The following is a 144,179-nucleotide window of genomic DNA, read 5'->3' on the forward strand; positions in this document are numbered from 1 at the left end:
AACTAATGTAAAATAATGTAGAATAGATTACTTTCACTAACATTTAAATGAAACTAAGCTTCACAAGTCAGCTTCCCTTGAAACCTCACAAGACTTTAATTGTAAATGTGCCATCATTACTAGCTCCAAGAATATGCATACCTTTTTAGTGCTTATTTCCTTCATCATGAAGTTGTTGGATAGTTCAACGAAAATACTCTGAACAGTTTATACTGACCACAAACAGTAGATGTCAGTGAACTCAAGTGGTTTTACCAGGAAGATGGTGCTGGATTTTAGAAGTTACAGAGTGTGACTGTGTACCAAGGTTGTTTGGTACATAAGATTTGGTTCATTAAACCTGAACTAATAGTAATGTCTTTGTGATTTCAGAGGAGAACCAAGGTTGTGTTGACAGGATGTTGGAGGAAAGAAAAGTGGATAGGATTGAGTTGATACCTCATCCCAGATATTTTGTCACAGACACTGTAACACCTGGAAAAGCCTCACGATGCTTCTTGGCATCCCGGAGAACTCCAGTGAACTGAAATGAGAATTGAAACTTCCTGGTTTACATCATACACTTACATCGATTTAACAACAATTAGAGCTACACCACTGGTATAAGCCATGCAGTTTTGATGCAATACTTTGTGGCTGGGATCCAAAAAAGTGTTTTTTCATCTCACAGCTCAGATCCAAGAGGTTAGTTAGTGTTCAACGTCACCTGCTTGTTGGAGTGTGCAGTTAACATTGGCTCACATCCTTTAAGTGGAAGACCCCAACAAAGCAAGAAACTTGTCATGATGCTCGCCCACGATGCTCTCATGACCAAAGTATTCACTGTGAAAGGGGTGGGTGACATTGTGTCAACTGAAAGGGCCTTGAGCCTGTTGAATAAAATATGATTGTCCATGATTGTGCTCCCCCAACCCCCCTCCCCAAAAAACAAAAGTTTCTCTGTGCTGCAGCAACAGCTCTATGAGGCAAAGGCACTGTCCTCTGTCCTTTGGAGCTGGAGAGCAGCGGGGGCGGAGGACGGCCAGTCCGGCAGCCGTTTGAGATTCCAGTACGGGCACAACTGGTAGAAACAGATACTGAACGTCTGCTCTCCAGATGAAACGCATATGAATTTTAATGCACTGCATTGTTCCATATGTGGGAGACAGACTGAGAGTACCCTTGAGGCAGCATGAGAACGTGAGAAGGGCACAGTACTGTAAGTTTATGGGTGTGTGTTGGATAAGACTGTAATTGGTTTTTCGGGAATACCCCTCAGTGAAACATAATGTACTGTGTGTTGAAGATGATGTTTTTAAAGCTGTCATCTACACGCTTACAAGCTGTACAGCAGGAATCTGTTATTCATACTTATACCTGTCCCCTTATTTGCATTGTGTCTTACAGCATAATACAGTGCTACTTGAAAGTTTGTGAACCCTTTAGAATTTGTTCTATTTTTGAATATACATGACCTAAAACATGATCAGATTTCCATCCAAGTCCTAAAACTAGATAAAGAGACATAAGTTAAACTAATGAGTCAAAAACCTTAAACTTTTTTGTTTGTTTATTGATGGAAACTATCCAATTTTATATATTTGTGCGTGGCAAAAGTATGTGAACCCCAAGGATTATCAATTCATTTGAAGGGGGAAATTAGAATCTGGTGTTGCAATCAATGGGAGGACAATCAACTGTGGGTTTTGGAGGCCCTACCTTATTTAAAGAAGAGATATCTGGGTCTTCACTCAAAGTTTGAGCTTCATAATGCATGTTTGTGGAAGGGTGTAAAGGAGATTTCTGATGACCTTAGAAGAAGAGTTGCTGATACGCACCAGGCTGGACAGGGTTACAAAACCATTTCTAAAGAGTTTGGACTCCACCAGTCGACTATCAGACAGATTGTGTAGAAAACTTTTCAGCTTGAATGTAAAGCATTTTGTTTGGTGATGAGCACACACTTCATTCACACATAATAATCTCATCTCATCTGTGAAACATTATGACGGTAGTATCATGGGTTGAGTCTGCTTTGCTGGACCAGGACAGCCTACAATCATTGATAGAGCTTTGAATTCTAAGTTATACCAGCAAATTCTACAGGAAAATATCAGGGTATCCATCCATGACCTGATGCTCAACAGAAAGAAGGTCATGAAAAAAGACAAGAAGAACAAATAAACAAGTTGTTGTACCAAAGGATGGTCAGAGCAGAAGAAAATTAATGTTTTGGAATAGCTAAGTCAAAGTCCTGACCTTAATCGTACAGAAATACTGTGGAAGCACCTAAAGCAGGCAGTTCATGCAAAGAAGCCCACCAACATCCCTGAGTGTAGGCTGTTCTGTAAGGAGGAACAGGATAAAATCCCTCCAAACTGATATGTAGGGCTGAAAAATGTACCAGAAATGTTTCATTCGCTGTGAAAGGGGGTCACACCAGTTATCGAAAGCAGAGGTTCTCATACTTTTTCCTCACACAAATAGGAAAGAGCAGCACCGTAGGTTCACAAATGTTCAAGTCTGTCTTAGAATAATAGTCAGGAGTCTATATGAACATTAACACATATTTTCCTTTCTGAAATTATTCTTCCTATTAATACTGACCATTACAAGATCCACTTACAATGATCTATCAATGTAATTGATGGGAGACAGAATCTGCCGTACTCACTCTGTGCAAAAATGTATTTAAAAGTTTATTTGTAGCTAATATGAGGCTTCAGTCATCCAAATGAATCAAATTAAGTCTAATCTAAAGTCTAAAAATCTAAAGTTTCTGATGATATGGTACCAAATTCTTCTGCGGCTCTAAAGGGAAACATAAGGAGAGAATTTTATACTAAAACTGACTAAATTTGGAAAATATCCACTTGTTTTGACTTAACTGGCTTGAAGCCTCATATTAGCTGTAGATAAACATTTAAATACATTTTTGCACCATACAAGGACTGTGGATTTAGTCTCTTTTCACTTACAATAGGATTAGCCACTACGAAGTGATCTCTTAATGGCCAGACCTGACTGATGTTTTAAGACAGACTTGAAAAATTGGGAAGCTGTTCTTTAAGCTTTGCATCTTTTTTTGTCACATTGGAGCCCTACACAGGGGTTTTCTTACTTTGAATGCCATTTCCTAGGGGAAATTCCTTAGAATATTTGTCATCATCATAACTGCAAATAAACTTCTCTTGACTTACATTGAGTGACCGATAAGTATGAAAGAGAGAGTAAAGGAAATATGCAGGGCTTTCCGGCAACAGGGAGAGAAACAGGAGAGCAAATATTGCTTTGACCTTGTGGATCAGAATCTTTGATTGTATTAACCAGAGTGCTCTCTCTTTCTCTATCTCATTTTCTATGTTAGCGGACAACATTTTTTTTAACTCCACAGCAGTCAGCGTAGAGGCAGGTTGAAGAGTGGTAAAACCAGTTTCGCCCTCAGCGAAAGGCTTCTCACTACATGAACACACACATGAGTTAGTTTTCCTTTCAGGTGTGGATTTCCTTTCTTACATGTGGACATGACAGCTGTATAAATATTAAAATACTCCAACTACAGCAACAGAAAAGGTGAGTTTACTAACACAATTTGTTCTTTCTGGTCATATGTTACTGTTAAACTGTTACATTATTATGGTCACACAGCAGAAAAGAGTATTGTTAAGTTCAAGTTAAGTTCAGATGTGAATCATTTTCAAGAGGCCCGAGCAGCTTTTGATTTCCATTAAGATTTTGAAATGTTTTGAATGTTTGCTCTCCTTTACATTCTTGTAGTAGTTAAAACAAATAGACCTGCTGTTTCATTACAGAGCAATACCTTGCTCAAGAGCAGCTCAGCAGTATTCACAGGAAAAACTAATTTCCTTTTCTGCTTAGCGTGGGAACACTTCTGTTTACTTTTTACCGAATGGTTTGAAAAGCCAAACAGATGTAGGACCTAATCTGGCCACAGGCTCCTCTACCTTTACCCTCTGCTAACACATTCTCACTCCAGCCAGCTAAGAGCATTTTTCTACATAAAAGAGGCGAAGAGAGCAGTAATCAAACCGGTTTGTCCCAGTTGCGCGCCTCACCTGTTTCACCACACTTGTGTCTTATGATGATAATTAGCTGTCTTCCTTACAGTCTCCCTTTCAGCAAGTGACCAACATTGAGTTTACAGTGTCAGTTTACTACTTTTCCACTGTCAGATTACACCCCAGGACAAAAAGGCACCAGGTCAGAGCCTCTCAGTTCATGACATATGTCCCTAATGCAGAGTGTGTTTGCAATGTATGTTTCTTTAAGTCTTAAGACAATACAGTGACAATCTGCCTGTATGGATGATCCCATACAAGGTGGAATAGCATCAGGGATAATTTGACACCTGAGGCACCTGCAGCCATGTGTTTCATAACTGTGTTCCCATTGACGTTTACTGTTTTGACTGAAGGAAACAGGAATCTGTCTTTACTGAACCACTCTGAGCTTTTTGTGTTTTTGTGTAAATCTCTTCTCTTCTCTTCTCTGGAATATCCATCTGTCTCACATGTTTCCTGCTGTTCTTATCAGATTAGATTTTCTTCCACTGTAGGCTTTAAGGGTGTGACGTTTAGTGAACGAGAGCTTGTCTGAAAACTTCCTGGATTCTTGTCTTTTGATTTCTTTCAAATGCAAAAATCTCAGGTAGGAAATTGTTTTCAATAAGAATCCACGTTGCTTTTTGCCACTCAAAATAGCATAGTGATGACTAATGTTTTCACGTGATAAAAGAAAAACAATTAACCCATGGAGATGAAAGCTTTGGATAAACCGTGGTAATATTTTGTAGATTTCATATCCATAAGTTGTAAACTGTGAGTTTTAGGGAAGCAGTGAGAGTCTCATTATCACACTAATTGCCCTTAAGGGCGGTGATAAGGACATGAATAATGTATTACAATGGGAGGAGACGGTTTCGGGCTTAGCTAGAGTTGCGTGCGTCACGTTGAGAATTGAAGACCGAGGACACGGTACGGTCTGAATGGCTGTCTTCAAAGTCACTGGAGGACGTTTTCATGCACAGAACACCAGGTAACAGCCTACTACATTCATTACTTTTATTAGTTAATAAGAATATCATTCCGTGTTTGAAAACACATTGAAAACCAAGAGTTTTGGTGATAATCTGCTGTAGATGGGGCGTTAACCCAAATAACAAAACATTTTTGTCTTTTCTTACTACTAATTTGGATTTGATTGAAACTATTTGGCTTTATGTATAAGGTGTTAGGCTACTTACTTTTACGTAAACCTCGTGCGTAAAAGATTTTTTTACAACAAGGGGGGTGGTGTTTTTAATTGTGTTACATTTTCTAAAATAGCCAATGTTTGGAATATTTTGTCAATGTCTTTTTGGTCATTTCAAAAACTCAAAACACTCCTGAAACTTAAGAAAATAGTAGACTATAACGCGCGCGTAACGATTTTATATGTGTAATTGCTTCTTTACTGTTAACATATGCTTCGTATATAAAATATAGCCTAATTAGAACAACCTTTGGGGTTTTTGACTTTTGTGCTCAACGTGGACTCAACAAGTTCTTGCGCCTCAGTATTTGTGTTAAAACAGGAAGAGCAGGGTAATTAGGTGTAAAGGCCAAAATACATCACACACAGGATATTATGGTTTAAATGCATACGGGCGCCAATAACCCATCTTAGTTCAGCATCTTCAAACTGTGTCCTCTGGTTAGATCAGCATGTGGAAGGAATAAAGGTAACTCCTAAGCGATTAACAACCTGCCGCTACTGGCCTGAAGATGCCAGGTGCATTTTCATTGTCTGAAATCATTAGTCCGGAGCTTGTTGTAGGTGAAAGCAACAACCCTAAAAATCTGAGTGTTTTTTCTCCTGAAACTGCTGCGGTTATAATAAGGCTTGAGTTTTGCGAGCTGTGTCTTACACCGTGTCCGCAAGGGGAAAAGTCCCGTGTGTTGACTGCGCTGCTCCCTCTGCGATTATTTACCTCCACTGATGTGTGCAAACACACTCCGCACTGTTGTCCTTGGCTGAAAGGCAGGCCAGTCCACTCATGTATCGTCTCACAGTCTTCTAACTGCTGAGGGTTGTTGTGACTGATCTGTAAAATCAATCAATCAATCTTTATTTATATAGCGCCAACTCACAACAAAAGTCATCTTAAGGCACTTTTCACATAGAGCATGTCTAAACTGTACTCTTTAAGTTTAATTTAAAGAGACCCAACATTCCCACATGAGCAAGCACTTGGCAAGTGGCAAGAAAAAACTCCCTTTTAACAGGAAGAAACCTCAGGCAGAACCAGACTCAAAGCAGAGTGGGGGTAGAGAGGAGAGATAGGAAGGATAGGAGAGAGAAGCACATTGAAAATCAACATTGAAGTTAGTAGTCCTGATGTCTACGGGTTCTCTATAATAAAGAGAAACCATAGTCACAAGAGAAGGGGACTGGCGTCAGCTTTAAATCTGGTCTCAAATCTCAACCCAGCGCAAGCAACCAGAGGTGACAGAACACAGCCGGGTTCCCAGGATTGTTTTCGACCCACATCTGACCCCTCTCTTTTTTCTTCTTCTATTCTTCTTTGCCCCCCCCCCCTTACAAGCATTAATGGATATTGATCAGATCCGGATTTATTCTGTAACCAGTAATCCAGGGACCCCTGTTGATTATGCAGATGGTCTCCCAAATCAAGGATTTCATTCTGATAATGCAGGCCTTTTTTCTACTAATTGACTTAACCTAAAAGTATCCCTCTTCTGTGATATGTGGCATTTTATTGTGAGTTCATACTGACTGATATTTGCACAACCTCTTCTCATTAAGAGTTATATTGTTTCTTAAACCACTGAAAAGTCTATCTAATCTATTTATTTCACTCATGGTACCATCAGCCTGTTATAGCTCGATACCTATTATACTTGCAAACTGTTGAGAGGTGTTATGCAGTTGTTCTTCCCTGATATGCAAATCCCTGCTTCAGGACAGTTTCTTCTACCCCAGAGAGAAACACAGCTTGACGTAGATGTATCTCATTAATCAGCCGATCACCTGCCTCTGCTCTCAATGAGTGGTTTTATTTTTTTAAACGGGTGGGGGAACATCTGCTTGCTGCTGTAATGTCCCAGAGTCTTCTTGTTGTCAGGTTTTACAGATGGGTCAAATAGTGTTTGTCATGTTGTGTTATCATAACACAGAGCTTGGCTGCCGCTGTTGGGTCCTGATTTATAGCCCTTGGCCTCAGTGAGTCTCTCAGATCCTCCTCTAACATTTGCTCAACCGGCTTTAAATGTTTCCTGTTGTGAGATGAAAGCCACACAGCCCTCCTCCTTTCTTTCATTGGTCAGGCTTTGTGGTGGCTGACATAAATGTTGCAAATATCAAATCTTTATTACAAAGACCCATCAACCATAGAAAGGCAAATGAGATATGATGAGAAAGTGTATCATGAACATGTCTGTGTTTGATTGCATGCATCATCTACTGATTTGCTAGCATATATTAGTAATGAAGCCCACCCAGTGGAAAATGCAACAGGAACATATTGTGATATCTCTTGTGTGAGCAGTCAGACAGTACGATCATTGTCTCTCTGTTTCCTTGTGTGATTGAGCGTAGTGTTGCATTGGGTGTCTGTTATGGTAAGAAAATCAGTCACAGATGATGGTCTTTGTTTCTCTACATGTCCTGTATCTATAACAACCAACTGCAGTACTTAAAGTAGCGTTTTGTTAATACAAAAGCATGAGAAAGAAAGAGGATTTGGGGATAAATTACTCTCATGAGATGCACTGATGCTTGACTTTGTGCTGTCCCGCCCACATACAGTAACTTGAATTCAGATTCTGGTTATGTGGGATTACACAGAAGACAGGGAGTGTACTTTTGGACTATGTAGTATCTGAGAAACTGCTTAAAATTTGACAAAGCTGAGGAAAATCGAGTAATTTATGAGATTTATAGCATCTGCATATATAAAAACTTATTTTCATCTTGATTTCATCTTTTGATTGAAGATATGTGGGCTACAATTAGCAGTCATTTTCTCTTTCTATCAGTCATTATAGGCATTTTTTATTCACAATTCTTTCTTTTGGTCTATATAATGTCAAAACATAGTAAAGCATGTCCATTTGATGTCTTAAAGTTGCTCATTTGATCTTATGAACTGTCCAACACCCCAACATTTTCAGATTACAATGATACAAACCACATAAAGCAGCAAAATTCTCACATTTAGGAAGCTGGAGCCAGTGAATTTTTGGAATTCTTTTTTGGGTAAATAATTTAAATCATGAATTGATGACAAAAACACATCTGTTGCTTGACTAATTGAGTAATTACTCATTTCAATTTCTACATTTTCAGCACCAATATTTATTATAGTTGAATAGTTCTTATTTTGCATCTGCGTGTAAAACTGTTTTCACAACTTGCTTATCATTGCAGTTGGTTAAAATCTTTGCCGCAATTCAAATGTGAATCTTTTGAATTGATAAATGTTTTTGTACTGGCTGATTGAAGATTTTAACACCTCCACTTCAGGACTCATTCTCACACCTCTGATTGCTTTTCAACTGATCTTCTCCTCTCCTTCACTAGGACAAGGCATGGCTGGGAAGCCTTTCCGGGCCACCTACATCTGGGGCAGCATCATCTCCAATCTCCACACTCATGTGGAGGTCAAGCGCCGGCGCCACAACCTGAAATCCTACCATGACTGCTTCCTAGGTTCTGAGGCCGTGGATGTGGTGTTGGCACACATCACCCTGAACCATTTCTTTGGTGATGACGCAGTGCCTCGCTACAAGGCTGTACGTCTCTGTCAGGCCCTGATGGACTCAAGGGTTTTTGAGCCGGTGGGCATTAAAGTATTTGGGAAGGAAAAGAAGCGGGCCACATTTGAAGACAGCAGTTGTAGTTTGTACAGATTCCTGAGCCCAGCAACCAGCCCCTCACCGCTGAACAACACCAAATCCCACTCCACTAGTACCATCGAGAGCGGCTATGACTCACCAAGCATGAATAGGAATAAGAACAACTATAGTCCATCACATGAAAGGTACAGACTAATGTCACTATTATTACTTCCTCCAGACCTAATCCCAAATCAAGCATGGTTTTAGATCAAGTGCCTTTGAAAACTAGTTATGTCTTGATATTCTTAATCTTGAATTCCCTCACATTGTCAGTGAGGGATGAATATTAACTTGAAGGTTACTCAGTGTGCTGTGTGCTCCAACACATTATGAGCTCAAAACTGTGAATCCTTAAACTAAAAAAAAAGCTTCACTTTGAGGCTGGAGAATTAAATTGTAAGGAGCAGTCAGTCATGTAGCAAACACAGACAGGACAAATTACACATGTGGTGCTGGCACATGGCCTCAGCATATTGTGTTTGCACCGTTTTGATCTGGTGTTGTTTTTCTGAGAGTGACAGCTCCAGACTGGACCAGAAAACAGGCTGTGTGTCTCTAATAGGAGATGAAAGCTGCAGAGGACCCAGGTGCTCTAATAGTTAAATTAAGCTTTTGTTACATACAGCATGGGCCAAGTCAAGTCTTCACAGGAGTAATATAAATAAACATAAAATACATTTCATATGAAATTGCCACAATCAAAACGGCACCAAATTGTGACTGAACCACAGGTACTAGAAACCATTTGCAGGCTGATGCCACATTTGTTCCTGTAATGAGGCTGTTTGGGTTTTTTTTCAATCATTCTCACTGATTGCTGTTATTATGTGACTCTGCAGACAAGAGGTGCTGAGCTACTCCACCCACTCCCCTGTAAAAACAGACAAATCACTGGAGGACGTGCTGGGAAATCTCAACCTGAGTTCGACCATCACCCCTCAGATGATCAACCTCGGCCTCTCACAAGAGCGTAAGTGGCCTTCCATCGCATAAAGCACAACAAACAGCGTGAAACAGGCTCCATGTTTTCACACAGCAAATGCTTGGTCGTGTGTGTGTGTGTGTGTGTGTGTGTGTGTGTGTGTGTGTGTGTGTGTCAGTGTTGGTGGTTAGAGTACTTGGATTACTTTTTTGATGTAACACTTTCGGTCTACAGTTTAAGTACTCATTTGTTTAATTGCATTTTCAAAAAGGTAATCTGTAACGAGTTACTTTTCTCAGAAGGTAATGCTGTAATGTAACTAGTTACTTTTTAATGGAAGTAACTTTGTAATGTAATTAGTTACTTTTAAAAGTAACGTTCCCCAACACTAGTGTATGTGTGTGTGTATACCTACAGCAGTATAACCCTCATGGCTTTTGACTGTGTGTGTTCCACAGTTGTGGAAGAGGTGTGGCACCAGCAGGCAGTGTTCAGGCTACTGCAGCTGATAGAGCTACCTTTGTTGGAGAACTTGTTGGAGGTAAAAGACGCCTCACGGCCTCCCTTGCACAGCATGGACAGTGACCCGGACCTTTTGTATACGTCAAGCTACCTAGACAGAGAAGTTCTTAAGGCCTTCAGTGAAGCACAGTGAGTCTGCAATAAGTCTATACAGTTTTCTTTATCTTCTAAAAACTGATTTTTCTCATTCAAATCTCATCTGTCCTCGTACACTGATTTAAGATTTTGGAAACCCTTTTCTCAGATGAATTAACTCTTTACCAGCTTCAAACTTAACTTAAAAGATAACTAATGATTTATTGTTGCACCTCCACAAAGTCAAGGGACTCAGGAGAGGCTGAGAAAAAAAAGAATGTTAAAATTGAAGCAAGAGGCAGAGATATCCTGACTTTTAGTCCCTAATATGGCTCCACGAGCATAAGGTCCTACATTTCCCATGATGCAACAATAACATCTTCTCATCAGACCCAATCTGGTAAACAACCATTTCAACCTTTCGAACTCTATGCCTCAAGTTTGTAATGCATAATAAATTTGTCTTCAAGCCCAAGGTGTGATAACTCTGATGATATCACCATGACATCATCAAGGGTTATTTTCTCAGATTCTACAAATCTCGTACAGTTACCACAGGCTGGGTGGTACCAACTAGAAACTCACTTTGACATGTAAAATTGGAGTGCTGGTTTATTCTGGGGACACAATCATTTTTGTGTTTACGTTCTCTCTTAAACTGAAACACAGAATGTCAAGTGCTTTTATGACCTTCTTTCTATCTCTCAGTCTCCCAGTTGCCTCATTCTGTTCTCTCTATTGGCTTTAACTCAGTACACTTCACTCTCCTTCAGGGCTGATGAGTGGATGTCTGGAGCAGTGGACTGTTTGGAGTTTCTGCCTGATGAACTAGTTGTGGAAGTCAGTCGAGGTTTGGCTGGCTGCGCTGACGATGTGCTCCAGTGTAAGAAGCTGATGTATGGAATCCTGACTCAGCATTATAGACAAACAGAACAGCCACCTCTGCTCAGCAACCACTTCTTTGACATCCACTCTGGCATTTCAGAGCTACTCGGTAAGAAGATATGTTTTCTTCTAGGAGGGCTGATGAAGCCTTTGTGGTGATGTAAACTTCAGTGATGCAGGTTTAAATCATGGAGATATCACATTTCATACAAGGCTTAAACGATAAGGCTAAAATTCACCAACTCAGTCTTTTAACCCTCTTCGTGTATTGTGTGTTTGTCAGTTAACGGGAAGCACGAGCAAGCACTGGAGTCTCTGCAGCTGAGCCTGAAGCTGCAAGACTCTCGCAGCAGGGAGGAGCTGCGCAGGCTCCTGAGATTCATGGCCATTGCTGCCAATCCACAGGAGGTCAAACTGCACACAGAGGTAAGCGATTGTGTGCGTCATTTGTGTATATATATGTATATGCATGTCTGTTTGAGCTTGGCTAACCTCAAATCCTTCTCTTAGATAGAGAACCGAATGGCAGTGAAAAGGTCTTTCTCAAGCGCCATCATCTACAGTAGAAGACTCTCCAAAGGAAAAGTGGACTTGATGGTTCTATTTATGATGGATAAACACTGTGATCTGTTCAAAGTGAGTGTAAATATATGTAGGTGTTGTGTTGTAGGAGGATTACACTTCAATTTGTCTTGCTTTTAATATAATGTGAAATAAATGTTTAATATCAGAGCTTTAAGACGGAGACTACATGTGTCTGCTCTCTTCTCCACCAGATTCCTGTTTCATTGCACAAAATGGTCAGTGACAGAATAATGATTATCGTGAAAGGGAAGGATCCAGATACAATAACAGGTTTGCGTATTTTACTTTTATCTATTCATCACAGTTTAGTTTGTGTGACCAAAGAACATTTTGATGAACATCTATACTTTTCCATCTTCATCTTCAGGATCCACATACTGCACAAGAGTGAGTGCTAGCGCTTACTCAGAAAATGCACAAAAAACAACAAAGGAAGAACTTTGGTCCTTGCTCCGGAGAATCCACGAGAACCCGAAACTCTCCAGCAAAGAAAAGCGACGACTTCTGGGACAGTTTTATAAAGGCCATCCTGAGATTTTTGTTCAGTACTTTGGAAATCGATTGTCTAGTGTCAACACATTGCTACACTGATATTTATCATCTCAACAAATGTGTCTATAATAATGTAAAAAGAGTTAGATATGAGAACAAAACCTAATAAGATGCAAATGATGCAAAGCTGTGCAGCATAAGTGGATTTGATCTGCTTATATGTAAATAGTTTAGACTACTGAACAATAATGTGAATTTTTAAGTGTAAATGTATTAAGCTCTGATATTTATGGACATATTTACTCATCTTAAAGTTGTTAGATATTTTTTTGGATGCAGGACACTCACATGAAATATCTTTGTCAATTTTGTATGTTGCTTTCCCATAATGACAAAATGAATCAGAGTTCATTGAGATTTTTGATGTCTTCAAACTGTAACGCGCCTCCAACGACATTCTTTGCAGCCAGCAAGGATAAGACTGCATATGGCTTCTCAATGGTTGTATTCTTTGTGCTTGTGCAACAGGAACATTGTTAGGAATAGAGATGTGTCTGTTCATGTGGTTTCTCATATGTAATGCGATGCATGTACAGTTACAGCTATGTCTGAGGAACCCTCAAACGGAAATTTAAACCTGGAAATTTGAAAGTCTGATGTTGTGTTGTAGTAAACAGTCAGAGGCATTCATGAAGATCATCCCTCTGGGTCTTTGTGTTTGTTGCTACAAGTCAGCAAAACAGATGTTTGTACTTTTTTTTCTTCTTTTTTTTTTAAACCACAAAACCTTGGCCTCGTTATAGTGGCATCTTCACGGTTCAGTTTCAAATAAGGTTATTGTGTTCCCTCTAATCAGCTGGGGTAATTGCTTTGACATTTTCAGGTGAGAAAAGCATTCCCAGACTCTGCATAAGCCACACACATCTTGTGCATATTTTGGCAAGTCTTTACAAGATTCATTGGGGATTGTCCCAATATTCATATGTATACATTGGCCCCTTTTCCCTGCAGGAATGTGTATGTTCTGATGAAAAGAGAGAAAATGGCATCTGGCATGTCAAATAGCGTACCCACAAAACACATATATAATTAAATTATGTCTGAATTTTAAGATAATTGACTGATAAAAGACTGATTTTATTTGACTAAGAATGTGAGACACCCTTTATGTCCATTCCTGCTTGACCCCCACATGAGTTGTGGACGTTGTTTTTTGTTAAAGTACCTTTTATATATATTTGTAAAATCTAAGGATGTTTAATGCTATTGAGGCTCCCAGTCAGCTAATAAACTTGTGAAACTGTCTGAAATAAAAGCCTTGTCACAGTTATTGAAAGGTCAGTGCTATTTGTTATGTTACATCATTGTTTATCCTTTATCGTAAGATATGTGAGTTCCGTTGAACATTTAAACAGAAACTCAAATAAGAAAAGTCCATTTAATCTATTGTTGCATTTCTAGTAAACATCCGACAATACTGAAAATTACAAATATGTGTTTACTCTTCTCTGCTCCAATATAACTGGACAATATAACTGGACAATGAGTAAAGGCCAACAAGCAGTTACCTTTATGTTAAGTAATCTTGGCACTACAATAACACTATTTCAGGAATACTGTAGGACACATTTCATAGGAGGTATCAGACTAGAGAGTAGTATAATGGAGTTCTGCATAAACTGCATTATGGCAATGTTACGTGTAACAAGGCACAGAGCTGATGGCTTTCATATACTCAGAACAAAGGGTGTGTGGGCAAATAATAATGTTATCAGTCCAATGCGAAAATTAACAGCTGGCTGGTATTAAGAGGAATATTCAACATATACATTTTTAAAATTATTATTTTTGTTGCAATGGAAGAACTGTGTATATTTATTAAAGCAAATGCTGTTTAATGAGCTGAAAGGTTTGCTTTCATTGAAAACTAAAGAAAATATATTTCAATTGGTCTTTTATTTATAGTTTAAATGCAAACAGAAGCTAAATTTCTGCACTCAAATGATAAAAACTTTCAAAGCTGCCTTGTCCTCATGCAAATTGGATAAATCAAATGCTGCAGAGGATCACCTGTCAGATCAACGACTAAGTGTCATTCTGCCCCCTAGCGGTAACCATAAAGTGACACATGGCTGTGCTTCAAATGAAGAGCAGGGTACCAATATGAAATCAGTGAAGTCAATCAAAAGAGCAAATCGAGTTGAATTCTTCTCCACTTTTATTGAAAGGAATATTTTCCCCCAGTTATCTAAAAAAACAGCTTGTTTCCATTTTGCCATCACTGTAACATCACAAGGCCAAAACTGAGCTGTGTGCCAAAATCAAGAGTTGAATTAAAAATTTTGTACAGTATAATGATCAGTTTTTAAAAATAAAAACTGTTAACAAAAAAAGCCACAAGAACACTCGAGTGTGCATACTGTGTGTGTATGTGTGTGTCTGCATATATGTATGCTTGCTGTACAGAGATCAACAGAAGTATTATCGTTCAGACGCACTCAGAGATATGGACATTTACCCCATTTTACCACCTGTTAAGATTACATTCTAGTAGGGTTCACTATGTGTTTCAGTTGGCTTATCGAATCCTCTTCTGTTGGCGTGCGCGGTAGATGTCATGTATGGGTGGAGCGACTGCTCCTTTGTCATCCTCCTCATCGGAGTCTGCGTTAGGCCTCTTGAGTGACTTGGCAATAGCGTGGTTTTCCATTGATCCATTGCCCTCCCCTCCTGCATCAGGCTGTCTGCCAGTGATGAGCTCTACAGCAGCATCAACAGCTATGGAGAACACAGAAAATGAATATAATCAAGTCTATAGCCAGTGTATGTAGCAGCAGTATGAGGCTGTCATGGCAATTATAAAACAACAACGATTTTTGCGATGGATAAAAATCTTTATTATTTTAGCAAAATATGTGCCTGAATGTAGAACCAGGGGAAAGGCTACATCCATCCATCACCAAAGCCCAAAAATAGAGATGGTTTGGATTAATCTAAAATGTCAATAAAAGCAACTTACTCTCAGGTAGTGTGCATCTCCTGAAAGTTTCCATGAGCTCATCCACTTGAACGAAGGGACCCTGCAGCAAGAGACAATCACAGACTCTTTCAGACAATCCCAGCAGAAAAAAACTGCTGCTTACAGTTGTATTCATTACCAATAAACATGAACTTGAGTGTGTTAAGCTGCTGTGACTCACAGTGAAGCACGTAGGCGGAGGGAGCAGCTTCATTAGGATAACAGCAGCTGGGGGGACTGGGAAAACTCCACCAGGGACAGGGTGTAAACCAGGAGCTGTGGGGAAGATTAAGATGAATTACTTTACACTTTAAGTAAACGCAGCAAAATATTTGTAGGAAAAAAAAGGACTACATACGGGCAAGGTGACGTGGCTGGAAGGGGATCATTTGATTGGTGTCAGGTTTGGGGTACTCAGGTTTACGGTCAACTTCATCCTTTAGTGCAGGCGCAGACGGTGCCACCACTGTCTCTGGAAGCAGCGATGCCAGTTTGGCACGAGACACATCCTAAACAGAGAAGACGGGTCAAATATCAATTCAGCATCACAAAAAAGTTCAAGTGTGTTGTCTATGAAGGGAAAAATACACACCTTGTATCCAAGAGCCTTGAGTTCACTAGCGGAGCAGGGATACAGGTCCATGAACTTGTATCTGTCTACGAGCAAGGCTGTTTCTTTGCCCTCATACTCGTCTTTGAAGGCAGTGAACCGCCTCCGCTCTACTTTTAGAATACTCGCCAAGTCTCCTATGTTGCTCTCAAAAGCCAAGAACCGAGCCCAGATTTCACTGAGGGGTGAAATAAGAACAAAGTTCAACATACTTTGTTGATTAGTTGATGGTTACAACACAGGCATATGTGAGAGCTAAATAATTAATATCTGACATTACCCTGACTTTTCTGGCGACAAGCTTCCTGAGGTGAGGACACGTTCAAACAGAACCCTGGTGTTGTTATCCTCTGAAGAAAACAGAGGAAGAGAGAGAAAAATAGCTTCAAATCTATCATCTATTATTAAGGTACTGATGTATTTTTTTTTGCCTCCTCACAACTGATAAAAGGATATCACTGCTTCCTTTGTATCAAATGTCATTTTTTAAAACTCATAACACAAGTAGGTTTTGGACTGATAGTAAAAAAACACATATTTATAACATTCTATGTATCATCTCTGGATATTAATACACTTAACCTACCATTAAGGTGTGAGAGGTAATCAATGTACGCAAGTATGTACTCTGGAATGTCACCATATTTCTTCAAACCAAGCTCAAAAATCTTGAAGGCCACTGATTTATCCTGTAGGGTGACAATCACAACAGCACAAGTTAAGAATTGAACAGGTTTCTAAGACTCCTTTAAGTCACACCATACAGATATTAAACATGCAATTATACAGTATGTGTCCTCACCTTGCTGCAGTAGTACTCCATCAGTGCTGCAGTCACATATACGTGGTGACGTGTGCGCAAATCCTCTCTGGCCTTTTTGAAGATGGTGCGACCTGATTTGATGCCCTCTGCCCTCCTGGCAAACTTCATGTACTGGATGTAGACCAGTGTGGGGTCAATGTCCTCAATGGCCAACAGCTTATTATAGATGCTGTGAACCTTCTCGTACCTCATTCGACTCTGTGTGGACAACAAAAGGTAAATTAACAATAAATATGCTCATAGGTGCCTGTTTCTTTTATTGTTTAGGTTAGAAGTTGTGTTTAATAAGCAGCTGGACAGCGCGTGATTAAGAGCGCATGCCATGTACGCAGCGGACCCCGGTTCGAGTGCCAGCCGGTGGACCTTTCTGCATGTCACACCCCGCCTCTCTCCCGTAATTTCCTGTCTCTCTACTGTCAAATGAAGGCGTCTATGCCAGAAAAATCTTTTTTTTATAAAAAGCAGACGGACACTCACTTCTTCATAGTCAGCGAATGAGAAGTACAGAAGCATGTTCTTCTTCAGTAGAGTCCCAATGGCACGTTCGTAGATGTTAGCTGCCTCGTCACTAAACAGCTTGGAATTATTCATGTCCTGAGAGAAATGAAAAAACATTATTAAAACATGATTGAACTATTTTGTAAAGTAGAAAAGTTAAGTAAAGCAAAGTAAAGTCAAACCAATTTCACATAAAATCCAGATCCAAAAGGTTTCATCTCTTACCCCTTTCTCTGCTAACAGTTTGCTAGACTGCTCCAGGTACTGTGCTGCTTCATACCAAATGTCAGGATGGTGGCCCAGCACCAGTAGGCACTGCTCATAAGCAAACATCACTGCAACACATAACAAAAACACCCATCCATCAAAAATGTTGATCATGTTGGTGATGTTCAGCATCTTGCAAGGCAAGAGAATATCTTAGGCAAAACAATCCTCATACACTAGTTCATTTCCACTGACTAATGTAGTGACTTAAAATGACTAGAATCACTGGCTCTCTAGGACATATGCAGCAGAGATTTAACTATTTTAACACAATACAGCACCTCTCTTTGTGATGAGGGTCTGGTCTTCTGTGCGTAGCGGGTTGCTTTTTTCCCACTGGATGTACTTCTTCCACATTTCCACTTGCTGGGCTTCCTGAGGGGAGTTCTGGGGTGGTACCGAGGGTGCATTCCTGTCCAGCCCCTTCATCACAGTCTCATATTCCTGAATAACATACACCAGAAAACAACCTTTTGCATCAACCGCACAAGACAGAAGGAATAAGTTTGTGAATTTTGTGACGTGTTGTACAATGTATCACCTTTGCCACCCTCCTGGCATTCATGTAGTCTCTGCTTCGATCTTCAATCATCTTTTTGGCCAAGTGTACATTGATTCCCTGGCCGTGAAATAGAGGATTTAGTTCTACATTCTCTCACACAACTAAACACCATATATACAAACATAGATTGGTAGAAATGTCTCACCTCTTCATATTTGCTGTAATCTCTCCAGAGCTGCTCGATGTTGATCATGGGATTCACACAGCCTCTCTGGTAAACCCTCCGTACTGCGGTGATCCGTTGGTTCTCTGCATATGAGCCAACAGCTTCACTGATGGAATACATAACAAAAATGTGTAAGTTATCTCACTCAGTTCACATAATCTCACCATAGTACAAGAAAAAAAACAAAAACAACATACACTCCTTTGAGGAAGTTGATATAGTCCACCCATATCTGTCAAAGGAAAGAATAATGTTAGGATACAGTGGTTAACAGGAACAGACATACACAGGTAAGATTAAGTAGTTCAGATGTGTGTACCTGATATGACATAATCTCCATGCCAATTTTATCCAGGGCGAAGTCATACGCCTGTGCCATCTTCTCTCTGAAGGCAAGAAAACATGGGTATTAAATCAAATGACAACATGACAATACACCAGTTAGTCACATTACTGTACTTTCCCCCGCTACATTGTGTTGTCTTACTTGTAGCTTGGCAGTTTTCCTTTGGTCTCTCGGACATATGAGAGGTAGCATTTCCACAGGTCGATGTGTAGCACCTTCATGAGGCATCTCTGAAACAACTACAGGGGCAAGAATAGGGAAAGATAAAAACAACTGTCTTAGAAAAACACTGATTATATATACGCTGCAAGACACCCGCTTATCTTCAGTGTTTCAATAGTTTTCTTCAGTAAATGCATGCTCACCTTGAAATGTCAGATCAAAATATAGACCTCTTATGTGGTTACATTTTAGCGAGCTTCTCCAAACTATATCACCATGTGTATAACTGCTGCCTTTGCACCGGAGTTTGGTTACAAAGGAATATTTAGGCAAAAACAAACAAACTGGACATTTCAGAGTTAGCTAATTGAGTTTATTGAAATGTGGGATCCAAGTAGTAAACAAACAACAAAATCCAGTGTCATCAGTTGAATATATTACACTTGGCAGTTGAAACTCAGAAAATCAATGACTATGGTTGCATTTCATTATGAAGGAAAATTAAGTCACAATTCAAAGACCTTTTGTCCCATTTCCACACATTCTGTTTTTGTTTTGGTGATTTTGGGATTCAGACTCATGATATTGCAGACACATGGTCAACACTCAAAATGACAACAAAAGCACATGCCTCTCATGTCAACATACTGATCATTTGGAGAAAAAGTGTATTAATATTCTTGTAAAAATCAAGAAAAAATGTTTTGTCATAATAAACAGCCAGCCTAATAACAAACTTTCAGATGATCAGTCCTGAATCTTTAGAGAAACAGACACTATCCACTTTTCATGAGTGTGATGGACACTTACCTTTTCTACTTTGTCATAGTTTTTAGCCTTGATCTGTAAATAAGAGTGTAAATGCAACGTTAATTCAATAGTCTTCTCTACTTTTATGGCTTACAGCAAACATGCATTCATGCAAATTTGACCACACACACACACACACACATGGGACACTGAAGATCAACAAAGTGAAATTCACACAAGAATGACAAATTACTTTTCGAAAGGGGTTTATTTTCTTAGTAGATTGCGCCTCATAACCCTGACAAACACCAGTGACCACGTTACAGAAAAAATACTTACAGAAAGATCTGGATGCAGAATTTAAATAGGTTACTGAGAATACAGAAAAAATGTGCTCAGAATTTGAGAAGTACAGTATTTGATATTAAAAAAAAAAATCTCTTCACAGACTTTCACAGCTTCAGGTCAGCATGTTTCCTTGGTAAACAGTTCCAGCAATGAATTTTATATGGCCTAATATTGATGGGTTGAGGACACAGTCTCACAGCACCCTCCAGTAGCGACCGAAGACATGGTTGTTTATGTGGTGATAGAATCTCATCCCACTGAGTTTACCTTTATATAATCTACAAATATCAAAGCAGCATTAAACTACTCTGATGTACTAAGTTTACATGGAAGGCAAATATCCCTTCAACGCTGAAAAAGTACAATTCACCACTGTAAGATGACAGTGTCACAGTGAAATAAGGCAAATTATTAATTATTGCTAAATAAATGACCTGCTATGGTAAAAGTAAACGCAGTGCAGTGCATCCTGGGGGAAATGATACATTTAACAATTTAAAATGAAAGCTGGTTTTAGTCATCAATTTCAATTAATGACCAAAGCAATGCAATTTTAAGTTCTTAATCCTGATACAAGTTAAGAAAAATAAAACTCTTTTGGCACATCCAAATACATTGGACCTCTAGAAAATATATTTTGAATGGACTAATTTCATAAAGCAGAAATTAAAGTCCTTTTTCAACACCTACTGCAGTTTAGAGGGCCTTTAGGGTACCCTGCCTAAAAAAAGACTGACCTATATTAATGGCTAATTCCAGACACTGCAACAGCACATTTGACATTGTGTTTGCATTTTCATTAAAAACACCAAGCACCAGTAAAACAAAGAGGTATGTAGTTCAGAAAATGCATCCTCTGGAAAGAATCTTTACTTTTAGCCGGGAGCTCAGTTAATTTGCCTACACCATGTTATGTAATGCCTGAAAAATACAAGTCTGAATGTGAAATTTGGAGTTGTTTCAACAATGTCAAGATCGTTACCTAACCTAACCTAAGCTAACCTAACCTGAGCATTACTAAATGAAGAGATTTTCTACAACTGAAATGTGAATTGAACAGTCACAATCAGTCAAATCAGCTACAAAATGGGCATGAAGTATTCTCATATAGGTGTGTCTAGATAAGTCAGGTGAGATGGTTACATATCTGTGAAGATGCTCCTCCTGAGGTGTAACATATTACATCACTAAAAATCACCTATGTGGTCCTATCAACATACTTTAATATGAGTAATGTAATAATTACACCACCATTTAGGGGGAGAAAATAAGATAAAGGCAGATGGACATTTTCACTGCCTGAAAATGTCTCTGGTCGACTCAGTTCCTTAAAAATGTACTGCGATACTGTCACCCAGTGCTGGCTGATATCATTTTTCTACACTGTAGTTAATACGTTTGAAACAAAAAACAAAAAGTCAACTGCATTTGTTGTCCACTTTTAGAGAAACTATGCAGTATGAATTGGGATATCGCAAAAAAATAAATGAAAAATAAGTTTACAAAACAGACAAATTTCCCTTTTATGAGAAAATAATGGGACTATGTTGATTTTAGCAATATCAGTTTCTGACAATGGGGAGGTTTTATTTAAAAAAATTAAGAAAAAAAATAAAAATGTCCAAAAATAGTGACAGACTGGTGACACTGGCATCAGTGCTGCTGTTCTCACACAATGCAAGAGACATCTCACGAGTTTCTGTCTTTTCCTTTCATATCACAGGGTGCCAAATTATAAATTAACCAAATCTCCAGCAATCATAAACTGAAATGCTGACTTTAACTCAATGGCAAAGACTCTCGTTCTCAACTGGGTGTTTTAGTATAAGTAACATGAGAAATAATCCTGACTGTGCTCAATATACACATTCTTAGAAATGAAATCTGTGTAAAATCTATGCTTACAAGTGAAACTGCCTTGCATTCCCATAAGACTGGTGAAATTGGTGTCAGTTTGACTCCTCTCACACACTACATAACATTTCCCCTATATTACGTGTGTCAGTCTTTAGAAATCAGACTCTCTATGCTTGTGACAGAATGTGCAGAAAATGGGATTTGAAAGGCCAAAAATAAATAAAACTTCATGCTAAGTTCAAAAGGATCGGTCTGTCATTTCAATGAACAGAGCTGTGTTGCGTCTTGCCACAAACTGTGGAGTTTAATAAAAAGGTTGTAACTAAATAATTTGGTGAAGAAAATGGCAATTGCTATAATAACTTGTTTTTTTTTTAAGTCTGGCTTATCATTTTTTCTTTAAAGGATATGGCATATTTGATTTGCAGTATAAATAGCTCCCTTGTTAAAGTGTAATCTGAGCATTTCTTTTTGGTAGGGATATAAAAATAGAACAATGAGCCTAAAAGTCTACTTTTCAAACTTAATAATAAACTCATTTATTGTCGTTTATTTTGTTAAAAATGTTAAGTGAAATTAAATTCATGTATTGGATTTTGCCTATAAAGTTGTGCATAGAAACCTCAATATTAGTGAGTAACTTCCACAACTGGGTGCCGATATTTAATCCACTAATGAACTACAGGTTGGTTTGAACATCAATACCCACCAGAAAATGACCTCAGTTGCATATTTCTTTCCTATTTGTGAATCTGAAACGTTAACAATAGAAAGATAAAAGGTTATTCAGTGGGATCACCCCAATAGCCGAATGGTTACTGCACATGCCACATAACCACAGCGTCCCTGGTTCAATTCCAGCCAGGGACATTTGATGTGTGTTGTGCCCATCTCTCGCCCTTGTTTACCGTCTGCCTCTTCGCTGCCAAATGAAGGCCAAAAAAAAAAAAAGAGGGGGAAAAAAAATCCTCTGTTAAGTGGACAACACTCTTTTTCACTTAACAAAAAAAGGATGATACTGGCTAACTTTCCAAAATATTAAATCTGTGTCACCTAATTACTACTACTAGTTACTACTTAACTAGTAAAATGAATTAGTAAAATATTAACTAAAAGAATTAGCCCTATTAATATCACTGAGGCTTCCTGAAATAAAAAAAACTTTGGTGGTGACCATCACTACTCATTAAAAGCTACTGTAAATGCTCCTTATGTTGTTGATTATCATCAATTTGGTAAAAGGGGGCAACATGCAAGTATCATGTGATTTGACATGTATGTATTACTGGTACTTATTGTCATCTGCAGGATAAAAGGAATTATTAAGGCCTGTTCCTGAGAAGCTAAGTCCATTTAAAAAGTGCAGTGCTCTCTCCCTCTCTCACTTCCTAAAATAGGTATGTTCTCAACCCTTCTCTTGCAGTGGATAATACACAGGTGGGTGGGAATTGGGGGTCGGGGTAAGGGGTAGCTTCATCTAGCAGAGCAACCCCACAATAACAAAGCACAACTTTAACATACAGCCACAGCAGATCACCCTTTTTCAGGATTACATACTAGTTGTGGAACTAGTGGTGCTGGTGCTTGATAAAGGGAGCAAATACTGTGCAGCATATTATACACCAACTGCAGAAATTGTCTGCAGGGGTAGAGGGCATCAATGCACTGTGTACAAGGTTAGCAAAAATTACTTTGTGCAGGGGAAACTGAATCATCCTTTCAGTAGCTGATTGCATAAGAGCAAAGCTTGTTGGTGGCATCAGGACAAATGGTCACTGGTCATATGTAGGTTTATCCAGGAGGAGTGGGGAAGAAATGTCTCAAGGAAAGAAAGGGCCACACAATCAGAGTATTTGTTTATAAAATTACCTGAAAGAAATGACACAGGAGGCAATAAATTGACACGACAAGTGAATAAAAGGCTAATGCACTCCAATACTATTAAAATAGTTTTAATACTGTTGCAAACCAAACATGCAACAAATGCACTTTACCCCATTAAAATACGGCGCAGAAAATGTTTTTTTGTAAATCCTGGGAACATAAGCAGAATTTTCTGAAAAAGAAATGGTTATAGAGTTGTTTTCCCTTTTGCTTCTGTTTAAAGGCACAATTCGTAATGAGCTAAGCAAATGAAACCATGTTTTCCAGCAACTGTATCCCTTTCAATACAATCTTTTAATTGTGTAGGGTGCAATGAAATTCTTTGCAAGCTAGGTGCACTCCACTATCAAAATATCTTTATTTTTACTGATCAAAACAAACTATTGGCAGAAGTGGTATAGTGGCTCAAATCAAGAATTGTGACTTTAAACTTCATTTAAGTACGAGACATTTTGTTTGTGTGAAAATCACATTGTTGATCATTGTAAGAAATAATCCCAGCCATGCACACTAAAGAAAAGAAAAAAAAGTATTAACCTCAGCTTCAATGAACAGTTTCCAGAATCTGCCAGAACTTGGGAACTGCGTGACAAGTCGCTCATATGTCTTCCTTGCTTTATCTATAGGTTGGTTCTAAAGAAGGAGAATGCATTTACATTCCACACTATTAAAACACACGAATAAGCAGTCATGTAGGGAGAGAATAAAATAAAAATATGTAGTGCTTTGTATTTTTTAACAATCCGTTACCCTTGACCTCCCACCACCCTTTAGTCCCAGTTTACTTAACCCCAGGAATGCAACTATGTGTCACTAAACCTGTGCTTCACGAATCAGAATGCTCCATGCGTCAAGGTCATATGGGTTTTCTTCCAACTTCTTCTCTGCCTTCTTCACCTTCTCTGGGATGTACTCTGTCGCTGCCTGCAAGACAACACATATGCACAGGGGGGGAAAATATGATGCTGAACGATGTCTCAGAATATCAACACAGCCTGTGGAAGTGGTGCTAATTCTAGAAGACCACGTGACACTAAAAATAGCTTTTATTTCAACAAGATAGGGGCTTAATGAGCTCCTAAATTGTTGGCTTTGCCCCTGCAGTGTGTGACTCAATAATATTATTGGACTTAAAAGTTACCATTTTTACCATGTTTGGTACCATTACCTAGCTAGATCTATAGAGCTAGCAGCATGAAAAGTCGCGTCAGTAACGCTAATCGATTAACTTAGCAGAATGTTTTGCGTTAATATCGAGATAACATGGAGGTGATGTTAAAGTTAGCTCAACGTGTTAACGCTCGACAACCAAGAAACGACTAATGCTAACGTTATCCGTTAGCCAATCAATATGGCGTACAGGCAGGCTAGGCTCACAACGTTACGACAAAGCACCACCAAGAAATAACATATTGACTGTGTATTGTTTAATACTAGTCAATAGTAATGTGCAAACAGAACCGAGAATGGCTCCACTTTCTAACATTATGCGAGAGTAGCACACAAGCTAATTATGTTAGCGTCTCATTAACAGTTAGCTTGCTCGTCCATGTAGCTAACTTACCTGGTCGGCTGCTGCCTCGGTGGACATGGCTGGAAGAGTAATCTAGGTTGGAAATGTAAACGCAGGCCGAATAACGATAAAAAAAAGTACGTGACGACAATCTTTAAAACAACCAAATAATCGGCATAGCTTCAAAAGAGTCGATCACATTGCCCTCAAGCTACTAGCTGCTCAATAGCTGGCCGATATCTCAAAATGGCGTGAAACTAGTGTTCCGGTCGAAACATGTTATTCTAGTATGGCGACGGAAAAGCCCGCCCTATTCTGCCTCTGATTGGCTAGTTGCGGTTGCAGTCGTTAGCTGGATTGGTTAGGCCAGAGCGGGTATGATTTTGCCGTCCTAGGTAAAAACATATCGCGTTCTGGTCTGCCAACAGCACCAACAATAACATTTCCGTTGCGAGTCTTTCAAATCAAAATATTAACCTAATCAAAATCTACGAGTAAAACATTGCGCAAATTACATCACATTACGATATGATACAATATATTTTGACACTGTAATTTAATATGTAGTGTTATAAAAATCACGTTCAGCCACACAATGGTGACTTGATTGTGTCCACTATTCATCTGTTTATAATAATCGGCTACTATCGGCTACTAATTGAATTTTTAGAGCAATTTTCTTGTAAAACACCATCTGCGATATATATTCGCGTAAATTGGAAGGGTGTGTTAAACGGGTGAGGAGTGGATTTATACATTTGGCTATGGTGGAGCATCTAAACACCACTTGTTGAGTAGGCTACACAGGTGTCGTCAGGAGTAGACTTAAACGCTTCTTGAGACATGTCGGATGAAAAAGCATGTTTTGCAGCATTATGGGAATTTAAGTTTATGTGTGAAGCTTATTGTTTTAAAAAAGGCCATCCATTTATTCATCTTCGTAGAAAAGTAGCAATAAATGTATTGAGTAAAGAGCACAATGTGTGTGTTTTTACTGTGTTTGTGCATGAGAAACACGTTAATTCAGGTGATTCATGCATCTGCAATTTAGGTTACAGTTTTGTAATAGGCGGCTTTTGGCAGTATTTGGCCTACTGTACATACACTATTACCCTGCAACCTCCGTTTCATAATGAAGGTTACGGACGGCTGTGACAGAATCACCTGTAGTAACTTCTATTATTAGGCTAATATAACAAAAGCTTTATTAGTTCAGTATCTAGTCACCTGGTTGGTTGCCTTGCTGGTCAGTAGGGGGAGACAAATGATAGCCGTCCTGCCCACAACGCCAAACAGACCAGAGTAGAAGACACCAGAGCTGTTATCTAATCACCAGTGCACGCATTTTCTCACCTACAAAGTTATTAGGACACTCACCTTGCATATTAGTAGACGACTCACAGAATCTTAGGATGCAGCAGTGACATCATACAATCCTGCCACATTTTCCTGTTCTAATTCCTCTCTTCATGATTCTGAGTGTCTAGATGCAACATTTGTAAATTAAAAAAAGACTAAATTATTTTTAGAGAATTTATTGTGTGTAGGTCAGTTTGGAAAAACCATGTCCAGATATGATCGTTAGGTGATGTGATATTGCTAGTGTAACTTTGAAGGATACTGTTGATGTCTTCTCATTCACTGCATGAAAGACAGAATAGTCTGTCTAGATTTGAGGGTAAGCCTTCCACAGCTGACTAGGATGAGACTCCATGAGAAACCATGTTCACACAAGCAGAATATAAATTAATTGTGTTGCATTTACTAACTTAATTTTTGTAAATTCAAAGACCTGCTTTTTACTTTTTTCAGTGTGTGTGGGACAACATATCCTACATCTCCAGGAAGCATCCTTGAGACCTCCATGAAAAGCTGAAGGAAGTATATAGAGGGGCATACATGTGGGCTACTCACTTAACCACCACAGCTATGTGTGCTCATGATGCACCAGGCACAAAGACAAGAGGTGTTCACACCTGCTTTCCAGCTGACCAAGCTTGGTGGTTTGTTGTCTGTAATTGGTACAGGGTCTCATGATAACTGGGGAAGACAAATGGCTCTTGGTGGATTAAATTACAGCCGGTGTTTGCAGACACCGGGGGCTTACGGAGAGCTTTCTTTGTCAACTGGGCGCCTCCTGAATGTCTGGGAATTAGACTTCAGCTTGTGCTCCCCCAATCATTTCCTGAGGAGCACTTTATTGTTGACTGACAAAAGAGGAAAAAAAGGGAGTGATTGTTGGTGACACATGGCTTCATCATTAGGTTCTACTATTGTAGCCTCATTTAAACCCTCCTGATATATACATATATCATTTTTTTGTGTGCAACTTTATGCAATCAGGTATTAACACTTTACACTGGAAACTATTTTTCCACTCATCGCTCATCACTATTAATTTTTCTCAGCCCCATTTTCTAATGCAGCGCTTTTAGGTTTTGTTCATTAAGGATAATATCTACAGGATATGATTATCTTTCCAATACTGCCATCTCACAGGGATGTAAATAGCAAAAGCTGAACTGAAAACTTGTAACTGAAAATACACATGTAAAGGTGTTTTATTGATGAGTAAAAGTCAAATATAGCTACCTGTAAAATACTGTAGCCCCTGCTGATCACAGCGGTTAATTTCACACCTCAGTGCGTACTCACCATTTTTTTTAAAATAAATATGAGATATCATGAAGACAAATTCTCCAGTTTCTTTTGCAGTGTTTTTGTATTATATTCCATCCAGATGAATCGAAATGGTTATTGTTCTGTGATGGATTACTCTGGTCTGGCCAATGCCGTCAGCTCACAAACATTTGCTTGCAGTTGCTGCTAGAGGAAAGGGACATGTTAGAGGCTGACAGGGCCACGAAGATGTGCGTCTAAGATTGGGTAGCCGATACCCTTTCAGAGATGGGCTACTCTGCCCTAAGAGGAAGGATACGGATTTGAACAGTGTAGCTACAACCTGGGCTCGGTGCCGTGTTTCTGGACGCTCACATGCAGGACTTAATTAATGTTTAAAATGTGGGAGATGGTGGCGTTACCGAGAGCAAGCTCTCCCTTCCTGTCGTCTAGGACAAGATGGCAGCAGTGCAGGCGAACTGTGCATGGTGTGGATTTATAAGTCCATAACATGTTCAGAGAAGCCCTGGATTATACTTATAGTGACTCTATGTGAAGGTAAGTGTTGGAAGGGGTCGGCTGTCAAATTGTGATATTTGTTGAACTCAAGCTTTTAACCCATAGTTAAGTTGTGACGTAATACAAAGTCATAACTTAGCTACAAACTTAACTAGCTATGAGAGTCTGTTTTATGTTTCAATCATCTCAGTTTTCACAGCTATAGCAGCACTTTTTGGTAGCTAATTAATTGACTAGTGGTGACATGTTTCTGTTATCTTGCCATGACTGGTGACGCTGGTGCTAATGATTAATGTGAGTGCACTGAGCACTGTGGTATTTGTTATTTCTGTTGTCACAGCGACCCGTGGATTTGTTTTTGACACACTTCTTCCAGTTTAACATGGTGAACATCATCTAACATTAACACTCATATACTGCAGCTACAGGGAATATATGGACCGAGTGGTTTAACTTGTGAGTGCCGTATTACCTACTACACATGAACGTAGCTGTGTCAACGTGAGTGAGAATAACACGCAGCCATATTTATAACAAACAAGCTGGACCTTTTTTACTCACAGAAACACATGTTCTGGATCTGGTCGAGTCTTAAATTCAACATTATGTTTGGTAATGTCAGCTGTTATTTAACTGTAACCCTGGTTGAGTGTAAATATTATTGTAGAACAATATAAAAGGGTATATTGGTGGCTCTGTAACACGTGTTTATCGTGGGTGTATCACCAAACTACTCGCAGAATCTAGTAAATACTTAATTTAGCAAGTCACTTTCAGCGGCCTCCGGCTAAATGCTGGCTAATGTTATGGACACCCGTTGATTTTTGTCAGTCTTTGGCCACTGTGGCTGGTAACTGCTTGCTGTTCATATGGGCTGTGCACCACAACTTGTATTTACGTTAGAGCAATACAGCAACATCTTGTGAATGTCTAATGAAAAGATAGATTAAGATTTTGAAAGTGAAAGAGTACACCCTTCCTCACTTGCTGTCTCATACTAGCCAGCTAAGCAGACATGAATACAGAATGAAAGTGGTGATGTACATTAAGGTTAAGAATCCAATATTGGCTTTAATGTCAAGTTAGTTGTACTAAACTTTACTGTAATCATGTAGATGGGCATATATCACCTTGAAGGTGGTGGTTTCATGTTTAAGAGAGGGCACAGGGTTGGGTGCTTAGTGAGTTTTTTTCGACATCACCACCATCCACTAGTAAAACCAAAGTTTCCAATATAAATGTAAGCAAGATTGTCTTCTCTACTAGCTTTTTATATGTCAAGGAACCATCACTTTGGGGTCCTGGTTCCAAATAAACGTGTTTTTAAAAGAAAAGGCTAAAATGAGAAATTCAATACTCACACTGTGATATTTATTTAGAAGAGTATGTACTTTCCCTTCCTTCATGTTGTTGCCCTGACGCAAAGGATAATGTGGGAGTTTGTATAGTTTTTTATGCTTAATTGAAAAATTCCAGTGGCACAGCAGACACTGAATGGAGGTTTTGACTGGTTTAGCCTGTGTAGCAGATATGGCTGCTTGGTTTGGTACAAAAGTATGATGCAGTATAACCGTCTTTTTGTTTGTTACTGAACCATAGATTACAGCTGATTTTACTTGTATTTTTTTTCAGCAGTCAAGGAACAGTAGTCTTACACAAATAATTGCAAAGAGGCTACCATCCAATGTTTGCTCAGATTTGGTCCAGTTTACTTACCACATGTTTGGAGCTGGTATTCTAGTTTCACAGCACCCTGTGTCTAAAAACAGTCATGGTAGTGAAGCTGTCAACAGTTTCTGTCTGTGAATAGTGGGAAGTTTTTCAGACAACATGATAAGTACAGTGCAGCACTGTGCTGCTGTGTTTGTGTGATTTCCCCCTCACATAGACTCTCCTGTCTGCTGTAGTGTGTCACATTCCTCAGCTTATCAATAGCAAGGCTACAAAAGCAGAGCTGTGGCTGATAGCGAGAGCAATAGTGGCCGAAGAAAGTCAGCAGAATGGGCCAGTGAATAAATGAGTAAATAGTGTTTTCCCCTACAATTACTGGTGTTAGTGGGTGCTCTTGGTTGTTTACTGGAGGAGTAGGGTTGTGAATAGGACTTAAGAACGTGATGTCATGGTACTTGGTGCAGCTACTTATGTATTGCATTGTGGCCAACTTGACGACTGGTTTCCCAGTGATGTCATCTTGAGGTGTGCGCACAGACACAAGGCAGAAAACAGATCCTAGCTGATGAGGGCTTATGGGGAGAACCATGACTAGAGGATGTTATTATGCAGTAAATGGCATGAACGGCAAAAGTGATGGGTGGAAAATGTCCATTATCCCAGGAAGTAAACATCTGTTCCAGCTCACAGTACATAATTACCCATGTACATACAGTGATCTGGTCAGTCCTGGATTTTAATAACACAGTGGATGTTTTTGTCCAGAATATCTGGTTTTAACTAAAAACAACTCACTCTGTTACTGTGTTTTCATGCTGTGTTTGAGGCTTAGTGAGAAATGGTTTGCTGATTGATACAAGTACTTGTCAGGGTGTTTAGTATTTCACTGTGCGACTGATGACAGCTGCTAATTCATGTTTGATGGAGGCGATAGATTGTTGGCTTTCAATGGTAAATGCTGTACTTTTTTCAACAAACAGATGTGGGGTAGTCAAGTGTGTCATTCATGTGTGTCAAATCTTTTTCTCATTTAACTATGAGTGAAACTTTATTTACATTTTGAGGCATCAAAATGGTGTGTTGCTTCACTAGAAATCTGGCATGCATTTTGTTGTCTGGCATGTTTTGTTTCTTAGATGTTAACAATATTGACGGTGAGGAGGATTCCATTTTTAAAGATCTGTGCTACCAATTTGTTGTTGATTTGTAAATGTTATTGTACATTCACAGCTTGTACACCAGTTGATGAGTCAGTGCTCTAGACTGAGTAAAGAGTGCCATGACGGAGTGAGCGCAACATGTGCATACACATTTAATTGGCATTCTTGTGTGAGACATCTCTTTACATGAACAGAGGCTAAAGCTTGGCTGTGACCAGAATTTTCCAAGAAATAGAGATAGAGAACATATTATAGTAATCTTCCACATTAAGAAAATGCATTTACATGAAGATGACTGCCATTTTAGAAGCACAAATGCTCATATTGTGTGCTAAATATAATCGTATCGTGAAGTAGACTAGCTGGTACTTTTGTCATCCTTATAAACTGCATTCAGTAATGTTTCAAACAGCATAATGGCCAACAGTACAGTATACTGTCTGTGCACAAGAGATAGTCCAACAAGTAGAAGACTTCTAAATGATAGTCATAAGTTCACAATCGAAATACCATGTGGTCACATGTTTTAGAAAATAGAGGGCCTTTTTATCTAATGAGCATAGAAGATCATATTCACGAGACACAGGCAGAGCACCACAGTGTTCAGTGAGGTTTAGGAACCGTGAATTAACACAGCCATTCCTGCTAGACGCTGAAGAGATACCAACTGCAGGAGGTGGAGTGAGGCTAAAGTGAGTGCTTTCATATCCACCATTACATTCTGCATTTGACACCCTCATCTCAGCTTGGTAGTTGCCAAGAGGACTTCATTGCTTTATTTAATGAATAACCAGACATGTACTGGGTCATGGTAGGTAATTACAGTTACGATCATGAGTAGCCAACATAAATTTGTTCTTTCAACCTTGAAAAAAACAAAATGATAAAGCATATGTTTGAAGCATATTGAAACCCTTTGACACACATAAAGCAGAGAAGAACATAGAAATACTTTTTTTTGTTAATTTGATGTTGTTACCTTGCATATTGGATGACCTAATGGAACTGTTTTGCACATCATCTTGTACATATTGACCAATATTTATGCTGCTAGTAAGTCAACTAAAGGAGAGAGCCAAAATGGTATTGAAGTACAATGCAATTATTCTGTATATTGTCAACTTTTTGGAAATTTGTTTTAAATTTATACTTCATTTCAATGGTATTATAGCATTTGAATGTAGATTAGATTACCTACACCACTACCCCCATATACACACAACATATCGACAGTTTATTTGACTGTAAAAGTGGTGTAACTGTCACCAGCTGTCCGTCCTTTCACCTATTACTGTTATTTCTGTGTCTTAAAGCACTTTTGTTTTCTCAATCAGTACCATTTGTTCATTGTGGACAGGTGTCCAGCATTTATTTTCTTCTCAATTTAATTTTGAGTAGGCCAGGGTCAAAAGGGCAATTGTGAGCAATTACTTAGCAGCTCAAGGCTGCTGGAAAGGTTGTAATGCTTTGAAGGATGTAATGCGATGCCACAGAAGGAGAGATACAGCAGACCAAAGGAGTATCTGGCTTCAGATGGTAATAATAGCATCAACTGTCATTCTTGTGCTTCTCAATAAAGGCTCTCCACTTCGCATCTTTGGACATCAGACTTCTCCTGACCATTTACTGATTGTATTTGTGTGGCCAGGGAAATTAACTGATGCCCAAGCTGAGTTTTGTTTCAAATTGAATTTGAGTGTAAGCTGGTCTAAGCTGGTATTAAAATCTAGACATTTCTATTGCTTAGTTGGCGAGAGTCGCCCAAACGCAGGCTCTCTCCGTCTAGAGACCAGACGGCATGCTCTACATCTCTCAGCCAATTAACATCTCCACTCTGCAGACACTGAGAAAAAATCTCAGTATTTCATTTTGAAATCGTGACTTTGGCTTCACTATATTGAGCTTAACTGTTTTATATTACAAAGATTATTGAACCCTTCTTCAACTTGCTCCATGTTTTCTTCAACATCTCCAATCTATATTTGCAATAGTGCAGCACAGTTTGAGGGGTCTTCATGTAGGTTGACTACAGTCCCGCCATGTTGGAACCTTTTTGAGGAGATTTGAGAGTATTTGTTTGTTAACATCTGCATTGTTAATATGTAAATAAAACACTTATACATGCACTAGTTTTTATCTCCAGTAAGGCCCTAGTGATTTATTATAATGTTCTTTTTGTGCTAAAATAGTAAGCTTGAATCAGGGCTTTCCACTAAGGCACAGACTAGCTAGCCATAATAAATAAGTAGCCAGCCAAGGGGCGGGCAGCTGTTGGTGGTTAGGGTTAGGGTTAGGTTACGCCATAGCCACGATCATATACACTGGTCTTAAATGTAATGATAATAACACCACGTGTCTAATTCATGGATTCTTGGAATTGACTAAATCACATACTGCAGCAGTAACAATATAACACATGCAGGTATAAGTGCTTCCACTGAAATAAATAATCTGAAAAAAATTGAAATGGCAACAATGAATGCCCCTTTTGTGATGAATAAAGTCATCTGAATCTGAATCTTAATATTCTGAAGCACTTCAACTGACCACCACTTCTCTTCTTTAAGAAGCCTTCCAGAGTCTGCTGAGTTGTAGATCATTTTCTTTTAGGTGGCATCTTTCCTTTTTCCACACCTAATGGGCGGGAATAAACAATGAACATGAATATTCAAAGCAGGAGAACATTACTCCTAAGACATTTATATTATTATTATTATTAACCTAAGTGTGCCTGCATAATAGGCAGGCTATATTCATTTCTCAGACATTTGCTCTATTATTATTATTTTCACCATCAATATCTACTCTATATATTATTATCATATCTATATTATTATTATTATTACAACATATTGCATCTTCTTTTATTCATTAGTGTAACTAAGTATCCCAGACGCTAATGCACCAATGAAAACTGTGATTTGTGCACCGAAAATAATTGCTAATTGAACGCTTGAAGAGAAGACTGGATTACCGGTAGGACATCGTTTTGGGCTACCGGTGGACGTACCATTTTTATGGTGACAAAAGAAGCTCTGCTTCGGTCCTTTTGTTAAACTCACATGGAAATTAAGTGGCTTAATTTAGAAGCATAAATCTTTGTTCTGTAATATACTTGTCCTGTGTTCTTTGAGACAAGAACCAGGAACCAAAATGGAGACTTTTTTGTTTTGTTTGACATCAGTTTTGCATCAATCGATGTAATCTCGTTATCTGTTTTCGTAGATGGAGACAGCAAATCGAATCCTTACGTAAGGCAATGTTCTGTAAGAAGCAGAACAGATGACCACACTGACCACAGAGAGCATACCGCTACACAACAACAACCCACATTAACTCTCAAACTCTCTGCAAAAGCATCCTTATTATCTCAACGTGCGTCTTTTTCGTCATTTAGCCTGTTGTACCAGACATTGACCACACTAACCAGGGAAAAGTAAAATGTCTCACCAGCTTGCAGGCCAGATAGCTAATTTGCTGCCCAGCTGCAGTACATTAAACAGCATACAAAGAAGCCAACAAATGGAACTTCAGTTTGGGTAGATGGTGGTCCACCCATGAATGTTATTATATAATTTTGTAATTGGTTAAGCCAATCATCAATTTTCTGGCACTTATATAGGTCTACGTAACTTTAATTGATGAATTACATAACAAGTAATTATTGTTATGCAACTGCAATGTACTGATAAAAATCTAATTTAAATGGCTAATACATAATTGTAGGCCTTAATGGTCTTCCATTATTCTTTGAGTGGTATGACTGTGAAAAGGTTATAGAGTAGCATTTCATGGGGTATTAAAATGTCTCTAAAAAGTCAAATTTTATTTTTAGTGATCATTATTTTTGTTGTCATTGTAAAAAATGTGTCAAATTGTAATCAAAATGTGAAGTAGGCGGTAACGCATTTAGTAATGTATTGGCAAAGAGAGAACTGTTTGGAACATACTGAGCTTACAAATCAACATTGGTACTGTAGGGGCCTTTTGGATATTCCCACTGAGGAGTGCCAGAGTATGAAATTCTTAAATTCTGCATATAATGGCTGTAATGAATATTAGAGGCTGTCACAGGGCTCTAAATTACAGGCAACACAGCATAACAAGCATTTAAACAGCAATTAAGAGAATCCTGGCAAACAGTGGGCGAGAGGTGGGATACCGTCTGTTTCAGGGCAAACACGTAATGACAGGCGAGGTATTCACTCAAACAATTACAGGAAATTTGGAGTCTCCAGTTCATCTAGCCTGCATGACTTTGGACTCTGCAAATCCACACTGGGACAACTTGCAAAACCCTCACAGAAAGGCCTCAGCCAACTGGAGCTTTCAAAACCACTTAGCCACTGTGCTGCCTAACCTGAAAATGAAAACATGTTAACTTACAGTCTAGTGAAGTAACATCATTACAAACAGTTTTGCAGTGTATGGACTACAGAAAGAAATCTTTTTGTGACACTGTAGTTGTCTTTCAGACTGGGCAGCCAGAACACTTATTTGTAGCCGTGCCAATGAGGCTCGTTTTAATTTTCTGATGGCGCTTTTCCAATTTTGATTTCATTCACGACCAAAATGGTTGCCCTCTTGAGCCCTGCTTGGGGTAATTTGTTAAATTGTTTCAACAGAGAAGATGGTAAACAGTGTCACCAAACAGTAACACAAAGTGGGATTGTACAGAGAGCTGTCAAGGGAATAGGTTGACCTTATGTTGCTGCTCAGAATAGAGTCAAAGGGGTGGCTCACATCGTTAGTGTTATCACAACACAAGTGTTTTTTCCATTAGAGATATTTATTTTGGGGGCTCTACGGGGGCTCTACGGGGGCTGTGGCAGCCCAAACCTGACTCATTAGTGTGCCTTGTTAGACTTATAGAAACTACTCTTTTTGAACAAGTAAGACTTTAAGAATGATGGAGGTCCGATTAAGAATGGCATGTTTATTCACAGTATTCAGGTCATTGATTGAGATTTGTCTTAATTTGCTTTTTGGGTAGGTAAACATGAATCTGATTCTGTTGATTAAAGTGTGGAAACCTTTGGGGACGAGCTACTTGTATCTCGGTGAACGTGCCCCAGAATGAAAATAGGTCATGGGCTCCAGTATGGCACACAGTGTCTGATGTCAATGTGCCAGCGTGGAATATGGTTGATGATCAGGATCATGAAACCTGTTATTTTATTTCATTGCTCATTGCAGAGCATTTTTGCAAGATCTCACAAGTTTTTCATCACCCATCAAGCACAGACACACACACATACAGAAAGACAGTGGGGGAGAAGAGAGAAGAACAAAACATATCTTTGGTAATTGAACACGTGGATCTGATGGTGCTTTGTGGCTTTATTTTTCTCTCTTTGTCTATCTCTTATCCTCTCTCCCTCTCTGTTGGTTGCCTAGAGACCTGCAGTAGGATGCACTGAAATGGCAGGAAAAGGTCAGGCAAACCTTTGAGAAGTTAGTCATCTACTGTGTGGAGGTGTTGATGGGATTGCAGTGGATAGGGCAGAATGGTGAAAGTGTTTGTTCTCAAGCACTTTACCATATGTCCTTTTGTCCTTAACCATTTGATGTTTGCTTTTGGGTGGACAGATAGGTTAAAGTCATAATGCCCTCAAAGAGAAGTATTAAAAACTACATAATGGGATTATTATTGTTTGTCAGTTGTTTTTGTCCCACAGTAATTTACTTAAACTCACCCTTGACCCTTGACCCTGAGCAAATCAGGACAGGAAGATAAACACCGTGAGATCTGGGTTGTATTTTGGTTTTTCAGCTGCTGATGTAACAGCTTGGCTGTTTGCTGTTTTGCACAATATGTTGTACAATGGTGAAGTTCAGAGTATGCCATGTAAGACTTTCCAGTTCTTCAACAGTGTTTTAAAAAAAAATGAAACCATTTTGTGCTGAAATGACCTGTTGTGTTTGTAGAGTAACCAAACAAATGACCGTTTGCTTCATTCTCTGTCTCTGCAGGTATGGCCTCACAAGTCTTGGTCTACCCACCACACATTTATCAAACCCAGACAAGTGCCTTTAGCAGTGTGAAGAAACTCAAAGTTGAGCCCAGCAGCTGTGTGTACCATGAGAGGGTACACCCGCGGACTTATCTGAACAGCAGAACCCTTGGCATTGTGCACCCAACGAAACAAGCCCACTCGTTTGTGAACCGAGACTTGGCAGTAGGCGTGAAAGTGCGTGGAGGACAAGAGTACGCAGTGCAGACAGTGGTGGTGCGTGGCGTACAGAGACAACAGCCCAGTAAAAGAGGAGGACCAGGCCCAGCTGCGGCCCAGCAGCGGCAGGACGCAAGGGTTGTCCACTTGCAGGGCAAGGAGCAGCAGCAGACAGACACAGCAAGTGGGGGCAGCAGTGGAGCAACAGGGGCAGGAGGAGGGGGAAGGGGAGAGGGCTGCAGTGGAGGAGTTGAAGGAGGTGGAGAGGAGGAGGGGGACAGAGAAGAGAACTGTGGAGGTTTGAACTCAGCTGACAGCTCTCAGCGATGTGGGCTGAAACGTAAAAGTGAGGAGCTGGATAACCGAGGGAGCACCATGCAGATTGTGGAGGAACTGTCAATGTTGCCTGCCATGTTGCAAACGACGAATGTAGGGAATGCAGCCGTGACTGCGCCTGCGGCCGTGGGGGCTGGAGGAGGCCCCTCCAAACAGGGTGCAGGGCCTTTGGGTGTAGGTGCAGCAGGGGGGTCGGGAGGAGGGGATGGGGACTATCAGGTAGTACAGCATGAAGTCCTGTGTTCCATGAAGAATACTTATGAAGTGCTGGATTTCTTGGGACGGGGCACATTTGGCCAGGTTGTAAAGTGCTGGAAGAGAGGCACAGGTGAGGTAGTGGCTGTGAAGATCCTGAAGAACCACCCTTCATATGCACGGCAGGGTCAAATCGAAGTCGGCATCCTTGCTCGTCTGAGTGGGGAGAATGCAGATGAGCACAACCTGGTGCGAGCCTTTGAGTGCTTCCAGCACCGCAGCCACACCTGCCTGGTATTTGAGATGCTTGAGCAGAACCTCTATGATTTCCTGAAGCAGAATAAGTTCAGCCCGCTGCCCCTGAAAGTGATCAGACCTGTGCTACAACAGGTAGCTACAGCTCTGAAGAAGCTGAAGAGCATGGGTCTGATTCATGCAGACCTCAAACCAGAGAACATTATGCTGGTGGACCCAGTGAGGCAACCCTACAGGGTGAAGGTAATAGACTTTGGCTCAGCTAGCCACGTGTCCAAAGCAGTATGCTCCACGTACCTCCAGTCTCGGTATTACAGGTGAGTACAACACACAAGATTTTAACAAAGTTGATTTCAGTTTAAGTCTTTTAAAACTAACCTATGTGTCCTCGGGTGTCCAGACTGTCAAAGTCAGGTTAAAAATGTCCTTCCTTTAGCAAAACACGGAAATGTCTCCCATACTGCACAACATCCTGTCTGCTTTGGGGCCACATACCACTGACCCTGGGAAAAAAAGACCCTGCAGTGTTTCCCAGCAGATGACTGACTGTGTTTTCATGTCCCTTGAAAATTTTGTTCTGGTAAAATACTTTTAAAAAAGAACAAAGAATACGTGAATGACTTTGTGAACATTTCTGGTATTGTTGTATTCGGGGTGAAGCAGCTTTGGCCTTGGAAGTTCAAAGGATTTATAGTGATTATGTTATGGTAAAAAGAAATGAATAGACAAATATTTGAGAACTCAGAGTAATACATTGTGTGGGCAGTTGAGATTAAATCAAGGAAGGTTAGGAGAGAAATTACTAAAGTTCAGTCTAAACATGAGTATGCTGTTACAGGCTCTGGGGTATGACATGGCAGCAGATACAGTATCTGATGTTTATGTTAGACGATCACCAAGTATTCCTGGCTGTCTTGGATATGTGATAGGAAAACCAGTGGGAAAATTACCTTTAGTGAAACGGCCCTGAAGTGGTATCAGTCATTGCGTAAGGTTCTCTGTTATACTAGAAAAACAAACTAGTTCATTATCTGACTACGTCGGAGATCAAAAGTGCTTATAACTGCTCTGAACAACCATATTTGAAGGCAGGGTGATCAGCTGGCTGGCATAGAGAGGGCTGAGACACAATATTGTATATGTGTGTATATATATACACACACACATATATGTGTATATATATGTATGTATGTATGTATGTATGTATGTATGTATGTATACAGTGGTAGTGTAAAGAGAGCTTAGGAGAGAAGTTTAGACCCTACTGGCTAATCGCTCTGCGAAATAGGTGCGAATGTCAGATTGTACACACATGACAAATGTGAGGAACTTGTCAAGCTGCTTTGTGTTTCCTTTTATGGTGACATGATAAAGCTATAATGCTATGACTAAAAGCCGTCCACCTGGTTTTTAATAAAGCCATATGGTTTCCATTGTTCAGTTGAGGTTTGAACTAGTCAGCCCTGTGTGGTTTTAGTGTTAATCTTTTTTAACCACCCTTCTCTCTCACAGTCATTGTACCTTGCTATGCCTCGTGGGAAGTGCTACACTCTTAAGTCAGTTAAATTTCCATGTGATATGATGTGGTAATTTCCATGTGGTCATCTTGATGTAACATGTCAAGAACACTTCAGTGTCATCTCCAAAGAGAATTTTTTATTTATTTCATGTACCTTTAGACTATGTCAGTGAAATTGCAACTGCTTTGAGTCATGCTTTAGTGGCTCCTACAAGGAGACATCCTGACATTCTAATTTTAGCATGTATCCTGTTTGATTTTGCTGTGTAATTTTATGTGTCTAAGCAAATGAAAAGGCGTTTTGGCTTGCTTAATTACGGCAGCGTATTGCTGCCACGGCAGGAAAAAAAACGGATCAGTATCACGTTATAACATGATAGTTTCTTGTTATAATGTAAAACTTTTCACGTTATAACATGATTGTTTCTTGTTATAACTAGGGATGTCCCGATCCGATATTGATATCGGAAATCAGTCCGATATCAGCCAAAAAAGTGAATATCGGATTTTATCGGACTGAATCTAAAAACTCCGATATAAACGCTCCGATATAAGCTGTCCATTTACCGCTCCAGCACTTCTATAATAATAGGTGACTCTGGTTTGATCACACTCCAGCATGCACAGCCCACGTGATCACAACAACGACAACGTGTGTGCCTGCAGCAAGGTGTAGTGATGTCGGCTGTGTGGAAGTATTTTACTGTAAACTCGGACAAAGACGTTGCAGCTAAATGCAACATTTGTCAGGCGCAAGTGTCCCGTGGAGGGACAGAACCGGGAAGGTTCAATACAACCAACCTCATCGCACATTTGAAAAAACACCACAAAAAAGAACATGAGGATTTTCGCTTGAGCAGCAAGGCGAAGCAACAAGCCTCTGGCTCGCTTCAGCAACCCACGCTGGCCGAAAGCTTTGCAAGACGTGACAAACTACCACGGGACAGCAAAAAGGCAATGGCCATAACAGAGAAGATAGCCCAGTTTATTGTGCTTGATGACCAGCTCCTGTCGGTGGTGAGTAATGTCGGGTTTAAACGCTTAATGGAGCACCTCGAACCTCGCTACATTATTCCTAGCCGCCACTACATTGTAGATAAAACTATACCCCAGATGCACGAAGAGGTTAAAAAGTGTATTGCTATTATTATTTGTTTTATGCTCTTGTTATTAGAGTGATATGTTTATTGTGTTTACACTCTATTCTTCAGTGAAGACTAAGAGTAATTACTACATTGTTTTGGGCACAGTCAGTCAGTGAAACTGGAGCTGTGTGAACTCTTAACTTAGAGCAGTTGGACAGTGGACAATATTGTGTTGTTGTTGTTGTTTTTGTCCCTGCCCACAGTTGTTTCCAACATATGCTGACAGTAAAAAAAATAACTGGAGTGAACTTGAATTGTTTGCACTTTAAAATTTAATTTATTCTATTCAATTGTATAATGATGTTGGTAACCAGTGGTTATTTTGCACTTTAAATATAACATTTTGTTTTTATTGGATTTGTTGAGGTAATACTCTTTTATTTATGTTGAAGGTTAAAATTTATGTAACCAATTGGTTAATAATAAATGGGTCAGTTTTTCCTATACCTACTGTTGCTGACTATTGTTTTCTGTTATATCACTACAACATCAGTAACAGTAACAGTAACATCACTTTATCAAGCCTTTTCTAACATTCCACACAACAAAATAAGGAATAAATATATGTATGATTCGTGCCTATATCGTATCGTATTGATATCGGTATCGGCCAATACTCAAGGCTACAATATCGGTATCGTATCGGAAGTGAAAAAGTCATATCGGGACATCCCTAGTTATAACATAAAACTTTTCACGTTATAACATGATAACATAAATGTTTCATGTTGTGGGAATGAGGAAACGCTGTGTGGAGAACAGATTAATTGAGGAATATGGTTCATTTACAGGATTTGATCAAGTTCTACTTCATGCTTGGGTTGAAACAGACATCTCAACAGTGGGGTATCCATGTTTTGGGCCATGGTGATGCCGGTTCACTGCAAAAGGCCAAGTGCCAGTTCACAACCTGATTAACCGGGGTCCACCTCCGCCTGAGACCAATTTATCACATTATAACGTTTCATGTTATAACAATATAAATTATAACGTTTTATGTTATAACAAGAAACTATCACGTTATAACGTGACACTGATCCTTTTTTTTTTCTGGTGTGGCAGCAATACGCTTCCGTACTTAGTAATGCCATCTGCATCACAAGTAGACCGAAAAACTTTAGATCCAGACTTGGACAAAATTTGAGGAATACTTATTGCTCTAACAGATCATGTCAAAAGTGAGAATATCAGAAAACCATAACGCACCTGTTTTTGATCAATAGAAGGAAAGCAGCCAGGTCATAATAGATATGTAACCACAGTTTGTGTGAACCATGAACCTTCAGCGTGGTTTGTGCTGTCCCTGTCTTGTGCAAACATAAGCACATAAGTGTTTTCAGGGCACAGTTGCTTGCAGTTTGGCCAGTATGTTAGGAATATCTGACCAAGTGGATCTACTCAAATGCTGAAGTTAGTTGAATTTGGGGAACACATTGTCTCTGTTGTTTTGTCTTGAGACTTGGTTGCTGAGGCTGGGAAGAATAGAGCAGGATCCATGACCCACATTTAGGACACTGCTATCGGTTTTAGTGAAAGGCATTTACATGGCATTTGAATAATTCTTCACTGCCTGCACACTGAGCCAGTGAAGCAGTTTGCTCCACAGGGAATTAAAATTCTGTCAATGCAAATAGACAATTTGATGTCTGTCTGGATTTGCATTACCAGAGATTCGCTCTCTGATTAAAGAAGACTATACTCGATTTGACCCATTCCTTGACTGTTGTGCTGTGTGAACAGTGGAACAATACTTTAAATGGCAACTCTCTTTTCATCCCACGCATTCATCAAGCTTTTTTGTGAATATTGTATTGTTGCGAATGCACTTTGTTTTAGGAAGTAGCTGAAAATAGAACTGTCATGCTATGCTGTACTTTTGAGGGGGAGGAAGTGAACAGTACAGCTGCTTCAACTCTGTTTGTCAGCTGTCAGCCTTTGGTGACTAGTGTTCATGCTATATTTTGATACAATATACATCACTACTGTTGCTGACTTGAGAGAGGAACGTACACTGGCAGTAGCGGTCTGTCTAGATACAATTCATTTGCAGCAGTATTCATTTGAACTGTGTGAAGAGGAGTGAAGTAAAAGTTGTATGTCCACTTTTCCTTGTATGTTCAGCTGCTCACAGACTGAAGAAGGTGCCATGAATGAATGACTGATGGGCAATACATTTCACTCTTAAGTCAATAAAAGCAAGGAATAGCTAGTGTCATACCTATCGTCCTCATTTATTAGAAATATATAATATGTATCCCTAATACTATAATGTATACTTCAGTTTTGTTGTTTGTGCAGTAACATGTCGCATTGATTTAATTGTGGGCTTCAACATTCACAAACAACACAAAAACTGAACTATGTAATGTTAGAACTGAACATTTTGATTTGTTTTTGATGTGTTTTCTTTCATAATGACAAAGTTGGTGTGATTCAAAGAGTTGCATCTCTGTTTCTCCTCACAGACAGGAGTGTGCAAAGCATATTTTGAAGGAACAGCGTTGCTGAGACCGAGAGTGAAGGGTTGCTTAAAATAGCTCATGGGACGCCAGCCAGTGTGCTTTGACTTCTATAGATGGTGAAGCACATAGGCAGCAAGAATGAAATAAGGGCAGCTTGAAATACTAGAGAGCGCTCACTTCATTCATTCAAGGTCAACCAGCTCTAACGTCAGCTGTTTTGATTTTGTATATCCATTTGAGTTTGTGTGTGTTTGGTTATATATGCAGCTCCACATATTAGTTGGCCAGTAATCTATCGGCTGGTGGATACCTCAATTCTGTCATTCAAGCCATTAGTTTTGACAGATAGACCAGCCGCTTACAAAATTTACAAGCATTTGGCCGGTGGCCCTTGGTAATCTGTCATGCTGGTTTGCAAAGTCAGCTTAGTTGGAGGTCTCTGAGGTTAATTTTCTAGATGTGGTCGTTTTTATACAGTTTATGTCTTACAAAGCGTTTGGTTTTATGCTTGTCTTTTTGCAGATGTTCACGTTTACTGTTTTCATTGTGAACATTAATGTGTACAGATTTTTCACACTCTTGAGTGAGACGTAACCTCTCTAATAAAACATTGGTGATTACTCGCTACTTTTGTTTGTACTTTTTGATATTTAGATGTTCTGTACTCGAAATAACAATATAGCCAACAGCAACTTGACCAGAAACCAGCCTCCAACCAGCTCCCACCTCATTTACATTTTTGGAGAGAAATGAGGAGGTATCATAGAGATAAATCAGCTGCTTCTTGTCCACGATGCATTTTTAATGTGAGCGATAGGAGGTAAATAGAAAAAGGGTGTCATTGTGTGTCAGTGTGATGGAACGCAATGCTCATTCCAATAAAAAAAGTTCCTGGCTAAAATATGAAGCTCAAAACCACAGTATGTCCTTCAGTGTTTACTGCCAACATGTAAGAGATAAACAAATAAACAATTAATTAGTCAAAACTTGAATACCAAGTAAAGCAGAAATTTTGAAAAGTTTGAACATTGTAAATACAATGTTGTCAATCAGTAATAGTTTCTTTTAAAGTTGTGCTAAAGTTAACTGTGCATACTACAATCTTGCTCATTATTTTTAGTAAAATAATGCATGATGCAATTTTACATCCAGTAAAGATAAATTTGGCTGGTAAATTATCTCAGTTTACCAGCTGTCGGCAGATGAGTGGAAAAGTTAATTTTGGACAGTGCTTCCTATGCAAGAATTCAGCATAGATGGGATTGAAATGAATACTCCAGATTAGTGCTGTGCGATATGGACAAAATGTTATATCCCGATATAGGTAATATATAACGATATATGTCCAGCTATAGTATTTTCGGCACCAATTCCTCTTTGGGTTCTGTTTCCACTGTGTTCCCCGCCAAGCTCGCCACCTCTGCCATGTTGTTTCTCATCTATGCTCCCCTAGCAGTACCGTAAACGAGTCTTTGCGGGTGACGTAAAAATGCTACCCCAAAGTAGTAGCATTGCTGCAGTTACATTAGCCTTCATTCATTAGCTGTGTCCCAATTCAGGGGCTGCATCCTTCGTAATATCGCACAGCACTACTCCAGATCGTTCACTGTGGGCCAGTATATGTAAACCTTAAGATGTGGTTTATTTTCCCATCCACTCCTGTACTACTGGATTAACATTTCCCTGGCATTTTTACAGAATGAGCAAGTAAGCCCTCAATCAGTCTTAAACAAGGTGTTGTGTATGTAGGAACCTATGAACAGACTGCATTTCCTGTTTTATGAAGTGTTTACTTGCCTGGGTTAGAGGGTAATGAGTGTTTCCAGGTATTACTGTATATGGCCAAAGTAGCTTACATTCGCTTGTCAGTTAGCAACCACCTAGATTATGCATTGAGACTAATTCTCCTGATACTGTTTTTTTGGCAGCGTCTTGTACTTTATTAACATGAAATTAACATTTACTTTTTAGGTTACTTTGATGCTATATTGAATGAGTATCCCTACTGATTTTCATTCCATTTGCTTCACTACTTGTATATGAAAAGGAAACAACCCTTTTAAAGTTTACTAAAATATCCCAAACTTGTGCTCACATGCTGCAGGCTCATATTTGGTCACCTCAATCCAACTCTTTGTTTCTAATACAGTCGATGTCACATGCCTTGTCACCCTTTAGTGTTATGCAAATGTTCACATAACTTTGAATACAATATCATGTTATTATTCGTGTGAGTAACAACAGCTTGCTACATTTACCAGATAATAGTTGAGGAAGATTTTTTTTAAATTGTATAAAAGAGCATCCTGGCTTAAATGTGTGCAAACTTAAGACCTTCAAACCATAACAGGGAGCTCCATAGCATAGTGTGCTGTGTTATTACTACTTCATAATAAATACTTGCGCTTCTGGCGTGCCTGTCTGAATTGGTAGCTTAACAGTCATTTTACACATAATGACAGAGGAAATGAAAATGGCAAAAAGTGCTTTATAGTCAAAGATTAACTTTGAGTTCCAGAAACTTTGTTAGTCATGGTTGTTTTCATAAAATTAATGGCTTTGGGGTGAAATGTTCAAGGAGCACTTTAGAAATGTTACCTTGAAAATGGCATCCTTCATGTGTAAGGCCATGATTTTGGCAACTACAAGCAAAGGCCTTGTTATCAAGGCCAAGACTGGTTTGTATTCTGGTGAATATAAGGGTTAACAGAGATTGTCTGCCTTAGTTGTTAGAGTAGGTGCATATAGTTTGCCCAAAGCATTTATGACATCTGACTGGTAATTACTGTATAGATGTGCAGATGCAGTGATTACAACTGAATTGAAAATATTTCGATTCAAACAGAAAAACAGTGGAAAAGAAGCCCGGTGAACCTGAGAAAAAAACAAGTTTTCTTTAACACTGGCTCCATGTCAGCTCATTGAGTGGTTTACATCTGTAAAACGTGTCCAAAGCCTCATATCCTTAATCTAAGGGCTAGGGTCAGGGGTGCAAGTGCTACCTCCCCCTTTGCTACAGTGCCTCTGTGTTCCTCTGAATTATGCAGAAAGCTCTGAGGGTGTTCCTGGAAGAGACGTGCAGTAAGCCTCCATTCTTCCATCATGGAGTCACCGTGTTGTCAGTTTGCCTTTTTGGCTAAGCTTATGCCAAGTGCAGTGTAGCCAAAATGAGTTTAATTTAACAGAACAAGCTTACCGAAAGGCCTGTGTAAGCATGCAATGACAATGACCCCCCCTCCCAATGTGTAGCCACCCTTATTTGATGCTCTCTGTGTTAGCTAGTTGGGTTCCACTTTGCACTTCATTCCTCCCAGTGAGGACAGATCATGGAGGATCAGAGAACTATTTCTGGAGTGTGAGATAATGGCCATGAATAAGAAATAGAGATGGAGATAATTTCTCGACTCTGTCATGGCCAGTCTTGCAAAGAATAAGACTCATGTGTCTGCACAGGTTTTTAATTTCAGTAAGTGAGATAAAAATAAATCTGACAAAATAATGTTCACAAGACCTGCATATCCAAGGAACAGTGACATTTTGGAAATATGCCTGTTTTCTCTTACCAACAGTCAAAGGAAAATATGTCTATCTGTCCCATCTATGTGCAGAATAGAGTATAAATTTAGAGTTAGGTTAGAGGTGTATGCAAAAAAGGTTACTCATAGTTAAGGTAGATGGTAGCTGGTTACATAAGCTTGTTTTATGTCATGACATACTATTTAACTGTGATTATACACTATATGCAAACCTGCTGCAGTTTACAGGACTATTGTGACTCCAGTAGGCTGGGTGGCTTCAGCTGTGAATTGAACAGTTGCATCTACAAAACATCTCGGTTTGTGTTTGTTGCTGTGTTGTCTGGTTATGAGAGGTGAGGATGGATCAGTGTGCATCCTATTTACATGTTTTATGAAATGTTAGTTTGGAAGCCAGACACCAGTATAATCATTAGTCATTTCTTCAAAAGCAGCTGGTGACACTATAGAATTCAACAGAAGCATAACTAAAAAAATTAATAAATATTGATAGTTGAATTTTAAATAACAAATATATAAAAAGTACAACCTGAAGTAGAGAAATGTGTTTAAATGTTGGTCCATGCTCTAACCTTTCACAAGACATTAGAGTGGTAGATGTTCACAAGAAGAACTTCTTCCAAACCTTTAGGTGAACAATTTGGCGCACACGTGCCCTGTATGTTTTGGAATCCAACTGTGCATCGTGCTTGTGTTGGTTCAACTAACATAACATTGCCTTGTGCCTCAGCCTTTTTGTGGAGGAGAGACAGACAAACATAGAGGGAGGAAAAGAAGAGGTGGGTGGAAGAATGGAGGCAGCTTTTTGAGGTGAAGGAGCATGCTGTTTCACTTAGTGACCAGGGAAAGACATGATTTCATTGGTGTAGGCCTATCCACAAGGGAGCTATAAAAATGGCAACCACATTTTACTGTTGATCTGCCTGTTTGGGTTTTATCTTGTGATTGTTGCTGAACATCATACCTGCAGTGTGGGCGGGTTATACTTGGCACAGTGGTGAGCCTGTGCTGGGCCTACTGTTACTGCTGTAGTCAGCATTGTGCATCAGGGTTTGTTAGTGATGGTTTCCATTAGACACAATGCAGTAGCCTATGCAGTGTTTATTATTCTCAATTAAGTCTTTTTCTGTCGGACCCCAATCAAACCATACATGCTGCTTTGTGTCTGCCTAAATCTATAAAAGAAATCATTGAAACCATATTAATTGTCTTGACTATATCCAACTAAGGAGCCTCTCTAAAATACCATGATACACTGATAAAGACGTTGAAACTCTAGAGAACAGCTGTGAACTGGGGGGTTTTTGAAAAGAGGGTCTCAAAGCACTGCTAGCAGGTGCAAAAGTTTGCACTCTTTGAAGATCTTTTTTCTCCTCTGCTGCCTCTAAAAGTGTATCTCACCACTAACGCATGAGGCTGGAAACCTTTGAACACTGATATCGTATACAACTCATGTCTCCACCATAGCTGTTCATTTTCGACCTTTGAGCAGTGCATTACTATCAGTCAACTGTCTGGATATGAGTCCTTTTTACGAAGGAAAAGCATTCATCATTTGTTGATTGCTGCACTGTAAAAGTATGAAAGCGGATTGAGTGCATTAAATAGATGGTTAAACTATACAAAGGTTATTTATGTATGTTTATATCTTAAATATCATGAATGTCAGAGAGAAGCCCATAATAGATCTGATGATTAGCATGTGCAGGTTCAATTTCAAAGTAAGCTAATATGTTCATCATGTTCCATCGATTTTAAGGATACAACGTACAGTAATCTGAGAAGTGTTCCTAATATTTTACCCCCTCATGTAAGTTAGTGGAGTGGACAAAATATCAGAAACACAGTTCAATATAATACACTCCAGCACACAACCACTCTCTACAACCTCAATAATAAACATAAAGTAGAATTATCACCTTTCTGACAATGTCAACAAAAACTGAAAATGTATAGGTTTTGTAAAAGTAGAATTTATAGCAGAGGTGTATTGGATCACTGTAAATTGCACAGGTGTACATAATGAAGTGGCTGGTGAGTCGTTGTTTTTTTCTTTCTGTTAAGTGCTGCCTGCACACAAAGGTGGAACCTTTTACCAGCATGCACAACGCAAAAGGCAGTGAACCAGCCCATGGCATTGTTGATCTTTGTTTCATGTACCTGTCTGATTCCTTTGGGACTCTAACACGTGGCACAGAGCAGTCACGGGGCTTCTGCTCCTTTAGCATTCAGTGGCCCCTCAGCTTGTACGTCATATCCTCAGGATGGAAAATAGATTTGGTTTCACAGGAGGGCGGTGAAGCTTGAGTTGCGTTGATTAGGACAGAGCTGTGCAACCATGGCAACATCCACTCATCCCCCCCAAACCAAAGGAGAGAGACCTGCTGTCTTCTGTTTGGCTCTCTTTTCACTCAGTGATTTTTACATGTTGCACATTAAGCAGGGAAAGGTAAGAACAAAAGCTTACAAAGAAAATAACACTGTTCAGCTGTCTTCTGTGCACCCACAAGCACTTTGCATCATCTTTCAGTGGAACCTGACAGAACAATAAAAAATATCTGTGACTACCTAAGCTACCTGCTTTTATGGGCATCATTATTTTGCTTACTGCATTTCTTTCAGACTCTAAGATTTTTAAAACATCTAGAGGATGTTTCATATGCTTGAACAGGTGAAATGGTATACTGCTTATTCAGCCCCCATCACACTTGCATATTGTATGTCACATGGATATGAATACTGGAACCCTGAGAAGGCCATAATAATGTTTTTTTTGTGTCTAGTGTCCCTTGTTAGTAGGCTCATTTTAACCTTAAGAAAAAGTGATGGACTATTGAGGCCTGTGTAGACACTCTTACGTTGAATGAGCAGACAGGGTATCATACTCAAGAGTTGAAAAGGACACGTTGCTATTGTTGGATGTGCTGATTGGCTTCTGCCTGGGGGGGCCGGGCTAGACAGTTTTTGGTTACAGGGCAGCTTCTAAGTAATGGACCAACCAAATGATGACTTGTAGTGCTGCTCAAGTTATACTGATCAGCTTTACTGTGGATTCCTTTATTAGCCGTGTGTCCCAATGAATGCTGGGGTGTGTTGATATGTGGCTTCCCTCTTCTCACTCCTCAAGGGAAAACTTGTTTCTTATAAATAGGACATGCCTGTGAGACTGAAATGGTTGGCATATCTGCCTGGTTGATTTTCTGCTGCTATGTTTCCCACTGTACCAGCTGCTGCGTGCATTTGTTTTGGCCATGTGTTAAAATTGTCTAAAACTTATTTTAGCAGGTCTTAGGTTTGCTGTTGCTATCCACATGTAGCTGCTGTCCCACACTGTTCAAGGCCATGTGGCTCCAAAGATATCAGGTAGTCATCTGATCTCTTTAGATGCAGTCATTATGAAAGCAGCTTCCTTGACCAATAAGCTTAGGCTGTCACTTCTCTTTAAATCCCACCCCTGGCCTTTCTATAGATTATTTCAGTCCTGTGGGTTCTCTCCTGCTGTTAAATAGTTTGTTTGATGTATAGTGTATCTCGTGCATATGCTCAGTGGAAGTGAAATGATATCACCTAATATTACTTGGGTCCTCTCAAACATAATTTTAGTGTTGAATTATACTGAGCATTGCTGACATCAAGAAAAGCAATAAGGAAATAATTACTATTGCAATAACTATCACAACATTATCTCAATATATTTATATTGATACACAACAACAGTAATGTTGATCTATCCCCCAGCCCAGTTGCTGTATAATATTAATGATGTAAAGAGTGGAAAAGTCTTTACATCACTCATCATTTCAGCCAGTTAACAGGATGATTATTTTTCTTCCCTGGTCTGATTGTCACTCTCAAGACATTCTTCAAAGGCAGCGTCTTGACTTGTCTAATAGGTCTTTACTTTCTGTGTGCTAGATTTACTCATTGTGTCTTTATTTTGAGCTTAAGGGCCACGTCTAAAAGAGCTCAGGCTACTTCATGCTATCAGTGTCATAGTTTATAGGCTTTGTGGTGTGTCCTAAACACTGACTTCTTGCTAGTTGTCAGTGTGTCTTACCTATATTGGTGTTGACAGGCCTGCGTCACCACCAGCTACTCCTGTGATGTGATTTTATAGTGCTATCATGGAGTTGCAGTAACACTGAGGCAGCACGTATGTGGAGAAGTAGTGACTGTGCTTCTTATTTCCCATCAACCTGGAGGAGATACAACAGCCCGTTAAAGCTTTGATCCGAGCCTGGCTGACCTGCTAACCCACTGGCTCAGCCCGCTGACGCTCGGCTACTCAAGTGCACTCATACCACCGACTTCCAAGTCACTTGGCACCTTTACACATGTACCATGCAAACATGCCTGACAGAACCTGACTGAAAAGCCAAAAAGCAGTTGTGAAATTGAGGGAAAAAATTGTTCTAAATTGCAGTTTGTGCACTTGACTGTATAGCTTCTAATAATATGTATTAATATAAATGTTGCCGTTAAATCTGAACAATTTGAGCCCTACAACATACAAACGTGTTTTTTTTAGTAGTAGTAGTGGTAGTAGTAGCAACTGTAATCTGTTTTCCAAAGAAATGTTGAGTGTATAGTGGTGATTTTGTAAATATGGAATGAAAACATATTTATTTTAACATTATTGTGTGAGATGTTCTTTCCACGTGAATGTTGTTTTGCGCTTTAAACTTGTTCTAAACATGTTTTTTTGTATGTTCCACAGGGCTCCAGAGATTATTTTGGGATTGCCGTTTTGTGAAGCCATAGACATGTGGTCCCTAGGCTGTGTGATAGCTGAACTTTTTCTGGGATGGCCACTCTACCCTGGGGCCCTGGAGTACGACCAGGTAAACAACCAGTTTCTCACCGCCCACTTTTTAGCTGCCACTTGCTCTCTCCTTACACTTCAGGAGGGAGTGTCTTCCTCTCTGTTTTCTCTATCTTTGTGCCTCCTGTCATTTTTTCCTGCAACTCATTCCAGCATCTCCTCCTACTTCTACTTTCAATTTCTATGACTCACTCTCATGGTTTCTCTTGGGCTTCCCTCAATTTAAGTTTTACTCACAGATCAGCCCCCTATTTTCCCTCTCAGCCATCCTAAATCTCTGCCTATGTGTCTGTCTGGCCAGCGGTACACCCTCTGTTTCCACCCAACCATTTCTTTTCCTGATCTCTACTCTATCTGTCTCTTTTTTGCATCATACTTTACAACAAACTCCTTCCAATCAAGACCGCCCACAGAGTAGTGAGTTTAGTGTGTTTTGTTTATGAGTTTGCATTCAGTCCAGTTTTCCATCACATACCTACTTTCAGGTTACTAACTCAGACATAGTTCCCGCTATTGACATCTGTTGGATGTGTGATAGACATTTGGAAAAATCTGTTGTTTTAATCTGTGTAAGAGCTAAGCTTAATGCCATCTTAAGGGTACTGAAGGGATATTCTGTAAGAGGAAGGTCTGGATAGGAGGGAGAGAAAACTTTTGAGGTTTAGGGGAAGAAAAACCGTTCTGCTTGATCGCATGCAGAAAGAAACATGGTGACTGATTGTGTGAGTGAAGAAAGAGGCAGAAGGCTCAAGTATCTTACAGTAACAAATTGGAGTGCCAAGTTGGTTCCTTGATTTTGTACCTGCTCTGAGGATTGTATCAGCCGGTGTCTGTGAGAGTGAGTAGAAACGCATATTCTTGTGATCCATGGCTTATCTATAAGGAGCTGTTGGATGCCTGCCCCTCCCAGTGGACCCCTGGCAGCGTCTTCCTGAGACTGGACTGATCTGGGCTTATGTTGAGCGGCTTTCCCTGCCCCGGAGCCCTATCTACTCAAAGCCTGCCAACGGAGTCTCATTCAGATCAGATCTTGCACTGTCCCATGCAGCACCCCACATCACAGCAATCGGCCCCTCGGCAGACTGTGCTCATACCAAAGTATTTTTATGGCCTTGCATCATTTTCAGCTCTCGCCAGTACCGAGACAGGAGAGATCACTCAACACCTCAGAAAGAGATTTGACTTGAGCACAGCAGCACTGGTCTAAATATGATGAATCTGTTTTTGCAAGAGCCAGTCAGCATGTCCCAAAGCTGCTTTACAGATATTTGGGGGGAGCCTCCTCAGTTTAGTAAGGGGCTGCTTGGAGCTGATGGGAAGGCTCAGATGGGCTTATGAGGGTGGATAGGATAAAGCTGGCATAGATAAGAAGTGTTAGAGAGAATGAAAGAATCAGCAGGATAACATGTGAGAAGACACCTGTGGAATGTGTTTATCAGATAGAGATCAGACCTACTGTGTGTAAATGAAGACCGAAATTGAGTTCATACAGTGGTAGAGGGTGTGAATAATCCCTGGACAGAAAGCAAAAGAGTTCTTTTTTTAAAAATTTCAACTTGTTGGATCTTGCATTTGTCATGTTGCTTTCTGTTATTTCCTGCCGATCAGAATACCAACAGTAAATGTTAAGATCAGGATGTCTGGACTTAACCACCCTGGCCTGTTTTAGCAGAATGGTTGTGTGGTAAATGGGAAGTACATAATGGAAGATCCCATGCCTTTTGAGAAATAAGCCCCTTTTTATAAAACATCCACCTCTTCATGTAAATGTAATAGCAATTCAACAAGTAGCTCTCACCTCAGTAATCATCAGATTATCTGTTCCCCTCCTAAACTTTATTTTAAATTTGAATGAATATCCAACAAAATGACGTTTTTAATGTGCCTGTAAGTCAAAAGGAATGAACTGAGAGCTCAAAGAGACTTACTAAGTTGCTTAATATCATAACAAAATTATTGTGCTGTGTTGTACAAATCGGAAGCAAAAACAAATTATGAAATTGATAAGAACATTTAATTGTAGATTCACTAGAAGAGACAGGGCAAGCTTCCCCATGCTAACAGTTGCCATTAATGAAGACTTGCATGGCTAAGTAGAAATCCATAATTTCTTCTTTTCTTGATATGATTAAACTCTCACTTATTAGCAGTGTTACCACTTCCTTTCAGTAGTCAAAAACACAACACAATACACTGATGGGACGGGAGCTGTTCTGTGACTGATGCAGTAACAGTAACCCCAGCCCTATGTAGGAAAGCCAAGCCTGCCCACTGGTATGCAAGATTCTCCATTTGGTCATGAAATTTTCCGGTAAAAGGGAAAAGCAGTCCCTGCATCGGCACGGAACCAATGAGAAAACCTTCTATTATTTAGTTTTCTTGTGCTTTTCTCTCTCTTGTTACTCTCACAATGAGATGAAGCACTATACGTACATATATGCATTGCACACTAAAAATGTATAGATTAGATTATCATTACACCATCATTATTTTAAGTCATTTCAGTGAAATGGCAGCAAGAACATAAACTCAGAATCTTATTTTTAGGCATTGTTATGCTCATGCACATATTATAGAACATATAACAGAACTTAAAAATAGGAAGCTTGTACATTTTTATAATCGGCCAACTGGCTTTATGTCAGTAAACAGCTAGACAGCTGACTGCTGGTGTGATGTGTCAACTAGGGGCCACAGGGTGATCTGGTTGGAGCTGACTGAGCCACTGCTACCCCTTTCTTCTTATCTTTCTTCATGGGGTCTTTTTCCATCTCACACAGCATATTGTATTTATAACTCCGACTTCCCCTCCCTTCTTGCTCTCCTCTCTCCTTACCTCATCCCCCAGTCACACCACCTTTTTATTTCACTAGTGCAGTGGGGGGCTGCTCACCCATTTGATGTGGAAAACCAGCCAGCCAGCGTCTCATTATGAATGGCTATAATTAGTCAAGGCGCTGAAGTCTTAGAAGTTAATCCATACTCCATATTTCTATCTGTTGTTGTATTCTGTATTTCTCTATACCCCTTATTTTCTCCATTCTCTCAGACACTCTCTTAGTGGTAAAGCCACAGGAGTCACTGTATGTAATTGCAGAGACCAGTGTAACACAGGCTTGGCTTTTTCCCCCTTTTGGCCCTACTGGCAGCCTGAAGGAGCAGTAAGAATAAGAGGATGTAGTCAGTGTCAGTGGCAGCAGAAAGGATTGAGGTTAGTGGAAGTTAGTAGCGTCTAAGTTCGAGAGGGAATTTACTGCCTATAAGCTGGTACACAATGTACCCCAATGTCATAAATGTGGAAGAGAATCTTTGTATGATGGGTATGTAGGAGGGTGTGGGGACATATTTCTGAGCTGAGATGCACTTTTCTTTGTTGCAGTGAGGAATGGCACTGAAAAGCATATTTTATTGTTATCTGGACTGTCATAAAGTAAAGGCTGTCTGTGCTTCCTATCAGCTCTGCAGCAGGCCCAGGCTTGCTAGATAGTTGTTTTGTGAAGCCGTAGCTTTGCACCAGTGATCTCACTGGGTTGTGAGATCTCTGCAGAGGCACGCCTTCCAGGAAAAATAAGGGTTTTCCCGTCACAAGAATTTTCCCACCCACACACTGGCTGTGTTGTCTTTTTATGTCTGTTGCTGTTTACGTCATGTTGCTGGACTATAGTGAAGATACATTATGGACGTGAAAGGAAGGAAATTTAGTCGGGGTACTTTTAGAAAGTTTATTGGAATTGACCGTGCCAGTAATGTCTGGCTACATTATGAATGCTACCATGGTATGAGAGACAAAATGAGATAAAGATTTTAGTTGGCATGAATCAGCATGTATTGGACTGATGGGCTGAGACATTCCAAAACTAAACAAAATCAATAGTGAAAGTGTTGTGTTGGATGTAAGTGTTCCTTGAGATGAAAGGATCTCCACCATCACACACACATGCTCAACACATTAAATACCTCCAACAAAACCATTCCCAGTGTCTGTAATGTACTTTTCTGATATGAAGCTTTTGGTGTAACTGGCACAGTGACACACTCACTGTTGTTTGGGCAAAGTTTGTAGATTCCCTAAAATATGGAGCTGTTTGGTCATTGGCAAATGCCAACTGTGCCAACTATAACAAAAGGAATGAATTGACTGCACCGGTTTGGACTTGCAAATGTAGACATGTTGATGTTGCCTCATACATGTAAAGAAAGAAATAACATCTACAGTTTTTACACTTGTGCCACCGACAGGCAATGAGTGTCAACGCGTCATTGTAAGCGCCAGTGTATACTAAATACTCAAATAGAAATACAGTTCCAGTTGTGGCTCTGAAACACCAAAGGTTTTCTCTCAACATCTATAATCTGGGTTTCACATTTAGTTCTGACAGGTATGGGTTCAGTATGCTTGAAACCAGCTAGCCCCTACAAGATATTATCTGACATAAAGGTCTAAAGTGTTAATATACCAATTTGAATGGACACACTCGAAGGCAGGGCAAAACTCGCTGTAGCCTCTCCTTGGCTGCATCACACTGCCAGCCCTAATTTCTGTCCAGAACTATGTGCCTTTTGCAAGTCTTTAATCTGATACAGAGAACTGAGGCCTGACATGTAGATTGTCAGATTAAATAGTCTGTAGTACACAGCTGACACTTCCTACAATAATGCAGGTGGCACAACAGTCAAAATGTGCAGATGCTGTTACTTCCCTTGCCTGTAGACTTTGTGCATTGGCATCTCTGGTCTAAATTGCTGCTGTTACTATACTCTACTATACCTATAGATGACACAGATTAGATCTGTACTGCACTTATGAAACTGTTGGCACAGTAGTTGTACAAAAATAGATTATATCAGCTGGGTCTGGTTTTGGAAGCTTTTCATCAATAGCATTGTGTCCTTGCTCCACTCTTTTAGATGTTAATCTTTTAGGAATTTGACATTTTCTGTCTCTCCCTTTCCTCTAATGCAATGTGTAACTCTCTTTTTCATTTTGAAGCAGATATTTGTTGTAGCTACTGATAGGACATACACATTAAGTTAAGGAGTGGGGACATTGCTTTGGGATGCAGTATTTTTACACTACATCTGAAAATGCCCAACATTTTCTACATGATCCTCACCACTAGGGGTGGGTGATATTGCCTTGATTCAACTATAATTTTAACAATGTAATTTCACAGGGTGTGGTCAGATGTTTATAGCCAGCTCCTATTTTCAGTCTGTCTGATTAATGGCGTACTCACAGAATGGCTATGAGTGGCAGACAGAAGCACAGCTGTGGCTCTTTGCTCTCCTTTAAAATAACTGTCTGGACAGGAGTCATTAATGAAAATGGACCTGCTGTAATGTTAGTCAGCTCAATATTGGACTTAAAACTAGCTTCAACTCGGTACAGACTGTATTGCATAAAATGTGTGTTTTCTGATGATTACTAAAGTGACTCTAGCCTGTTGTTCAACCTGCAGTGGTGACTTTCTTTTCCCACATACCCTCCTGTCTGTGAATGATTGCACAGTTTAGACTTGTTAAAACTCTAAAGCACCACACTGTGAATGTACAATGTCAGGATCGATCAATCATTGTCACCCGAGCTGAGTCAGGTCCTCCTGATGCGACACAGTCAGTGTATTTACTAGATGACAGACTATGTTGGTCGTTGTCTCTGAAGGTTCATGTTATCAAATCACTTCCACACTACAGAAGTTGTTCTATTTTCGAAACTTCTCCAGAGCCAAACAGCAACATCACATTCACTTTCAGTCATGTGTATTGTTGCTGCACTTCTTCATGTTGGGAATAAGTCACAATACTGTGAATATTTGGATATAACAATATTTTATCACATTAATATTGTTACTGGTGTTATTGTGAAAAATATCACATGGCACACCCCTACTTAGCATTCTCACAGTGTGTATCTGTTTGCTCTCTCTTTGCTTCTTAGCAGCGCTGAATCTCTAATGGTTGTTGTCCTTAATACTTGGGTGTGATTGACGTCAGCTAGGCTTCTCACTGATCTTCTCTCATAAACCTTTGTGTGAGACACACTTGGCCCACATCATCTGACTGACAGGCACCATTACCCAGCAAAACATTTGGCATTGAGAGCACAGAAACCTTGTTATCAGAGTTTATGTGCAGAGTTTTCCCTGACATCTTTCAGAGATCATGAACACAAGTTACAGATCAGCCCAGGAGTATTTGGGTTTAGCCATTTCTCAGGAATGTGTCATCTTCAAGGTCTGCAGCTGTTCCCCACTATGAGTACAATCCACATACAGTCACTTTAAACCTGAGGGGCTTACAGAGTGATGTCAGAGTCATAGATCTCATAAATGATCTTAAGTACATAAAAGAGTGTGAATAAAGTGCTGAGGGAATGTGTTGGTTTTGGATTTGATGGACAAAGTGAGAAACAGTCAAAAATTATTATTAATACTAATCATTATTGCTATGACAGAATAAAGATACATCTGATACTTTCCTATCAAATGGTAATTTGATAATGGTAATACTTGTCATCTTTGGTCAATTTTTTTAATGTCTCTTCCTCCCTCTTTCCTCCAACTGTCAACAGATTCGCTACATTTCTCAGACACAAGGTTTGCCTGGGGAACATTTATTGAATGCGGGGACAAAGACAGGACGGTTCTTTTGCAGAGAGTCTGACTCACCTTACGCAGCATGGAGACTAAAGGTGAGGAGTATTTACGCAAATGAAAGGAATACCAAATTTCCTGTCATTCACTTATTTAAAACAACAAAAATCTACCCTTATTTTGCTTTCCTTAAAATCCCTACTAGTGAAAATCATAGGCCAGCTATAAATCAATCAACAAATCTTCTTAGCTCTGGGCAAACAAAGACTGCAGTTTGTTAGAAAAAACGACACTGATGATTCTTTTTCCTGAACTGAAACAAGCACTGAAGGATTAACCTTTTTCCAGATAAAATCTTATCAGAGATCTAGTTAAAGAAAAAAATTACATTCTATTGGTCACATTGTTACACATACCATGTATCGGCATGTACTACACAGTCAAACATGATTTGAGCATGGCAATTCTCACTAAACCTTTTTTCTCTCTTTTTAGTCAACAGATGAGCATGAGACAGAGACGGGGATGAAATCAAAGGAAGCAAGGAAGTACATCTTCAGCTGTTTGGATGACATAGTGCACGTATGTTAGCTGTTTTTGCCACAAAGTTCTTAGCAGGAAGTTCAACATCAAATGTTCAAAGAATGTAGGCTACTAGGTCATAACCAGAGGAAACGCACAACTACAGCTGCATGAGCAGAATAAAGAAAACACGTCTTATTACTGAGAAAGAGACAGAGCGCTTCTAGTTTTAGCTCCCTTTCAGTTAAACACTAAATGTAAATTAAGAGATGACGGTTCAGGTTTCACTTGTCATTCTCTGAAAACAGACCACATGGAAATTCCCAGGTATCTTTAAATGCTTCTTCACCTCTGTACTTTCTAAGTCAAAGGAAATTCTTGCAAATTCATGTTGATTAGTAATTGTTTGTCATTCTTAGTAAATATGAATCATATTATAATAATAATGTGATCATGCATGCACAAAGTGTAATGTGTGCTTTGTACTTTTAATGGGATGCTATTGGATTTGATGTTGTTATGAACAGTTAGACATATGTTGTAGTTTTAATGGTAACTGTGTACATTTCAGGTGAACTTGGTAATGAATCTGGAAGGTGGTGACTTGATAGCGGAGAAGGCAGACCGCCGGGAGTTTGTGGGCCTGCTGAAGAAAATGTTATTGATTGATGCAGAGGAGAGGATTGCCCCTGCTGAAGCTCTCAGCCACCCCTTTGTGACAATGCAACACCTGCTCGACTTTCCCCACAGCAACCAGTGAGTCTGCTTTGCCCCTCACTTCTGCAGACATGTTTTCAGTTCAAACTCCCTACATATCCTGACCTTTCTGTGTCACTCCACTGCCTTTAGTGTGAAGTCATGTTTCCACATCATGGATGTTTGCTGGACTCGCCCCAGTGCGTATGAGGCGGTCAACAGGAATAAAGGCCCTTTCGTCAGACCTGTTACCACAACCACTGGTGCTTCAGTGAACCACCCCTTCAGTAAGATATCTGGTGTCCACACACAAGTAAGTGATTCAGGATGTGTTTAAGTCATGATCTGTTATTTTCATCAATGTGCAGGTTTTTTTTAAATTACACTTTCACACAGTTATATAATTAGATCAGGAAATTAAAACATTTGAAAACCAATCAATAAACAAGAAGACAGGTTTTTATAATGGCCACATATGTATTTTCTTGTTTCCTGAACTGGAAATGTAAAAAAATATCAGGATATCTTAGTGTCTGGATGATCTCAGATGGTGAAGGTTACTGACATGCAACGTGTTATTCTGTTCTTCCGCTCCTGTGAAGACTGATCATGTTGACAATTTTCTTGCCTTTATTGCCTCCGTGTATGCCCATCTTATTGCGTCTCAGCTCTGCTGTCATGGCAACAAAATCATGTCATGATGCTGAGGTCATGGCAACAGTGTTGCCGAGGAGAAAAAAGGAGCTGACCTTTTTTTGGCATTAGATCTATAATGCAAAACCTTTCTTACACAATGCAAAACAGACTACATATGTGTTTCACCAGTGCAGCTGTGAGGCTGATATGTGGAGGCCATGTAATTCCTATTCAGTTTTGAAATCTAATGAAAGTATATCAAGCCTTGCACCAAAAGAGGTCAGCCATAATTTTTGTTTTTGTGGACTAATATAGTTAAAACTCTTTTCAGTCCAGGATAACTTTACAGGAAAATGTTGTGACTTTTTAGCATTATACCCTGAAAGGCTGCTTTGTGTTTACTATCATGTGTGGGGGCTGGACTACATGCAGTAGCTGCAGCAGAACAATATAGGCCTAGTTCTCGTTATTCAATAAATGTGATTATAACTAGGCATGAGAGCAGCGTGAGTAGTGAAGCAGAGGCACATGCTCAACTGTTCATTGTTTATCCCTGGGGCCTGTCTCAAAGAGTAACTTCAACATTGTTAGACACTCTTTTACTTATCTAGATTTAAAAACTTAACATTATAAAACCTAGATATAGTAGGAATGGTGACTCAGTTTTTCCAAAGAGATGATTTAGCATGTGGGCCTTGAATAACCTTTTGTACTGTGCCCTTAACTTCACTTCCTCTTAAGCAGATCAGCCATGCCTTATAGGTTATCATGGTGATCTTCCACAGGTGAGTGACACTTAGGTTATATCTAAAGTTAATTCACCAATCCATGTCTAATCTCTTAGCATGAGACAGGCTCCTGGGCTCTGTGTGGCAGAAATACAGACTGTACTTGTCAGAAATGTCGCCATCTACTGGCTCTTAGGTGCTATTGTTGATCATGTCATACTGAGGAAAAGTTAAGTGAAATCTTGTTTTCTTTTTTAGGGGTTAGCCCCATCTGCCCCCTCAGTTATGCATCCTGGCATACCATTGCAGACTGGAAATGGCCAGTTTGGATGCAACGATTCATTTCAGCAGGCACTCATCTTATGTCCCCCAACCATTCAAGGTAGGATGTGTAAATCTTTATATTTATTTTATCTTGTCTGTGAATTTGTGTTTCATTTGTTTGTTATTTACTCTGGTGGTTCAAGTTGTATTCAAATGTCTTCCTGTCCTCTTATCTCCACAGGTATACCCACCAACACAGCTAAACCAGCAGGCTATTCTGTTCGAATGGAGGCGTCTGTGCCCCTGGTCACGCAAGCACCCCCAATCCAGCCCATACAAATCAGACCCGGAGTCATTACACAGGTAAGGGGGTAGCATCCACAGGAAAAATGACAACTGACGCCAACTGATTAAAAAACAAAACACTCTAATATGCTTGTGTATGTGAATGAAATGATATGCCTGTTCCTCTGGAGAGAGCGAAAATGAATAGATATGACATCCTTATGTCTCTGCACTTTAACAGGCCTGGTCGAACCGAGCTCAGCAGATCTTGGTGCCCACTTGGCAGCAGGTGACATCAGTGCCCCCACCACCAACCACTTTGGCGTCTGACACTGTGGCAGGCTCACAGAGATTGGGCGACTGGGGGTAAGTAGTTTGTTAGCCTGTTTCAGGTGTTACAAGCACACATTTTTTGATGCATTATTTGTATCCTTCAATGATATATGCATTTATAGTTTTAATTTAAAGTGTAACATATAATGTTTACTAGTAGTGCATTATAATCTTTAGTTGCTATGCACACCCTTGGGAACGGCTGTACTGCTCTGATACAGCTTGCTCCCCAGAATATTAATGATCGATGAGTCATACGTGTCCTCTGGGACCAGTGACTGAGACCGTTTAGTCAGTAATGGTGCTAAAGGCTTTTGGCTCAATTTGCAATGTTCTTTTTTCTTAATGCAGGAAAGTGCGTACCCATGGTAACCATTACAGCTCCATGATTGCCCACCCTCAGCCATTCTTAACCAACCAAATGACCATGTCCACCCACCAGCCAATCAACATAGGCATTGCACATGTGGTGTGGCCGCAGCCAGCTGCCAACAAGAGAGCTAAGCCTTGTGGAAACAGGTATAATGCTTGGGTTTTGCTTTATGTGCTTCATGGACATAAACAAACACACAGACTTGTAATATAAGGTGTTTTCCCTTGTTTAATGTAGGGTATTTTTCTTCCGCAGGGGCAGCAACTTTTCCCAAAACACAAACATCCAAAATTTAGCATGCCAGTCCCCAAAGATGGCCGATACAGCAAAGAATGTGGAGGAGGTAGAGGAGGAGGAAGCCAGATGCCCAGAAGAAGGGCATGCTGTTGGAGAAGAGCAAGGAACAGAGCAGGTAGAGGAGGATGATGAGAACTGCTGTAAAGTGCAGCCAGACTGTGAGCTTTCAGTTTCACAAGAGCAGCGGCAGGCCATGGTGATCTCTGACCTAGCCAGCCCGACTGTTAGCGTCATCAGTATAAGCAGTGACGAGGAAGACAGCGCGCAAAGACACTCGATGGGGGAGTGAGTACAAACCATCAGGGTCCTTCTAACAATATTTCTAGCTGTATTGTAAAGTATTTGTGTCCTCTGGGCTCGTTTTTATGTGGCTCTCTCTGCACACAGGTGTAAGGGTAGTGCAGATTGTGAGGCGTGTCAGAGCACTGTCAGTATGGAGAGAGTTTGTTCCCTCAGCAGCCCAGACAGCACGCTCAGCACCAGCTCTTCAGCCTCAGCCCAGTCCAGCACATCACCCTGCAAACACCCCAACAGGTATGCTTAAGATTCAAACGAAGCTCACATAAATGTTTTGCTCGGTTGGCATCAGCTGCTGCAACAACAACGACACCTAACATCCTTCCTCATCGGTTGCCCTCTTGCAGTATGTCAGACGATGAACAGGAGAGTGGTTGTGACACAGTGGATAGCTCACCTGCCTCAGACGCCTCTGGCCACAGCAACAGTTGCTTCACAGAGCAACGCTACATCGCAAACGGCAACCAGAACTGCGAGCCACGTGTAGCATGCGTCGCCCCGGAGACCGAGCCCAGCAAGCCAACAGTGCGCACTGTTGTGGTGCCGCCAATGAGGGTGCAGAACAACAATAACAACCATGCCATCAGTGAAACACATGGCAACACAGGTAAAACTGGGCACACATAGAGGATCGAACAGTATGTTAATTTTTGTTTAACCTAATTATGTATTATATTAGGTATCAAGCATGTTTAGTGAAATCCCTGCTTTGTTGTAATATAGTTTAAAACTGCTGGACATGAAAGTGGCCAGTAGAGTATTAAACCAAGATTCTCTCTAAACCTAAAGTATTGTTGTGAGGACAAGTTTTCTTCTGCACACCTAGTTGTTATGTCTGGAGTACACTTTTGACGGTGTTATCTGCTCAGAAGTGCAAGAGTAGGTCATGCTTGCTCAAAGATCCAGTCATCACTGCTGCTGTCTGCCCTACAGGTCACATAGCCTGGGATTACGCTGTCTTAGTAGGCCACAAAGGTTCACACAGGTGATTAAAAGTGACCTGTCCTGATGTATCTGCTCTGATCTTTGGAGCAGATTTGTTTGCTGTCCTCACTCTGGCCTCAGACTGACTCTGAGAGCCATCTGTATTTATTTGGATGTGCAATTCATAAAGCTACATAAGACATGTGTAACTGTGTGTTTTATGTCCTGAAACAAATATTCAAAACATGAATGTCAACCAGAGAACTCTGGCTGGAACATTTTTTCTGGCTGTCAGAAACAAATGTTTGATGAATGTTTCTTTCAGGTTTTAAAATGGAATTTCACATGCCAATTGTAGGTTTTATAACAGCCGTGGTCAAAGGGACATTGTTTGTAAAATAGTCCCCTTTTTGTAGGTCTTTTGAAGTGGAGGGTTAGCTGAAAATCATATCAGTCATTGAGTGATATCGCCTTTCACGTCAACGGTATCTCCCTCCCCAACCCTCAAACCCGCAACCAAAGCCCCACATAAAAGGGCACAGCTTGCTATTCTAGTGGTACCAGGTATATTTATAACTGAGCGTCTGACCCCACTATAAGCTCTATGAACAAGCTTAGTTACAAATTCCTCTCAGATCCCCCAAACATGTCTATTTATAACCATCTAGATCATATTCGGAGGACAGTTATGTTTAAAGATTTGGAACTGATCAAACACAGCTGAAGTCGCTGGTTTCATCCTTTTTTTCTACTTTTCATTTACGTTGTGAAATTGATATCCGTGAACCAAATTGTCACAGACATTAACATGCATCTTTCCTCTCTCCTTGCGCAGTCTTAGAGTCTTCATGCCAGTCCAAAGGGCGAGGCATTCCTGGGCGACAACATCACCACTCCACTCCCCTCCTCAACCGGCCGCAGAAGATCACCCCTGCATTCCAGCCCCAGCAACAACAGCCTATAGGCTTTGGGCAGGTGGGCACTTGCAGTGTCATACATCATGTATTGCACAATCACACTAAACACACAGTAAACACAGCATGTAAACAAGTCATTGAGGGTTATCGGCTACATTGGAGACTTTAGGGTTCATTATCAGGCAGAAAATATGACAGGTTGCAGGGATAAAATTACTCTTCCTACCAACACAAAACTCAGTTTTAGTTACTGGCTGAAGTGATTCTACCAGTGATTGTGATGGAATACAATTTGCAATGTATGGGGGTAGAAAGTCCCATTTTATAACATTAAGTCATTGTGGCTGGCTTCTTTCCCTTTTTGTAAAGTGAATCAGTAAAGAATTTGGCAGATTGTACCAGAAAATCAAATTTCTGAAGTGACTAAAGTGATTGTGACTACACTGTGTGCATTTAGGTGATAAAGAGCACAACATTTGAATTGCAAATGTCGCCTTCTCATAGCAGAGCAACAGCCAAGACCACACTTCACACTATAAATGGAACTTAATTCATCTGCCACAGTAGCTTTTGCAACTAACAAATCTACCAGCTATGCTCAAAATTACTCACAGTTGGTGGGGTATGTATGTTCAAAGGGTGATGGCATTTTACTATAATAATTCTTACATACTTTAGTAAAGATAGAATGAAGAGTATTACATGAATATTTTAATGTTTACACACAAACAAAGATGAGGTGCGTGTCGTGATGCTGGTAATGGCTTTCATGTGAAAACATGGAAACAGCATCAACTAGTGGCTCAGAAAGACAAACTCTGTACTGATGAAAACTGATGAGCCATATATTGTTTTTCTCTCCTTCAGGTCCAACATTTCGGTTCCTGCCACCAGGAATGGAATGGCAACTTTGCCCACCGGAGACCACAGGCCTATATCCCTCCCACCATGCATGGGCACACATTCACCCTGTCCCACAGCAGTCCAAACCACTCTACGGGCCCCCATCCCCATCTTGGGGGACACCCACACTCCCAGCCCACCTTACTCTCCTACCCCCCTTCTGGTCCTCTGGTCACAGCTGCACCCGTGGCTCACCTCCTGGCCTCCCCTGGGGCCTCACGCCCCGTCCTCCAGCCCACCTACAGCATCTCCCACCCGGCAGGCATCGTACATCAGGTCACAGTGGGCATCAACCCCAGGCTGCTGCCCTCCCCCACCTTGCACCCACAGGGGCAATTCAAGCCCCTCTTTCCCCCGCATTCCTACATTGCCTCGCCCGCCTACGCCAGTTTCCCTCTCAGCCCCACTAAAATAAACCAGTACCCCTACATCTGAGCAACGGTGTCCAGGTACCCTTAACACCACCTGAGGGCTAAGTGAGCAGGGCGAATACTATCTTAAACCACAAGCAACATGGTTTTCATTTCCAAAAACCATGGCACAACCACAGAGAAAGCAAGCTATTTTTTGAATAATGTAGACTTGGGTGTAATTGAACTACAAGCTTTAAAAAAAAAGTTTCAATGGCGGAGATGATTTGGGCAAAAATTAAGAAGTAAATAATGTATGAATGATTGAATGAAAGAATGAATGAGTAATTAAACTCACACTTAATGTGTTTTGCACATTTGATATATCTTTGCATTGGATCTTCTACGAATACTCCTCAAAACAGGTAAATAATTGGGGTGGTGTTGAATAGTTAGACTTTGCACCCCTGATCCCAGCTATTTTTCTATATTGCCTTCTTACATGTGCAAGACACATCCATATTTGTAAAGCCATCCCAGTCTCTAGCTCTAGATTGACAGATGCACATGTTGTCCACAGTGTATGTTGTACTGCGTTTGAAGTATTTGTACCTTTTCGGTGTCTTTTGGTGTTAGCAATGTCAAGTCAATTAACCGATTTAAATAGGGTTGTTCCTCACGCTGCATGTGGTCTTGCATGAGCAAAAATGTAAACGGAAAGATACATAGACGTTGCTCTTATTGTGTGTGTCACAAGACTCGCTGCATTGTATAACTGTCCCCAGCCATAGTGCCTTACATATTTGAGGTTGTTAATGTTACTACTTATATATGACTATATACATGAATATTAATGTACTGGACTGCAGCACTTGAAGTTCCAATCAGTCGATGCATCCTATGTGTGAGTATATACTGTATATGCACATGTATATGTCCATGCATAGCGTGCATGGATGTGATGTATTGCGGATAGCGGTGCTTATCTTTTGGAGTCAGTGTATATTTCAGCGTGTAGTGAGTTACTTTTCTGTTCTCTCAAGAAGAACAGCATGCTTTGCTGTTGCGAATGCTTGCTGTTTCATTAAAAATGTTTTTTTTTTTCCTTTTTTTGGTTTCTCCCTTCCCGAATGAACTAGTGTACAAAGTGCAAGTACTGAGTATTGCTTAATATTTGATAATCACTTTCTATTTAGTGAAACTCTTATTACTAACAGTATTTGTACTGTTTGATGAAACTGCAATACAATCTAAATAGTCGTTGGTTTTTTTTTTCTCGTCTTTGTATTTTCATTTTGAGTGTTTTCACTTTGTTTCTTAGATGTTTAGAAGTGTGGTGGGCATGGCTTTGATTAGGTAAGGAAAAAATGCAAATTAATTCACGGTATGGAATATTCTAAGCCTGAGCAAACCATGCAGTATTCAATATACACACATATATGGACATATATTATAGAGCTAGACTATTTAGTACAGATGCTTGATAAGGTGTGAGTTAATTGTGTGCAATTCTCTCATTTATGCATGTGTGACAAATTTAACTTTTTCCCTTTACATTATACCATTTGTTAAAGGCTTAAGGCTTATCGGTGTCAACGGCTTATTTTATACATTCCGTCAGGGAGGATATATACATATATATAAATATATTTGGTGGTACCACCAGTCTATATATATATATATGTACATATACATATATATGTATATGTATATGTGTATATATATATACATATATATATATATGCTGTGTGTGCATTTTTCTGTTAATTTTACTAGTTATGTGTGTTTTTTTGTCTATTTTCAAATGAAGTTGCTTGTGCAGCACCAAAGACTGTAATTAATTTCCTGAGCAAGGTAGCTATTCTGTTTGCATAGACCTCAGTTATACTGTAGTTGTAGAATGGGGTTAAATTAAAACAAACAAAAAAATTGTATTTAAAAACGGCCGAGGTTTTGTCTAGCTTATTGGGCAATTAATAAGTCGTATCATTTCTTTCTTGAATGTATCATAGATAAGCTGCTATATGATGATTGCCACTTCGATAGCTGTGAAATTAGGTGATTTCTCTGAGTTTAAACCTAGCGTTGCTATTTTTGTATAGGTCCCTAATTATCTGAAATAGAAGTGGTTTTGATTTTTGTGTTTTGTGTTCATATTTGGAGTGTCATTGTAACTACTGTATTGCTGATGATGAACATTAGTTGCATTTGTTGTTTCTCGGGGTGTGTGTTTTTGCATCAGTATTTTATCCTTATTAACCTTTTGGGCTCATCACTGCATATAAATGATGTATCGATGTAACTTAATTTTTGTATGTTTTCATATTGACATTTTGTACACATTTAAAGCTGTAGCTTGCAGGATTGATTTAACTTTTTCATTGTACATACACGGTGTACTACCAGAACTCTGTCGCGTGTTACAGGAGCACTGTGAGATGCCAGAAAGAGAGAAGAAAAAAATCATTGTGTTCATCCAAACGCTTCTGTAACATTTTCACCAATTACACTCACCACTTAGCACTCATACAGGTAGTTAGGCTTGTAAGGGTTCAGGTGATCAGACTGTATGTCCAAAAAATAAATTAAGCCCAATGTTTAAGTTCCAGAATAATGTTTTACAACTTGTTTTAATGTCAAATGGATTTGACCTAATATTTATTGCAACTTTTTTTTATCTGTTCAATGTTATATCTGATTAGAATATCAGTTTCACAAGTTGTTATTCTAAACTGCCTTGTGTTCGAATCGCTCTCCCCTTTTAATGAGTGTCTCATATCAAAATGATGTTTTGTCAATGCAAAACTGTGGCCATTGTTATGTGTTCCTTACTGAAATTGAGACAGTGTGAGCAGCACTGTGTATGTGCCTTGAGATTCAAGAAAACGAGAGTTCAAGATGGTGATTCCTCAACATGTGTTTGAAGAGGAAGGCATAGTATCCAATAACATTACCATGTAGAATAGACAGACCTTTAAAGGCCACTTGACCGGGAAACAAAAAAGAAATCGCAAAATACGACTTTATCACGGTGTCATTCCAGGGAGTTGTACTTCTCTGATCAGCTTGTAGAAAAGACAGAGGGAAGTACATGGCGGTGGTTTTCCTCTTGTTTCAGGTAGCTGCCGCCAAAGCCTCTCTGTGATTCACACCTAATAGAACACATACACACACACACACACTTTGAATGATACGACACTCGACGATCTTTGGATAGTCACTCTGGCTGAACAGCAGATGCAATACTTTACATTTTGCGGTCATTGCACCACCAAGTGTTCTTAGATAATCTCCATGCTTTACATTACCTTGCATGTACACCTAAGTTGCTTCACATTGTTTGCCTAGAAGCCGTCTGCTAAGAGCAGCTTTTTCCATCATGCAAGTTGAGGCTGGGCAGGAGCTGTTGGCACTGGCAGCAACCAGAGCACAGTTGACAACACTGGCTTTTTAAAGTCAGAGGAGCCACACTTTATGTCCCGAAGTCTTTCTGGATGTTTATTCTGTGTTCTCGAAGGGAAACTACTTTGTTAAAGGAAATTATTATGGTTTCTCTGCACAGTCAGTCAAGAGTGCAATACTCCACATTTAAACACTGACATTAATATGGTTGTATGTTTTGTTATATGTTTTTTTTTCCTTATCTGTACACTGTATGGATCATACTCTAGTGTCATTTTGGGAAAGAACGCATATGACGACAAGGCATGAACTTGGCAGATTAGTGCTTGAAAATAGTTCCCCAATAATAAGCATGTGAAATGTAATCTGTGTTATGATTCCTCCAAAGGTATTCACCAGCAATGCGCCTGCATTAACTCTCTCATACTTGTTTAGGATAAGAATGGATGCAAGAGGAGAGAAAACTTAAAACTTGATTTTCAACATGATTGACACCTTGGTTTATGGATAACTTTTTCTTTTTTTGAGGTTTCATGTAACATTCAACAGATAAAAGAGTTGTTTGTAAAATTCTATTAAAGTAATGACTTTGATATCAGAAAAAAATCCTCTGCTGCGGTATTATCCTTTTAGAGATGTTAATTCAGGGTCTGTATTAGTATAAATGTGCTACTGTGTTATTCTTTGATTTGATTTGATGAGGTTTGCTTTACTTAAGTTACTTATTTTCTGGTCATCTGTATCAATTTAAAGAGTTAATTCACACTGCAAGTTATGGAATCATCTGTTTAGATTGCTCATCAAATAGACTTGATTATGAAATCTGAACTGTTACTGTTTTAATACCTGTAGATTTTTTTGTGGCTTTGTTTTTTCTGTTTTTGTTTAATTTTGCTTTTTTTATTTTGTGCTACACTAGTTTGCCATGTAGCAATTGCACTGTGCAATATTTACAGTATGAGGACTGGGAAAACTAACTCTATGGATGTGATGTCTCTTTACAGTTTGCGATAGTGTTTCCTCTCTAGTTCTCAGTGATTTAGGTGTGACCAAGCCTTCTCTACTTTGTCACATTAAGCGGGTTTTCCAGGTGACTCTTTTGGTGAGTGTCAAAAATAAGACTTTATGGTGTATTATTGTTAAGATTCACTTTGAATTAAAAAAAAATCTATTGATGCAATCTATTGACTTGTCCTTTCATCATTGGGTGCCTTTCTTTTTTAAAACACATGCATGGACATGCCCCAAAGATAATTATTATCAAACAGGTTTTCCAAACTGGAATCTCTGGAAACCTTTACAAGCCTCTTAGTAACACGAGTAAGTCTACAACTAACTATCAGTATCATTATCTGTGACGACATATTCAAATTCCTTGTTTTGTCTGACCAACAATGCAAACTCAAATATATTTAGTTTTAATGATACTTTAAAAAGCAGCAAATCCATACATTTGGATCGCTATGATAAGAAAATGTATGTTGGTATCTTTGTTCAATGCATTAAACGCTTAATCTATTACCGAAATGAATATAGATTAATTTTCTGTCAATCAACTAACTCATTAGTTAGTAAGTGTTACAGCTTACATAATATAGGGTGCTCAGAGAGTGGGGTCAAATAGGGCCAGCCAGACTAGAAGTCCTTAAAATGCTCAGAAAAAAGGGGGCAAAATCTTCAATTCTGGGAAGACTATCTGATGATCTGATGAAGCGCGTGATATGATCAGAAACTGCAGAACAACTAAATGGAAAGATTGGTAATATGGGTAATATGGTCCAGCACTTCACTGGTGACAATGGTTTCATATAAAACATTTATTATTAATAATTATCATTTTAGTAACCTGCACACTAAGAGAAGATCTTTTACATTAGGTTTATTGTTGTGAACTCTTGTTAAAAGGGTTCTGTCTGGGTTTTTCCATTGTCCTGGAGTTTTACAGCAGTGTTTTTCAGGGTCTGTGCTGACATCTAGTGGAAGTGAAAAGGCAACTCTTGTATCCACATAGAATAAATATCCAGGTAGCAATTACGGTAGCATTCAGGACAGATATGAGCTGCATGCCTGTTAATAGAGGTAAATTATAAAGTAATTAGGATTTTTTTCATATAAATCCACAAAGTGAGTACACAAGGTTATAATCAAGATTGAATCTGCTTCATATGGGTCTGTATGGTTTCATTCAGCCAGCAGAGGTCGTCCTGCAGACTGCTCAGCTATGACTTTCTCCAGACAATTAAGAGCAGAGGGTAATTTTCTCAGTGTGACCAGGGAGGGTGGCTGATTTTAAATCATCAACCCAGCTGCAGTCTTTTCATTTGTGGCTTACCGTCCCCTGAGCACACCTTGTGAAAGCTGTCATCGATCCCGAAGACGTCTGAATACGGCAGGGCAGTTTACCGCCAACAGCTACATGTCAAAGCTTTGGCAAAGTGCGCGCGTGCCCTGCGCCACGCGGTGATGGGTGGACCGAGCGGAGCGGGGCGATAGGGCGCATTTCCCATCACCGCCGCTTTACCCCCCTTCCAGCCCTGGACACACGACGAACGAGGCCGCGGGACCGCTGCGTCTCCCGTTCAAACACGAGGATTGATCCAATGTATTATTTACGACCGAAACTTCAGCAACTTATCCACTGGATATGGCTCCCGGTTTGAGGAGTGGGCACACAGGTCATCCCGAGGAGGTGGTGGGAGCCGGCGGAGCGGACCTCGCTGCCGCCGGTGGTCACTCGCCTCGAAGGACGGATACCAGAGGAGAGGGGAGGTGTTTGAGGACGAATCGGCGAGCCGGTGCAGCGGGGATGCTTGCAAACTGTCTGCTGTCTGCGGGGACGTTTTTACTTCTTGTCCGGTGCGCTTTGGCCGCAGAGGGTAAGCACACGCAGAGGGTAACTCCGAGCCATTTGGTCCAAGGAAAACACACGCTGATCAAATGCATTATGGTGTGTCACACCTTCACGTGTGTCTTGCAGTACGTGTGGCTTCTACTGGATCTTATTGTGATAAGGCTGAAACGGATCTTTTGTTTCACACGGGCAGCGTTTTGTAATCCGCACTTGTTTTGCTGCTGGGTGCATGATTCACAGGCTGTCATGGATGGAGCCGTGGTCGGTTAGTGTGCATCATTTTTTTTTGGAGAGAAAAAAAACTTATCAGTGGTCCATCACATCATACCCGGAGGATAATAACAATAATCTATCTGCACATATTGTAACATGCACGTGCCATACGCGCAGTCAGGGACCATGACCAAATGGCTGTTACACAGGATTAATTCCAACCCTGACCGCACTGACATGATATGTTGTGTGTGTGAGTGAGAGAGAGAGAGAGAGAGAGAGAGAGAGAGAGAGAGAGAGAGAGAGTGAAAGACGGTGTTGATACTGGGGGACTGCAGGTTTGCTTGCATGTGATGTAACTCTCTTACCTACTAATCTTTCCACTTGAGCCTGAAGCCAGCCAACTCTTTTGTCTCACGGATCAGACTGTACTGCACAGATGTTCTTCTCTGCAGCTGCACTCATGATGGGCTTACCTCAACCGCAACTTTGCCCCTCATCTTATCTTCTCATCTTTTGTTCTGCATTTCATCCTTTTTTTCATTTTGCGTTTTCGTAACTGAGGTTGTTAAATATTATTATTTTGTACCGTAATGAGCTGTAGTTATTCTGGGAATGCAGTGCATTCACAGGACAGTCAGTGTTTCAGAGCATCTGGGTCAGCACTAATGACACACATACTGTAGCCCACTGTAAGTTTCCTTACTCTGGCGGCATGAGAGGCAGCTGGGGTAACGTTGGCCGAAATAGTTGCCCTTCAGCCATAAAGAAAAGACTCAGCTGTAAAAGATTATGAGTCTCCACATGTGTACTGATTTGCTGCATCACCTTTTGCCCCCCAATATACCTATTTACACTGCTGTACGATTGATTGATTTCAAACACCTCAGTCTAAATCTGATCTGTGATCATATATGACAGTTGACAGAAACCATCAGTTTTTTGCAAGTATTAAGTGTGTGTTTTTAATAATCTGCAAACAGTGATGTAGTGGATGTAGTCTCACCTCTGCTGATGCACTGCTACAGTAGCTGAGTCTCCTCCTCCTTCCCTCCTCCTCCTCCTCATCTTCGTCGTCCTCCTCCTTCTCACAGTCAGCACATCCATTCTTAAACACATGAGCACAGCAGTAGCAGCAGCACCTGAGCCATACAGTACATATTTGGTGAAAGAGGCAGTTTTTGTAGTATTCAACTGTGCGCTGTATCTCTTTTATGCACTTGAGGAACCTCTTTACTGGGATTGAATGTTGCAGTCTGTGGTCTCTCACAGTGGTTGACAGTGTTTACAGTGTACTGGCTTTTGGTTGTCCTACTGGTGTGAAAAATTAAAAATGTGCCCAAATAATTCTGGGTATTCTTATAGTCACAATTTGCATCTCTGTCAATTGTTCATTTGTGATGTAATTCAGCAGATTAGGGAGAAGGGGACCTCTTTTCACGACACCTCAATTGATATACGGTATTATCCAGTAAAATTATTACAGATTCATGCTCACTCAGCCATGCAGTCATTAAAATAAATAATGACCACAAAGCCTTCATTTAATATTGTCTTTGATTATGGAAAAGGGCGTTTCAGGTTGTCTAGTTAATGTTAGTGGTGGACAACATGACCGTGTGTACAATTAAATATAAATATATTAAATGTCAGTTATTTCCAGTAATGCACTGGATGAACTAAAAACAGACATTTCCTTCTCAATTGATTTTCCAGCAATTAATCTTAAGGCTGATTATTTTCTTGATTAATCAACTATTATTTTGGTCAATACAATTTAAGAAATAGTGTAAAATTCCCATCATACTCTAAGTGCATATTTTCCTGTTTTGTTTGAGCAACAGCCCAAAACAACCCCAAAGGTATTCAGTTTAAATTTGACGTAAAACACAGAAAAGCATCCTAACAATAAACAAGTTGGAACCAAAGGATACTCAACATTCTAAATAGTTGCAGATTAATTTCTCTTCATTGATTAAAAGATCAATCATTTCAGCCCTACTGTTACATCTCCCACCCCAGGTTTATGTCCATAATATTGGACTACATGGTGAGGGGAAATAAAATTGTAAATTTTAAGGTGGTGGAACATAATGCACTTTATTTCTTTCTATTGTTATTTTAGATAACAAAATTATTAATCGCCATTCACAACATTAGCAGTACTATCACACTACTCCTCCATGTTATCTCCTGTCTGGCACTGACTTTCAGTGCCATGTTGGCTGCTATTACACAGTGCCACTGTGTTTGTGCAAGTGTGTGTGTAAGGTTTCCTAAATGAAACACATCCTCAATCACTGTGAGCCTCTCTCTCCTCTCCACTTGCCACTTCCTCTCTTAATGTCTGGAACCAGTACAACATGTGGTTTCTATGGGAACGCCAATTTTTGTCCAACAATAACTGTTTCCTCTATCAAACCCCTCAACTGTCAGCCTAGTGGAGGACAGTGTTTTGTAATGTGGCTGCAAAGATTTCTTCTCTGGTTTTTTGCTTTATTATTAACACAGCTGGGTGCACAGTTTATGCACAGCAGCAGCTTGAGGACACGGGGAATCAGTGAACTAAGTGATGGCTTATTTTATCCTTCTACTTCTGCCCCCGACCACAGTTCCTATTTGATTAGTAGTCATTAGTTCAAGCCATTAGTTGATTAGTTGTTGGATTTTTTATGATATTAATTTAATTATTACGTTTTTTTTTGTTTTTGGAGGGATGGGGGAACAGAATATGGTTTGAGTTCCAGGGTTGGGGAAATATGTTATCAGTTACATTGTTAAGACTGTGCTACATTACAGAGAAATGCAAAACCATAATAACGAACCTGTAAAATATATAGCCTATAGTTTACCAGTGCGTGCATGAAGCGAGCCGCCTCTTAATGACAATGCTAAAGTTAAAAGTGGTAATGATTCTGAATGTGCTGGAACAACCAGCAAGGAAGACTGAACATTTTCTTAATTTATTTCAACACAGTATGATTTCACACAACATATGAATGTTATGGGATCGGTGGTGTGCAGAGCTGCCAAAGTGCCACCTGATGTCCATTCCAAGGTGTTACCTAACATGCATGTTTTCCGCTTTGCTAGTAAAAAGGCATACAGTGCTGATGCCCATCTACCCATCTGCAAGGACTGAATAGGAAAGAAGTTGTGCCAAGTTCAGAGGGAGCTGCAGCCATGTTTTGTTGTTTAATCAACCAGTGCAAACTCTTCTCATCATTTCACAGTTTGCTCGACTATTAGAGGGTAGACCTAGGTTCTTCCGCAATCAAATGATGTTGTCCTAACGTTAGGTCTGTTTACTCCAACTGCCCCAGTCCTCCCTTCGCTTATGAGTGCTGTCAGCTTGGTTTTGACAGGGGTTAACCTCACAGACCTGTCACTGTATAATGACATATTATCCCTGAGCTGTTGCCAGTCATCACTTTCTGCTTAGGAATTCATTGAAAAGAAGCATGACTGTAAGATTCAAAGCCGCTTCCTATTTGCAATGCGTCTGTGGCTTTTACCCATAAAATGACTGATTTCATGCATCAATTGAACAGAGAGCTGCACATCACAACACTATCTGTGGTTTCTCTCTTTTAAAATCATGCTCCTACTTGTGTCTTTCAAAGCTGTCACAATGGTTAATGTTAAAATAACTTATATTAAATTAAAAACAACAACAGCACACACACACACACACACACACACACACAAAAAAAACAGCCACTATGACTCACTGTTTGTTTGATGACCTGTCTCTACCAGCTCTGGGTGTTCAGTTGCACACAGTGGGCATGATTTCCCTTGTTTCGCCTCATTGCAGTGATTTACTGTACAACAGTTAATTATGTGGTGAGTAAGCATGTCAGAAAAGAGTTGTGTGTACGTGTGTATGAGCGTGCAGCCAAGATAGATTGTTCTTTGCTTAGATGGAGCTTTAGCCATGCCTCAAATCATGAGAGAAATCCTCATTTTGCCACTCAGTCATAATAAAACATTTGTCACTGTGAACAGACAGATATCAAATTGAAAAGTAAATTCACAAAAAACAGTGATGTATTTTTGAGGCAGCGTTTAAATTCTACTCACGCCTTCATCAGATTTTCATTGGGGTTTTTTTGCATGTTATGCAGATGTTTTAACAGGGAGACTGTGTGTGTTCTCTCATCATTAATACAAGCATTTCAGTCTCTGACATGAACAGGCAGAATCTGACTGTTATCAAGTAATTAAGAATATATATATTGTGCTGGCAATCTTTCTGAGAGTAACAAACATTTGTTGCTGTTGTTGTTGCTATAAGTTACTCCCAGGGTTGTTTTTTTTAATCGGTTTCTGTCAAATCTTAAAGAAAGTCAGAAGGTCTGCATACTTTTCTGTTTCTCTGTTTTACACCAAACAGGCGTCACTCCTATAACACTCACAGATGTAATGATAAGAAAGGAAAACAGGACTTCTAATTAGTATTGTGGACCATCTGCCTTGCATTATCCCTTGTTCAGTGCAATCAGGGAATATTTTGTTTGTGATGTGTGTAGGTGTGCATTTGTGTGTGTGTGTGTGTGTGTGTGTGTGTGTGTGTGTGTGTGTGTGTGTGTGTGTGTGTGCTATTCAGCTATCTCCATGTTTCCCTCCAGTATCTGAACCTTTGTGTCTCACTGTTCTTACGTCTCTCCCTCCTGTCTGTCTGTGTTTTGGCTGTTGGGTGCAGGTTGATGGCAGACGAAGCCTTGGCTCTGCTGCTGCTTGAGAAAGGACAGCAGGCTGCCTGATTTAATGGGACATACTGTATAATACATCACACTGCTCCGCACAGCAAGCCACTCTTCATCACACCACATAACACTGGACCAGTGTGGACATTTTAGCATGAGGGCCTGTGTAGGCCACTGGCCTGATTGTCTAGGAATTTCTGGTTCTAAAGTGTAGCTCGATAGAATTTTAAACTGCAACTATTTTGATACTGGACTTTGTTTCACCCATTTCAAGCAAAAAAGTGAAACATCACCTACCTCCATTTGAAGATACCGCAGATTAAACAGCAATGGAAATAATCATCAGCTGCAGACCTATTCTTATGGTTATTCTCATCTCTTCGGAGTGAGTAGAAACCACTTATTTCAATCTATCTCTCAAATTTGACTGACCCAGCAACCAAGAAGTAAACAAACATAAGAAGACTGAAAATGTATTTTCAATAATGGTAGCAATGTAACCTGCCTGCCCTTTGATGTTTTTGGAAAAAGGAAATCCACTTGTTTGACCTTTAAAGAGGATCTGCAGTGATTTAGTGTTGCACTCGGGGCAACTTGCAAGAGACAGATTTGAAAAAGAAGGTCAAAATTTGAAGTAACTGTCTGTGATAAGATATCCTGACTTTTAGTTTCCAGTATAGGCTGAGCTCCAAAAATGCATTCCCATATTGCAACCAGTAGCATCTCGTTGTCAGGTCCTCCATACAACACCCACATCTGTAGAACCACAGTTTGTCATGCAGGCTTCAGAGGATTCAAACTATATCAACATGCAGTCAAGCTTAGTGAATAAAATATGATAAAGATGTGTCAGGGGATCTGTTCTGTCTGTCAGTGGTCTCATCACTGGCTACCGTAAACCAAGTGTGTACATGTTTACAACCATTTTAAGACTTTAGGATTATGAAAACTGAAACAGTTAGGTCTATATCAATTTATCTTAACATTTCCTCTAAAGGCTTAAGTAATATCATCAGGGAAGACCCCACAAGAGAGAACATTCAGATGTTTATTTTAATAGAAGTTCTTCCTATGTGTAATTTCTAGGCTTAGAGCCATGGATTAGCCTTGACTCTGATGGCATTGGTAGTTTTGGTCATGTTTGATTGACTGAACTCTTTCTTTGTAACTGTGAGTGATTTCACGAGAAATTATAAAAGTGAAAGATATGAAAGTTAAAAATTTAAGAAGATTTTCTGCAGAAATGAACAAGGCTAGATCCGACCAGGATTTAGATCTGTGGTGTGCTTAAATGAAAAAGACAGATGGACAGAGAGGGGGAGATTTGCCTCTGCGCAGATGGGGTCATCAGTCACATTTAATGGTGTCACTGTCATTCTGTTGTATTTAGTTTTTGCCCATTATTGTTGCAAATGGCAATGCCAAGTGTAATGCTAAGGGTAGCTGTTGGCTTTTCCTTTTCACACATATGCCTCTGTGGACTTTGGCATCTCAGCTAATCCCTCTCCACTGCTGAATGAGGGAATGTAACATCACTGAGACATTCAAACACATTCATTGCACTGAGCCCTCAAAAGGTTGCATGCTTAGCAATTTAGCAGCAGTGTGAGCATGCTTGTGCATACATACTAGCTATTCCTGAATCTTATTTTTCTCTGGGATAGACTCACTATGCTGCAGTGAAATGAAAGTTAAAGCTGCATTCGTTGTTTTTTGAGCATAAAAACACCACCGAACTGACAGGCATGCACGGTCGCCAATTGTCTGTCTGCCTTTTATTACTGGGCCGGTGGTAACTGGTGACTTTATATGAGCTTATTTAAAAAAACAGTTTGGAGCTGCTGGAAGCAATGTAACTGAGAGCTGTGTCAACAAACTTTACAGTAAATTTGCACCTGCGAAACCGAAACAATTAACATCTGCTAAAAGAGGCTAGAATGCTGTGTGAACCTGTTTTTTCCACTGTGAGCAACTTCATTCCATGCCAAGCCTGCATTTAAATACATTCCCACTAATGACAATGAATGGGACATTGTTGGACAGTGACCTCTTTTTTTTGGTCCCAGATTTCTCATGACTACCATCAGAGTCTTTTCATATTGTCATGTTAATCTGAATATGGCATTGTTTTGTGTACTCTAATTGGATTATGAAGAAATTAGGTCCTGGGATAATTCAGTATCATCATTGCTTTGTGATATTATGACAAGATATAACATGTAATTATTTAGCAGAATTATGTTGTTCAATTAATTACTCCATGCAAATCATACAAAAATGGAAAAAAAATTGTGATGTAAAACATAACAGTGTAAAAACATGAATTGCCTTGACCATCAGTTTCTGCCATATAGTGATATTGCTATACCATATAAAATATATAGAAATATTCTCATTTATGATGTAATGTAATATTTACATTACATTTATCAAATATAATGTAATGTTAATTACAGCCATATCATCCAGCCCTCATATGAATTATTCTCTAATAGTTAATTAATTTAACACACTATTAATAGCAAACATACCAATCAACAATATCAGTCAGTCTTACATTGCTTATAACCCGGGTGACCCCATGTAGCGACCCTAGTTTAAAGCTGAGAAAAGTTGACTGTGGTATTTTATGCCTCTGTAACATCAGCGTCCCACTCATGTTGCATAACAGAGCGTTTGATTTTAAATCCCAGTGACATCACAGATTCAAGGACTCGCTCTATGATTTCTAGCTTTGATGAGCAGGTTGAGAGTTGGAGGCAGCCTATTGCTGCAAAGATGACAGCGTCAGTGAAGCATCAAGAGCACTGGAGAAGGATAAGCCCAACTAAGAGAGCATTAAAGGAAGTGTTCAACAGTTTTTGAATTCAAATAATCAGTAATCACACTTTCTTAAGGCTTCGTAAAAAGTTCTCCCGACAGAATATGGGCTTATTCCCTGTCTTATTACATCATTTGGAGGTAAAATGAAATGACTTTAAAAGACTAAATTATAATTAAATTTGAATGCATAGAAATGAAGGTAAAAAATAAAAATATGTCATGCACTGTCAATCATGGACAGCACTGAGAGGGAAAATTTCCTGCAGCTACACACATCACATATTGAAAAGCACTCACTTCTATGCACATTCATAAATCTACTGCATGTAGCATTTGTTTGATTTATGTTCTTGCATTAGTGCTCTGAAGTCACCCTTTAAGTCTGAAAATCAGCTGGGCTGCTGCTCCCCACAGGCCAGTTCATTTCTGGGATAATCTCAGTGTGTTGCTCTGCTGTCTCTGGCAAACCACACACAACAAACTCATGTTATTCATGCTCCAATCTCATACACAACTGTAATAAAAGTCCATGTGATCTACAGAATTTGTTTCCTTTCATTGTCACTGGGCATCTTATTAGCCAGGCATAGTTAGCATCATTTGAATATTGTGTGATTGTGTGTGTGGGGGGGGGGGGGGGGGACTTGCAGGGAGGCAACATTATTTTTGAATTATGGATTTATTGGATTTTCAGTTTGTTTCTTAATATCCAGTATGTTGCGTCAGTGTTTTTGAAGCTGAAATATAAGACCTGATACGTTGCACAGGAGCCCTAGAGCTCAGCAATTAAATGACAGTAACAGATATTTCTGCTTTTCATCTTCCAACCACACTAACAAACAGTTTTACTGCAGTGTTACCGTGTGTGTGTGTGTGTGTGTGTGTGTTTGTGTGTGTGTGTGTGTGTTTGTGTGTGTGTGCACGCGCGTTGTTGCCTGTGGCTACTGAAGGTCAGGAGCACATCTGAGGATTAGGTCATGGTACCTCATGGTATACATACAGTACATCTCAGTAATGATATTGTCACCAAGGAGAAAGGCATCTCCTTGACAGCAGACATCATTAAGAGAGGTGCATGGCACCCATTAAGCTGTGCATACTGAGCATTGTTAAAGTGGGTATATAGGAGTGCATAAGTTCAAATCAGAAGAATGACACAATATTCAAAGCAATCACTAAGTCTGTAAGGAAAGAAGACAGAGAAGAGCAGCTAAGTGATGATATGAAGAGTGACATGGTCTTTGGAGGTAGAGGCAGATTCAAAGTGACTGGAAGGAAAACTTTGTATCCTTCACTCGAAGGTAGAAAGTTGAAGATGTTTAATTTTTAAGCCAAAAACAAAAGAGGAGGCTTTTAGAAGAGTCACAACAGACACTTTATAAATGCACCTTAAAAAGACAAACATAACACAGTGGATATTAAAGCAAAGATATAACAAATAAAAAATGATTTAAAAAAATCACAAAATCAAATTATTCCTCCTAGTCTATTTCCTCAAAGACAGACTAAAAAACAGGGGAGAAGAACACATTATTACTTCCATCTCTATACCTACACTGTATGTCACTGTAAATACACATCGGAAAGATTTCCTCATTTTGATACATAGTGATCTGTCCTATATTCAGTTCTGAAAGAAACGTGAGGAGGCTTCATATCCCAGCTAAGTGAACCATTCCTGAAAAGATGGTTCCCATGGGGAGGTTCATCCTCTTAATAGCATCTGTCCTGCTGCCATTTAACTTCTGGAAGAAATCTGCGGCATTACAGCGAGCTACAGTAAATGAATATATAATCTTGGTTAAAAATCAAATTGAGGGGCCAGTAAGCCTTTGTGAGAAAAATGTGAATTTTCTGCCAAGAAATATGAATAGAGGACATAGCAGATAGTTCCATCTGAACTCTGACTCTGTTCAACTCTGAGTCTATGAATCAAACAATCTGTCAGAGACCCCTCAGTTGACTGAGATTTTTCAAGTTGAGCAGTCGGTGTGCATTAGCCTGGGTAAACCCATGCTCTCACTCCAGCGACATTCCACTTCGCTCAGAAAGTTAGCATGGCCACCAAGACAAAATTTTTGCCTGAGATAGGGAACCAATCATAGAACAGGGAGGCGGACTCAAGGTGATGACGACCATAGAGCGACTCTGTTTACATCCAGCATAGCGACCACGGAGGTGCAGCAACCGTTCGAAGCAGCAGTAGATTGTGTGCTAAATACATTGGAAGTCAAGTTCACTTTCAAAATAGAACAAAAACTTGCACTGAATGATTTTTCCTTCATAAACAGGAAGTGTTCGCGTTGCTCCCTACAGGCTCTGAATATGTCATCGTGTATTGTTGATATGATTGGCTTGGGTTAGGATTGGTTTGTCCAGTAGCGTACAGAAGCATCTGATCGACATTCGTTGATCCCGCCTCAAATACGAGGAAATGACGGCTTCTCGCCAGACCCTACCTCAATCTCACATGAGACTGAGACGCGGTCTGGTGTTAGCCAGGTTAGGTGTGCATTACAATACCAGGTAAAACAGATATAAACTTACAAAAATGGACAGGGATTACATTTTCAAGTGTCCAATTTGTTTATTAATTTACACTTAAGATTTATTTAGTTTATGTTCAAAGAGAAATACAGTCTCAAAATAAGCCTATCCTTTTGAAGATGAGAAAATATTTCAAAGCAGGCAATGAGAATTATTAACAATTTTCAGATCTTCAATTTTTTTTCATCTCAAAATATTCAAATTCTCAAATATTTGTAAATAATCAAATTAATTAATAAAGACTTTAGACTTATTCATTATTTATATTTATATGTTTAAAGAAATAAAGAAGGAGGCTTATCCTGTTGAAGAAGCGAGGTCATTCATTTCAATAGCGGGCAATGCTGTGAATTTATTTTAAAATGTTTTATTTCTTTAATCATTTACAAATTGTTTTTAATCGTTGAAATACAGCTTGATTTAAACAGAAATACATGCCGCCTGTCTCAATATTCTGGCAAACCTATATGGTAGCCCAACATTATATGTTGCAATCCATTTATGCAGCAATTCAAAGCTTGCGTCATATGCAGCTGTCTTTTATTGATTTTTAAATGCTCAAAATATATTGCATGGCTCTGTTGCATTTGGCTGTGTTAGTAAGGCCAAAATCATCACTAAGAAACTCATGCCAGTGGATTTTTTTTGATTGCCAGATAGTTTAAAAAAAACATTTTTTTGAATAATCATATTGGACAGCTAAATCTGATCTGACTGACAGAATTCAGAGTTGGGTACTGCTCTAATCAGTTCACTACTTTGGGGTGAACAAGTCAGATTTCTCTTTTTTCATTCTTAATTCATTAATAGTCTCAAAAAGCAACATTTTCTGACAACATGAAAAAAACTCACTGAATAATATTTTGAGCCTTGTGTCCCAATTTATATTTGTGCACTGTGAGACTCAGTTCAAGTGCTGACGTGGTGTTATTGTTCACCCCAGGGTGGCACAGAGGAGGTGTCTATTGGAAGATTTTTCCACCGGCAGCTGATGTTTTCATTCCATTTAAATCCTCACACAAAGAGACTCTCCTTTCAAACCTGTCCTTTAAAGACAGTTATTGTATTTTGGGTTCTTTGTGATGCATGTCAAAATGCTTTAAGCACTTTGAAAAGAACATATGTTACATCCCTTGGATGGTCATCATAGGGACCCCACTTAAAATATACAATTTTAGGGTGGGGAATTATTTTAAAAGATCCAATATGTAATCCTCTTATATTCTTGTTTTAATGACAATTTTAATTTCATAGATGGAGTGAATGACCACAAAGTGTGAGTTGAACAGGAAATACGTGTGGGTGTAGTTCTGCCCTCCTTCCCCTTAGCTGCACCTGCACCCAACAGTATTTAAGCTGCTGAGCTGTCTGCTTCATAGAGGCCTTCAATTGAAATTCAAAACACTTGCTTGTGTCACCCAGTGTTATAATATCCCAAAAAGATCACAAAAAGCATTGTAAGGATTTACATGGATTACACAGTTACCCAGGTCTGTTATTTAAAAAACAGACATTTAAAAAAAGCAATATCACAATTCAATTCAGTTTTTGTGTAGCTTCTGCCAAAACAATGTAGTATCAATTGATTTTGCAGTTGCAATCACAGTACACTATCCATTCGGGATGTTAGAAACATTACTAGAAGGAAAACCTCTTTTCATTTTCTACTGAGCCTTTGGTTCTTTACTAATCATCAGGTCTCACCTCTGGCACTGCTTTCTAACAAAACCCTCTTTCTCTTATCTAAATTCTTAATACACTTATGTAAGATGGCCTTTGAAAAATCAGGGTTTATGGACTTACATCCTACAGAACTGTTAACTGTGAGTCCTTTATGACTTCTTTGTTTTCTTAACTGCTGTCATAATTAACTTGCTTTTTTTTTACTCAGACAGCGTTATATAATGACTTCATAAATCATATCTCCACGGCTTAAGAAAAAGAAGTGATAGTTCATGCCATTACAACTACAACATAATGCAACAATAGAGTAACCTAACTACCCGTAGGTGTAAAACTGACTTGTTTTGATTATGTTCACATCACATCAAATATACTGAATAAACCAAAAGGGGGCTGGAGGGCAGGAAAATCACAAATGTAAACCCCCCCCCCAAAAAAAAAACAAAAAACTGTTGTAACATGATTTGAAGATTGTCAGCAGTAATGCATATTTATAGTAAATAAAAACACTGGTATGGTCCTTTAAACAGACCATTCCTTAGCATGATGCAGACCTACTCACATGCCACCGTCCTTGTATGAATATTTGTAAAATGAGACTTGTTTTTCACTATTTTTAACCTCATTAAAGATATGATAGGAGGATGGCTGACATCACGGCAGTAGCTGCAGTGTGACAGCGCTGTCGGCTCTGTTCTGTTGGGGTGAATTAAAGATGCAGCCGAGGCTTTTCTTTTGAGAGCTCATCTATCATGCCGCCTGCTGGAATCGGTGGTGATCTCTGTTTGCTTTCGGCTGTGTGGAGTGTCAAGGTCGAATGTATGATCACTGTGATGTGAGGCATGAACAGTGCCAGCGCTGTAGTTCAAACATGTGTTGTTTGACCTGCAGTTCAGCTTTCTTAAACTGCAGTCATGTCTTGTTTTGGTTCTCATCTGAAAGATCTGGTCTGAAATTCTTTTCCTCTGTTCTTGTTCTCTGTTTCCTTCGAATGTGCATGAATATGTGTTGTGTAAAGTGTTTATTTTGCTGTCAGAAAAGTAGCAGTACAAGAAATACCTTAGTGAAGACTGCATCTTGTGTTGAACTGCATAGACAAGTCATTTTCATTTTTCTCACTGACTCACTGACTTAACCAGTGGTCATTATTGTGAATAATTGCTCCCAGTGCGGGCTCAGTGAACCTCCAGAGATGATAAGGGTGCAGATAAAGATGATGTTCATTATTGGTGATAGTATAGACAGACTATAAAATAGAATAAAAATGTGAAAAATGCATCACATCCATCATAATTTCCCAGAGTTCTTATTTTCCAACCAGAAGTACAATACATGAAGATTGTTCAGTTTACCTAAGACTAAGAAAACCAACAAATGTTCACGTTTGAGCAGCTGAAATTTAAACTGCTTTAAAAAATGACTTGAATGATTAATCAATTATGTAAAATGTAATCTGTGTATCTTATTGTGGATCTGATCTGTTACTTGCCTAATTCTTTCATCTCACCACATTTTTCCTAATTTATGTTATCCATTAAAAACATTTGCAAACACTTATTTCTGGAAGGATTTCCAAAATTCTTCCAAAAATCATCTTCAAAAATTCCCCCAAATCCTTCCCAATACCAAAAACAGGTTAGTTTGTGCCTTGCAACATGGACTGACCCCATATTACAGGGCACTGTGATTGTATTACAGACATTGTGCTCAACTGGAGTGTGGATTTCGGAAGGGATCCTGGAAGCTTAACAGGCTTATCCCACCTTGTTATCCCTCATTGTCCTCTTCCCCTCCATCCTCCTTATACGTCGGCTAACCTCTGCTGCACCGTTGCCAATAAATACGGTCAGTCAGGAGTCTGTACATCTGCCTAGACTCTTGGTTGGGAGCTCTCAGGAGCTTGTTAGATGGTCATGGGAGCCCCTTAAATGTATTATCCTGTTTGTATATATTATAATACTGTATATATTCAAGCCTCCTGACATGTAAAAATCAATCACATCATGCAAAAAACATGAAAGTAAAACCATAATTTGATTGAGCTGCTCCTGACACTGTGATCAAGGTCAAGTGTAAGAAGGTTTCTTATTATTGTCTCATGCGGCAAATATGTGGACAACTGCTGCAGTATGTCTTTGTTATGTCACTTAATTGTCGTCTTTTGCATCATGTTTATACACCTGAGAGGTAATTTGGCTTGACATGGAGGGCATGAATTATGTATTGCAGTGACAGAACTGGAGTCATTTTATTCAACAAGTAAAATAAGTGCAGAAAAAATATGCCTTAGTAACAATGGCGTAAGAACTAGAGATGCAAGATTCTATGTGTGTAAATTTAACATGAATAACTTATTAGTGCATTGATTTGGGTAAATTAGTGCTATTACCATAAAAATTGAGACCATTAAGAGGTGTTTGGCTGCCTGCATTTTAAATTATGTTCTTTGGGGGTTTGGATTTTGTGGGAAATCGACTAAGGCAAACAGGAAGAAAACTGTTCTCATCAACAGCTTATAAACTGTTGATGTTTATTCATTAATTATTACTTATTGCTTGTCAGCTCGTATCCTTCTTTATGCTCCACAGAGTAATCAAACACAGAGCGATTTTGGGATAATGTAATTTGAATTTTCATGAATAGCTGGAGATACTTATGTTAAAAAACTTGCTTACCAATAATAGCAAAATAAAAAGTGCAACATGTACACCTTTAAATATGTTACTATGGGGTTAACGGTACAACAGAGTTTTAGTGCAGGACATATAGGAATCAGTAGGTACATTAAACAATCTGTGACTTCCTCTGAAGTCTCTCTAAGGGCCCAGTTAGATTGAAACATGTGATCTCCTAACAGTGAAACCAGAGCTCTCTCAAGGAAACTTCTCTTTTTTTTATGAAGCTCAGACTCTCACAGGTGACCACAGGTCTGCCCACAGCTCTGTGATGTGACAAGCTTTTGAATAGCAGACCGCAGGCCTCACTTCTCACTGAGTGCACTCTGCAGGGACAAGCTCAGTTTGGGAATGTATTCTGTTGATTTATCATTTGTGGCACTACGTAATTTCCGGATGGCATGGCTTCAAAAACTGGAGACATCTTGAAGGGTTGCTTAATACTTTACCCTGCTTTTGTCTTAATTTCACACTCAATCCTGAGATAATAATTTCACACTGACTATAGCGGAGTCTCTTCCTAAAGAACAAGAATAGACGTGAACATGATGAGAAATGTTTGTACATTTGGAATTGATATTGTTATCATTGTGTAATGAACCTCTCTCAGTGGAGTACTGATTTCTGAAAATACTGTTGGCCCACACTTTCCTTTTTAAGATTTTTTTCGGCATAGACACCTTTTATTTAGCATTGGACAGACAACATGAGCGAGAGAGGGGGGTGTGACGTGCAGCAAAGGACTTCCGGCCAGGATGCAAACTGGGGTCAGCTGTGTATGTGGCATGCGCTCTAACCACTCAACCAACTGTGCGCCCGGCCCATACTTTTCTAAGCAAGGTTGAGCATATAATCATACACACTGATCCAATACTGAAACAACTGCAGCATAGATAACAACTGTTATGATATCTTTGACAGCATTGGTCAGTATCAAATAACACAACCTCGTTGTGGTGTGTCTGCTGCTGTTTGTGATTCAGATTCATGTTCCTGTTCACCCAGTATGTAATCTCATCAGCTGCTGCATTGTTATCTATTGCCCTCCCATGACCCATACCTGTCATTTCACACCCACCAGCCTGCCATGTCAAATGTTTGCCATAATCCCCAGGCCCATCTCAGTCCCAGCATGAAGCTAAACTCCTACACTTGTCCCCTACCTGCTCTGATATGCACAGCCCCAGGAGATGGCAGTGAGTTCCAGTTTAGTGCAGTCCCTCCTCTTGCTCTGTATCTGTCTGATACACATACAATACATAAACAGTGTGTGTGTGTGTGAGTCTTTAGAAGAATAAGATGTTATTTGAAGATGCAGTGATGATTGTAATATTTTTGCAGATTTGTTTGATATGTCTGCATATTATTAACCTTGTTTGGAGATTTGTTAGCTGGCAATATGGGTTAGATCAGGGGCCAAATGTATAACCATGTGTACGCAAAAAAGTGTGCTTACACCTCTTTCCACAAAGGTTTCCGAATGTAAAAATGCAATCCATATTCCTTTATATATATGATATTTAAGATAATCTATATATATTTTTTCTATTATTAGGGAGTAACCATAAGCAACATCTTCAGGTGTGACCAATGAACAGGTTGTTAAGACTTCACTATATAGAGGCTGTAGTTGTGCATAATGGCTGTGCCAAATGATACAATGGCTGCTTTGGCGTTGCTGAAAGATATTGCTATTAGCAATTTAGGGGAGAACGAGTCTTCAAAGACTATACTGATTTTTTAGCCATAACGTTGACTTACCAATACGCCACTTGATATTTCTTAGAGCTGTTCTCTTGGAATTATGTGCTGAACTGGGCCCTGTGTTGGAACAGCACTTTCAGAGGAACCGTGTCGTCCCCATCTATCTATGGGGTTGGTGTGGATGGTTGGGATGGTTTCTATGGTGTTTACAACAATCAGTTGTTTGGCAACGTTTCAGCAGGAGCTTGTGGACAGATCAGGGATATTCCAGTCTGCCCTGAGCCGGATCATGCCCATGGTGTCGGTTTGCATAATTTCTTTGAGTAATGGATATATTAGGTTCCCTTACACAGCAGCTGAGCAGGACAACATCAAAATGCAATTTACAACAATGTCCGGTTTCCCAAATGTGATCGGCTGCACATATGTTGCAATTAGAGCACCTGGGGAGGATGAATTTGTTTACGGAACATTTTCACATCAACAATGTCCAAATCATTTGTGATGCTAACAAAAGATGATGCTAGTCAATATGGTTGCCAAATGGCCTGTGCCGAACCACGATTCATTTAAATTGTCTCAAACCTGTGTGGGGAGGAGAATTCAAGCTGGAGCAGTGCCAGTTGGGTGACTTTTTGGTAAGATGTGATTAATTACTGACCTTTGATAATTTTCCATTTAGTGGAATTTAAACCATAACATGCACCATTTTATACCCTATCTCTCTATCCTCTAGTTCCATAGCAACATTATTGATAGAATTTATCATTTGTTTTTGTGACTGTTGGACATGGTTGGTAAGGACATGTGCATGTGTTGGGGCAAACCTCAACCTGTTTACTGGAGGCACCAGGGTCATCAGCATCTGTGACATTGTAACACAGGACAAACTAGTTTTTCAATTTTTTTATTGAAAATCCGATTACAGTAATATTAAAACTTGGCCACTTACCGAGCTCCATCTGGGCAGGTGCGTCTGTGTCTTAACCCATCTGGCACAGAGCCACTGATGTCAGTTTGGCCCAGGATAGAAGCCATGTGCTCATCAAGTGGAGGGCGCGCTGGGGTCCACTCTCATCCAGTAGCTCACACACTAACACTGTGCGCAGTAATTGCCAGACCACTTTTGAAAAAAATCTCCTCATGTCCATGGCCCAGAACTGACAGTATTCACTGCTTTGGTTACTTTTTGCCATTCAAGTTGTGTCATTTTGTTGTTGATGCCAGAGCTTAGACCTCCAAATAATACCCATATTCTTACATCAGTTTGATCAATCATAATTTCAAGTTCACGGTTGGTAAAATTTCACTTCTTCTTTGATTTCTTCTTACATCATTCATCCATTTCTCCTCAATACTAATCTGAATGCTATCCCTTAATATGCAAACCAGGCAACTGGGGCTGTGCTGGAAGCAATTAATAGTAAATTGTGGGGATGGTCAGAACAGTCGTGCTTGTACGCACAATTTCAAGATGATAGAGATGTATGAGGAAAAAACACGTGGAAACAGACGTACGCAGGATTTTATAAAGCCGATGAAAAGACAGCATATGCAAAACACACAGTAAATGAAGTGACGCGTTAGTTCATGCAGGACACGGAAGTCATACGCCCCAGCTGTAATCAGCCACTGATTGAATCAGCACACCTTATCAGTCACACACCAATCACAGCCATTCTCACCACTAGGCAGTCCCTTGAAATATTACTGTTCTAGCTTAACCATTGCTCACACTGCTGCTGCTGGCAAAGCTTGATCCAAGGTATGATAGAAAAACTTCTACTGTGTTATTTCATTGCTTAACACGTCGTCAGTCAAGAATCGATTATTTAAACGTTTGTTAATAGCTTGATGTTGACAGACGACAAAGGTGGAACCAAACAGTTAGGGCAGCGCAGCAGCCACAGTCTACAAGAGTTCATTTATAGTTCCTTTTTATATATTTTTTTTAAAAGTAACTGCAGCATTGTTTGTTTAGATAACTAAATAATTACCTTTTGTGAGTAGATTGTGAAGTTTACTGTGAACTTTCAACGTAATCACTAAGCTAAAGCTAACGAGAGCAGCTGACCAACACACACTGCAGCATGAAACATGTAAAGTCTTGAGGTAAAGAAGAAAAAAACAAACAAACTCCGTGCTCAGTCTGTCTAACCCTGCAGCTGCTCAGTGTGGACTCAAAACTAGCTGTTAGATTCAAAGAAACATGTCTGTGGTGTGTGGAACTTTGGAGTAAATGAGACAGATAAAACACAAGCCATCTGCTATCTATGCAACGGGATCATCTGCAAAAAGTTTCAACACGACAATGAGGACATTGATCGGACCGGCGAATTAAGACATTGCAGCCGATATCACAAATTGTATAAAATGCAAAATATCGGCCGATCTGATATAGCTGATCAGATCAGTGGAAAGCCTACTCCGCCCTCAGTTTGTTGCTCCCATACAGGCAGGTGAGCTTCACCCTACTAGGTAATCATGAGGCCCTGCTCTGAACTGAACACTTCCTGCTCCTTCCGCATTGGTGTGGCTACCTCTGCAGCGGACCGTGTTCCTGCTTCCACTCTAAAAGCCAGGGGTCACTGGTCTTCAGGCACCTAGGAACATTACATTGCCTGAGAGTTAATGAAATTATTGCAGTTCAACAGGCTACAAGAGCAAAGACTGAAGAATTCTGTCATGCAGCATGCTGCTGCTACACACTGATAGTCTATATAATAGAAGAATGGCCTCTCAGCAGCATGCTGCTGCTACACACTGATAGTCTATATATTAGTAGAATGGCCTCTCCAGGGTGCATGCTGCATCCGAATTCATTCATGAATTTCATGCTGCTGCTACACATTAATAGTTCACATAACTATAGAATGGCCTCTCAGGATGCATGCTGCATCCAAATTCATCTATGAATTTCTGAGGTCAGCAGCATTCTGCTGCTACACATTGATTTATTTGCAGTCTGGCTGCATGAGCGTTAACCAGGCTTGGCATTGGGTTCCATGTTTGTTTTGGGGGTCTTGCATTGCGCTCCCAGTTTTTAGCTCAGCATGCTGCTGGCTAATCCAGGGAGCATTTTAGAGTGGAACCTTCAACGCCAAGTAAAACTGTATTACCATTTGTTGCAATAAATGGTTTAATCTATGACGAGAGTGCTCCTGACTGAATGTGCGTTAATCTAAATAATAAAACAGTTCAGATAACAATAAAAACAAAAATCTAAATCTAAATGTAGTGTTATTTCATTTGTGTGATGCCTCCATTGCATTTCACTATGTGTATTTACCTTTTACTTTTATCTCTGCCTCTGGCACATGCTCTGTCTGCTCTCTTCATTCTTGACAGTTCATAGGCCAGTGTTGCCTCTGGGCTTGGTGGTGAAGTGAAAGATGACTTCTTTTTGGTGGTTTTAATGGGACTGCGATTGCCTGCAGAATCCTGCTGAGCTCTCTGACTTCCAGTCATCCTGTCTGACCCAGAAAGGTTTATCTGATCACTTCATGCATCAAAGTAATATTCCAAGCTGAAATATTCTTACATCTTTATATACCATTAATCTGTAATGGTTAGTGGATTCCAAGTTTTATTTTGTGATGAAATTGACTCAGTTTCCACAAAACCTAACCAGTCTATTTCTAACTAAAAAAAAAATAGATTCATTAGAATGTTACATAAAACAGACATTTTGGCATGTAATTGCAGGCAAAGCATAGATGGAAACAGTCATAACAACTGCATTCCATTTAGATTAATCACTTCCATGGCCCTGGTATTGTCCACACTGGCTTACTCAAATTGTTTACTGGAATAAATATATATTTACATGTCATAAGGAAAAGCACAGGTGTTAATAAGAATTTTATTAAGCTGCTTTGGTTTCAGAATCCTGGGGCCTGTACTACAAAATGAGATTAGTAGGTTAGCTTACCTCAGGTTTTTTGGTATTATGAAGGTGGCTCACTGTTAACTGAGATAAATCACCATGGTAACTTCTACTGAACAGCTAACTTGCTCCAGAGCAGGTTAACTTTAGAGGATTTCATCACAACCTGTCAACACCCCAATCACTGACCAATCAGATAGCTGGTGAAAAGTGAAAAGAGCGATATTTGTTTTTAGAGGTCAATAGAAACATTTTATAGTTCCAGGTATTCAACTGGTTTTAAATCAGAGCTTCTAAATAACCGAAGATAACAAAGATTGTTTACAGCAGTAAACGCAATAATGATTTTAGCTACATTTTAATTGTTCAAGGTTGATTGTATCCCCAGAGTGAAAGCTGAAAATGTGGATGGTTTTACACTCATTGCAGCCCAGAATAACATGATACAACAGTGTGATGATAATTGGAAATGAAGACGAAAGCTTGTCCTCCATCAGAAAAATAATCCACACACTGTTAATTGGCTCTCATAATTATGAATGCAACATTCGGTCAGATAGACCTCATCAGTCATTAACTACTTTTCCATTCTTTGCTAACAGTCACAGAAATAGTCTGGCATTACTTTTATGTTTTTTTATGGGCATGACATATGCAGAACAGTTTCTTCAGTATCCAGTTAAATAGCAAAAAATACTCACTCTATACTAAGTCATATAAAATAATACCTACATGCATTTTATTCCTTAGCCTACTATTTCTAGTGTTTCTACATCTTCTTATACTGTTATATAATTACAAGCTGTCTTTTACATTTCACTTAGCTGAATATGACTTTTTGTTGTCCCTAAAACAGAATTGGTATCACCATTTTATCTCATGTCATAATATGAAATACTTCATTCATGGTTCTGATGATGTCTATCATTATTAACAACCCCACTTCTTTCACATGAACGCACTTGTAGCTAGATAGGGAAACTCAAAGCTAGTTTATAGCCAGATTCATAATCCCATTATCCAGGATGTCCAGTGTTAGGCTCACTGAAACAAGCTCATCCAAAGAGAGCCAGACAGAGTTAAAGTTGCTTTGTAGTACAGGTCCCAGGTATTGTTCATGCTGACTCACTGTCACAGCTTACTTGGACACTTGAATAAAACAGCCATTGTTAATATTATTAGTAGCGCTGCATAGTAATGCTTCACTACTTCAGAACAATTTATAACAAAGTTACAAATATTAGCTAAATTTATGTGGTGTGCTTAACACCATAGGTTTGATTTAAAGTAGCCTATCTTTCAGCAGAAAGTGGTTAAGACTTGGGAATGCTTTGATCTGACTGAGTATCAAGTGTTATTGCACCCTTATTTCATATGAAGAACTAAAGGGCCAGTATATGATAAATAATGAGCTTTTTGAATTGTAAATCACGCAAATCTATTGTGGAGTCCAAAAATAAAAAATATAGAGCTTGAAATTAGCATAATAGGTCACCTTTGACTACTGCTGCAGATATCATAGTTAATATTGTGATTGTTTTTTATTGGGGCCACATCTTCAGATAAGTAATTGGAAAATGTACTCTCATTTAAACACACATACACACACTCCTACACTGATGACATCATTAATATATCATTATGCCTGAGCTCAGTATCAATTTCACTGTCAAACCATTCATTAAATAATGGTTATTTCAGACTTTTTGAGTATATTTACCCATGGAACATTTAACTTGCACAATAGTCAGCACTTTAGTGAGCATTTAAAGAACAGTGAGTTGGGGACAGTTAGAGGACAGCATTTAATCAATGTTGCTTAATGTTTATGTGCTATGACTTCAACAAGTGTGAAAAGTAAAGAACACTGTAAGGAAATTAAATCTAAATGACTTGCTCAAGTGTTAAGTTATTCATTGTGGCCATTAATTAGGAGCGGAGACAGAAGTGAAAGCTCTATCTCAATCTTTGGTCAAGACAAAATGTTTTACATTACGGCACTTGACTATCTCTGCACACATAAAAACATTTTACAGTATTTTGGAAGCCTTTTGTACTGTTTTAGATCTTTATCATAATGCAGCAAACCAGCAGATGTGCAGGAAATTTTTTGGAGTAGTTTTGTTCAGTAGAATATTTTTCTTACTGCACCTTGATTCCTAGATTTACATAATGAGGCTCAGAAATCAATTCATTTTGGCAGCTATTCCTCCATTTTCACCATGAGAGTTTGAGCCAGCAGATATATGATCGCTCATGTGAGAGTGGAGAGAATGTGTCCTCTGTCACCTTCCAAAAAGCTTGCTGAAAGCCATGAATAATGGCTTTCTGTGTGCTTTACTGATCCAGTGCCTGCAGTAAAAACCATAAGAGACACTTGATACAAACATTATCCTAATGTACCATACAGAGGCATACTGATACAAGACGAAATGAATGTATTACTTAGTGTTAGGTTATTTCACGGCATATAACATCATATCAGTCAGCTCTTAATGAGTCAGGTGAACCAGAGCACCAAGGACAGTAGAGGACAGCCTTGGCGAGCAGTAATAGGAGTGGACAGAGATAGCCATGACTGCAGCATCCGGAACTGCATTAGGACAGAAGTCAGTATGTAGACACACCAGGCTGAAAAAGACAAAGAGCCTTACTGTCAGTGGAGAGAGTGAGAGAGCAAAACACAGAGAGACAGAAAAGGTGGCAAGGATTTCCAGCTTCCCCTGAGTCAGTTTATTGTCCACTGCTTTTTCCTCTAAGGATTTGTTTTCAGTATCTTTTCAACAATGAAAGAGAGAGACAGCTGGTGCTGGAAGGCCGGTGTATTCTTAACATGATTGATGTAAATGTTAAAATCCAAAACAAACTTTGATGCCGTAATTGTTAGATGTGCACTTTGGGTGGTGCTGTAGTTACACAACCCAGAAAACAGATTTATGAACTAGAAAGTGCTCATCACCCATCAGTGTTGCATAATCTTTTACATATTGTTTTAAGTAATACAAAATGTTTGGACATTTTTTAGGTCTGTTTGTAAGATTTCTTTCATTCATGCATATTAATTCCTTTAGTGTAATATTAGCTGTACAGGGCCAACTGTGTTCATGAAAGACAATTAAAAGATAATAATAATGAATGCTAAAATGTAGTGTAACAGTAGAAATATAAGAGACTTACGTACCCCTGTGTCTGTTGAAATGGGCAATGATTTGTTATTGTACTTCTTAATTCAACTTTTTATTTGTAGGATGTTGTTGTTACTTTCAAAATTAATAGTCTAGCTTTAAACAAGTCCTGGATTCACACCACAAACAAATGATGTGTTCCTTTGCCTAACTTGCAGTTACGTCAACTAACAGATAATAAATCGAGCAGGATCAAAAACATAACCTCCTTGTTGGAAGTAATGAATGATTGAATGAATTCATGAATTAGCATTTCAGGTAATGCCATGTCCACATCTCTGCGTGGTTGCAAGGTTAAGTGCTTGCGGGACTGCGTTCCAGACAGCTGATGCGTGTCGCATCCTGCTGTGCTGTTTGCAACAGGAGGAAAACAAAAAGCATAGCACTGGGTATGTGTGACATCCCCCTCCCCAATCTGTACTGTCAACTCAGCAGTGCCTGGCATCACTGCCACCACCCTCCTTCAGCCCTGCACAGACATGATGCCTCCATACACAGACAAAAGACAGTGAGAATATCTGCAATACATATGCTCCTATGCTGCATGCTCTCCTTCCAGACATCCCTCCACATCGCTATTAAAATATTTTTAATAGCACAACAGCTCAAAGCAATGCTATGTCTCTGCCTTCAATAAACAGTCAAAACATAATGGGGGCATCTGAGACACTTCCTCAGAAGCAATTGACCAAGCTTCTAAAATTTGTTTCTCTGCTCCCAGGGTCCCATCCACCTCACTATTGAATCGTACTCTCTTGTTTACCATTTTCTGCACATAAGAGAACAAAAACAGCTCAAAGCAAAAGAAGAAGCAGTGTATAATATGAGTGGAGCAGCAGGAGCCCCAGCAGTGTCATGTCTGTGTCCTGGCAGCTCAAAGATAGTGCTGGCTGCAGAGGGGGGGGAAAGCTGTGGAAATGAGGTCTGCAATTTTCATGCGCTGGTTGCAGAAGGTTTCAGAGAAGTGAAAATCTTGTAGCTCTTTGGTCGACTAAAGAAATATACTGAAACCAAACATTTTACTGATCATAGATGCTTAAAGGTTGAATATGGAGAATGAGCAGAACACCGACATCTAGTGTCTCGAGATCGTAGTTGCAACAACCAAAAATAATTCCAGCAGTCGGGTTGCCAGGTTCGTTCCCGAGTATGTCAATCGATCAGCCTGTGCCATGTCAAGTGATGAATCATACAGGATAACGACTAATTTCGACCAATTAATTTTACAACAGTATTTAACGTTAGCCAGTCTTCAACTGGAAGTCTTTCTTTGAGTGGTGTGTAATCAATTAGCTAACTGGCTCCCAACTCAAAATGATTGCTTGTTTCTGTAGCCTGATCGGAGTGAGCAGACCAGTCAGTAAACTACACAATAACCCATAATGCATTTCGTTCCTACCCAAATCAGCAGGCTGAAGTGGATTTTATTTTAGCTCTAACTCTGTAAATATACCACTTTATCCACATGTCTAACCTTTTTAGGAAGAAAGTAAAGTAGCCCTTTAGATCCACAATGTGACGCTAATTTGTCCAAATAACACCTGCTTAAAGTTTTGTTCTTGCGAATTCGGAGCCACTCAAGTTAGCCGTAGCGAGTAACGCACTTCCGGTCATTTTCACAAAATAAAACACCCGTTGCCTTTTATTATTAAGAAAACCATAACGACAGAGTTGGTGCTTTTATTTTGAAAACAGGAAGCGAACATACCCTCGCTGTAACTAACTTGAAACCACCGAGGTACATTACATTGTGGGAGTAGCAGCAATGTCTCTGCATGTACTGCCTAATCCTAAGCACTGATTGGCTTGTGTGTGGTGTCGTCAGAAGCAGAAGAGGCTCACGGTCGTAAACATCTAGTCACGTGTACTCTGAGATGGACGCGCAGGTCAGGAAATGACGTAAACGGACCGTATATGGTTTGTTATCTGTGTTATTACATTAGGTGTTGGACTAAATACATGTTGACATATTGAGGAAAGTATTCCGGTTAGAAGGAAACGGATTTCATATTTCAGCAGAATGGATACTTGGCGAGCTGTACAGAAAGTCCTGAGTCATAAGATGAACGTTGTGGATAAAGGGAAGACTTTGAAGGTATGTAGGCATTATAGCTTTTCTTACTTAGCTCAGGGGCTAGCCGAGCTAATCGCTAATACTATTACGGCTGTGAGCAACCATATAAGTCGTGAGTGGTCTTGAATGAATCAGGTCAATCTAAGCTTTCCAACTATGTACGGCATGAATATATATGTTTCAGGGTTGATGTTTAAAACATTCAGAAGAACGTGTGGCTACTTCCTAACATCTGTCACGTCCCGTGAACGGAACAGCGTGCGTTAAGAGGTTAATGATCAAATATCAAAATCCGAATAGCGTCAGAAAGTCAACCCACTCTCCACATTTCCATTTCTACCGTTTTGATACTTCATGGTACACAAACAAATAGCATCTCATATGAAAGCTAAGACCCTGGCGAGTTCAACAATACCACTATTATTGCGCTAAAAACTCAGTGAACCAGCAGCCAAAGAATACAAAGGTAAACAACCACTTATTTACAGCGACTAACAGATATTCTGTCTTACCTTCGAAGTTTTGTGATGAAAAGTTGTACTTGAGAGCAAAAAACGCTGGTTTTAGTAAGTCCAACACGGCTCTGCTTGTTTACAACTCCATTTCACCCAGTGCCAGCCTACAGTAGCTGCGCCGGAACAACAGACAACCCTGGCAACCCGCAATTCTGGCCGCTAATTGGCTGGTACAATGTACACAGAACGTGTCATAAAGTCATTGTCGAACCGTCAAAAATTTTTAAAATTATTAATTCAGACAAAAAATTTTTTTTATGGAAAAGCAATACTTTCATTCTGTACCCCTCAAAACGCCCCGTGGGTGTATTATTATTATTATTTTTTTAAATATAGCTTTTAATAAATATTCTACATATTCAACCTTTAATTATGTTAATCCCCTTAAACTCCAGTTTTCCCTGTTTATGTCCCCTTAAGTTGCTTTAATATTGGAAAATGAGAGAAATATTTAAGAATCAGTGTTTTTTATGACTGCACCCCTTTAGATGGGAATGTTCTGTGTGTTGTGAATCATTTTTTAGACATTTATATCTTAAAATACCATGTTTTGCCTGACCACCAGTCCAAAACTGAAGGATGTGCATTTTGCTTCATAAATGTCTGACCTAAAGTATTAATCAATAAAAAAAAAAAGTTGTCTATTGACTACAAATTTGAACACTTTTCTATCTAAAATCAGATACTTTATCACCTGTTATCATGCTTTCCAGGGGAAAGCTTGCTGATATTTCACTGCAATTTCTTTCCAAAATGACCTCAAATTCAATCCTTTTCTTTCTCCATTTATTTCTCTTGTCTTCATAGATCTATGCCATTTCCTTTTCCACACCTCTTAGCCCACCCTTTCTCATCACTCTCTCTGTCCTTGTTTCTCTCTCTCTCCTTTAATCTGCATACCTTTTCCTCTCTAGTCCGGTGTTAAAATCCATCCATATGCTCAGCTCTATCAGAGCAGGTGGCAAATCACAGGTGGACCCCACACCTCCGCTAGGACTGGCGTCCATCCCACTAACCCAAATTCATGTCTCCACTGGGCGTGCTAAAGCATGACAAGGGGGGCCAGGAAGTTCTCTTTCAGATGCGAGTGACGTGACAGAGTGACTTCTTGGTGGCCTTGAAAAAGGTCACATATCCTTTGTTATCTCAGAGCCCTTTTGTGAATACAGAAATATATTTCCCTGTCCGACCACTCTTTGTTTTACATCATCAGTTTTATAAGGATGGATTAAAAATGCAGTATAGCAATTTCACTAATCACATTTTACCACATCAGTCATTTATTTAAGAATGGGAATTAAGTGGGATCATGCATACAGCCTGAACGGGTTATGTTTAAGGAATGAATGTTGGCAGTTAATGAAATTGATGATTTCTTCTGTGAAAACAAATTATGAAAAACATTACACCAATTCTCTGGGATATTGGTGACATTTAAGAGTACATTCAGAGTTAGTGACCTGGAACTTTTACTGGATGCATAGGTACTAGATCCTATTATATGTCTGAAAATATATACAGATGGAAAGAAAAAATTCAATAGTCTTACTGGGCTGTTTGTATGAGTGCACTGCCTTAGGCTAATAATCATGTAGGCCATTTAGAAAGTATGGACTTAAAGGCCTCAGTAGTTTGAAGTATGTGCTGGGCAATTCTCTGGATTTCACATTTTATATCCATATTTGTTAAAGCTATCATAAGTAATTGGAAAACAGAATGAGCATAAAGGCTGATGTGTAAGTCTCCCTTTTCAATCCAGGTACATGTCTGTCATCAAAAGGGTCCACCTGAACCCAGCTTGGGTCCCTCCAACACTGAAGGAGTTGTATGTGAGTGCTATCTGGATGCACTTCAGCAGGGGAAACATGCTGAGGGTGGGAGATGTGACAGGACTACAAAGCTTTGTAAATAGAGGACCCCTATATGGATGTGTCGAGGATAGACAACTCCACACTGGCTGTCTTGGTGCATTAATCACCTCCAGTATCTTCATGGTAGTTACTGAAATGTAAACCTCTCTCTCTCTCTCTCTCTCTCTCTCTCTCTCTCTCTCTCTCTCTCTCTCTCTCTCTCTCTCTCTCTCTCTCTCTCTCTCTCTCTCTCTCTCTCTCTCTCTCTCTCTCTCTCTCTCTCTCTCTCTCTCTTTCACAGAACCATAATTTCTGCAAGGGCAGAACACATTGTAACATTTTGTCCACTGTGTGTTTTTATCTTAGCAATGCTTGCGCACACGGCTACCATCTCTTGAATAATTCTATTTGTTCCACTTTGAAGATTGTCTCTTTTTTGTCTCCTTTGGGAATACATAAGTGTCTGCCCTTGGTGTGTTTTGTTATTTGAAAGATGATTGTGTTTACACCCCCAAACCTGGCATAGTTTGCTTTCATCTTGGTGCATAGGTTAAAATGATACCCAGACAATATTCAATTAAAACATTGTACTTAAAAGTCAATTTAATATTTATTACAACTATCTAACTGCATCAACATTAATCCTGACAATCCCAGTAAACTAAAAAAGTCTCTTACAGGATGGTGTAACATACCTGACTCTTTGTAATGGCTCCATCTGTCATGTTTAGAGACGGTAATTCTGTGCTGACGTGCAGGCTGAATCAATATGCTCTCTGCTTAGGCAATCAAATTTTTCACACTGTCAGTTAATGGGTAGTGTCAACATGACCTTTTATACACGTTTTTGGCTTATAGGCAGCAAGGATTTGGTACCACTTTCTTATAAAGAAAACTTTATAATGGATTTATAAGTTGTAACTAATCGTTTTGTTAATGGTTAATTAATCATTGACTAATGCTTTTTTAGATCCATTATAAGTCGTTAAGAACAGATTTTTGGTTGCCAGTTTGTGGAAAACTAATTTAGCTGGTTTTAATCTTTCTACAGAATTGTACTTACTTCATATTTTTTACATGTCAGCTCTTTAGCTCATTAAGAAGACCCTCCAATTGCCTTTGACCACTTACTCCTTGGACCAACTTAGAAACAAGTACAGAGTTGATGGATTCTTGCAAATTGATCTACAACTAACTATTTTTATTATTAATTAATCTGTTTATCTTTTAATGACTAATCAATTAGTCTTTGGTTTATAAAATATCTGAAAATGGTGAAAATGGTGAAATGGTGAAAAGCCCAAGATGAAACCTAAAATGTCTTCTTTTGTCCTGACTAACACCTGAAGATAATCAAAATATTATTATATCATTATTGACTCAAAACAATTAATCGATTTATTAAAATAGTTGGCATTACATTTCTGTTGATCAATTAATCAACTAATCATTGCTCTACTTGTAAATAGCTGTTATTATTGACTTCCTAACATTTATAACTGCACAGTTGATGGCTAAATAAAGAGGTAGAGAATAGTACAAGTATTTATTAATGGATCTCCTATGTTTATAATTAATTATGAACAAATACAAAGGACTGAAAATAGCAAGTGAATTTGTCAGCACTCGCAAACAGCAGCAGAAGGAAACGGTTGTGTTTCAGCCCAAGGCTTTCTTCTGCATTTCTGAGATGTATGTGGGTGTGATGCCTATTAAGGGAACTGGGGGACCAGGTAGTGATTTACAACCAGCTGATAAAAATCATCAAAAAACATCATCAAAAGACAAAGAATAGTAAGAAATATACTAGTAAGAATAATTAAGTTGTAAGAACAAATATATCACATTCTGTTTTTTAACGAGATAAGTGACCAATTATTTTACACACTAACAATAAGAAAATGTGTATATGTACATACGTAAAATCATCATGAGCACAACCCCCATAAAAAATACAAATACATCAGAAATACCCATTTATATTGGTGTATCCAATAGGCCTCTCTTTGGAGAAGCTCTCCCTATCTCCTCCACTCAAATAAACTGTAGCCCACAAACTCCAGAGCCACCAGAATTTAACTGTCTGCCTACACCTTGGGATAAAGTTGAACCATGTAACATGTAACGTGTCTTCTTCTTTTTCAAGTGTTCTGCTGTGGTCCATTATTAAAAGTGCTGAATGCAAAATTTGCTATTCTTGTGCCTTTTAGGTTGGTACCCATTATACTCTGAACACATTTAAGTTGAGCATGCCGTTCTCTTGTTTGAGCAATTACAAAGAATTAACACCAGTCAAAGGGACTTTTACACAACCTGACAGCCTAAATAATGTCCTACAGCTACACGAGGAAGCATTAAAAAAGCCTTAATTTACAACTTACAAAACCTTGAAAGAAAATGCACCAGAAATTCCTATGAGTTTTTGTTTTCCTTTCCAAAGGCTCCATGTCTGATTTTTTTGTAAGAGCATGTCAGTGGCCCACAGCATATCAGTATTAATCTGCCATCTCTTCTGTTTTGTCAACAGAGAAAACCACCTATGATGCCTCTGGCTCCTTGTCTTTACCAAGTGACCCCACAGTCACACCTGCTCCTTCTCATCCATTGGCCGACATATTGGCGGCAGAGGAGGTGCCTTTTTCAGTCATCCACTCAGATGGTGACTCTGAGTCTGAGGGGGGAGGTTTATCAGGCCAGCCTGCCTTTTCGTCTGTCTTAACCGTCATGGCAGGGACTGTGAAACATCCATTGAGTCTCTCTCAAATCAGAACCTCACCGACTATCACCAGGGACGAGACCCAGACCACCCAATGGCCTTTACATAGTTCCAGCCAGGGCTCAGAGATGTCCTCTTCCTCCACGTCTTCTGCAGGCGCTAATGGAAACCACCCTGAAAGCTCAGGTCTGACTTCAAGCATGTCTCACCAACATACCATACCACCTAAAGCTCTCATCATGGCAGATGGACCATCACATGTGTCCTTGATGGATGGAACCGGGAATGTCTTTTCATTTTCATCATCTTCTTTGTTATCATCATCACTGTCTTCATCAATTCCATCCACTTCCTCTGTGTTACCATCCTTACTGTCTCTATTTTCTCAATCATCTTCCACTCATTGGAGCAATAAAACGGCTTAATCTCAAGGTCGAAGGATTCTGTCCAATTCTTCCCCTCAGAGAGAAACAGCAACATTAGCACCAGCAGTATCTCTGGGTTTGACAGAAAGTTTAACTGCTGCACAAATCCACTGCTCATTCAGCTGTTAATCTACCAGCTGCTGCACAGGCACCACAAAGCACAACTGCACTGTCACTCTTTCATCTACATGAAATAGTGACAAGTAAAACCAGCATTGAAAAGAGCAATAAAGTGACACGATACTTACTTTATTCATCAGCAGATAAAATCCATGCAGTGAGTGGAACACATATTGGGAGTTTAAGCACAAATGTGATCAAGACACCAGCAAATGGCACATATTCATCATACTTTACCTCAAACAATGGATTGATTCTTTTAAATATTTCACATGGATCTACTCAAGCTCATAATCCAATAATCGTGAAATGAGCACCTCATTTCTCTCCAATCAAGAGAGCCAAGCTCTAAGGCAGCAGGGAGTTTTAAAAAGTCCCATATCAGCACTGCTGTCTACTCCTGAAGGCTATTCATTTTCTAATCATGTCACAGAGCAGATATTGAATCGAACAACATATGCAGGGAAAAAAGACAAGATAGGGGTAGGCCTTCAGACTTTGGTTCACAAAAATGCTGGATATGCAATCATGTCATCTCTCCATTCACATGTTGTAAATCCTTCTGCATCACCAGGATTTTTACAGTTTCCTCTGAGACTCCACCAGGTAAAACATCTCTGTCTGAAACTGCAATCACGAAGCTAACACCTTTCTGCTCTGACATGATGTCCTCGGAGCATGCATCTAATCCTGGTGATTTACTGATGGCAGCAGGTCAAGGCAGCCCCAGAGTTCCTGCTATCAATATAAATTACAACCAGGGAGAGATAGCAAGAGCAGAGCTCACGTCTGTTTCCTTTCAAGCTTACCGAAATAATTCACTTTCACTCGCACAGTCAAGACCTGAGTCCACCACTGGTTCAATTCTTAGTTTGATTAAGAGAACAGTAACAAACTCCTCGATATCTGAGTCAGATTCACTTCATTTCCAGAGTAATGAAGTCATAAATGTGCAGGAACAAACAGGGTCTCCCGAGAGTAACTCAGAAGCTCAAAGAATAGCCAACACCAAAAATGATCTTTTCCTCCAACAGTAGGATGTCTCTTTCTAGTTCAGCATTGCCAGTGGAGTTTGCAAATGCTATGACCTATAAAACCATGCATGAAAGTCTTTCACATCCCACTCGCCCTGCATACTTATTGCCCTTGTTTCCAAGCCATGGTCCAAACCGCAACAACACTAATGATAACATTGGCCTGCTGTCTGTCAGCAGTAAGGTTAATTTATCTAACCAACTCAACATTCCGTCATCATCACAACTGATCCCCTCACAAAGACCTTTTCAAACAAGACCTGCCCTTCCCTTTTCACACAAATCGTATATAATCTCAGGTCTAACTCTGCCACCCAAAAAATCACCTGAAGTCTCTGCCCATAATATCAGAGAGAGGAAGTCACAGCATATTTTCAACTGTTGAGGGGAAAATTAGTGCAGGTGACATTAAAAAAACATCAACTGTGTCCAATGATCACAGGACACATGGAAACAGGCCCGCTGTGAGTTTACACAGATACACTACAAATAGTTCAGTGTCTCGTTTATTTAATGGAAATGAAGACTCTACTATCATTAGAGGGGCATTTTACAGGAAAGTTGTTTCATCAGGCCAGTTCCCATCTTTCATGAATCATGTCTACAAAAAATGTTTTTATGCTAAATAATGGCTCTGAAGTTTCCAGCAAAGGATCTTCCGCTAAAATCCCCTCTTCCCCAGTAACTTTTGGGGCTGCATTAGAAACACTTAAAAGTCTCTCTCGTAAAGAGGATGTGACACTCACGGGTTGTAATGAGCAGCCTTTTCCTTCATCATGGTCAGAAATCATCCAAACACAGGGGACAAACTTTTCTTCTCGCTCTAAGGGACCAATGACCAGCATTAGCAGTGATAAATCTCATTTTCATTTAGGCAGACAAACAACCATGCCCTCCACTACTTCCTCTGCAGCAACTGCTAATTCCAGTGACAAGACGTTTAGTGCTATTTACAGCTTTGGCACAAAACTAATACTGCCACATCCAAGGTTGAAAGTCACCAAGCCTGAGCCTTTACAAAGCAGAACCTTTGAATCAGAAAACACATCGACTGGGTTTGGTAGGGCAAATGTCAATTTACAAGCAGAAGGACCATTATATGGGCATCCAAAGCTGGAAGATGGACAACAGCCTAATATGGATATATTAAATTTAACTGATCCAACTGTAGTAGTAGTCAATGATCCGCTGCTAATTTCAGATCTGCTCTGGTTGTCAGTGTGCCTCAGCAAGTGACTGTAACAACTGCTCCATCAGCTTGGGGTTCAAATGGTTTTGTGCCCCTCTCATACACAAGTAGTGACAACGCAATTGATTTAAAACATAAAGGGTTAACTCACCAACAGAGCCTTTGCCATCATCGTCTTCATCAGAGACTTCACTGTCATCATTTAGTGGTTTCACAGCTTCTCAGTAGCAAATGAACCTCACCACTTCACTGTTGTCTAAAGCTTCATCATCATTGTCATCATCAAAAGTAAATTCGCTGGTGTAATACAGTCAACAAAACCTGCAATGCACCAAGGCACTGCATCATTATCTGTCACTCCATGATCCAGTCTGATCTCATCCATAGATTCTGATCGCTCACAGGAAGTGATGTTTTTTTTCCTTACAGAGGCGGGGTGGGATGATTTAACTGCTGGAACAGCCAGAGCAGTTGCACCTACTCTCCCCAAAGAAAAAGAGGCCAGTCTAGCCCCCTCTCAATCAGCCAGAACTGATCTTTCTGCTGGGCCCACCGAGAGGACATCTCAGGTATCACCTCTGACCCCTCGACAGGACACCACAACAGCCTCTGTGAAGCTTACCACCACGACTCTAGCTTCAACCACAACATCTAAAAACCCCACCACTACCATCCCTTCCCTAAGACTCACCACACAGTCAACTACTACAACCACACCACAGCCTGCACCTGCGAGCAGGAGAACCACCACCACAACTCTTAGGGCTCAAATTAGCAGGCGAACGCTCACACCTCCTGTCCAGAGGATGACACCATCCAGGGGGGCCACCACCATCTTTATCTCGCCTTTCACCACCACCACAGAAGCTCCACCACAGCAGTGCAACATTACAGAGAGAATGTGGGTGCGAACAGGTAAATGCACAACTTTTGCTACACTGTCTTGATAAACAGCAACAATTATGTTTTTCTGGAGTATTTTTTTAATTGTGCAATTATTATATTGCTCTAACATATTTTGTCTCTGCTTATGTCTTTGTTTCACCCTCTGCTTGTCTGTTTGTATCTGCATCTCTCATAGTTGTCTCCATCTATGTGAGAAGGAACAGGCTGGACAGCATCCAGAGACAGAATCTGCGCAGGGGATTAAGTCAAGGTCTCCGAAAAGCTCTGAATGATAGTTCAGCCCAGGCACAGGTCAGATTATTAGTTACTGTTATTAGACGTTGTTATATAACCAGCAAATACAGCTGTTTCAACTAATGGATACATATAGTACTTTCCCCCATAAATATGGGCTTATTACATTTTTAACTTTTATTGTAAACCTAAAAAAAGAAAAGGTAGGGTTCATGCTCGAAGTACTCACCTGACACTGTAAAGATCACTCAACTGACTCAAAGCTGGAGGGGTTATTCTTATTTTTGGCAGAATTAGCGGCTATTTACACTTGGTCTTGAATTGTGTTTTGCTGTTCACACCTGTCTCTATGATGCATCACCAAGGTGTCATTTATGTTCAGATTTTGTTACTGCCTACATCACTTCCACTAGAAGGTCAGAAGGCCCTTCACACAGTTATTACATCAGTCTGTTGTCAGACAAGTGCCAGCATTTTTTTTTGCATGGGCTAGCTAAGTACGTAAACAAAAATGTTTTAAGAACTAATATACACATGTGGGCTATTCCAACTGCTGAGATTGGCAGGACAAAGTTGTTTGGGATCACCCAAACAATCTTCACATCCTGCAGTGATGATGTATTCTCCTGTTAAGTCCTTATTGGGGACACATAAGGACATATTAACATTTACACTACAAAATATTGATGGTCAAATGGGTCCCAGACAACTTCAGCAAGTGGTGTAAGTGATCAGATCAAAATGCCTCTTGGTGGTTGTTTATAGTTGTATTTAGCGCTGTCAATGTGTGATCCGATTGCCCAAGATGCATTCTAAAGTGTATACAGGCTCTTATAGTAGCATCTTTGGTTTATACATACTGTACATAGAGTAGTATCTTTTCATACGGGACTGTAATTGGAAAAGTATGGACTCCGCAGTGCTGTTTTTATCTCTACAGCATCAACCAGTCTCAAAACTCCACAGACATGTGCTGAACAGCTGTGACAAGTAAACTGCAAATGATCAACAACCCCTGCTGCCTAAAGTAGAGCTACTACAGAAATACATTTTAAATTGATTAAATTAATTCTGAATGAAAAGTTTATGTCAGTCTTGTTTTTAGAAAACATTAAAGGTTCTGACAGATGGAAAGAAGTAGTGTTCAGACTGGATGTCTGATGCTAATATTTTGGTGCAGTTTGCAGGAGTGAAGTAATATTTTTTCCTATTTTTTTCATGTGAGTCTCTCTAAACTGAATGAACAGTTTAATGTTAAGCTCCCAATTTGTGTTTTCATGTTATGTGAGGTTTATCATAGAATTCAAATATTGTACATTAAAATATCAAATAATCTCTTAACATTAGTCAACAGTAAACGGTTCCTTGTTGTTTTCTTACCACAAATCTGGAGATTAATTAGCATGAAGAGAATTAGACACTTAAACCAAGAACCCTCATGTAGGCTATGTGAGAAGAGATGAGGACTAATATAGAAATTAGGTTGACTGAATGTGTCCCAGAAGGCTGTGGGTGTGGATGTCACATATTTGAGTAACAGTAACGCTAAAACAAGATGTAGATAGAGACTGTAGCAATGCTGTACATCAGAAGCATTGCTCTATTTATCTCATATTTACAAGTAGCAGCAGCCGTAGTCTATTTAATTTATCCTCAAATCACCCAAAAGAACATTCATCAGTCTTACCATAGCAGTGAGTACCCCAGATTTGGTTTCACAAAAACTCAGAGATACAAACAGATCCAGAGTACATACAATGATCTTTGTGTCAGTGGATTAGCCATTTGTAGAACCAATCATGGTTTCCACTGTGCCAAAACCATTCTCTGCCTCCAATAAGCCTCTCATACCTTAGCTCAGCATGACTTTTTATCAGGAGCACCTCTTGGCAGGGAGAAGCTACACTAAAACACAAGTAGAAATTCAATGCATGTTTGAGTCTGTGTGAGAGAAAGCAATCATTGAGGGAATAAGGTTAGCTAGTTGGTAGGTTAGTGTCTGTCTACTGTACACTGAACATGTTAGAAAAGGTATTGGCTAGAATTGAATTCATTTGTAAAAACCAAAAATAAATGAAGCAGCAATGTGATGTATCTTTCCTGTATGACCACCTAGTCTCCTGTGGGTTCAAGTGCCTTTAGACCACAATTTTGAGCAAGTGTTAAGTGCATCTATTTGTGCATGTGTTTCTCTCTCTTTCTCTCTCTCTGTGTGGACTGTCAAAGGCTACTTTTGGGGATAAATTTCAGACTTTCGTACAGTTAACTAGGGATGGCTCCAATTGGGAACCATGTCCAGTTAGGCAAGTTGTGGTGATGGTTAGGATATGTGTCCAGGTAATGTGGTGTGTGTGTGTGTGTGTGTGTGTGTGTGTGTGTGTGTGTGTGTGTGTGTGTGTGTGTGTGTGTGTGTGTGTGTGTGTGTGTGTGTGTGTGTATGTGTGTGTGTGTGTGTGTGTGTGTGTGTGTTGTATTTCTCAATGTGGAAGTATCAGGTAATTGAGAGTGGGGCCTGCATATTCGTCCTGTTCATGTGAAGGTCAATGCTCTCACATGTTCTCCTTCTCTCTCTCTCTCTCTCTCTCTCTCTCTCTCTCTCTCTTTCTCTCTCTCTCTCAGTATTTCTCTCTCTCTCTCTCTCTCTCTCTCTCTTTCTGTCTCTGTAGTCTCTAAAGGTGTCTTGCTTCACTGCACTCCTGTCACCCATTTCGACATTGCTTGGGTTCCTTTTAGTAGCACTGCTCTCATCCAATAAGGCTGTTGGCAAGGGAAATTGCTCCTGTTTAATTATAGGTTATAAATGGTTGGGAGGAGAGCAACGTGCTGATGCTAAAAAGATGATGAGAAATATAATTCAACCCACTGGACTAAAACAATTTTGAGCCATTAAAAATATAAAAGTGAACTATTTTTGTGTCATGTAGTTAGAGCTCTCCAATGACTGGACATTTCTTCGAATGTCAAAACAACTGTTGGGTTAATCTGCTGGCAGTTGTTCATGCTCTTTGAGTGGGTGTGTTACCAATCTCTGGTTTGCTCGAAATGCAACCACTTAATAACACCTTCACATGGGTGAAGCCTGAGAGGATGAAGTGATAATAAAGGGCTCTTTTCACAGAGCTCATAACAAGGCTGAATTGTGAGGTGGCAGAGTGGTGACTCAGCTATAGAGACTGTAGGCTTTCAGTATGTTGGCCAGTGGATCTCCCTGTCAACGAGCGTTCAGATGGGTTTAGATGGCAGACCTGAGTGATTTTACCTCTCTCACAAACACAATTATGTTTCACTACATCTGTCATCATTCATCATTCCCTTTCTGGTTTTTGTGTAAGCACAGTTCACCAAAAAATGTCAAACTCAATGTCATGACACATTTCAGAAACATTTCACCTGTGTTTCCTGCCTGAGAATGAGAATGCAGTGATACCTTGCCTCTTTGGGTGGAACATAGGTCTCTTTGTCCCAAAGACCTTATTTAACAGTCTCTCCCATGGCTTCCTCATCTTTATTCTCTTCTCTCTTCCCGAGCAGCCCTTCACTCCCTCTTGGTTTTCAGCACATATCTGTATTCCATAATCATCTTCGCCCTGTTCCTCATGCTCTCATTAGTGATCAATTGGAATCCACTCATACATAAGATATTTTATAGCCTACCTTTAATGCAGTGGTTCTTTTCTTTTCATTTCAGTGTAGTAAGAATAAAAACTTGCTTGAAGTAGGTAAAGAACCATCAAAACTGTTCTCCCCATGACCACATTATCTCACAATTTGCCTCAAGCAAGAGCATTTTTGTATTCTTATCTGAACTTTTTCTTGTTACCTTAATGAGTAGGTGCTTGTTAATGAGATTTAAGCTTCAATCACAAAAAATAGTAAAAAGAAGAAAGAAGAAAGTCCTGTAGTTAGAAATTAGCAGAGAAAAACATAAAACATGTATACTATATTGCGATATAAACTTTGACTAATATCACCCAGCAATAGTGCAATTAATGATGGGAAAAATACCATCATTAATTAAAAATACCATTACCAATATGTTTAACTTTGCTCTCTCAGGTCGAGACTGTTTTTGGTTCTCCTAACATGACGGTGGCTTATCATGTGACTGGAGGGGACATGGTTTACCCCCCTTCTGTGGTGCTGGATGGTTTGGGCTCCTATGGCCGTGATAAGCTGATTGCAGACCTACGACAGTACCTCCCCATGGTAACAGCCCTGCCCCTCCCAGCTGCATTATGGAGACCCAGCCCAGCCCCTGGCTTCCAGCTGAAAACAGGTCAGCAAGTGTTCAATGAGGATAAAAGAAAAAAATAAGTCAGAGATGAGCTTGAGACTTCATATTATTTGTTCCTGTTGTGAGCACTTTCAGCAAAAACTAGGTCTGAGAAGTAAAAAATAAATAAATCTTGTGAATCCACATCAGAAGCAGAAATAACAATATTGCGTTGTTGTTCGTACCCTTTTGTCAGTGTACGGTTTTCTAAGCTCATCTCAAATTTCTGCTCCAGTTTTGCAGTTTGTGGGGGCAGGTGATGATCCACGTTCTTGTCGATTCTCTCAAATGATGGAGCAGAGGCTTGAGAAGGTGTTTTCTGAAGCGCAGGCCAAAGTGGTCAACATCAAAAGCAGACTCTCTGCTCAGGTACTGTAATGAAAGAGGCGTGTACTCCTAGCAGTGTGTAGGTTTTGGTGTTGTGACTGTTGATAAAATGCTAGCGGTGAAACACGCAGTGTGTAGAATTCATCGTCATTGTCCATCAAATTGAGAGTTGGTGTTACATTTTTACCTTTTTATTAAAAAATACCATGTGTAAAGGACCATCCACCAACCAAATTAGAAGATAAGATGGATGATGTACACTATAGTTTGCTAAATATTACTTGTGGAATATTAGAATAAATGTAACTTCAACTGCTGTTACACATCAATGTTACCATGTGATTTAGATGATTTAGCAGATTGTCCCTTAGTGTAAGAGGCATAGGCTGTTAATATAAAATAAGAGCTGATTTATCAGATGCAAATTAATTATGTGTAGGGAGCCAGTGTTTGTATTAATTTTAATTAGCTACCACATTACAGTGCACCCTATATTAAAGCTAATTTGATGGTTATGTTGTTAAAAAATTGATGCTACAATATTTCTGCTCCCTTTTATGCCTTGCCAGCCATTTGGCACATTGATGAGTTTCATATTTTTTGATCCAACACAATAATTGATGTTTTGTTTTTCATTCTCTATTATCAGTCATTTAATGTACAAGATTTGCACTAATCTTTCAGATTTGAACATTACAGTGATATAATCCCAAGCATTTTATGTGACTGTTCCTACAGTTTATTTTTCTGTGTCGTCTTCTTTCTCTTGGCCTACACCCAGATGCTGAGTGTCACCCAGGCAGCAGGCTCTCCCGCTGTATCGTTGATCTACACTGTGAAGAATGGGACTGTCTTCCTTAATGGTACCACTGCCTCAAACCTCCTTGGTCAGCTGTCAGCGGAGCTGGTGGGCTACTTCCTCTTCTATCCACCACTTGTCATTGCTGAGCGTAAGTCACAATTTACATTCAGAAATACATCTCTTGTCAGCAGTTATTCAACAGCCTAATACGGAGAAATACCAGAGGTCGTTTTTGTTTTTTTATTGGTTCTTCAAATGGAAATTGGATCAAACAAAAAGAAAACTGATGTTCTTTTCTTAGTTTTTTCCTTGTGTTGAAGCCTACCAAAGGTTCAATATAAAGTTTTCAGGCTGTTTCTCACAAAGCATGTTGGTCTGATATTGTGATTGACTTTTCAAGTAGAAGGAAAGATCCTGTCCATCCATGGAAATGGTACTCGATTTTAACTTAGTGAAAGTGGTTGTTTTCTGAGCATTCTGCATTCACATGGACTGGACTACCTCATAAGGTCTACCTACTCAATTGTAGAACACAGGAATTCAATTGATATGCCTGGCTGATGTCCAGTTTCTCTGTAATTGGATGTGTATGACAGTAGTTTTTCAATGATTGAGTCACTTAGAGATAGCTGATGCAAAAAACACAAATAAGTCAGTGCCTTTCATCTTGATCCTTTGAGGGCATCTGTGGCCGAGCACTCCATCTGTGTTAGAGTTATACTCAGAGAAAAACAAATGAAGAGTGACAGGGAATCAGTAGGAGTCTAAACAGCACTCCCAGTACATCCCCATTCTGCAGCCTGTTTCCATACCCAGTGTAACTGGGGAATTTTCTCAGTGGAGGGAAATATGGCAGATGTAGTACTCTGATATCTAATGAGATATCATTTTTCATTGATCCCTGAATGGAAAATTCACTATTTTTGCTTGACCTCCATCACAGTTAGGTCAGAAGATAGGATGAACAACAGAACTGAGCTCCTACAACTGATAGGGATTTAATCTCCTCACATGCAAATGTTTTAAATGTTGGGAAGGAAGTTAATTGAAGCCTGAAGACTGTAGGTTTTGAAAGTATGCACTGACATTGCCTCTTTAATTTTGGCTGGTAACGTGATCCAGATTTTAGGTGTTTAGGCAGAAAAAGCTGTGTACCCAATGTTTTTATGGATGGGATACTGTGAGAGCAGCAGCAGGGTGTTAGAGGACCTAAGGGGACAGGTTGCAACATAGGGTTTTAGTAGCTCTGCAATATAGGCTGGTGCTTTATAAACCATTAAAAGAATAGTAAAATCAATTCTAATAGTAACTGGGAGCCAGTGTAGAGTAGTTAAAATGGGTGTAATGTGATCACTCTTCCTGGTTCAAGTGAGGAGCCTGGCGGCCGAATTCTGTCAATTGTAATTATTTTACAGATTTTTTTGAGTCTGGTAGAAAGTGGATTACAGTAGTCAATTCAACTAAAAATTAAGGCATTATGTATAAAAGGGTCTTCGGTGTCTTGCTTAAAGTTATCTTGCATAATCAAACCTCTGCCTTACAATCTGAAGAAGAAAGACACATTGGAATATTAATAAATCAAGAGACTGATATTCAGTTGGCTAAGGACCACCTCTAGGAACAGCACACCATCCAGTTTTGTGTATCTAACCAGACATTGGTGAGTTTGGCATAATGGAGCTTTGAAAATGCAAGGTCATGCTTGGTATCACAGAAAAGTTTGTGCCTGAGCCAGGATTTAAAGGAGCAGTGTGTAAGATATAGTGGGATCTAGTGGTGAGGTTGCAGATTGCAACAAACTGAATACTTGTCCACTCCCCCTGCCTTCCAAGCATGTAGGAGAACTTGTGATGGCTGTGAAACTGTGAAAGGTCCTCTCTAGAACCAGTCTTTGGTTTGTACAGTCTGGACTATTATAGAAATATGGTGGTACAAGATGGTGGTCGACATGGATGGGGACCTGCTTCCTATCTAGATATAAAGGGTTCATTCTAAGGTAATGAAAATAAAAAAATACTTATTTTCAGCTATTTATAACTACGTTTTTACCTTCCTGTTCTCTTGTTCTGAACCACGGTGTGCATTCAATCCTCCCACACTGTATATGACTGAATTATATTTAGCAAAACTGAGAACCAAGAGATCATGTTCAGTTAAATACTGTTCTAGAAAGACATACGATAAACTGTTCCCAAATTCTGAATGCTTTTAAGGGCCCAACCAACAAAAGTGTACTCTTTGCAGGTCCTGAAAGTGAGGCATCTATCTATCCTCACAAATACCAAATTTAACAGTGTATTCTGCTAAATCTGATATATTTTTTATAGCTGACAAAGCGGTAAATAACAGTAGTAATTTAACCCCCATTTTACGGTAGAGATGAACTCATGTTTAGGGCCTGAGATTAACATAGCCAGCGGGTAGAACAAATAGTGACTTTCATGACAGACTTACCATGGTTTTTTCATTGATCAAGATCAGGTCATGTATTTACCAGCCATTCTTGACTACCCAAACCAAGTGGTACATATGATACAGTTCCCTGATATTTCCCTTTATGAGTTGATGAGGGATGCATGAATCCACTTTATTATGCCCTCTAGGCAGTTATATTTGTTAACATGGGCTTTTGTTAGGTCTTTATCGCCCTCTGTTGGTTGGGAGTGTAACTGCGCCACTATATTGTTGACACACACATGTGCTAAGGATGACAGCAGGGGAAAGACACTCTCAGCCAATGCTGGCCGTCCTTGTAAGTTTATACTGTTTCATGAAGATTTCTTGTAGATAAGAAGGATAATTTGGACAACTGACGTTGCTTTAGTTTAAAGGTTAATGCTTATTGCTTCATGCTAGTGTTTAATGTAATGCTAAAGTTATTTCCATTGATTATGATCAATAACGCTTATTTCTGCCTTTGTTGTGTGTATATTGTTGAAATACATTATATATTTTATTTGTGTTCTAGTCACTCCATGTTCACATCTGCAATGCATAAAGAAAATAAAGGAGTTTGGCTAACAGTCGAATTGGGTTGTTACACCTAAGGAGGACAGTATACACTTTAAACAACAGATTTTCCTGCAATGGATTAAATTAGGGCTACAGAAATTACTTCAAACAGGTTGGCTGAAAGAAGTTTTCATACAGTAGTTCGACCACATTCGGAGGGGTCTGTGGAACAGACTGTCAACTTGTTTGACATTTTCTGTTTTAAAATCTAAACTTTGAAGGATGCAGCCCCTGAATTGAGATGCATCACCACTGGGACTGTAGCGCAGACAGCTGGCAGTTGTGGTTTACACAGTGCTTAGATAAAGATGAAGAGAATATTTGCTAGTGAGCATTCAATTAAAGCTCACTTTGTGTCGTGATTGAATTACATTAGAAAGTGAAGCTACCCACAGGCGGGATGATTTGGTTAGGGAGAAAGAAGGAGAGAGGGCAACTAGATACCAAGGAAGAACTCAGAGGGAATAGAAACTGACATAGAGGAAAACCCAGTAAGACAAGAGGACAAAAGGAAGAGTGAGAGAGTGAGTGACAGTGATTTTGCTCTGTTTGTTTTGTACCCTTGCCATTAGTGACATTACACTGTTCACAGGAGGCGTGAGCATATGCTGGCAGCGGCTGCCTCCTCACTTCAAAGCCAGTTATCACAGTAAATAATTAACAGTGTGGGATTCTCATACCACCTTGGGGCTCTGCTATGACAGAAAAGGCCCAGGATCTCACACCACTCCGGAGTGCCTGTTTGTAGCGCCAAGGACTCCGTTGTTTCTGTGGCGCTTATGTAGGCTGGACTGCTGCTTTCTGCTCTTTTAGTCCCCCTCTGCTCCTCAGCAATTTCTCTCAGTAGAAATATGAGTGAGGCTGTTTGCAAAATGTCTCTTTAAGAACACAACAATCAATAGTTCGAACCAAATTGCTAATTTCGAAATATGACATTTTTTTCACTCCAAGAAATGACTTAAAAATGCTCCTCAGTCTGTGTCCTCCAGGCTCTCATCACACAGCAGTGAAAACTCATGTGAAACCTCTTCACCGATTTATATTCCACATGATTTAAATGTATAGACAGTGTTGAACTGATTTTGCCGGCAGCCCTGCATCCCTCCCCATTAACAATGTTAAAGCCCGTACTGTTTCTCTCCCACCCTCCTTTCCCTACACCTCTCTCTCCTCTTTGCTCTCATGCCTGAGTGTACATTTCTGTAGCGAGACTGCTTTCACAGGCCAGTGATACAGCATTCCCCCCAAAACACTGCACCAGCCTCCAGCACAAGAGCTTAATCAGGCAGGAAATAGATGTAAGAGAACACAGAGACAGCCAGAGCTCGGGCAACTGAAAGCTCTCCCTGCTGCTGCATTTGTCTGACATGTGGTGATAATGAGGATTTGAAACTAAAATTTAAAGATTTTTGCCACACAAAATGCAGAAAACCGTAACATCTTCCCCTCTTCACTTAAAGGTTTCAGAGGTTTTACACATTTTGCCCACATATACAAGCACTGATGCCTCAAATAATAGCTGTCACCACTTGTTGGAATGATAAGAACAATATTCAAATTATTATTTTCACTGCGAAAATAATAATTTGAATATTGTTCTTCATGAATATTACTTTTTTTGTTTTGTTTTTTATTCTAAGTTTTATTCTAATTTGTCCACTCTAGCTTAAATGACAACAGAAGCAGGTAGAAGCCTTATGTGAATGAGAGGCCAGGTTTAGACAATCCTGTATTTATTTAGATTTAACTTTACCTTGCTTTTTCAAATTGTCAAAAATCTACCATTTGTCTTTTTCTGTAATACATCTCAATTTTACCGTTTAATTTTATAATCTGTTTTAATACAATCAATTATTTTTCTCCTGTAAAATAAAATCTTCAAACACAATGTATTTACCTAATTTCCTCAGTTTTAATTCATGATGATGCTTTGATGCTTTTAATTTTGATAATTTATCATGAGAATGGCGAATGATTGTTTTTTATGTCCTTGCAGCACTGGAGTATCACAATCTGAACACCTCAGTCGCTACCAGAGATTTCTGGGTTATTACAGGTAAGGGTGTCACATTAAACACACAGGTTTCACATCTTTCCACTGAACATGGAAAACTGTCATTTATTTTAGGATAACATACTGTTTATGTGTTATTTTGCAGAATGAATCCATTGTAATTGTAATATAGAAACATCACATGCTGTAGTGCATGCATTTTTAAGATGCTGACAGGATACCGACCGGACAACTTTTTTTGCTACTTCATGATACACAAACAACCAGAACAGGATGTATAGTATGTGATTGTGTGTATGTGTATGGGAGACTTCAAATTTCCACATCACACTTGTGTACATTAAATACTGAACCAGGATTGGCTTCCAAACTAGTTGTGATGTCTCAAATTATGCTTGTTGGCCACCCCTTAAAGTTGGATCTTCAGTGAGCACAGTGAAACTTTCCACTTTCAGAAGTTGGATGTGAAAACAGCCTTTTGCACATATCGTACTGCACAGTGAAGCTCATATGTTCAACTGTAGGAACAAGAAGCAAAACACATTATTGAGTGTATTTAACTTTCCATTAAGAGCTAAGCATTTTGCTTTGAAAATATAAAGTGCTTTATAAATAGAATGTTTGTTTTTTTTGCGGGTGGGGGGGGGGGGGGGGGGGGGGCAGAGAGAGAGAGGGAGAGAGAGAGAGGATAATGACCTGCAGCATAGGTCCCTGGCCGTTTTTGAACCGGGGACGCTGTGATTACATGGCATGTGCTCAAACCACTCAACCATCAGGGCGCTCCTTATCATTATAATTATTATTATTACTAGAAACTTAGAGATAGATGACAGACTGCACTCTATCCTGGTAATAACTAACTAATACTAAGTAATGAGTTGGATTGGATTGTTGATTATTTGCTCTGCTGGCTTTATGAATGGCTACATATACAGTACAAGACAGTGTTCAAGGGCACCCACAATGTTATGTAATGAATGGGCCTTTCAGATAAGACTGCATAGCTCTTAACCCTGCACTTACTGTGATGACAGGTCAAGTGAATTCAAGGTCATCCCCTCTATAATGGGATTTACAGACACTGAACACCATGTACAACCAGAATTATTGCTTTTTGACTCTTGATATCATGGAACAGATTATGTCAAGTCAGTTCACTTTTATTGATATTGAGCCAAAACACAGCAAATGTAACCTGAAGACACTTTTCACATAGAGCAGGTCTAGGCCATACTCTTCAATTTACAGACACCCAATTCCCCAATTAGCCAGCATTTGGCAACAGCAACAAGGGGAAACTCCCCTTTAGTGGGGAGAAGTTTCAAACAGACTATGGGGAAGATGTTAAGTTAGTAACATGCATTAATAGGACATGAATGTGTACACATGGAGAGAGGAGCTCAATGCATCATGGAGAGTGCCCCAAGCAGTCTAGGCCTATAGCAACATAACTATGGGATGATCCAAGACTAATCAGGGAGAAAAGGAAAGGAAAGTTTTATGCCTACGCTCAAATGTAGGCATGTAGGGTGTCTGTCTCCCAGACCCAACCTCGAAGATGGTTCCACAGGAGCTGAGCGTGATAACTGAGGGCTCTGCCTGCCAATCTACTTCTGGAGAGTCTAGGAACCACAAGTAAGCCTGCAAACTAGGAGCACAGAGTTCTAGTAAGGTAATACGTTACTATGAGCTCCTTAAGATATGATAGTGCCATATTATTGAGGGCTTTGTAGGTGAGATGGATTTTATATTATATTCTAGATTTCATAGGGAGCCAGTGCAGAGAAGCTAATATGGGAGAAATATGATCTCTTTTTCTAGTTAGGCATTCTGGACCAGCTGGATAGTCTTTAGACTTGTAAGGACAGCCTGATAATAATGAATTGCAATAATCCAGCCTAGAAGTAATAAAAGTGTGGACTAACTCAACACACTCTCCTCATTGGTCAGCACATTTCCATCTCTATGCTTTATCACCCTAACCTGCTGCACATCCTTCCCAGTTTGGTCCCTCCAGGCAATCAAGTCCTTTTGTCCTTCCTTAGTGTCGAGCCTCCCATATGCCTTTTCCTTAGCTTTTGCCACCTCTCCCTTCAACTTACACAGAATCTCTTCGTACTTCTTGCTACTTTGTTCATCTCTTTGGCTATCCTACCCACTGAATGAATGAAAAGGAGAAATGCAGAGAAGGAAAATGAAACTAAGAGTGACCGTCTCCACAGTAAATCATCTGTTGAGTGTTTGATGGTTGTTTATTTGTGCTTTGGAACGTAACATGGTGAAAGTGTCACAAGCTTATTCTCTCTGAGAGAAAACCTTCCATTGCTGCCTCTCCTATTCAGCACTTTCTTGCTGTCGCTCCCTCATTCTCTCAGCTCACTCGCCCCTCTCTCTCTCTTTTACTTGTCTTTTTTTTAAATTGTCAGCCAAGAAGCTGACAAAACAAGCCAAACTTTTGACAAGATCAAACAAAGAGAGATGTCCTCCCGTTGTCTCTCTCTCAAGGCAGGGTTATACAGCTCTGATCTCTGCCCGTGCTCATGATTGTAACATGCAAAGGGCAGACGCCCACCGCTTGTTCATTCAAGGATTATTAAATATTGATCATGTCGTGTGTCCACAGTGCACTTCCTTGGGTCCTCAGCATTACACCTACCAAGTGTGAAGTAGATCAGATTAATGGTTCTTGAGATATGCAAAGAACATGCATAGAGACAGACAGACAAACAGAGATTCCTTGCATTAGTGATAATAATAATAATAATATTTTATTTAAAGGTGCCTTTCAAAGCACTCAAGGACACCTTAAAAGGCATAACACAACAACAGTACATCAAACAATATAAATCAGGTAACATTTAGTGTAAAGATAAAGAATAAATATGAATGTGACTACAAAGTGCATTAGTACAATAAATAAACAATAACGTGATTGCATAGTTAGTGTGAGACAGAGTATGCCACTCTGCATAGGTGTGTTTTCAGGCGGGATTTAAAAGTGGAGACAGAGTCTGAAGTGCGAATGTCTGGTGGGAGAGAGTTCCATAGGTGGGGGGCAGATCGGCTGAAGGCTCTTGACCCCATGGTGGTTAAGTTGGCAGATGGGGCAAAGAGCTGGTTGGCTCTTTGCCCAGGAGGATCGGCGAGTTCGGGAATGTGTGTAGATGTTAGGGGTGTGACGAGATCTTGCTCAAAGGCAGAAAAGGGCAGCATGTGTTTTTGAATTATTTTTTTCCGGTCCTTTACACAATATGGAAATGAATGGAAAGTTAAAAAATAAAGTGCTAATAGAAAGCGAACTACTTAGCTGTGTGTCCTGTGTAGGTGAAAGTGATATGCAATTGCCATTTCTTTTGTGTCAACAAATTATTGTCAACATGAGTTCATTCACATTATCATAGGCTTGGAAGACATGCAAAGCAATAAAACTAATGACAGTGTGTTCTTTCTTGAATTCTGGTGCTAGTACTTGGTTTTAGCCATGCATTAAGGTCTGCTACCCTTAGCTGCTTCCTGGCACTCCTTCCTTTTCTGTATCCTTTCTTTTTTTGATGTTGTGCTGCAGGCATAGTCAATATGAATCAAGTTTAAATACAAATGGTAATATTTCAAACACAGATAACCTACAGCTCATATCCCCAGAATGCTGAAATTAGTGGAACGATAGAGTTGGGTATCATCAGCGTAACAGTGGAATTGTATGTCAAATTTCCTAAGAATGTGACCAAGAGGCAGAAGATAAATAATGAACAGGAGGGGGCTAAGGACTGAGCCCTGGGGAACACCACAAGAGACTGGAGAGGAGCCAGATCTTAGGTTCTTGAGTTGAACAAACTGTGTATGGCCAGAGAGATATGATCTGAACCAAGCCAGAGGGATGTCAGTGATTCCAATGGAGACTAACCTGTCCAGGAGGATACGGTGTCGAAAGCTGCGCTCAGGTCGAGGAGAACCAGAATGGACAGAAGTCCAGAGTCAGATGCCATCAGGAGGTAATTTGTGATTTTCACTAGGGCTGTCTCAGTGCTGTGGAGAGGACGGAAGCCTGACTGAAATTGTTCATAGAGATTGTTGTCAGACAGATGGGTGTTGGCTGAGCTGCAACAGTTCTTTCTAGTATTTTGTAGAGAAATGGCAGGTTTGAGATAGTTGTTCAAATCATTCAGATCGGCGCCAGGTTTCTTGAGTGTTGGTGTTATTGCAGCAGTCTTTAGTGATGATGGAACAACACCAGCAGTCAGTGAGGAATGAATGAGATCAGTTATTTCGGAGACAGTTGGCAGTATGAAGCTGGCGAGCGGAGAGCTGAAGGAAGATGTAGGCCAAGAGTGCAGAGAGGATGCAGAGTTATTTGTAGCAGGCAGTGTCTGGTGGATATTTTCAATTTTGGCATTGAAGAAGCTCATGAAGGTATCACACTGTGTAACTGTGAGTAAGTGAGGTGGTAGAGCATCAGGTGGTTTCAGAATATTGTTGAGAGTTGAGAATAGGGCTCTAGTGTTCCCATCAGCTGTCCTGATTAAGGTTGAGTAGTATGTGGTCTTGGCTGAGGAAAGAGCATCCTTGTATTGAAGTATGTGATTATAATACATTTCTTTGTGAACTGCAAGACCGTTTTTTACATAAAGGCGCTCCAAACGACAGCCTTTAGTTTTGAGCTGGCGTAGTGCTGGTGTAAACAGACCTATTTTTCAGAGGTGCAAGAGTATTTAGCAGTCCATGAAGTCCATCATTGTAGTGAGATACCAGTTCATCTGTGGTGGATACATTTTCTCCGCTGGGGAAGTCATCAATTCCATTGGAGAGGGCCAACAAGTCAATATTTTTAATGTTTCTGAATGTGATAGAGCGATGCATATTAGTCTTGGATAATCTTAGATTGACATTGCAGGATGTTAACTCTGAGATAGGCAGATCTGAGGCACAGCAGATTAGGTCAAGAATGTATCCAAATGAAGCCTCAAGAATAATGACGGTTATTAGGGCAACCTCCGACAGTGTTAGTATGTATTTCTATATATGGTCAACTGGCTCAGGGTACGAGCCAAACAGTCAAGTATGTCTGTCATCAGAATTACATATATAAGACAAATTTAGTTGGAAAGGTCCCAACTGAACGATCATACTCTGTCAACGATGCGAGTACGGTTCCAGCAATGACTTTTTCCATTACAAAAAAGTACCTACTCAACGTGGGCGGGGTGGTAACTTCGTTTTATATATGCGACACAAAACACAATAACAGTGGAGGACATTGAGGCAGTGGTGTACTTGCTGCCATATGTGGCTTTCTGTCACACACAAAGCAAGAGAAGAGAAACAAATGACTGTAACGCTGTTGCCGGTATTTAAAAATGCAGGTTTGATTATTGTGTGGGACGGCTCATGACTCTTCTGACCAATCAGTGGCCGGCAGTCTGTTGACGTCACATTTAGTATCGGCTCGGCTCGCTTGGAACCTCAGCAGAGCAGGTACTAAAAAAGTACCAGGTACCAGGTACTATCCCTAGTGGAAACGCAAAAAAACCCGAGGCGAGTCGAGCTGGAACTGTGTAGTGGAAAAGCGCCATTAGTGTCTTGCTTTCTGGTCGCATCTTAGAATTGTCTCATGCATCTAGACTATTTCTCCGAGCTTGTATTCATTAAACATGAATTAAGAAAGAATTCCTGATTTGTCTCATCTTCGTAAATATGAGAATCATCACAGAAAGACTCAGATTATCAGTCAGCCTCCTGCTGCTTTAGAAATAAACATGATTTTTGCATGAATCGCTTAGAGTCAAGTTATAACAGGAACTAGTGTCTGTAGCACCACCATGGATATCTGCATAGGGAACCACTGTACATCAGAGGCAGCTTGCATATCAGTTTGTTTACTTCCGTGGCCATGGATAGCTCAGAAGAGGTGAGCAGTGACTGCAGGAACACCAGCAGTTTCTCTGAAGTAACCGTTACTGTATGATGACTTTCCTGACTGGGGCTACTGCAGCTAGTTCTTGTGTTTTAGGAGGTACTGGGGAAGATACATGGAGGTGATACTTTTAAGTTAGAGTAATGATATTTGGAACAAAAGAGAAATCCACTTAATTGGAATAAAACTGCCTGGGAGCAATGAGAAATCATGAGGGATGGAGAGCAGACTGTCCAAAGGGAAATAAATAGATGGAAATCATGAGGATCAGGTCCAAGAGAAGTCTAAGCCATGATGTTTCAAGAAGTAAGGGAGAACAATTAAGGTAGGAGGCATGTTATGAAGCCAATTGAGAGAATATTGTTTTGGTGTGGACAAGATTAAGTTCTTAGCATTTCTGTCCATGGTTATTAACTGTGCCACAGAGGCAGAAAGTAAATCCAAAAGAATAGAGATATTTGTTGATGCAGCAAGAAAGTCTTAGGATATTGTGGAAATTAATAAAGAGAGGAATTGCAGAGGGTGTTGAGAGAGGCTTTCAGGCCCTCTTAAAGCCTATATTTGGACATTATATTACAGAATGGGATGAGGGATGAGGGACACTTTTTTATTTATTTACATTTATTTTATTTTATATATAATAAATTACGCTACACAGGGGAATTTTGTCTTATTTTCAATCCAGTAGTAGATGGTCTTGCAACATTTTGGATGGAAACTGCCTCCAAAAAACAACAAAGAAGTTCTTGCATTTATTTTCATTCTGACTCAGAAACAAACTTTTGAAGCAATTTGTGTAAACTCTATGTACAGAAAGACTTTCTGTAAAACCGCCTGAAACAAAATATACCATGACACACATTATTGGTCATACCATACAGCTTATTTTTTGCAAAATCCACTAGCGTTTGTTCTTCCACATACTTCTCCTTGACATCATACCTGCCCATCATCTCTGTTCCCTTCACCAACATGACCACTGAAGTTCGCGCCAATCACCCCTCTCCCCTTCTTGGGTACACTCTCCACCGCTTTATCCAACTCTCTCCAGAATTCTTCTTTTTCTTCCATCTCACACCCAACTAGCGGGACATGTGCACTGACAACATTCATCATCACACCCTCAATTTCCAGCTTCATACTTATCACTCAACTAACTCGACACTCTCTTCACTTCCAGCACACTCTTGACATACTCTTCTTTCAGGATTACCCCATTTTTCTTCTCATCCACACCATCATCATTACCCATCATAGTCCTGGCATCCAGAGTTATGACTCTTACCTTCACACTTCTGGCCTTCCTCTTCTCCTGCTGCCACCTGACATGCCCTTCCCACTCTCTCTTTCCTTTGCACAACAGTAGCCCTGCTGGTCAACATTACCAGTGGTGGCATTAGTAACTCAGGCCTCAACCGTCCTGGTATGGAAATCTTATTTATGATGCACATATTTGATTTGGCATAGGTTTTACGCCAGATGCCCTTCCTGATGAAACCCTACCTATTCATCCAGGCTTGGGACCAGCACTGGCTTGTGCATCCACAGTGGCTGGGTTTGTTGTTCTATTGCAGTGGTGGTTTTAGATTTTTATGTATAACTGTGTATGTATAACTCCTCTTGTTTACTTTTCAGTTAATTGATGGGGGTGGGCAGACACATTTTCTCTTGGGTTTTGGATGAGTAACTTTTCTGATGGAAGTGCAGGAAAGCGTGTAGGACTGAAGCTCTGCCTGCTGGTCTCAACTCTGAGTTGTCATGGTTTTGATTGAAGCTACAATAGGTGATTTTTTACCAAAAGGAAACAGAGCTTACATGAAGCACACCCTTGATTCATCAAGTTGTTATGGTCAACATTCACATTCATCAGACACAGAGCAACACAAGCATTTAATAGAGCCCATATAGGCTGAGAATCCTTTATCAATCTCACCAAAATTACATAGCAGGAAACAGAATCTTCAGATGGGAAAAATTTCCTCTGAAATAGAAGCAAAAATTACTTTTGTATGCTGTGATTTACTACAGTTTTGTAGGTGATTTTTGTGTTAGAGTATTAGTTAAGTACAAACTGTATCATTGTGCCTTTACTGTACATGAATACATACTGTATGTTGGAATATGAAAACTGTGAAGACCTTAATTCTAATTCAGCCTCTTTCAGACTTTTTTGCACTGCTCTGTCCCTTCGCCAACAATGTATTTCCTCTGTTAACAACCATCTGTTCACCCTCTTTCTTGCATCTAAATTTGCAGTGATCCAGGACGTGGACAATGCCAGCCTGGAGGGACAGTACCAAAGCTTTGCCAGTCTAATGGAGCAGCGGCTGGCAGAGTTGTTTGTGCTGGCAGGGCAGCACGGCACTCGTTTCAGACGAGCTACCACCGTAGGCAGCTACACTGTCCAGGTAAGAAACCGACAGAGCAGTCCACTGGGAATGCTATGTTTGAGTTTCAGTCTCTGATCCATGGGGTTATACTGCTGAGTGAAAACAGTGTCTTGTATATATCTGATGTTTTGCCTCTATGGCCTAGCACATGTTTATATTAGTCAGAGGTTTAATGAAAGCAATGATCCAACTTTTGCTGACTTATTTCTTACAATATGAATATTTCATGAGATGTACACTTCGATATGCACTTTTGCACTTGCTTAGTTGATCACTTGTGGTCAGTACCTGATAATTAGGGAGCTTCTCAGCTCATCATTTGCTAATGGCATATCAAAACAAGCCAGAAGTTGAATGTTGTACTCAACAAGTAGTCTCATGAGACTCCATGTTTAAAATGCAAGGTTTTACTTATGTTTTACCTCGTAACAATAAACCGGCAATTAAGTAACAGCTGCTATTGAGTGTACTGTAGTTCAGGGAAACATACTGTATGTCCTCGTTTTTTCTTTTCCAATCAGATGGTGAGTATCCGTAAGGTGTCAGGGTTGAAGAATCCAGCAGAGATGACTTACTACGTCCAGCACAATGGCGTTCCTTTAGCGGGGACGTCAGCTGCCAAGGTCCTGAATACAGTGGATTCTCAGACCACGGCACTCACCCTGGGCTACTTTGTCCAACTGCAAGCAGAACGTAAGCACAGCATCCTTACAGCATTTGACAAGTAGGCAAATACAGAAAACACTGACAAATAGACAGACAGGCAAACCAAAACACATGACTCATGCTGAGATTAGAGAGAAGAGCTGGAGCTGGGGTGAGGGGAGCAGAAGAAAAGGTTGAGGAAGCTCTTTTTTCTCTAATCTCTCTGAAATCCTCGCGGCAGGACAATGTTTGTTTGGGCTGCAGTGCTCCTCACTGCTTAGAGTATGGTAGCAGAGAGAGAGAGAGAGAGCTTGAGACAGAGTTGGTGAAAAGAGAGAGAGAGAGAGAGAGAGAGAGAGAGGGCGAGAGAGAGAGAAAGAGAGAGAGCATTTTGCTTTCTCTTATAGATTGTTGCCTACAATAGCTGAATCAGGCACACTGTATATCAGGTTGACCTGTGTGCTGTGTCGCTTACCGTGGGTGTGATAGATGTATCTGCATGTTTTTAAAAAAGTAGGCTGTGTTATACTTCCAATAAATAGATCAAGTGATAATTAACTATTTATTGTTAAGCATATAATTTTTGTCTTTTTTCAGCTGTGGTCAAAAACCCTCCTAATAACCTCTGGATAATCGCTGCAGTGTTGGCCCCCATTGCTGTAGTAACTCTCATTATCATCATAATCACAGCTGTGCTGTGCAGGAAGAACAAAAATGACTTTAAAGCTGATGCCATCGGCAACCTCAATCCACGAGCTAAGGTATTTGTCTATCTGCGTATTATTTTATGTGTAACTTGTTTGTGTTGGAACACCACACACACATATACTGTTTAAACATTTTTTCTTATTTTCAGATGGCCTATCGCAGAGATGTCGGTTATTATCACCAGGTATCTGACTCTCTCTGTTTTCTCTCATTACTGATCTGTGTTTTCATCTTCAGGGCTCAACTGCACCAACAGTGGGGTTTAAATGGGATTCTACACAGACATTACCTGTGATATATTTCAATAAATCCTACTGTGCTGATGAAAACTACAGATACTGCAGCACTTAGAAGTAACAAACCTTTCACAATGAGATTTTCTTGGATGAAAGGCTAGTATTGCCTGCTCTTCTTATAGTGGTCTCTACTAGATGGCAAATTTGAAAGACTTAAGCTTTACATAGAGTGATTATTATGGTGATAGGTTTTTCATACAGAATGCCACTGTGTGTCAACTGACATTGTTTGTTTGATGCGAGGAAGTTTGAAAACTGTTTCTCATCGTTGCATCGAAGGTGTCACAGGGTAGTCTTTGCATCTCCATGTCCATATCCTGTTGTTTTTGCGGCTTAGTGCTTCTTTTCCCAGGCATACATCACTGTAGATGAATGGAATGCAAAGTAAAGCAGTCAGCACATCCAACTGCTCTATTTGTGTAATTTAATTAGAAAGAAAGTAATAAAATATGTAGCAAACCCTGGAAGCCACATCAGTGCTACTTCCAGAGCAGTTACAATGACATAAAATCTACAGATCTGTAAAGTCTCATGAAAACCACAGAAAAGCTTAATTCCATCAGATATGAAATGCTACTGGACGACTTCTGACAAACCTTCACATTCTACAGTCAGTTCTTGCCAACAAGTAGGTACATTCTTAAAATGCTCACAAATAAAGTGACTTCTGAAAATTTAAATGAAGCACTTACACTACCTCCTTTTATATTCTCACATTGTCTGTGAGTCAAACACTTTCATCACATACACGTGTCAGAGTTTCCACAGCAAAAGTAGCACATTGAGTTAGTGAGAAAACTGCAAGATCTGTGTTTGCCATAGGAAGAGAGAGAGAGAGTGCATGTTCTTTAGTCAGGGAAGTTGCATATTGATTTTGCACCATGGCTTGGCTGCATTGAGGCAGTGATGTGTGACTGACAATTTATGACACTGCGATGAGAGTAGCCCTAAATATTTCAGTGTGTGTGTGTGTGTGTTTGCGTTTGTATGTGTGTATTAGTGTGTGGGGCATCCAGTGTAAGGTAGAACACCATGAGTGCTCTTCCTTCTTCCCCTTATCCTCTAAGTTGTTAACTGTTTAACTTCATTGCTATATTTCTGTGACAGTCTGCAAGTCTGAGCTTGTCATCACCCACTATGAGTCATTTATTTGACAAGAATTTGGGAGAAGATGAAAAGGGCTTCAATTAAATCTGTGCTTATCTATTTCAAAGCACAGCAGCATAGTAATCCCAGTCCTGTTGCTTAAATCCTCTGGACATTTCTTAACAAGATAGATACACTTTTGGCTATTTTCAGATATCTGTCTACATGACAGATCCTCTGATTGTCTAATGTGTACTTCTTTGTTTCTGCTGTCAATGATTACTTTTTGTGGCTGCAGGTATGTGTAAGGATATTGTTCTTCCTTTGTCTCATTTCATTTTCATTAAACTCATCCATCAGCCAGTGCAGGGCTTTGACTATGCCAAGCAGCACCTGGGCCAACAGGGAGGAGATGAGGAGACCCTGCCTGCCAGTCAGGATACCTTAGTGATGTCCCTTCATATTCGAGACACACCCCTTTCACTGGAGAAGGCCCTGCAACAGGATGGCACGGCCAACAAGAAGAGCCTCACTGCTGACAAACACAAAAGGTATCAACATCTCCATAAATAAAGTCTCTGCACCAGGCTGTAACCTGTATCACCAAAAAGTTAAACTTATTACTAATTAATTTAGAAAAAAAACTAACAAATAAAACAAAACAAAAAAAACAAACTTCATTTTCATCACTATAAACACAAAGTTGAGCCAATTTTCATATTTTCAGGACTAAATATAAAATAAACATGATAATACAATGCACAGGTTTTACAGTAAAATAAAGCTGTCATGGAAATGATCTTAATTTGCGGTGGTAGCTTGAAGGTTGAGGTAAGATTAAAACATGATCATTATTTATGATTATAATGTCAGATTACATTAAAGGTTAATGTGGGAGGCATTCAAAACAGAATAATCAATGCTTTTTTTTACAAAGCAGTTAAGGACACAAAAACATTCAAATAGAAGGAGAAAATTAACTTGTGTTTTAATTGCATACTTAACTTTGTATCAGTGCAAGTGAAAGATGTTCACAGAGGAAAGACCATTTATCAACAGCAGACATTAAGATATTTCAGTCTGTCAGGCTCAGTTTGACGTTGTCAGACTTGGCTAAACTTTCATCAGTCTGAGCTGTATTGGTCAGACTCAGTTAGCATGTTAGCAACCAGATGTTTATCAGCTAGATCATTTCAGTTAATTCCGAAATACTTTAAGGTTTCTCCTTTAAAAGAGACTGAAGGCTAAGATCCACCTAACGGTTAATACATTTTCTGTGTGTGTATGTTACCTCAGGGATTGCACCACAGCTCTTTCAGAAATCTCGTGGTTGTATAGAGGTAGGCAGAATGATATAACACAAAGATCCCTGAAGCCCTATTTTCTGTTCTCATACTACCCTGATGCTGAGTGATAGGCAGTCATGAACAGAGCTCTCTGTATAGGCAGGTGAAATTGACCATTTTCCTAATTTGACAGTCAGTAGCCCTTTTTTGGAAATTAATTGCCATATTAAATCATGCTAAATTATTTAGGAAGACAAAAGGGTGTAATTTTTCAAAGCAATGCAGGATAATGAGATCAAATAAATGTATGTGACAGAATAGGAAATGTATTGACTTTGGAGACTCCCGGGGCAGCAAAAGCTTTACATTTGTTAGTCATCAAACTATTGTCACCATACTGCTATATTATTAATCAGCTGTATGGTATTATTACAGAAGGAAGATGCAATGCTATGAAAGCTATATGACATATGAAGTATTTATAATAAACATGTAACAGTTACCATGTTTAAGGTATTCAGGAAGATTGCTGAAAGAAACCTTACCAAAACGGGGTCAGCTCTATGTTTCCACAGCTATTATATTCCTACAGCTCTATGTTCCTACAGCCCGATGTTCCCACATTTCTAAATTTCTTTTCAAAATTAGGCCCTATGTTCCCACAGCTCTATGTTCCCACATTTCTAACTTTCTTTTCAAAATAAGGCCCTATGTTCCTACAGGGTTAGGGTTAGGGTTATATTTTACAATTGCATCCATTACATTGACCCCCCAAAATTTTCCCCACACTCGTCCAAGTCTACGGCACCCAGTGTCACACGTGAATCTTTTCGGCCCAAGTGGGAAACAAACCCCAGTTTCCAGCATGATAGTCAGGCATCAGAAGATTGGATAGAACATTTAAATGTTTTAAATTTGTGAAATTTGAAAATTCGGCTCCATAAGTCTAAGTTCCATAAGCTAATGCCAATGCTCAAAGCCCATGTGTCGTGCTGTATCAGATGGATTGGTCAACCCAATGAGGAGAAAAGCCTGGTCTACCTGATCTTGCGAGCGCAAAAAGACGGCCCAATCAGGACAGCATTGTGCCCGCCCCAGTGCTTAATTTGTAAATTATTGCTCATGAGAGACTTTCACTCGTAGCCTCACAGAGGTACCGGGACACCCCACATGTCTGTGGGACGGAGGGCTGTGGGAACATAGGGTCTAAATTTTAATTATCTCTTAGAAATGTGGGAACATAGAGCTGTGGGAACATAGGGCCTAAATTTGAATAATTTCTTAGAAACATGGAAACATAGAGCTGTGGGAACATAGGTGCTGTGGGAACATAGACACACTTCCCCTAAAACATCTATTATGTAATATTCCATTGGTCAGTGGCACAGAGGCCAGTTTGGCAGTACAACATGATTTCAGCTCTCTACAGAAGTCCAGACCAGTGACAGCTCACCAAGTGCTGTGTTCATTAAATCAAATGTAGGTTCAAGGTTCTTGTTAATGTCTGACAATGTGTTGGATGATGCTGTGGTTACATTTTATGTTAATATTTATTTTTAAACTATTTTTACGTTTGTTTTTTTTCGTTTTCATCTTGACTAAGACTAGTTGGAGGTTTTCTCAGTATAATATGTTCTGCTTTTAAACACAGCAGTTTAAAAAAAGAGGTTTATTGTTATTTTACTTCAAATAAAATAATTAGACATTACTCTTGGGATATAGTAAAGCTAATATGCTCTTATGCATGGTGGGTACAAACACCTCAATCAGTTATTACACATTGCACGTCTTTGTTGAGGCTGACCGTTGCATGGAGCATTCTGCAGCACTGCCTCAATGAGAGCAGGGAGGGCAGCCACTGTTCCACTGTCTCTTGTTTCTGTTATCATTTTTACCAGACAATTAGGGGATAGACCATGGTGCTTTGATGTCACTGTCAGCCTCGTGGTCCTCTGAGCTAGGGCTTGATCAGCTCTAATTTTGACTACAGTGCAGCGTTTGAAGCTAATGAAGCAAGAACTGGATAAAGCAAATGTTTGTCCAATTAATGGAAAACGCAGTTTGGCTTCACCCTGGACATGAACATGCATGACTTTTAAACACATGTGATACATACAGTACATGAACATGGAATGCACAAAGTTTATAAAAACAAAGATGCTGACAAATACTGATAAATGCACAAAGACACACGCATATACACACACATCATTTGGCAAGATAATAAATACATTTCAGTGTAATTGTCATTATATTTAATACTTGACCACCTAATGACGGTATCTGTGGTGTTGCTGGATTATTCACCTCATTATTTACTATGTGTATCATTCCACTGTAACACTAGTGGGTATCAATTAATAACACAAAGGACTAATAGAGCAGATTTGACAGATATCCTTTATAAACAAGCAGTGTGTATTGGTTGTTTTAATAATCGACATATTTTGCAAAAACACTTAGAATAATAATACATTATGTTTGCTGGACGCAAGCTTGAGACAGGGAGGAAGGTGAGGTTGTTAAAGGGAGGGATGACATAACCTGGCTGTGAGCCCAGCTTCCCGAGAGCTCACCGCCTTTCCTGTTGCTATGGTTACTTGCAGCAAGTTGCTGAGTGAGGACGGTTCCGTCATCAGCAACGAATCAGAGAAGCTGAATTCCGGCAGGGGCTTGACAGTGCCGAAAGTCACAGCACAGCAGAAACTGACAAAGGAGGAGACGCGCAAGAGGGACGGTGAGAGTCACACACAAATGCAAATGCAAATAATTTATTCCACAGTTCCTTTGCAGACAAGGTCAGGTGTAACACAAATGCCAAAATCTCATCATTCTGTTCCTCCTGCGTGAGACACTTTTTCCAGTGTGTGTTTCTCATGCACACTGGTAGCATAAGAGAAATGCACCACTACTGCAGCTTTTTTATAGCCAGAAAGGTAACCACTCAGCAGTAAGCAGGGATGGAGTCGATGCATAAGCATGAGACAGACACTATCCTGACATGATACAGTATGTCAGACTATTGAATAGTGTGACACGATGGCACAAACACATAAACACATTCACTCATACAAAAAAAGAGAAAAAAATCCATGCAAACTCTCACATTTTGTACTCTTCTAAGATGCAGAGCCATTTAAGTAAAAGCCGTTAAGACGTTGAACTATTTTCTGTTCTATTCTTGTCCACTGGCACTCAGCCTACCACATGTAGTGGGTGTGAGTTAAATTAATCAAACTCAAATACTCTACTTGTAAAGTGGATCGAGCTTGCTCTATTATGATTTTCTTAATGGGTGAATTTAAATCATTCATCAGCCGATTTAAAGAAAACTAGAATTGAATCCAGTTTATTTGATGCAGGATATGGAACAAAAGTGCAAAGTCAGTTTCTATCATCTATCACAGAGATGTATCGCCACAACCTTGGAAGCCAAAGCTATCTTTGTGATCTATCATCTCCATCACTTAATTTGCTGACACAGACAAGTGATGTGATGTTTGACATAATCCCAGTGTCAGCCACAGAGAGACAAGGTGAAGATAGTGGGACAGTGGGGAGGGGAGGGGAGGGGGGGACCAGGCTGGCAGAGAGACAAAGAAGGAGTGCGATAGTTTGTTCCCCTTTGACTGACAATGTAATGATCAGAGGTATTTGTAGTCTCTTTGTGAGTGAACTCCCTCTCTGTTCTTTAGATCCATATGACACCTCCTCTGGCTCCCTGCAGCTAATTTCCATAAAGCCCATGGCAGCTCAGCCCAACTGCTCACACCCTGCATCCTCTGACCGCAGCCAAGACTCAGTTGTCGTCAATGGAGAGGTAACACATGTCTGCACAGAGTGTACAGAGTGCACAAATATATTTAAGCCCTAAAACCCTATCTTTTCAATCAATTCTCAAACTATTTTACTGCCAAGGATAGAACAATTGTGGTTGTTTCACATTCACGTCCTTGCTTTTTACACTAGAACTCAGTTGCAAAAAGCAGATGTCAAGTATGGCAGTGCACCAATGACAGTTAAGCAACATTCAAAACAAAATGTGATGATAGTTGTGGCGTTGTTTGTTTATGCTGCCGGCGCTGTCAATCAAATCACAACCATACGTTAATTAGACCAGACTATAACTAAAGATGTTTTTTCCCCCAAACTATTACTTTTATTGTTGCATATTTTGTCATGATTATTTAATGTCATTAAATATACCAATAGGTTGGAAGGACATAGAACATTTTAAAAATGTTTTCTTAGCATGATATTATTATGTTTAATGAAGCTATGATCAGGTTAGGACCAGGTGTTAAAAAGTATGATTAAAATTAAAAAAAGAGGCTTTGTCCTTATTGCAAATCCAACCTTTACAGTCTGATTTATTATATTTTATTTTATTTATAGTAGTAGATCAAAGAACAACTAGAAACAATTTCAATAACATGATCCAAGATTTATAAGCAGTAATATAAAAATAAAAATGTGTTCATAATCTATAAGAATGTTCATGACATAGCAGTTTCATTTTTAGAACTTGTTATTTTCACAAGCTCTCTGATCTTTCATCTACAAATCCTTTTTGAGACGAGGCAAAACTATACCACATACAGCAAGAAGACCTTGTGTTTGCTTTCATTCTGATCTCCCCATATTTCTTTGCTTCAACTTTGCAGGTGAGCCTGGCTCTGAAGCAGAAGTCAGACATTGAGCACTACAGGAACAAGCTGAGGCTGAAGGCTAAGAGGAAGGGCTATTATGATTTTCCCTCCACAGATGGCAGCAGCAGCGGTCGGGCACTGGCGCACAGACAGCGGCACTGCCATGAGAGGGCAGCCGGTGAGCATGGCAGACCAATGGAGCCTGATGATGAGCGAGGTTCCACTTATGTCAAGTCTCACAGGAGGTGAGGGGGGAGTGGAAAAGCAAGGCCTAGGTTTGGCTGAGTGTTAACAGAAAACAAAATCCATGCTTACATGAGGGCGAGAGTAGATACAAGGATACAATTTCAGCAGCTGCAGGTGACATAGCATGTGATGTTATGACTGGATTTCTAATCACGGTCAGTTTTCTATCCCTGCCTGTGTCTATTTAGCTTAAAGATAAGTAAAACTGTCTTGTCTAATGTCATTATCCTGTCTCAGTAGACAGTGAGAGACCCATCAGGTCTGTCTGATTAGTTTGATCCCAGTCCTGAGGTTCCGTAATGGAGCTAAGAGGATTGGTGGGGTGTTGCACAGTCCCCTATACAGGTTCTGTTTGCTTCTTCTTCTGCTTCACAGATGCACACGAAGTCTGTTACTGCAGATTCAGGTCAAGGATGAAAACACACTTTTGCACACCAGATTTACATGTAGCCACACTAGCTGCCCTCCAAAAATAAACCAACATTGAAATTGTGGCCTGTGTGTGTTGACTTGTGTGGTTTATTGCTATTTTTAATCCCATCCTGGTGAGCAAGATAATGATGTCATGACCAATTGCTATTTACTGACAATATGAGTTTATGACTAATCAGCTAAACCAACAACATGCTTTTCCCCAGCTGAGATGATCATTTTAAAATAGGTTTGCTGATAGGCATCTTGTCTGCTGTCACTGATTGCACTTTGTTATTTATTGTACTGGATACTCTTGTCAGCATTGAATTTTGCTGTGCAACACCTCTCAAGGATACCCTTGACATTTAAAAAGTTTATTAAAAATATTGATTTTAACATTCATCTTTATGGCCTGCACTGTACGTCACTTTGTGCAGCTTTTTGAAAGCAAATCAAATACTCTAACCCACCTTGTTCATCATGTCTGGCACAATGAAACCAAGACATTTCATTGTACTAGACCATCCCTCCACCTCAAAACTCCTTTTTGTTGCAGGCTCACTTAAGTTATTGCTGAAAGTAATTGAAAGGTTTTCATTTAATAACTCCAGGTCTGATTTGTGCTGAATCCAGTCTTTACTCTAATTGGCAGGCACTCCCAGGTAGGGCAGACAGCCTATCGCAGCAGACAGAGCTTGAGTAGCCCAAGTCCTGGAGGAACAGAGATGGACCTGCTTGTGATGAGGGAGAGACCCAGGAGAGGCATCCGCAACAGCGGCTATGACGTAAGTTACAAGTTATCACCCAAAACCTTGTTTCCCAATCTGATGCAGTTTAACTTTCAAAAATCTCAGTAGTCTACAATAGCAGATTACGCACACACACACACACACACACACACACACACACACACACACACACACACACATACACTCTCACACACACACAAAAAGTTACATTTTACACAATATATATATATATATATATATATTTTTTTTTTACTGCTTCTTTGTAACAAACGATGATAATAAGTACGTGATACTATGCAACAGTTAAGGCCACTTTTTTCTAGTAGTGTGGAATGTAAAAATAGAAAAGACAATTATCAAACAGGGCTCTTCAGTGCTAAATTTGTGCCTCACTGCCCTATTTACTGACACCATGCAGCCACCAAGATAGAAATCAGATATGTTCGGCTCAGCTGTGGTTTCCAGTGTGCCACAGCAAGCAAAAGGAAGAGAAGGTGTTCATTCATAATTAACAGATAATATTTATAAGGTCTTGTCGTTTTGATATATAATGCATCCCAGGATGGCTGGTATTCAGGCATCTCTTAATACCAGTATGTGAGCTCCCTAGAGTAATCCAGCAGACCCTTCCTAAAAAAGTGTTTTTAAGCTGTCCTTTTCTAAAAATGTAAGCAGTGATTTAAATATTTCACTGAACTGCCATTGACCTCCCAGCCATTTTGCCAACCAGCTATTTAGCCAACCAGTTATAGAAACAAAAGCACATGTGTATTGGTATTGTGGCTCACTGGCGTGGCTTACTGGGATCGAGCAATCATTAAGTGTATTAACTATACCTGTTACTTTCCTCTATGGCAACTTGAAAATGAAAATTGCTTGTTTTTTTTTGTATTTTTCAATTCAGATATATCAGGCAACAGATTAGTTTAGTGGTCCCTGAAGCACGACAAACTTAAGAATTGTACGTAATGGTACGTATGCAAGAATTGTCTCTACAAGCTACATGGTCCTTTTTTCAGGACTCCTGGTCCTGTTGATTACAATGAGACTGGTATAGCTACAGGCCCCATCTCTGCAGATGGAAGTCTCTCCCTTTCTGTGTTGCAGGGGGGACTGATTTATGAGGTGCACTACGCTAGGTCTCCTGTGGCTACCCTCTATTTGCACAGGAAGTAGGACAGCCTGAACTTGTATTCATTTATCACTGAATATAGGGACTGGATAGATGGAAACAGAGATTGAGAAAGGGAGAAAGAGCTGGGGGCATTAAGAGATGGAGGGACCTAAAATATGAGAAAGAGGATAGAATCGATAGGGTGAGGTAACAGGTAAATGATTAGGAGGGGCAATGAATAGCAGGGGCTGTATAGTGGCAAACAAGTGTAGTAGTATGTAGCAGAGTCACTGCCACAGAGGGGTTTTCCCAGCAGAAACCACAGATAGGCAGGTGACGTTTGGACCTTTTTATTTGAGAACTTAAACTGTCGTGGAGCTCCCATGTGCGGCCGCCCGGTTCCCAAACCATGCTCACCTCCACATAGTGTTAACACAAATACATAACAGACTGTGTCAGATCCTTGTGTCAGAGCTTGTGTCACCTTGTGTCACACAGCAGCTCATGTTATGTATATGAATAAGCAAGTCATTAACATATTACATATGTGTGTTGAATCTTAATTCATAGTGATAACTCTCTTGTGAATATATTTGTTTTAGACTGAGCCTGAGTTGATTGAGGAGACGAATGTTGACCGTTTAATGGGTCATCGGGGGTACATGTATGGCCGTGGCTTGAAAGGCCACTCAGAGACATCCACTCTGAGCTCACAGCCATCCATTGATGAAGTACGTCAGCAGATGCACCTGCTACTGGAGGAGGCATTCAGCCTGGCGTCAGGGGGGCAGTCTACATCCGGAAGGCACTCCCACCACCACCACCCACCTCCTGACCACTACAGCCCCGCACCGCCTCCCCTCCCCTACGCAGATGTAGTGACCAGCGCTCCAGGCACAATGAGCTGTGGACGGGGAGGACTGCAGTGGGTACCATCTTATGGTGCAGAGATGTATCAGTGCAGTCTGCCCAAACCAGTAAGTGGGATGCGATTATTTCCTCTCTCCTAAGAACTGTGTTAGAATTTATGTAACTTTCACTATCTGTTTAAGGCCTTTCGCTTCACCCAGCTCCCTGACATGGCAATGAGCTCTCCTCCCCCTTTACCACCTCGCACTGGACCTCCTCCTGGGACCTCCTTAAGGCGGTAAAGCTGAATAACTTACATACACACATACACACCCAATCAGACAGAGACCTACACAGACTGTCTGTAGCATCCTGAAGCCCTTCAGATATTCCACATTAATTCACATTCAAATTCCTATACAGGGATGCGATATTCTCTAGGTAATGTGCTGTGGCCGGAATGATTTTAGGCCTTGTATAAATTTGAATATTGAACTAGTGCATTGAGAGATGGCAAGAATGCTAATAAGGCACTCACTTGTCCACATGGGGTGTTTCTGCCATCTAGTGGTATTGGCTTAATATTGCACTAATACTGCATTCGTGCCTCTCCAATCTGCTCAGTTCCACTTCTGACTTGGGGCCTAAGGGAAGGAACTCTGAGACATCTGTCACTGAAATGCAGAGTCAACATGACAACAACCCATATGGGCCAACAGCTAGAGCAGCACTTCCATCTATCACTGCAGAGCAGCCTGTGTCCAACTACTCAGGTGAGTCAACAGCCTTACAATGACTCTGCATTTCAAAAGTAACCCGCAGTGAACTTTGCTTCTTTGCAACACACTTATGCTGTCAGAGTAGTAATACTGTGGCAAAGTAAAACTCTTGGATTAAACATCAGTGAACTCTTTTCTTTTCTCTATAGGAAACCCAATAACAGCTGTCTACGCCATACCAGCCACCAGGCCTGGATACTCTGAATATTTTGTCTCCACACCAACCACCTCCTATCACAGTCCCTCCTGGATGTCCTACCCACCTGAACCTGAGGATGTGCCACCACAGTGGGCAGACTCTGTAAGTGATGCCTGAATAGAAAACACAATCCTACTCTCACAAGACTAACAAAATAGCAAAATATTGACAATAATAATAATAATATGTAATACCAGAAATATGAACAATTTGTAGTTGTAGAAAATGAAGCCCTGACACCTGAATAAACTAGCAATTTTTAAGCATTTGTCTCAGCTCCCCATAAACTGCTATGATAGAAAAGTGCTCTAAACTGAAAAGTAACTTCTATCTTGTGTAGTACCTTTGAGTTCAGACTGACAGAGAAACACTGTGCGTCAGTGTTCTGGCATTTTCTTTTTGGCAAATATTTTTTAACTGAATTCTGTTCTGAAAAACATATTTGGTCCACAGACTGATGTTATTTCTAAAGTCTCTTAGATGAATTGGATAGGTTCTATGAAACATGTTTGAATTGAATTTGCATGGTTCTCACCGGGCCAGTTTGTCTGGGGTTTGTTGTTTTGTTTTTTTCAATTGGTTACACGAATAACACTATAGCTACAAGCTCCTAAATTAAACCTCACTGTCTTTACCATTCGTTTGTTACTTGCAGATTATTTTAGAGCTACGGACAAACACTTGCTTCATAGGTATCCTATTATACTATTCAGTTACTAAAACTAATCCATACCTTCTAGCTAATCTGAATCTAGATTTTTTAGTGACCATGGAATAAAGTAGTAGTTTTTAATATTTTTAAATTAGTAGTTAAGCCATAAACACACACAACAGAAAGATACACAGGGAAATATATCTGTGATTTGTAGGTAAGATTGCTTCTCAGTATTAAAACACTGACATTGATCCAAAAAGTATTTTGTGCTTATACTCCTATCTATCCCTGAACAGATTGGGCACATTTTAAACAATACTCTTAAAGCATCCTCCTACATTTTTCTCTCTTTTTCATTCAAATAAGCTTGGCTCCATTCATTTCGTCACACTGGACTGTTTGTGTGAAATGTTCTCTTTTTTCCCCTGTTCCCCCAGTCTGTTTGCCTGTTTCAACCAGATTTCTTCATGCAGTGTTTTTTCCTAAATTAACACCTATTTTTACTTTTTCTTTTTTTAAAACTTTTTTTTGTCTTGTAAATCTGACTCTAATGGTGATTTTGTACTAACATTCAAAATGAGTAATTTTTGGAGTTCAAACAATGTTTGAATATCACATATTTATCTCTACACTCATTATTTTCGCTGTTATTTTGGTCCATGTATAGTCTTTTGTTCCCCAAATAAAAATGTGTATATGTTCCCTTGTCACCAATTTAATTATTTCTAAAATAGCAACAGAAATTGGTCAATTAGCAAAATAAAAAAACAACTAATGTATATACTGTATCTGTTTAAGTGGCAGCCTTTAATTTGGTGGGTAACAATTATAACGTTGTAGTATTTCTGATGTACTATCTACCCTGTTTTCCAGGTGCCCCTGCCAGGGTATGTAGAGGCTTTTCCTCATCCTCGCTACCCACAGGGGAGCCCCACCAGACTCCCTCTGCAGTATAACCAGGCACTGGAGCAGCTACCAACTGCCCCTAGCACAGCACCCCAGCAAAGTCTGCCCCAGGTGGTCAAGAACATGGACAGCATGCCCCTGAGCAGCCTCTCCACCTCTGCACTTGTGCAGGCTATCCGGCAGGAGGTGGCCAAGCTGGCGAAGAAGCAGAATGACATGTTTGAGTTCTAGTTTTAATTCTGCCGTCTTGTGTGCAGGAGATTTTCAGTTTTGCGTTGGTCGTCAACAGAGGCACAACAAGGTGGTACACTTTCAGACTGATTTTTGATGTTTGTACTGGTAAATTGACTGATCTTCTTTACTCATTAATTGATTTATTTGTTTTCACACACCATTAGTGTTTTTTTTTTTGTTTGTTTTGAAAAAGAAAATATTGCCATACTGATGATGTCCCAAGTAATTACACACATCTCTTCTTTGTAGATATGTCAATAGGATATGCTAAATATAGAAAAGATCATTTTTTCCAGGATTAGACATTTTTGTTCATTTGAGACAAGAGGAAAGGTAGTATTATTGTCTGTACTGAGAGGACCAAATACTTCCTGTCAGATGGGTAATTATAGACTACAGTGTATATGAGCATGTACAGTATAGGACATTATGTATTATATCTCTTTTTATTGGCCATTGGGTTCAAGAAGATTGGCAACATCAATATTTGTTCATTTGACCATCAGGTATCATGTCCAGCAGCTTCATCACACACCAAAACTTCTTCAATGTGTGTTTCATTAACACCAAGACAATAATAATGAAAAATGACCATCCTTGGAGGTCTAATAACTCTGAGAACTGCAGCTCTTTTTCAACATTTAATTTTGCTGTTAAAAATCTTTTCTTTTAGGGCATTTTTGTGCCTTTATTATAGCAACAGTTGATAGAGTTGACAGGAAAGAGATTGGGGGGTGACATGCAACAAAGGTCCACTGCTGGTATCAAACAGTAAATGTTGTGGTCATGTGGTATGCTACTGGGGTACACCGAGAAGTGCAGTTCTACATGTTGTTCCTGCTAAGTAGCAAACTGACTAAATATGTATATTTGTGTCTGCCTTTTTAATTGAAACTAATTGAACATGAACCTTAAGTAGCATTTATGATCATTTAACATGTTGCTAGGATTGTTTGCCTTTATGTGTCTGAAACAGAGGTAAGTCAAAAATTGTTTCACTGTTCACAATTTACATTGACTTGATTAACATTGTTATATATGAGATTGATATTTTCTTTGAACAGTAATTTGGCTCATTAAAGTATGGTGCTGTAATTGGACACGTGTAACAGGAAGTATTGAAGCGCTGTTAGCCTTTAAACTTCAACGTTCTCTTTAAAATTGGAAACACTGTAGCTTTTAAACCCAAATGGAAAACCTTTAGGTTGACTAATATTTGCAAATGGATAGACATCACAGAGTTCAGTTTTATACTAAGTCTAGTGGTTTAGAGATGCACAGATCACTCAATGCACATACAGCCCTAAGGCCTTTGTCACAAGACAATTATCTTTGCTGCTGCCAGTTGTGCCACTGTTTCTTGTAAAGTTAAACTACAAATAAGGTGGGTCTGTCTGTTTACTGGCCTTAGGCCCCATCGTTTCAGTGGGGGTATTTCATGAATAAAATACAAAGTTCATGTTAACATTTGACCTAATGAGAGGTTCTTCATCTGTAGTCTTGTTCTATAAGCTGTAAGTGCACAAACTTTGAACAACTTTGTGAATATCTGCCCTGTGCATCAACTCAGATTGGCTGTGCTTGCCTGTGCTTGTTCTTTTTCAAGAACTGTCAGAATCACTAAGTTCAGTGTGAACATATTATTGTGGTTTCAGTTTGGCGTGGAAACCAATATCAACGTTCATTCTTAAAAAGAAAATGCATAATTCCAAATAGGCCTAAAAGCTACTTGTTAACTTTATTAATGAATTATTCACTTTTATTATTCAATTTTATTGCCCTAAAATTAAATATGTTGTCAATATTACAACAAACAGCGTCAATGAGCAACATAGCAAGCTCCCACATATTGAATCACATTTTTTAAAATCCCTATACAAGATTTCAAATACCAACATAGTAAATAAAGCTGAAACTGAGATTTCACAAAAGACAGAGACACTGAAACATAACCAAAACCAAAGATTAGGACCCAGACATCAGATATGGTGTGAAGTAAAGTGCTGTACAAAACAGATTTCTTTTACAGACCAAGCTTTCTGGTAGCTACTAGAATAAAGCAGAGCAAGGCTCACTGAAGTTATTCCAGCAGAAATAAGGTTGAACACTTTATTGAGTGTAAGATCAGGGCATTTGAGGATCCAGCCAACCTTTGTGATGACATGCCTCAATTGAAAATTTAAAGCTGAACTATTCAATAAAACTTCCATAAAACAAGTCATTAAATCACACACATTAAGGGATTCATCTTGCCTGAAAATAGACTCATACTCATATTTCACTGTGGGTAAAAGCTTCTATTAGGTTATGATGAACTCAATTCTTTATGCAGAACTGCTGGCTTGGGAGTGGAAAGTAGGACGGACTGCAGATGAGTGCATGTAGGCCTATAGCAGGGGTGCTGCAATGTATTTGCATAAACATTCAGATGCTATAGTTTGCCTACTTTTACTATATTTTTGCAAATCACATGGAATGCTTTGCTGATTGAGTTATCAAGGCTGTCACAAGAAAGCTGTCAGTTGTGACATAAGAAGGACAACTATGTGTGGAAATGCCTTTAAATCCTAATTTACTTTATAGAAAAGGTATTGCTTTTACAGCAATCCTGGATAAAATTAGCCTTTTTGCATTATGACTTTTTAACAAACCCACTCTCTCTTCCAAGAAATGGTCTTTTATACTCATGCCTGTCGGTGTTTAAGTAGGTTTAAGGAAATGCTGTATGTGTTAAACTCAACAACAGCTTTAATGTTGCTTGTTTTCCCAAGATTCCTTTTACTCATTAATCAGAGGAGCACTTAATGTCTTAAGAACTGTACAAAATACAGTGAAACCATTTTTGTGCATACCAGAAGTGAACACCTTTCCACATTCTCATGTTGGATAACTGAGAAAACATAGAGATATTCAATAATTTAAAAAAGGATTTAGATGGTTTATTGGTTTAAAAATGCCAAGTATTTATTCTATAAAATGAGATATGAAGTGAGCTAAACATATTAAAGTATGTGTCTTTTTGTCTTCCATGACTGGTTTCCTCATTTCCTATTAATCTGCTTGATCTTATTATATTTGATGTTCCTCAGAAATTGATCTGAAAGAGAGACCGAGACAGACAGAGAATGAAATAAATATTAGTCTACATGATTAAAATTAAATAAAAGATTTTAATAGAAGAACAGTCAGTCCTTGTCTTTAATACCTCTTTCTTCTTTGCATTTATTTCCCCCCCCAATGAACAGTCTCAAATGGCCTGATGCAATTGTTGCTTAAAAATGTGTGACATTCAAGCATGTTACTTATCACGTGAAACCTGTCAACAGTGGTTATTGTTATTACCAGCAACCTACACCACAAGGCCACTAATCAAAGGTCACTCGCCTTCATCATCCATCTATTAACCTAGAACACATGGACTACAGGCTGCTGAGGCAGTCAGGTGTACATGAAGAGGAGGAAAGAAGTGTAAAAGGACCTCGCAGCACAACAGGCAGCCCCTGGTCTGTAGTGGTTAACAGTCAGGAAAGTGATGCTACAACAGATATGGAAGACTGCTTGTCAGTAAAGTGAGACTGCTGGGCAACAGAGTGAGACATCCAGAAGTCAGACAGAGGTTTTAGAGCAACTCCACTCCCCCCAGTCTTCAGCCCCTAAGGTCCAACTTGCCTGCTACAGATAGGATTTCAGAATCAAGGACTATCAGCCCCTGAAATGCCTGCGCAATAATGCACCATTGGAGAATTGGAGGAGGTTGACACATTGCTGTTATCTCACCCATTTGTCTCAGAACCCTCTATCCAGCAGGCTATCACCAACCTGGAACCTCCCAACAACCTTTAGTGACCCCCCCCAAAGGGGGTTGCCTGATATCCTTAGTTCTCTGACTTATCAGTTCAAGCAAGGCAAGCCTGACTCATGTTCCCTTCAGCAGCCATATGGGCTTTCCTTCCCAACGCAGTCTGAGAAATATCCTCTGCCTATCCCTAGTTATCCTTCTTATTTTTATCTAAGCGCCTTTACACTACATCCCCACTGTAATGTTGATGCCATCACAGCTCCATGTAGAGGATCGAACCTTCCTGAACTTTACTAGTAAAGACAGGGCTCAGTAGTGGAACTCTGCTTTGCACTTGTATTTAGTTCTCTCCTACACCACACCCTAGTTGTTGCTTATTGTG

The 144,179-nt window shown here is 39.7% G+C and overlaps 4 protein-coding genes across 4 annotated transcripts; 3 read left to right on the forward strand and 1 right to left on the reverse strand.

Moving 5' to 3' along the window:
* The first annotated feature begins 4,971 nt into the window (after nt 1-4,971).
* depdc7a (DEP domain containing 7, paralog a) lies at nt 4,972-12,616 on the forward strand. Its single transcript, XM_053319479.1, has 9 exons — nt 4,972-5,034; nt 8,587-9,040; nt 9,737-9,867; nt 10,278-10,470; nt 11,190-11,410; nt 11,585-11,727; nt 11,812-11,937; nt 12,078-12,156; nt 12,254-12,616. Exons 1-9 carry the CDS (start codon nt 5,019-5,021, stop codon nt 12,475-12,477), a joined length of 1,587 nt encoding a protein of 528 aa, XP_053175454.1. The 5' UTR covers nt 4,972-5,018; the 3' UTR covers nt 12,478-12,616.
* A 1,962-nt stretch (nt 12,617-14,578) lies between these two features.
* cstf3 (cleavage stimulation factor, 3' pre-RNA, subunit 3) lies at nt 14,579-25,428 on the reverse strand. The gene is made up of 20 exons (XM_053321742.1): nt 25,235-25,428; nt 24,490-24,594; nt 24,208-24,303; nt 19,642-19,674; nt 18,811-18,908; nt 18,643-18,709; nt 18,521-18,555; nt 18,303-18,429; nt 18,137-18,214; nt 17,877-18,039; nt 17,554-17,663; nt 17,308-17,424; nt 16,810-17,028; nt 16,594-16,696; nt 16,288-16,357; nt 15,990-16,185; nt 15,756-15,906; nt 15,579-15,673; nt 15,398-15,458; nt 14,579-15,156 (listed from the first exon to the last, which is right to left on the reverse strand). Exons 1-20 carry the CDS (start codon nt 25,259-25,261, stop codon nt 14,957-14,959), a joined length of 2,151 nt encoding a protein of 716 aa, XP_053177717.1. The 5' UTR covers nt 25,262-25,428; the 3' UTR covers nt 14,579-14,956.
* Nucleotides 25,429-28,025: 2,597 nt separating this feature from the next.
* Nucleotides 28,026-67,287, forward strand: hipk3b (homeodomain interacting protein kinase 3b). The gene is made up of 16 exons (XM_053339165.1): nt 28,026-28,360; nt 37,126-38,428; nt 51,491-51,614; nt 58,167-58,286; nt 58,684-58,770; nt 59,282-59,466; nt 59,560-59,719; nt 61,029-61,152; nt 61,276-61,397; nt 61,561-61,685; nt 62,004-62,171; nt 62,281-62,607; nt 62,710-62,856; nt 62,967-63,226; nt 64,379-64,518; nt 65,328-67,287. Exons 1-16 carry the CDS (start codon nt 28,288-28,290, stop codon nt 65,796-65,798), a joined length of 3,936 nt encoding a protein of 1,311 aa, XP_053195140.1. The 5' UTR covers nt 28,026-28,287; the 3' UTR covers nt 65,799-67,287.
* Nucleotides 67,288-102,347: 35,060 nt separating this feature from the next.
* On the forward strand, nt 102,348-139,995 carry kiaa1549lb (KIAA1549-like b; the record flags this gene model as incomplete). The annotated part of the gene is made up of 21 exons (XM_053319237.1): nt 102,348-102,732; nt 105,777-106,229; nt 106,396-106,511; nt 110,511-110,730; nt 110,963-111,096; nt 111,836-112,004; nt 116,865-116,924; nt 125,050-125,201; nt 125,705-125,876; nt 126,426-126,589; nt 126,685-126,720; nt 128,279-128,469; nt 131,811-131,941; nt 132,900-133,024; nt 133,869-134,098; nt 135,166-135,298; nt 136,979-137,353; nt 137,429-137,523; nt 137,850-137,998; nt 138,154-138,305; nt 139,732-139,995. Coding segments are annotated over 21 exons (3,906 nt in total), but the record flags the coding sequence as incomplete, so codon positions are not given.
* Nucleotides 139,996-144,179: the final 4,184 nt, after the last annotated feature.

This window comes from Scomber japonicus, chromosome 1 (genome assembly GCF_027409825.1).
Source record: "Scomber japonicus isolate fScoJap1 chromosome 1, fScoJap1.pri, whole genome shotgun sequence".
In the NCBI taxonomy this organism is placed as follows: Eukaryota; Metazoa; Chordata; class Actinopteri; order Scombriformes; family Scombridae; genus Scomber; species Scomber japonicus.

What these genes read in the sequence shown, in the direction of transcription:
- depdc7a (XM_053319479.1), top strand. An exon ending in TATAGTCCATCACATGAAAG is followed by an intron (nt 9,041 to 9,736) that starts GTACAGACTAAT and finishes GTGACTCTGCAG; the next exon opens with ACAAGAGGTGCTGAGCTACT. An exon ending in TGGCATTTCAGAGCTACTCG is followed by an intron (nt 11,411 to 11,584) that starts GTAAGAAGATAT and finishes TGTGTTTGTCAG; the next exon opens with TTAACGGGAAGCACGAGCAA.
- cstf3 (XM_053321742.1), bottom strand. Translation starts at nt 25,261, where the DNA reads ATGTCCACCGAGGCAGCAGCCGACCAG. An exon ending in CCGAGGCAGCAGCCGACCAG is followed by an intron (nt 24,595 to 25,234) that starts GTAAGTTAGCTA and finishes GTTGTCTTGCAG; the next exon opens with GCAGCGACAGAGTACATCCC. An exon ending in AACTGTTCATTGAAGCTGAG is followed by an intron (nt 19,675 to 24,207) that starts GTTAATACTTTT and finishes TCTTATTTACAG; the next exon opens with ATCAAGGCTAAAAACTATGA.
- hipk3b (XM_053339165.1), top strand. Translation starts at nt 28,288, where the DNA reads ATGGTGTGGATTTATAAGTCCATAACATGTTCAGAGAAGCCCTGGATT. An exon ending in GACCCGGAGTCATTACACAG is followed by an intron (nt 61,398 to 61,560) that starts GTAAGGGGGTAG and finishes GCACTTTAACAG; the next exon opens with GCCTGGTCGAACCGAGCTCA. An exon ending in CAGAGATTGGGCGACTGGGG is followed by an intron (nt 61,686 to 62,003) that starts GTAAGTAGTTTG and finishes TTCTTAATGCAG; the next exon opens with GAAAGTGCGTACCCATGGTA.